This window comes from Micromys minutus (assembly GCF_963924665.1).
Source record: "Micromys minutus genome assembly, chromosome: 5".
NCBI lineage: Eukaryota > Metazoa > Chordata > Mammalia > Rodentia > Muridae > Micromys > Micromys minutus.
In genome coordinates, this window is record NC_137974.1 from 85,041,940 (window position 1) to 85,186,118 (window position 144,179).

Below are 144,179 nucleotides of genomic sequence, written 5' to 3' on the forward strand. Positions count from 1 at the left end.
AGAAGGGAAGGATCTGCAAAGGGAACCGAGGTCCCTTTAGGGGTGATGAAAGCATCTGTCTTGCTATTGAGGTGATTGCAGCTGCCAACCCTTGTTGGGTCACATAGTTTAAGAATGCAGTTAGTCACGCTTCAATTATATATCAATAACATAACTGGAACATGTAGATGTGGTTATATAGAGTTTTTAAGCTTCACCAGTGGAGAAAGCAAAGCTGTGTATGTATGTCTTACATGAACTGGGGTAATGGACCTCCTCCAAGGTCCCACAGGAGGGAAGAGAGACAACGGTATGACTGTATGGGCACCTGTCACTCTTGCTCGGTGGCAGGGGCTCCTCTGCTCTTTCAGATAGAGACAAACAGTCTCAGCAGTCGCCCTGTAACACAGTTCTCAACTGCCAGAGTTGGTGTGCCCCCCGCATTGGGGCGTATTCACCCCTTCCTTCATCACCAGGCAACACTCCGAGGATGAGAGACAGTGAGTAGTAAATCATGATTTGGGTAATTCAGTGTGCATATCTACAGACAGCAACTCTCACAACTATGGCACAAAAAAAAAATGTTTGCCTCCCTCAACACACACTGGGTCAGGGTCAAGAAATAGAACAGGGGCTAAATATCCAAAAGGCAATTCCTGAGCCATTTAGAAGTCATGTGCCATTCTGGACGTAATGACACTGTAACCCTCAACAGTGAAAATTCCTGTGTCAATATCCTGAATTAGAGGTTTAGCAGAGTCTGAAAGTCGACAAACATGTTTCAGTCTCAGCCCAGAACCCTGTTTAAAGTCTTGCTCCATTTGTGCCCAGAACCAGAGCCAGCCGCCATTAGGACTCATGGCCTGCCCGCAGAGAGCAGAGTACCCAGGAGCCCCAGGAGCCCCAGGAGTTCTCCCCCTCCTGAGCCCACAGGTGGGTCTCCACGTTCTTTTCACTGACTATCCAGAGAGAGACCATGAGAACTCTCAGGGTACAGGTATCATGGTGCTCCTGGGATCAGACCTTTCTGGACTCCATCTGCACCTGGAGCTAGAGCCGGCCCACCGCCATTGGAATTCACAGCCTGCCCCTCAGAGAGATGAGCACCCAGGGGCAATCTCCCTCCCGAGCCCACGGGTGCACAGGCCCATAGGAGAGCCAAGCTCCAGTCAGAGACAAGATCAACCAGCATCACAGATAACCAGAGGACAAGAGGCAACTGTAAGAACCTAAGCAACAGAAACCAAGAAAACCTGGCAACATCAGAACCCAGTTCTCCTACCACAGCAAGTAGTAGATACTCCAACACACCATAAAAACAAGATTTGGACTTAAACTCATAGTTCATGTTGACGATGAAGGTCCTCAAGAAATGCATGAAAAACTCCCTTAAAGAAATACAGGATGATGCAGTAAAGCCCCTAAAGAGGAAACACAAAACTTCCTTAAAGAGCTAAAGGAAAACACAACCAAACAAGTGAAGGAATTGAACAAAACCACCCAGGATCTAAAAATAGAAATAGAAACAATAAAGAAATCACAAAGGGAGACAACCCTGGAGATAGAAAACCTAGGGAAGAGATCAGGAGTCATAGACACAAACATCACCAGCAGCACAAGAGACAGAAGAGTGAGTCTCGGGGGGGAAAAGACACCATAAAAAACATTGAAACAACAGTCAGAGAAAACGCAAAATTCAAAAAGCTCCTAACCCAAAACATCCAGGAAATCCAGGACACAATGAGAGGACCAAACCTAAGGATAGTAGGTGAAGAAGAGAGTGAAGACTCCCAACCAAAAGGCCCAGCAAATGTCTTCAACAAAATTATAGATGAAAACTTCCCTAACCTAAAGAAAGAGATGACTGTGAACGTAGAAAAGGCCTACAAAACTCCAAATAGATTGGACCAGAAAAGAAATTCCTCCTGACACATTATAATCAAAACACAAAATGTTAAAGACAAAGAAAGAATACTAAAAGCAGTAAGGGAAAAGGTCAAGCAACAAACATATGAAGCCAGACCGATCAGAATCACCCCAGACTTCTCAACAGAGACTATGAAAGCTAGAAGATCTGGACAGATGTCATACAAAGCCTAAGAGAACACAAATGCCAGCCAGGTTACTAGTATCCAGCAAAATTCTCAATTATCGTAGATGGAAACACCAAGATATTCCAAGACGAAACCAAATTTACACAATATCTGTCTACAAATCCAGCCCTACAAAGAATAAAAGATGAAAAACTCCAACACAAGGAGGGAAACTACACCCTAGGAAAAGAAAGAAAGTAATCTTATTGCATAGTAAAAAGCAATATACAGCAAACTGTAGCCAACATCAAACAAAATAAAGAGAAACTTGAAGCTATTCCACTGAAATCAGGGACTAGACAAGGATGCCCACTCTCCCCCTATCTATCTAACATAGTACTGGAAGTCCTAGACAGCAAAATAAAGTCAAAGGAATAAAAATTAGAAAGGAAGAAGTCAAAATATCAGTATTTGCAGATGATATGATAGTATACTTAAGTGACCCCAAAAACTCTATCAGAGAACTCCTACAGCTGATAAACAACTTCAGCAAAGTGTATGTATATAAAATTAACTCAAACAAATTAGTAGCCTTCCTCTACTCAAAGGATAACAGACTGAGAAATAAATTAGGGAATCAGCACCTTTCACAAATAATATAAAATACCTTAGTATGACCCTAACCAGGCAAGTGAAAAATCTGTATAACAAAAACTTCAAGTCTCTGAAAAAATAAAATGAAGATCTCAGAAGAATAAAAGATCCCCCATGCTCATGGGTTAGAATGATCAATTTTGTAAAAATGGGCATCTTGCCAAAAGCAATCTACGGATTCAATGCAATCCCCATCAAAATTCAAACTTAATTCTTCATAGAGTTAGAAAGAGCAATTTTCTGTGTACAGTGAATTGTCTTTTAGACAACTAGATTTGTCCTTTTATTTCTCCACCTCTGGAAGAAACCTGTACTTTGTATTGCAAGGCAGTCTCTGTGTCTGTCTTCTTACAGCATCTTCCCAAGCACAGCCTGAGTTTAGAGCACTACTTTATTATTATGATTATCACGGTTTTTAATAAATTGAATAGGTAGTATCACATGCAATTAAACTGATGTGGTGATCTTTTTTAATAAAGTTAAGGCATAATTTTTCAGTCTTAGGTTAAATAATGTGCCTTGAATATGTTAAAATTCATGAAAATTGGGATTTTGGTGTACCACCATTTGATAGGAACAGTGGTAATAAACTGATTGTTGAGTTTAAGATGTTTTTACATAATGGCCAGAAGATTAGCATAAGGAGAGTATAGGGAACATGTGTTAGGAACATTAGTGTTACTATCAGAACTATTTATATTGGTTAGTTGTTGCAGTATGGGTCTATGTAAACTTGAAACCTCGATCTAGTCTTTGTATCATTTAAAGCAAACATGAAGACATTTTGTCTGCAGTACATAACTGTATACAGTTCAAATACTGTGAAATGAGGTGTGGTTGTTATAGACCAAAAAGTCAGCTGAACTGTGGGTAACAGAGTGGAAAACACTGGTTGAGAGAAAAATGCACATTAAGTGGTTATTATTATGAGTTTATCCTTTTCACATGATAACTTGATAAAGATCCTTATAAAATAAATATGGAACTAATAGCAAAAAAAGGAAAGACCAATTTTCAAATTCATTTGGGATAAAAAAAAAAAAAAAAAACCAGGATAGCAAAATTATTCTCAAAAATAATAGAACTTCCAGGGGAATCACCATCCCTAACCCTAAGCTGTATTGCAGATCAATCCTGATTAAAAACTGCATAGTATTGGAACAGAGACAGCCAGGTAGATCAATGGAATAGAACTGATGACCCAGAAATGAACCCACAAAACTATGGTCACTTGAATTTGACAAAAATAGATAAAAGGATACACGTGGAGATTAAGATGGTACTTGTCTGGACCAGATCGAGGTCTCGTCTTTAAGATTCGACTCAAAGCGGAGACAGTCACTAGGGCAGTGGGACCCAATCTCGTACTGGCAGACCAAAAGCCTCCCTCTCCGCAACTCCCCCCTCCAGTCATATCTAAAAGACCAGTAAGCCCGACAACCCCAAATCCCAAGACTAGAGAGTCCTCCGTGTCTGTAGTCACCCAACCTTCCAAAGTCACCAGTTGCCTCCAAGTAGTGGGCTCTAGAGATAGACTTCTCAACCTGATACAGGGGGCTTACCTAGCCCTAAACTCTTCCGACCCAGACAGGACCCAAGACTCCACTACCGCCCAAGATGCCTGTAACTCCATTCCCAGCCATAAGTTAACCTTGGCCGAAGTGTCAGGAAGAAGTTTCTGTCTGGGAGCGGTCCCATTGACTCATCAAGACCTCTGTAATCAGACCCAGCCACTTGCTGCAGGAAATTACTACTTAGCGGCAGGACCAGGAACCTATTGGGCTTGCAACACTGGTCTAACCCCCTGTATATCGGCTACAGTGTTTAACCAAACCTCTGAATTCTGTGTGCTAATTGAATTATGGCCTAAGGTTACATACCATAAACCTGAATTTATATACCAACATTTCAAGGGACTAGTTCGAAACCGCCGAGAACCGGCATCCTTAACCTTGGCCCTACTCCTGGGAGGGGTTACAGTAGGAGGCATAGCGGCCAGTACAGGGACCAGTACTACTGCCCTGATACAAGCTTCACAGTTCAGAGAACTGCAACAGGCAATGCATGCAGACTTACAGGCGTTAGAAGAGTCGGTCAGCGCCTTAGAAAAATCCCTGACACCCCTCTCTGAGGTAGTGCTCCAAAACAGACGAGGACTAGATGTTCTATTTTTACAAGAAAGAGGACTCTGCAGCACTAAGAGAGGAGTGCTGCTTCTATGCAGACCACACTGGATTGGTGAGAGACAATATGGCCAAACTCAGAGACAGGCTCAAACAAAGACAGAAGTTATTTGAGTCTGAACAAAGTTGGTTTAAAGGGTGGTTTAATAAGTCCCCATGGTTTACCACTCTAGTCTCCTCCATAATGGGATCATTGATTATTATTCTCCTAATATTGCTCTTTGGACCCTATATTCTAAACCGCTTAGTCCAATTCATGAAAGACAGGCTATCCATGATCCAAGCTTTAGTTCTTACTCAACAGTACCATCAACTAAGACAATATGAACCTGAGCTACAAAAATGAGAGAGACCAGACCTCCCGAATGAAAGATTCCATTCGAGTATATAAAAAAATGGGAGAATGAAAAACCCCCTCGTGCTTTAGCTGCAGTAACGCTATTTTGTGCTAGGCCCAGAACAGGCAGGAATGGAAAAATACTGAAACAAGAGTGAGCCAGAGGACAGCCCAGTCCCTGTCAAAACAAGATATCTGTAGTTGAAATGAAAGACCCCCGCTTAGCAACAGTAAATGCCATGTCTGTAAGGCTGTGCACACACGGGGCAGGCTAGGTTAGGGTCCCAGGTGGCCAAGCAAGATACCGGTGGGCGGCCAGCTAGCAATAGACAAAGAAAGGGAGACACTCAGACAAGCCCAGCTTTCAGATAAGCTGCAGCCCCCGACTGGTACCAAGAGTTGTGTCCTTGGAGCCATATTTCTGCCACAGTCCCTGCCAAACAAGATGTCTGCAGTTGACCACCTGGACCGGGGTAAAGACACAATATTTTGCCATACGTGCTGAGACAAGGACAAAAAACAGCACCCTGTCCCAGAGGAGGGACCAAGGCCACCCTTTCCGAAGAACTTGAGGCTTGTCCCCAGTTCACCCTAGTTTCATTTAAACTAACCAATTAAAACCCTGTTGCTATGCTTCTGCTTCTGTACCTTGCTTCTGCCCCCCAAGCCCTATAAAAAGGGGACTGCCCCTTTGTCCGGCGCGCAAGTCCTCCGAGAGACTGTGTGCCCACAGGTACCTGTGTAAATAAACCTCTTGCTACTTGCATCCGAAGTGAGTGGTCTCGCTGCTCCTTGGGAGGGGTCTCTTCAGACGGAAGATACCCTCCGGGGGTCTTTCAAAAGGAACTAAAAACATTCAATGGAAAAAGAACAGCATCTTCAACAATTGGTGCTGGTTCAACTGGCAGTCAGCTTGCAGAAGAATGTAAATTGATCTATTCTTATCTTTCTGTACAAAGCTCAAGTGCAAGTGGATCAAAGACCTCCACACAAAACCAATTACACTGAAACTTTTTGAAGAGAAAGTGGTGAAAAGCTTAGAACGCATAGGCACAAAGAAAATATTTTCTGATCAGAACACCAATGGGTTATACTCTAAGATCAAGAATTGACTAATGGGACCTCATAGAGTTGCAAATCTTCTGTTAGGCAAAGGACACTGTCAATAGGACAAAACAAAAACCAACAGAATGGGAAAGATCTTTACCAATCCTACATTTGATAAAGGACTAATATCTAATATATACAAAGAACTCAAGAAGCTACACTTCAGAGAAACAACCCCTAGTAAAAAGGAGGTACAGAGAGCTAAACAAAGAAATCTAAACAAAGATGAATACCAAATGGCTGAGAAGCACCTAAAGAAATGTTCAACATCCCTAACCATCAGGGAAATGCAAATCAAAACAACCTGAGAATCCACTTCACACCAGTCAGAATGGCTAAGATCAAAACCCAGGAAACAGCAGATGCTGGCGAGGATGTGGGGGAAGAGGAACACTCCTCCACTGCTGGTGGGGTTGCAAGCTGGTACTCTGGAAATCAGTCTGGCAGGTCCTCGGAAAATTGGACATAGTACTTACCTGAGGATCCAGATATACCACTCCTGGGCATACACCCAAAAGACACTCCAACATATAACAAGGATACATGCTCTACCACATTCATAGCAACTTCATTTATAATAGCCAGAAGCTGGAAAGAACCAAGATGTCCTTCAACAGAGAAATAGATACAGAAATTGTGGTATGTTTACACAACGGAGTACTACTCAGCTATTTAAAACAATGACTTTATGAAATTCTTAGGCAAATGGATGGAACTAGAAGCTATCATCCTGAGTGAGGTAACACAGTCCCAAAAGAACACACATGATATGTACTCATTGATAAGTGGATACTAGTCTAAAAAGCTCGGAATACCCAAGAAACAATTCACAGATCTTATGAAGCTCAAAAAGAAAGGATAGCCAGAATGTGGATGCCTCAGTCCTTCCTAGAAGGAAGAATAAAGCACTCATGGGAGAAAATACTGGGACAAATAGACGAGCAGGGATTGAAGAAAAGATCATTCACCTCACCTGGGGATACACCACATATACAGCCACCAAACCCACACATTATTTCTGGTCCCAAAAAGTGCTTACTGGAAGGAGCCAGATATGGATGCCTCCTCAGAGGCTCTGCCAGAGTAATACTGCTGCAGATAAGGATGCTTGCAGCTAACCATCTGACTGAACACGGGGACCCCAATGAAGGAGCTAGAGAAAGGACTGAAGGAGCTGAAAGGGTCTGTAACCCCATGGGAAGAACAAAATGATCAACTAACCAAATCCTCCAGAGCTCCCAGAGACTAAAACGCCAACCAATGAGTTCTCATGGAGAGACCCATGGCCCCAGGTGCACATGCAGCAGAGGACAGCATTGTCTGGCATCAATGGGAGGAGAGGCGTTTGGTCCAGTGAAGCCTCTTTTTTCCAGTGTAGGGGAACGCCAAGGCGCTGAGGTGGAAGAGGGTGTTTGGGAGAGGGAGCACCATCATGGAAACAAGAGGAGGAGGAGGAGGGTTGGGAGTGGGGGAAGAAAGGATAACATTTGAAATAAAAATGCAGAGAATATCCAATTTTTAAAAGGGGGGAAGTAATGAAGTGTCTCTAAAGTACTTCATAAGTTATCTAATGGTTTTTAAAATCTTTATTATTCTTGTTTAAAACAACACCAATCTTGCCTTTTGGAGTTCTTAGTGCGTGCTAAGGACTAAATTCTTGAAAGGCCTTCAAGTGGTTTTCAAAATGTAATTATGTGATTTTTGTTTGTGTGTTGTTCCTCAGTAGACAGTCAGCCTCCTGAGGACAGGAGCCAATCAGACACTGGCATAATTGAGTCTGGGTGTGTGGTTAACACAATAATACAGGCTGGATGGCTAATGTTTTCTGTAGAAGGTAGAAACACATGGTGAATGGTGGGATCTTTAGATGCTAGGAAAACTGCTGAGTGACAGTCAAACTTAGACCCCGTGTGTCCCTGCCTATAAACAGAGCTCTATATTATCAGCCCTGTGAGAACCAGGGGCTAAACTGGAAATCATAGTATTGAATAAATGATGTCTTAGTCAGGGTTTCTATTCCTGCACAAAACATTATGACCAAGAAGCAAGTTGGGAGGGAAAGGGTTTATTCAGCTTACACTTCCACATTGCTGTTCATCACCAAAAGAAGTCAGGACTGGAACTCAAGCAGGTCAGGAAGCAGGAGCTGATGCAGAGGCCATGGAGGGATGTTGCTTACTGGCTTGCTTCCCCTGACTTGCTCAGCCTGCTTTCTTATAGAACCCAGGTCTACCAGCCCAGGGATGGCTCCACCCACAATGGGCTGGGCCCTCCCCCCTTGATCACTAGTTGAGAAAATGCCTTACAGCTGGATCTCATGGAGGCATTTCCTCAACTGAGGCTCCTTCTCTGTGATAACTCCAGCTTGTGTCAAGTTGACACAAGACCAGCTGGTGCAAATGATTAGCTTTGGATTTCAGGGGCAGCCATGGTCTCTTACGTGTTCCTGGATGACTGAGGACACAGGAGATGTGAGTGGCATTGTCGCTGCCCCTCCTCCCTGAGTCGGGAGATTATACTGACACATTAGCAAACACATGGACCTTTCCTATGGCTTATCCAGTCACCTTCCTCATCTCTGTCACTCATCGTCAGCCAAGATGCAAAAACATCTGAAAACCAGAAATAAACAATGCATGTTAACTGTATGCTTATCTGATGAAATCTTGAGCCATTCTATTAAATCTGAACCAGAACATGATCCCCACATTTGTCAGTCATTTGGTAGCTGTCTAGGAGGTACACTGACTATTATGACATCTTGGAGCTTGTGATTTTTAGGGTTTTTTTAAAAAAAAAAAACCTTTATTTTTTACTTAATACAAGTTCTCAGTGTGCAAACGTGGTGGGGCTAGTGAGCCAGCTAGAGAAACTCTAACGTTCTTCCCGGAAGTGAAAAGATGGACATGACCCACAGGTGTGGGCAGTACATGCCGAGTTTCATGCTCTCTGACTTACTGGAAGAACCACTTGGGTTTTCCACGGTGGTCCTCCTACACCTCTTGGAAGGAGGCATCCAGGGAAAACAAGACAAGGTTTCCTGCTGGGGAGGACTCTTGAGTCTCATCTGAAAGTTATGCCCATCTGTCTTCAGAACTCTGCCTCAGATGTTAAAAATTAAAGTGGAGGAAACTGTAAACTAGCCCCAGAGAGGCCTTCTTTCATCCAAGACCCTTGCACAAAAGAAAGCTATTTCTTCTAGAGCTCACAGGCTGGTTCCAGGCCTTCTGACTCTGGATTCTCCACCACACTCAGACACCAAAGGGCCTGGTCCACTAGTTAGATCCTGGGCACGGATACTAATAACCAAGTCTGGTAGATCCTGTGTTCAGACCACTTTGGTCATCGAATTCCAGACTTGAACATTAAGAGGCAATATCTGCCCTTAGATTCTATGCATAGATGCCCAGGACTGGCATCTACCTGTGGGGTCCCGAACACAGACATTAAATAGGCCAGGCCTGCTTGTGGCATCCTGGCATTTCTTCATGAGAACCTTCACAGAACCCTTCTGTCAGCCTTCTACAATAAGAACTTTGTGTGCTTCAATATATTTTAGACGAAAACAAATTTTCTATCCCCACCTTTGGCTTCAGCTCGGTTAGACATTTCAGATGGCAGAATTTCAAATTTCAGCATGGAGACTGTCTTAACCAACAGGAAGAGGTTTTGGGATCCCATCACTGGGCAGGCAGTGGTTGGAGGAGTCACTTAGCCAGCGGGTCTGTGGCCGGGCTCTTCCTCAGGGCAGTGAGCTACTGTAACAATTTCCGAATCTTTTTCTAGCATCAAATGTAAAGAAACAAAGTTGCAGTCAAATCAGTCTCATTCATACAATGAACCAATACATTCTTAGACTGCGTTTGCTCTCCAGCTCTTCAGAGCGGGGTCTGCACAGCGATTTAAAAGAGAGGCTCTCTTTAACCTTTTAATCTTGAAAACAGGGGAGCTCTGTTTCCAAGGGACAAAAAAGAAATAAGACACACAACAAAATCTATGACGAGCAGGGGAAGGAGAGTGCAAAAGGCTTTCAAGAACAAAAAATGCTCCAGCTCCAGCTCCAGCTCCAGCTCCAGCCCCAGCCCCAGCTCCAGCTCTAATTCCAGCTCTAATTCCAGCTCTAATTCCAGCTCCAGCTCCAGCTCCAGCTCCAGCTCCAGCCCCAGCCCCAGCTCCAGCTCCAATTCCAGCTCTAATTCCAGCTCCAGCTCCAGCCCCAGCCCCAGCTCCAGCTCCAATTCCAGCTCTAATTCCAGCTCCAGCTCCAGCTCCAGCTCCAATTCCAGCTCCAGCCCCAGCTCCAGCTCCAATTCCAGCTCTAATTCCAGCTCCAGCTCCAGCTCCAGCTCCAGCTCCAATTCCAGCTCCAGCTCCAGCTCCAGCTCCAGCTCCAGCTCCAGCTCCAGGCTAGGAGTAAGGAAAGCTTCCTGAGGAGGCAGCACTTGACTGTGGTTTGGAAAGATGGTGGGCGTGGCAGGTTTAAAGGAAGCGTAACCTCACTGATATTCTCCCATTGACCCGTCACTAGAGAACACCATCCGTCCTGTGGCTCTCAGACCAATAGAACACTGATGTGTGCCAGTGTACAGGTGAAGACTTACAATCATGGCAGCTTGCTTTTCTCGTCCTCCAGGATACCTGTGCTCGCAGTGCTCCTTCTGGGAACCTGAAGCTGCCAGGCTTGTGTTCCCGCAGGAGGGATGCACCTCAGAGTGGATCAGCTCCATCATGCTGCCTGGCCGATGAGCACGGCTGTCCACCTCAGTCCCTCCGCCACCCAAACAATGTGAGAGATCTCCAGCAGCTCCTCACAGAAACCAGAGAACCACCTGGCTGTGTGCAGCTCGGACTCCTGACCCACAGGACCAAGAGGCAATAAAGAATCTGGTGGCTCAAACCCACATGTTTGGGGGCACTGTTGAAGCAATGCCTAGGAAGTGGGGCTCTGACTAGTAGCAATGAGGAAGGAATGTCATACCAGAGAGTGGCATTGGTACAGGCAGACACAGCCTCACAGCTGTGGAGTTCTGAGGACACAGAGAGTAGACAGGAATAGAACCGGGCTCACATGCAGTTGTATATTCTTTGGCAGTGGGGCAGCACTAAGGTCCTACATTTTAATGAATGATGGTCCTACATTTTATTCGTAAGGACATTCTGGAGAAGATCAGAATAATGCACTGTTGTCTTACTCTCTTAGGTCTCGTATAATGGCATATTTTAAACGGAGAATCATGTAAGCGACAGAAGGTGACAGCCCACAGTTCCTGGTGCTGGCACAACCCAGGGCAAGGCAACAGGAGAACGGTCATTTGCTGAGGGCTCAGCCTTCAGTTTATAGGTAGCACCTTCTCAAGCTGTCTTCCCACGTGGAAAGATGTGAGGACATAACCACACCGTCTTCTACAGACCCACCTCTATTACCTGGGGAGAGGACTTCAGTATTTGACTGTTAGGGGTATACATACGTGCAGAAATAGGTCCTGTATACATATCGCAACTGGAGCTCATAGTGTACATGGTTTCCTCACAAAAGAATAATCTACTGTATTTCTTTTTAGACATATTTTTAAAGATGCATTTTGTTTTGTTTTTATTTTATGTATATTTATTTTCACGTGCACACATGCATGTACACTGCACACACTACATACCTGATGCCCGAGAAAGGCAAAAGAGGGTGCTAGATCTCCTGAAACTGAGGTTACAGGTGGTTACAAGTTACTCTGTGGGTTCTGGTACTGAACTAGGCTTCCCTGCAAAAGACCAAGTGCCCCAGAGCCATCTCTTTAGCTCCCTGATTGAGCATTTTAGGACAAACCTCTTACATTGTATCAGCTCACCCATAAACCTTTCAGGCTGCTGTTGTAAGGATGAAGGGCTTTGAAAGAACACACCAATTCCATTTCCCACAACCTACAAAAATGGCAGCCGTGGGATGGAGCCTATTCCACCGTAACAGCTCTCTCGCCATCTCTCCTGAGGTGGTGTTGGATCAGAGTTGTGTTACATTGTCTCTCTGTTCTACCTGATGCTTCCTGCAGAGCTTCCTCGTAGGGCGCTGGGCTGATGACGCCCCAGAGGGTAAGAGCATGTCACTTGTTCCTCTGTCACCAAATTATCTGTGAACCAGAAGTTAAGGCAGACATCATTGCAGCATTCTGAAAGACAATTTGTTGGGCAGCATTTAAAAGACCCGGATGACACTGGCACTAGGGGTGAATTGATATCATTCCAGAATCATTCCTGAGAGTCTGGCCTGGGCAGGAAGGGTGTAAAGACCACAGGTGACACGGCTCTGAGCACAGAGGCCAGAGGGAGTCTAGGTGACAAGAATAATTACCAACATTTTTGCGTGCTCACAGTACACGAGGCTCTCTCCACATTGACTTCTTACCTCAGTACGGCAGATGCCGCAGCCTCCGCCTTAGAGACCCACACCGAGAAAGACGAGTGAGTTATCTAATATTTGTGCAGAACGCAGAAAACCACGGGAACTTAAACCGTGTTCCTCCCCGCTGTGCGAAATCTACAAGGCGAAAAAGATTCTCCTGATGGAGGCCAAGAAAGGGCAAGAGGACAGGGATGCTTCTGTAGTGGAGTTTCCCCCGGTGCCCTCTGAGTCACACCTCAGCATCCCTGAGAGTCTGTTAAATAAAGTCCAGATGGCTGTCTTACCCGTCGCCTGATAGCTCAGGGGTGGGCGGCTGTGTGCACTAGGGAACTCCTCACTCCTATGACTCCCAAATCAGTATTTACATAACTCCCAGGCTCACCTTTCTCTTCTTTTTCCTTTGTTGGCTAAACTGGTTTTCTCCTGCTGGCTGGAGAAAGCCTTCTATATGAGAAGGTGGCTCTCTGAGCGGCTAGGCTAAGCACCTCTCCTTGATTTAAAACTCAGAGTCTCTGTGAAGAAACTGAGCCCTGTACGGACTGGGAAAAGCCTCTAAAGCCAAGTTCCTAGTCATCAATTGAAAACAGTTTGTCTCTGCTCCATCGACTTGCTGCTGGGGATGGAACCCAGGTCCCTGCATGGGTGGTCAAGACGATACCACAAAGTACACACCCCGGGCTGGTCTTTGCTTTTGCTGAGCACACTGTTTTATGACCTCTTTGGTTGGTCAGGACTGCTACTGAGAAGATGAATGTCTTCTGTCTCCTTTTCTACTTGCTCAAACGTCCCAGAATGGGAGTGTGCACAACGGACACGACGTGTTCACTTAAAAACTTTGCAGAAACACTGGTCTTTCCAAGGCTTTTGCACTGCAGCGATTTGAGTTGGCATGTTTTTCCTGGACTGCAGCTCTGAACCCAGATCTTTCAAAATATCATAAAAAGAGAGCCGGCAGGAGCCAACCTTAACTATAGTTCGGGGAATTAAGAACATTCCAAAGGCTACTTTAAAAGGCAAGGCTTGAGTCTGAAGCCAAGGATGAAGCCTAGCCTGGGATGCTAGGGGAGGGTTGTGCTGGAGAGGAATGGCTCCGGGAGAGTGAGCCAGCATCCTCTTCCAGCCTGGTTGGGCTGTGCCTTGGCAACTGTCTGTCTTGCCCTCTCCCCTCTGGCCACGCGGCTCCTCTCGGCGATTTGCAGCAGCCCTGCAGGGCAGTGTGCCTCGGTGGCTTTGAAACTGAGGCTTGGCCCTTGGCCTGGCGTGCTGGCTAGTTGCCCACCCGGTGGGTCCCGCCTCAAACAAGGACACCCGAGCTCTCGTGCCTGCCTCTCTGAGCCTGGGTCCCTGCTCCAGTCGGTCTCCAGCCACTTTGCAGCACACAGGCACCATGAGCATCTCATCTGCGCGGCCTGCGGTTCTGGCCCTGGTTGGGCTGGCCTTGCTCCTTCTGCTGTGTCTGGGTCCAGGTGAGTGGCGGGTGCCTGGCGGAGGGTACTGGGTTTGCTGGGGAAGGAGATTGGAAATGGGGTGCTTCATGCCTGCAAACAATCCTGCCTGCTGAACCAAGAAGACAGAGAGGAGCCGGGTCTAGGATTTTGCACCAGCGGAAGTCCCAGTGAGTGGCTGCACTTGGGCAGACAGTGAGGGAATCAAATTCAAAGAGAACACTGTAGACTGAAGGGCAACCTTGGGCAATTGGAGGAGCGACCAGAAGGACCCAGGAGAAGTGCTAACTCAGCGTTGGATGGTGTGGCTCCAAGGGATTCGGAGTATTCAGAGGCAGGACAAGCCGCTCTCTTTCCACAGCTCCCTTCCAGGCAGTTGACTGCAACAGAGCTGAGGGTGTTCAGGCTGCAAAGCTGAGCTGGTCTGATGTTTCAGAGAGGACAGGCGTCAGCCCTTAAACGTTGAATAATGTTTAACTTTTTTTTTCACTATATTCAGCTGCATTATTAGCTATTATATTTCTACTAGCTGTTATGTTTAAACATCAAGTATATCTACATATTAGCTAATATATTTCTGCTATATTTAGCTGAATTGGCTGAAAGTCCCCGGTTCTTTCTCCGTTAAAAGCACGCTCACAGCATACTCTAAAGCAAGTTCCAGACCCAGAGCTCCACAGAGTCTACCTTCCGAACCTGGAAAGTTACTCTTTTGTGTGACCCTTTGGTGAGCTCCTGCGCTTAGGAGTGCCTTTGAGGTGTGTAACTATGGGAGGCAGCAGGGTGACCCTAGATTTACCGCCTGTCACCCGAGACTAGCATTTGTCCTAGTGCTAAATGGTTGGCCATTGCCAAATGTAAACAGAAGACACATTCGATTTCTCTGTGCTTCATTTTTGCTTTCTCAGAGCAGGCATGGTAAACCAAACCCGGGAGTGAGGGGAAGGGAGGCGGGGTCACGACAGGAGAGACCATGAGAATAAAGGGGAGCTTGTTCTTGTTGGAAGGGTGACTGTTGCAAATGATAGCAGTACCCTCTTGGGAGTTAGCCTTGCGAACACGGCTGTAGACCATTCGTTTTCAACACTTACATTTTACACAGTTACTAATGCCAAGACGTGAGTGAGTGGAATCGGTTATGGTATTAGCATCGCTGAGCTGAACAGCGCAAGATGAATATACGTTGGGTCTCAAAGAGGACGGTTTCCTCTCCCCCCTTTTATTTTATATGTATTGGTGTTTGGCCTACACTTGTCTGTGTACTTCATGCATGCAATACCTGAAAAGGCCAGAAGAGAGCACCATACCTCAGATACTGGAGTGACAGAGGTTGAGAGCTCACCTGTAGATATAGGAATCTAACCAGGGTCCTCTGGAAGATGCTCTTAGCAGAGGCTCCGCCTCTCCATCCCCGAAACGTGACTCTTTTTTTTTTTTTTTTTTTTTTTTTTTTGGCATCCAAGCCCATTTCATGAGGAGAATGCTCACCACCCCATCTTGATTTGCCTGTCAGGGGTTTTCACCTTCATCTTGAGAGACTGTGCTCAGTCCCCCGTGGGTTCTAATTCTAAGTAACTGGATTTGCTATATACATGACTGCTTTTTGTCACAGCCTGGAAATGACAGCTGGGGATGGTGCAGTGAGGGCGCCTCCGCTTTTCTTTTGTCCTCGAGCAGATTTAGTGTGGTATCCGATTCTATGTATTAATACATAGCTGGATGTACAGGGTTGGCATAGCAGCAACGTTCATAATTCATGGCGTGGGACCTCCCCAAGCCTTTCAGGTGCACAGTGAAGATTTGCTGCGGCGCTGACGACTCACACTTGCAAGAAATCTCAGGTATCAGACCGCCGCGTTTCATCCATTAGCCGTTAAGCACATCTACAGAAGGCAAACAGACAGAAGGCAGTGCTTAACTCTGTGTGCGCTGTCCCGTGTCTTGTTAAAGATTGACAGATGTTAAGATACTCATGAGCATTCATATTAGAACCCTATGCTTTGGCAAATATTTTCGTGGATGTCTTCACTGAGTTTTAAGATCCAGAGGGAAGTGTAGCATTTAGCAGAAGCCCCACCTCACTGGTTAAATAATCATCTCTCCAGTAGCCTGGCCAGTTCCCCACTGGGTTGATTTATGTTCACATGCATTAATTCTTAATAAGGAATCTCCTGGTGGCACTTGCTCCATCTTTATGTGGTGGCCCAGGCGCTGGAAATATTACTATCTTAGTTACTTTTCTGTTGCTATGATAAAACACTATGGCCCCTGGCAAGTTATAAAATAAAACATTTAGAGTTTACAGTTCCAGAGAGTGGGGGCCCATGATGGCAGACAGAAGGTACGGCTGCAGGAACAGCTAAGATCATCTCAAACCATGAGTGGGAGAAAGAGACCTGCGTTTCCTTCCTCCCGGTTTCCTGTGACCTTCAGCTGCAGAGATGTGGCCTGGTCAGGACAACGACAAAGCAGAGATGGGACAGTCACTTCTTGACAGCTGACCACACTGTCATTTTAAAACAGCCACATCACCACAGGCTGCCTGCACTCGGACCACAGAAACCACCGTACTCTGATGCCTGCTGTGCCGACCCCTTAGCTCCTGTGGCCTAGTCCATAGTGGTTCCCCGTGCATCTGTCACACACTCCTTAGCATGGCTTCCACAGAGCCTTCTCAGGATATTTCCTATGCCAGCCAAAAGTTAGGACGGCCACACATCATCCTCCAAGCCGGACCCTTCTGAGCATGAAAGGAGGTGCTGTAAATCCAGGTTGTCCTAGGAGAGCCAAGGAAGTGTTGCCGCTACGCCCAGATCCCCAGGGGGCACGTGAGTAAGTTCTAGGATTTCCCTACTCCATGGAGAGTGTAGGGCAGGCTCTCTAGACTGCACTGCTAGACTGGCCGTCAGCAAGCAATACATTCATGTAGTGGTGAGGCTCTGTTTGGATTGTGCAAAAGAAGGGTGATGTGGATCTAGAAACATGGTGAGCATTAGGTGCACAACACACACAAAAATACACACACACATATACACACACACTCACACACACACACCATAGAACAAGAGGTGCTGACTCTCAGCTTTGAATATTGACCATTTTTTCCTCTTCCAGAACACAGTAAATCATTTATGTAAGAGTTCTTACTAAAAAGGTGTTTTTCCACCTTACTGAAGTATTTTTTCCCTCATAGCATCTTTGATTTATTCAAATAGGCTGTATCTATTTGCTGTCTGAAATTTAACAAATTTTAATAATTTATGCTGCAGGCTCTTTTTCTTCCGTGTATTGCTGAAAACAGAGTACAGGTTTGGTGTTTTTTTTTAGTGCTGAGGATTGATCCCAAGGATCATCATGCTAGGCTAGTGTTCATTGAGCTATACCCAGAACACCAAATGAATATTCTTTGTTTTGATTTTCTTCTTTTAGTTTTAAAATTATTATAATAAACATATATATATATATATATATATATATATATGTTTCATCTATCCACTGCTTACACATTTTGGCCCTCTCCCTCTCCTTTCTTACCGCCATCTTTCCTGGTGGGCCTTTCATCACTGCTTTCTGTAGTCAATCCCTTCCCAGTTCCTTATCCCAAGATACGTCTTTATTGCTATGGTGGCTTGAAAAAGAAAAAGGCCCCCATAGGCTCATATAGTTGAATGTTTGGTCCCCAGTTGGTGGAACTGTTTAGAAAGGATTCTGGGTGTGGCCTTGTTTGAGGAGGTGTGTCACTGAGGGTAGGCTTGAAGGTTTCCAAAGCCCATGCTATTATTACCAGCTAGCTCTCTTTATCTCTACCTCCTGCTCATATATTAGGGGTAGGCACTCAACTACTGTTTCAGCGCCATTCATGCCTGCCTGCTGCCATGCTCTCCCCCATGATTGGTATGGACTCATCCCCTGGAACCGAAAGCCCCCACTAAATGATTTCTTTTTTAAATTGCCATGGAGCGAAGCTCTTCATCACAGCAATAGAAAAGCTATTAAAACAAACTACCCTCCCACCCTTTAAACTTTCCCCTTTCCCTCTCATGGTCCCCTTTCTAGTTTTATAAACTACATCCAATCTGTATACACACATATAAAAGCACACATATACAAATTAAAATCTTTCAGCATGAGAGAAAGTGTGGTATTTGTCCTTTCTGTGTCCTGGTTAGCATTAACTGTCAGCATGACACAGATTAGAATCACTACACACACACACACACACACACACACACAGAGAGAGAGAGAGAGAGAGAGAGAGAGAGAGAGAGAGAGAGAGAGAGAGAGGCTGGCTTCATTTCCTAGCTATTGTGACTCATGTAGCAATAAACGTGGGTGTTCAAGTATCTTGGTGCACTTAAAAGAGTGTTCAACATCCTTAGGCACCAGGGAACTACCAGTTAAAACTGAGGTAATTCCATCTTGCTCCGGTCAAAATGGCTGTCACGAACAGAATGGCATGCATAGGACAGGATGTGGGGAAACAGGAGCTTTTATTCACTGCTGCTGGGAGTAAACTGGCCATGGCCGCTGTGGAAATCAGTGTGGAAGTTTCTCAGAAAACTGGAGTTGGAATTAGTATGTGACCCAGTTATACCACTTCTGGACGTATACTCAAAGCAAGCTCTTCACCACATTGGGACCCCTTTTGCAGATGTAAGCACAGGTTTGTCCTTTTCTCGGAGACCTGGGTGGACTGAGAGGCTAAGACTCCTGATGAGAAGACAGCCCGGCCACCTCGCGGTGGCCTTCTCTGTCCTAGGTCCTCATAGCAGTTCCAGACCCCTTCAGATGCTGTTTTTCTTTTTGTTGTTGTTGTTGTTTTAATTTTTACTTAGGATGCTGGGTGTCTTCCCCAGGGGCTTTGAGTCTAACCTTCATGAGACCAACCAGCCTGTGTACAACTCTTAGGTACCAGTTCACTGAATGGGGGGTGTATTCTTTCACCTAGACATGCTATTTTCTATCAAACTGTCAGGCTGATTAGTTTAGCTCTTAAAAAACTGAGCATATTTAACAGGCAGTACCCCACCCCATTACCACCCCCAGTAAAGCTTGGATGGAGGACAGTGAGAGGAAGTTGTAAACCTGTACTGCCTTTTTTAAAGAGCCAAGTTCCCAGGCTTGCCACAGAAACCTCAGCTCTGCCTGGCTCCTTCTCACGGGCTGTCCAGCCTGTGTGTATCCGCATCACGGCCGTCGAGCTCACCCTCGGTTCAGCGAGAACCATCTTAATGTCCTTTAAAAATGAGCTTACCCCTGAAATTCCCAAGGGATTGCTCCTGGGGGTGATGAGTTTGGAAAAGGGTTCTATAGGATCCATTATATCATGGAGATGTTTGCAGAGGATAACCACCTCCCACACAGGAAGACATCAGGACGAAAGCAACACTGTTTTAGCAAGAAAGGCTCAATCAGTTGTGCTCTGTGGTCCCTGTCATCTGTTAAGTTGGGGCAGGTCTTGTTTACAGCTCTGATCATTGCGTTCCACAAAGCGCAAACGAGTCCAGGAATTATGGACTCCAAAACTGCTTTCTGTTTTTGTTTTTTATGTAGGTGGCACAAGTGGAAACAAACTCAAGAAGATGCTCCAGAAGCGAGAAGGTAAGTCTGCGTCCAGTGGGTAAGGATGAGCTCGCCCGTAACTGCTGCAAGTAGGGGAACAGCAATGAGGAATGTGTCCGTAGAGAGCTTGGACTAGGGCCGTGAGAAAGGGTTGGCCTTCAAAGGCTCGCAGATCTGGACGGCTCGTTCTGTGGGTACGTGGTGTGGTGCTCTGCTAGATAAGTATTATTACTCATAAGCATTTGCCCCATCCCCCAAAAGCTGTCAGCGTGAACTCAGAAACAGTGGAATCGTGTTAACTGAATGTCGACTATTTTAGACTTGTGAAACACGTCTGAGCTGAGGACCCTAACCCGACCTGGTGGGGTAGGAACAGAATGATATGGTTGGTGCTCTGCCTATCCAGTCAGCATTAGGAAAAGGTGTTCCCATGGGGAAACCTTCCTATCACTAACTTCTACAAAAAACAAAACAAAAAAAGTTTCTGACTTATGTGATAGACAGCAACAAGGAGACATAGGAGTAGAATATTTCGGAAGTCAAATGCGGGCTCTTGGTCACGCGTAGGTCACGCGGAGCCATTGTGCTGTCCAGTGAACACCCTTCCTCTCATCCCCCTCCCTCTATACCATTAGGTGTTGAAGAGATTAGAAAATGTGAGCCGTGTTTCTGCTGTGATACGTTTACCCTCCTCCCTCCTAGCTTGCAGTGGAGCCTAAAGAGGGGTGCAGGGGGGAGGCTGGATAACAAGCAGGTGCAGGGGAGAGCGCTGTATGATATATCACAGCAGGGTGGCTCAGCTCAGCGCAACCCACTGCACATCGTAAAGACGAACAACTAGAAAGGAGCTTAAAGCCTCACGACATGAAAAGGTGATAAGCATTTAAAGGGGGGGTGTCAATGAACCCACTTTGATCCTGGCATGTGTGTATAGCAGAAATATCTACAATTTCTGTGTCAACTCAGAACACAGAGAAGCTAGGCCACGCTGAAGTTCTAATAGTAGCCTGGGGCTGAAGAAGTACTCAGTAGCAGTTAAGAGCACCGGCTGCTGTTTCAGAAGTTCGGGATTTTATTCCCAGCATTCACAAGGTGTTTCACAATTGTCTAGCACTCTGGTTAGGGGGTGATGCCCTCTTCTGGCCTTTGCTAGTACTGCGTGTACATGGTGCACAGACATACATGTAGACAAAACACCCATAAAATACAAACCTTTTTAAAACACAGGAGGACATTTTTTCCCCAGTAGTAAAGAGAATATTGCTCTCAAAAGATAATTTATTCTTTGTCTTTGGGGAACTAATCTCTTCAGGACCTGTCCCATCAAAGTCGAATGTAGCTGTCGCTGAGCACTCGGCCAAGGAATTCCTAGGTGGTCTGAAACGCGCCAAACGACAGCTGTGGGACCGCACCCGGCCTGAGGTACAGCAGTGGTACCAGCAGTTCCTGTACATGGGCTTTGATGAGGCGGTGAGTGCTCATCTGATGGGGATCCCTGGACACTCTAGGGCAGGCTGTGTGGGGCAGAGGTCTGGACTGAGGAAAAGGGCTGGAGATGTTAGGCTTTGCTTCTTCCATTGTTTTCTCTGTTGCTCTGTCAAACTCTCGAGTTCTTGTGTAGCTTAAGGTCACAGTCTACTGGCTCTAGTGAGAACATCTTGGTAAATCATGTCATGATAGCAGGCGTATGTGTTAAGAAAGCGGTGGCTATAAAGCAAGAAGCAAGTCTAAATTTGCTGTATTCATATCTTTTCATATAAATGCGATATTACCTGTTTGTTGAGACAGGGTCTCCTGTAGCCTAGCCTGGCCTCAAACAGTCTATAGCCAAGGAAGGCCTTGAACTCCCTAGTGCTGACATTATGGGTGTGTATCAGCATACCTAGTGACTTTTACAACTGCCGGTCCTGAGAACTCACCCACTCTGAAACACAGTATTGTCCCTTTAGTCGGTAAAGCCTTCATGACCTGATTACTTTGCACCAGAGCCTCACCTCTTAAAGGTCCCGGCTCTCCAGCAATGTCACACCGGGCACCAAGCTTCTAGCTTCCAGGAGCACACAAACCATAGCCAAGCCACAGGGTACCTTATTACAAACGTATGGGCCCACTCTCCACCGCACTCTGGTCAGCCGGGCGGAGAGGAGGGATCCAGGGAATCTGTGAACCGAGAGGCTACATCTAGACTCCCAGAGAACCCTATTTTCCGAGAAATGCCTTCAGCCCTGCTGCCCAGTTTTAACTGGGCATCCTCAAAATAACTCAGCATTGTCACCTATACCATAAAAAGAGACTCGCAGGTGTTTGGGGGAGATTTCACCAATGCACTTACAAGCAAAGCTGCTTTGCGGCTCACGTGGGTGGGAAGCACCTGCGCGCAGTGCGGCTCACGTGGGTGGGAAGCACCTGCGCGCAGTCAGGAAGTTAACTGTTTCATGAGACTATTTCAAGTCACATATCGCCGTCTGGGCTACAGGTACAGGTAAGAAGGCAGCAGACATGCTCTCTAGAGTCCACGCACTGGAAACCATCCACAGAGTCCAGCATAGACCACAGGGCATCTGCAGCCAGGAGGCTGGACATGTTTTCCTAACTGGACATGAGACACAGAGAGTGGCCGACATGCTAGGCAGGGCCGAGCAGCCTCCCCTCGTGAGAACAAAGCGTGTGGCAGCGCCATCCCTTCCTCCCCATTCCCAGCTTCTACCCATACCTGTTGCCTTGATCCTCAAGTATGTCTTCTGCTGTGCAAGTAGCTACATACTTAAGCTAACCTGTGTCAGGAGTGAAGTACTTAAAAATGGCTTCATTAAGCATTTTTCACAACTCAAATGACTCTGCTGTGTGTCCGTTGTTCCTTTCTTAGATCCATGTTTGTTCTCCTTGGTGGAGCTACTGGGAAACAGGTGGGCTCAGATGAAGGGTCCTTATGATCGTCAAGTTACACATCCCCAAAAGTCCTTCAGAAAGGGTACCCATGTTCTAGACTCATCAGCATCTTGTGTTTGGAATATTTAAGCACACATATTTATTTATTTGGTAGATGAGAATGTTATAATGGCCAACATTAAATAGTTATTAAACTTTTAATATGGGTTAATGGCTAAAACATAATGTCTGGTAACAAAACCAAAAAGGGGGGGGGGGTAGGATTGAGGAAGACTATGATGATTAGGTTTGCATTAAAAGACCGAAAGGAGCTCTGCTCAGATGCTGTGAGAGGTGTTCTTTGCACTGGAATGGTACCATTGCTCTCTATATTTGCCCTGACTTGGACTGTCTTATTTATATATTCATAAAACATCAGACACATGGTCAAGGCACAGCTGCCTCCTGCAGCATTCCTGGAGAGGCTCATCCCACACGGTGCTCATCTGGGAAAGGATTCAAGGCCACAATCCAGAGTGGTTCCTACTGAACGCACATTGCCCTTCACATTATCCTAACACAAAGACAAAAAAAAAAAAAAAAAAAAAAAAAAAACATGCAAATCGGAATTGGACTGCGTTTAGCATTTCCCTAGCCATTCCGCTAAAATGAAAACTTACTTCTGAGACCCTCCCCCCCCCCACCAGAAGATTCAAAGAAAGAGGCTAGTGTGGTGCTAGCAAATCTGCATTTTCCAGTCTCCGTAGTATTCAAGTGTGGGGTCGCACAGCCATGGCCTGCAGCGCAAACTGCTCAGCCCTCTGCCCTTCCCTTTAGTTGTCTCCGCAGTTCTTTATCCTCACAGATAGTCATCACAGCCCGTCCTGGGTTCCCACCAAAACTTCAGAAGCATTCCTTTCCCTTTTGAAAAGGTGATTCATAGCAAAGAGCAGTTGGAGGAGGTCACAACAAACCACCAACAAACCGCTGGTCCTTTTCTTTGCCTTTTCATCTTTATTAACAATAGCTCTCTCCTTTCCTAATTACCTCCAATAGACTTCAGGTTTCAGGAAAGCCAGGATACTCCGGCTTGCTTTGGGTGTTTTCCGGTGTTTTCACGGGGCCTGACAACCACAGCCCACTTCACACCCTGCACAGTGACTCCGCGCCTGTGCACACTCATACCAAGAACATGGATGAGGTGTCCCAGGTGCACTGCCCCAGAGCTGCAGGTGCCGGTGGCTGCCTCCCCGGTGGCGGGCCAGCAGGGTAAGGAGGCACGACCACAGTGATGTAGAGGATAGTAAGAGCCGGCCGGGCTGTCACTGCGCTGGACAGAGATGCACATATTTATCTCATAAGGAGAAAGAATGCTCAGGAGTGGAATATACCTTTGCGTGGTGGAGATGATCAATGGGCAGACGGTCCACACTGGCCTCCTGGGAACAAAGTGTTATGACAAGCAGCTGCCGTGATGCCGGTTGTCACTGGAAAAAAAAAAAAAAAGCCAGTGTTTCTGAGGAGTGTGTGTCTTCAAACCCATTCCTTACCAGTCTCTTTTCCTGCAGAAATTTGAAGATGATGTCAGCTATTGGCTAAACAGAAATCAAAATGGCCACGACTACTATGGTGACTACTACCAGCGTCATTATGACGAAGACGCGGCCATTGGTCCCCACAGCCGGGAAAGCTTCAGACATGGAGCCAGCGTCAACTACGATGACTACTGAGCTCCCTGAGGTGACACAGAGCCTGTGCCTTGCTTCAGCTGGCCTCCCTACTGTACCACGGGAACGTCAGGCGAAAGCAGACAGCGTGCCTTTGGCATTCCATGCATGCGTGTAACAGTATATGCCGCCCTTAAAAGTACAAATAAAAGCATTTTTAGGAGAAGTGTTGGAATTCACTTGGGAGAAGCGTGAGCCACGGCGGTTCTAATCGCTTCAGTTTTTGAAGCTGGCACACCATCCGAGGGCCTCTCCATTTCCTTCCGGGACTCCTTTCAAAATCTCATCAGGACAGGCGTGAAGGTCAGAGCGGTATGTTCGTTAACATGTCATTTGCTTGTACGAAATGCAAAATATTGATTCAACAGGAAAATCCAGTTGGTAATGAGGTTTAGTTTTAAACATGATCTGGAAAGTTCTAAGCAGCGGTGAGGGGCTTTCTCTGCCCCAGGAGCAGGGCCATGCAGGAAAGAGCACACACTGACCTGACTGAGGTCTAGTGGGTCTCAGAATCACACTTACATAAACATTCCAATGTGCTTCAATTGACCCACAAACATTTCTTTAAAATGGCTTCCGTTTCCCACTGGGTTTAAATAGCCCAAGTGAGGTTTAAGAAAAGCGCATTGGGATGGGAAGAGGAGAACGAGAGAGGAAGGGGAAGTGTGGGATGGGAAGAGGAGAATAAGGAAGGGGAAGTGTGGAATGGGAAGAGGAGAATGAGGAAGGGGAAGTGTGGGATGCGAAAAGAAGAATGAGGAAGGGGAAGTGTGGGATGGGAAGAGGAGAATGAGGAAGGGGAAGTGTGGAATGGGAAGAGGAGAATGAGGAAGGAGAAGTGTGGGATTCGAAGAGGAGAATGAGGAAGGGGAAGTGTGGGATGGGAAAAGGAGAATGAGGAAGGGGAAGTGTGGAATGGGAAGAGGAGAATGAGGAAGGGGAAGTGTGGGATCGGAAGAGGAGAATGAGGAAGGGGAAGTGTGGGATGGGAAGAGGGGAATGAGGAAGGAGAGGTGTGAAGATGGAAGCTGGTGACCCAACAGCCTACAAATTGGAAAGGCATGGACAACCTGGAAAGAGGCCTTGCAGAATGGGCGTTACAGTTTGATGGGTCACAGCACTCTGACAGCACAATGAAAGCGTGTCCCTCTTTTCCTAAAACATTACATGCTGTTTTCTTACATCGTCTCTGGAACACTGTGACTGACAAGATCTAGGTAGTAAATTACTTCTACCTAGTGCGATAAACATATACCATCTAAGACTTCCCATTGAAAGCCAGGTGTGGTGGCTCCTGTCTGTAACCCCAGCCCTCTGGAAGCCGAGTAATGAAGATTGCTTGGATCCAAACAGTGTTGCCTGAAACAAGCGAAAAGCAAGCATGCAGCCATTTCGAGGTATCAGTTTCAGTGGGATCAGGTACTGTCACTATTACCTCTACATTTCCATCACTCCAACCCAAACTGTCCCAATTAGAATGACAACTCTTCCTGCCACCTCCACGGGTCCTGGGAAACCTCATTCTTCTCATAACTTAATGTATTTTAGTTATCACAATGATGGGGTTCTTTGGGATCTTTTCCCAGACAGGATCACTTTATTTTTGTTCACCCTCTCGTCTACCTCAGACCCCTTGATCCCCCAAATTGCCTCCCTGTTTCCATGTCTCACATATGTTTACACTGCTAACCCAGATCCTACGTGAAAGAAAAAAATATATACATGTATGTCTTTCTTTCACCCTCCATCTCCCTCTCCCCATTTTCTTGCAAAATACATAATTCTGTTTGTGTGTGTGTGTGTGTGTGTGTGTGTGTGTGTGTGTAGTATGTGTGTATGCAAATATATCAATGTCAGGTGTCTTATTGGTTCAGTGATAATACACTATTGTACTGGCTGGTTTTGTGTGTCAACTTGACACAAGCTGGAGTCATCACAGAGAAAGGAGCCTCAGTTGAGGAAATGCCTCCATGAGATGCAGCTGTAAGACATTTTCTCAACTAGTGATCAATGGAGGAGTAATCAGCCTGTTGTGGGTGGAGCCATCCCTGGGCTGGTGGTCCTGGGTTCTATAAGAAAGCAAGCTGAGCAAGCCAGGGGAAGCACACCAGGAAACAGCATTCCTCCACAGCCTCTGCATCAGCTCCTGCCTTCAGTTTCCAGCCCTGCTTGAGTTCCTGCCCCGACTTCCTCAGGTGATGAACTATGATGTGAAAGCATGAGTTGAGTAAATCTTTCCTCCCAACTTGTGTTTTGGTCAGTGTTCTCATCACAGCTAATGAAGACAACCACGATCAAGGCAACTTATAGGAAGGGGGTTGATGTGGACCTTTCAGTGTCGGAGGCTTTAGAGGCCTTTCAGTATTAGATGGTTAGGGAACATAGCAACAGGCAGGCATGATGCTGAAACAGGAGCAGACTTACTTACATCTTGAGACAGAAACACAAGGCAGACAGAGCTAACTAGAAAAGATGAGCCCACATCAATGTCAACCCCTAGTGACATGTTTTCTCTCACAGGACCGCACCTCCCAATCCTTCCCAAATAGTTCCACCGAGTTTGGGCTAAGTATTCAAGCATGTGCGCTTATGGGAATTATTCCCATTAGAACTACCACATAGGGTCTCTCACTGAACCGAGAGCTCACAAATTAATGAACTTTGAGCCCCAGAGTTCTGCCGGTCCTTGCCTTCATCCCTTACCCTTGTCCCTTCAGACAAGCACTGCCACAGGAACTTGGGCCCCTTTGTTTGTGAAACAAACATATCACTTCACCCTACTAGGCCATCTCCTCAGACCTCTGTATAATGTTCCCCGTTATACCACATACAATTCTGCATTAGCACCCAACTAAATAATAGTCTGTCTTTCAGAGTAGTTTGATGAAGAGTGAGCCCAGATTTGGATTCTCCACTGCCCTCCCTGTGTCTTCTGTATACCGAAAGTCTGTGGCCTATGGCCTGCCTGTTGTCTCTCTGGTGTCTAATTTTTCCATATTGTCTCTTCCTAACAAAGGGCTCTAATCTATACTTATTGAGTAGTATATATAATATAGGAAAGGGGTGTGACATTCTTTTCTATGGAAATAGTTAGCTGAGCTTTATAAGGGAAGAAATTACTTGACTGACCCAGAATAGCATTCAAAACCACACATAGATGTTGTCCAACATACACCCAAATATTGCTTTCACCGTTTATGGTGGATGTTTGTTTTGTGTTAAGGATTCTTTCAACCTGTTGATTGTTTTCAGCAAATGATTAGCACAACACACACATACGCTGTTCTGGGCCAGGGTTATGGAAAAGCACATGGCTTAACATAAGGCTATGCATTCAACTTAAGTTGTAAAGGTGGTTACACATGAAATCCAGGTAAGACTGGCTACAATGTTTTCTCAAAGGCGACTTAAGCTTAAAGCAGGCTGAGTATAAAGTAGAACAGACCTAGGATAGTTTTAAGTGGTCTCAAAGCAGTGGGCAAGGTCTGCCAAAGTCCAGGTTCTGAAGGTAAGTGGTATTTTTTAAAAAGGCTCCATCGTGTATTTATATAGAATCTTATTTATTAATTCATCCATTGACAGACCTTTCTCGTTGTGTATACGCAGCAGCAGACACACAAGTGCGAGTACCTGTGATCTGTTGATGCAGATCCAGGAATGGCACATCTGGAGCATATGGAAGTTCTTGCTGTGGTTTAGGAATCTCCACTGCAGCAGTTTATGTATCCACACAACACTTATATAAAAGAGTTCAGCGTGCCAGGGCCCCTCCCTCTCCCTCCAGCATCTGTGGGTGTGCGCAGCTCTACTTTCTGTATGCAGGAATCCCCTCTGGCTACTTCACCTACATGAGAGTTTTACTGTATGAGGGGTTAAATGTAAAATGTCCTCCCACAGACTCACACAATGAATACTTGGCTCCGAGCTGGTGCCATTTGGGAGTTTGTGGTAGTTTTAGGAGGCGGGGTGTATCTGGAGAAACAGGAGGTTTTATCTGCCTCCCAGTTCATTCTCCTATGAGCCTGCCTGCCATGGTGGGGCAGCTCTACTCTACCAAGACCAGCCAACCACAGTGAACTTAACCCCTCAAAATCCTGAGTCCAAATAAACTCTTCCTCCTTTAAATTGCATTTGTCGGGTATTTTGTCCCAGCAACAAAAGGTTTGCTAATGCACAGAGTACTTATCTTTCTGGCTTATAGACTGTTACAGTCTATAACATACAGCAGTGTTTCCTTCTATGACACGGCAGTATGGCTTCCCACCGTAGCTCACACTTATGTTCTAGCTGCCATCCTAATTCCTGAGACAAAAAAAGAAAACCCAGGGAACTTACCACTAATGTTAGTTTATCAGGGTGGCTATGAATGTAGTGTGTGTCTTAAATAACAACAATTTCCTTGCAATTCTAAAGAATGGAAGCTCAGGACTGGGAATAGGTAGGAACCAGGCATGGGAATAAATGCCTATATCCCCAGTGTTCAAGAGGAATTAAATCATGGGTACAAGTGAAATTCTGTCTCAGGAATAATAATAATAAAAAAACTGTCAGCAGGATGTTTTCACACACACACTGCCATTTAGGCTTGCACACGGCTAGGCTTGCACACGGCTGTGCTTACACACGGCTGTGCTTACATATGACTGTCTTGTGTTCTCACCTTTGTAAATGCACATGTGTGCTATGTAACTTTCCTTTCGTAAGGGTACCAGTCAGACTAGATTAAGCTCCACTCTGAAGACCTTATCACAAATCAACTTTATAGAACATACTTCTCAATTCTGCGGTATTCTGTGGGAGAATTTAGATCACATGAATTTGGGAGAGTGCAATTCAGCCCCTGACACAGTCCTGAGGTCCCTGAGCAGGCTATCACTAATATTCCCGTTCAACCTTATGCATGTTTCATATTCAGTGTCCAAAGGTTGCACTGTGCTTAGCTGGAGTATGAGAAGCATATATCCACCTTGCTCTTAAAAATGTTTCTTCCTTGCATTGTAAACGTAGTGATTGGTGTTAAGTCAAATACTTGGACTCTTAATCCTGGGCCTTTATGTTACATTAGTTTAACCTCAAACCAATGTACATAAATCAAACCTTCAGAATCCAACAAATATCCAAATAGATTTTTATAAACATTGAAGTCTGTAGGAGTCTTTTGTTACTATAGCAAAACTTTTATTGATGTTTTATGCTGTAAAATATTACAGACCTGCGTAGTGATGGCTTCTCAGTGCAGTGGTTCAAGTCTGCACGTGGAGGAGTCATGCTTAGGGGCAGCGCTCTGGTAACTGACCTGACCCCTCCCCATGACACCTCCTTGGAGCACCAATTAAGATTAAGTTTCCATCCTCTCAGTACCTCAAGAAATGGAGCTGAATGAACCGTCACATGAACCGTCACGCTGTAGTCTAGCCACCCACTCCACAGCTCAAACTTCCTGATGAAAATGATGAAAATGGCCCCATCCCTATCATGGTAAGTAAGATGCAAACAAGACACAAACATGAGCTAACCTTGGTGATGAAAACAGAAAAGCCTCTAGATACTGTGATAGCAAATTCTCAGGATTGCAGAATTCTCTAACACCCCATTCAAAGGTGCCAATCAACCACCAAGAAAGGTTAGGTCACCAAACAAGTTATTTTGACAGATCCATGGCAAAGTTAACTTGCAATTCTTGATTCTGAAGAATAATTAAACAACCCCCAAATTCCCTACTAGTCTTACTAGACAGCAATACAGGACTCACCCCAGGTTCTACCAAGGTCACATGACTGAGGTACCACCAGGGTCACAATTAAAGTTAATGCCACAAGGGTCCACCTGACTAGAAGGCAGGGCTCAGTATTCAGTTCACTCAGACTACGGCTTGTACCTTGTTAGAGCCCAAACTGGAGCAATCTCTCCCCTATAAGCAACAGCAGTGACATCCCAAAGGAAATCACTTCCAAAATGCAGCTTCTGGTTGCTATTAAAAAAGAAAGTTATAGATTCGGTAGTTAATAAACAGTAGGAATTTACTGCCTATAGTTCTGAGAGCTACAAAGTCTAAGATCAAAGTGCTGACAAATTTTGGAGTCTGTTAAGGGCCACCTTCTGTTTCAGAGATGGTGGCTTCTCAGAGCAGCAGTCCAAGCCACAAGCAAGAGCCACTGAGACTCCAATAGAAAGGTCCCGCTCTGTCTTCATCAATTTACAGAAGCCTCATCTCTTAACACTACTGCACCAAAGAGTAGGTATCTACATGTAGATCCCGCTGGACCACAGCAGCCATTACCTACCCACCATCAACTCTATTTCCCTCCCTGCCTAAGATGCTATCATGCTTGATTCAAAACTCAAGTGTTTTCTTCAATGCATTACTACCTTTCTTAGAGGGTATGATACACATCTATTTCTCTTCTACTGTGAGAATATTCTATGGTAACAGAAGAGTGAATCTTATGAAAGGATTCCAGATACTAGTGTGTAATAAGCTAAGGGAATTCTGGGTCTTCAGGCTTTTGGATACTCCTAATTATCTATCAAGCTCCGAGCTATTTCTGTCCACATTCTTCTTCTTTGGTCCAAATTTAGCATTACTAATTTCCAAGCAAGCTTCTGCTTGCTCACCCCATCTCTGTAAATGATGTATCACTTAGTTCAGACCAAACTAATAGGGCCTAAGAGAAAGAGGCTGGGGGTGTAGTTAGAGACTGTAGTAACTGCTTAGCAAGTGTGTATGTTTGTGTAGGTTGTTCCTGATTCTTTCTTATGTCATGTTCAATCTTTGGCCCAGCTTCGGAATCTTCTGGTAAATTTAGCATGACAAAGTCAGAGCATCTTTGGCTGAATTCTAGAGCCTTTCATTATAAATAAGTAAACAAAAAAATACCCCCTTTTTATTTTTTTAAAGCCCAACATGGTTTTGGAGAAGAACCCAAGCTCAGCTATCACATGCTCCTGTTGTGGTCACTTCTATCACCTGGTCCACACCATTATCTCTAGGGCATCTGTTGGGTTTCTGCTGCTAACAAGGAGGATCAATCTACTTAGAGATAGGCTGGTTTTGTGCATTGTGTTTTCCTTCCATTTATTTTAAGGTACAGAATAAAACCCTAGCACAAACCTTGAGAGAATTCTTAGTAAAAATGAAAACTCCCAAGGTTTTCATTTCACTCAGCAAAACTGGCTTGAATTCCACACCAGGAAAATGGAAGTTTTTGTTCCACTTGGTTTGTGCTGCCACGTGGCACAACACTGATCTGAACCTGGGCTGAGCTCTGAAAACTTCACACCACAGTTAACTTGGGCCCCGAACCTCAAATCCACAGTGCTGAAGGGACACTGGGATTTAAGACTTCAGCTTTGGGATTTAGGATGCTTGAACTGCACAGTTCAGGAAAATATTCCCAAGTTAAACAAAATAAATCCTGAAATTTGAAACAGTTGGTTTTAAGCATTTCAGATAAAGACATATACACTTGTGGGTATCACATGTGCAGATTCGGCCCACGTAGCACACAGATGGTTCTAATGGCCACATATCATGGCATAAACCTGGATGTTCTCAGAATTTCCTCAAAGTTCCCAAGTATTATTCTCAGCAACCCAACGTCTGACATAAAGCAGAGAAAACCATCTTTGTAGCTCAAAGCCATGATTGGCGAGTTTCAATATTTTATTAAAATAGCATATTTAACCATGGTTAACCAAGAATACGTTAACATTGCCCCCCACCCCATCCCAATACGCAGCACAACACAGTAGTGATTTCAAATCTCTGATCAAGAACCAACAAGGGTTGTTTCAAAGTCAAGTTTGCAACTGAAAACTAGACCTTCAGAAAATTCTGAATTAAAGAAGAAATACGAAGCTCTCTAACAGTTCTCTCATCTGTCCCCAGTTAAACACTGGTGTACCATCCACCTGACAATACCTCTAGGATTTTATTCTTTATGCATAGTGTAATGTCTCACCTATAAGTACCCACTTTTATAAATAAAATTGGCATTTTCTACCCCATTTAATGTTTCTTTACAGCTTCACAAAGAAACCAGTAAATAAAACTGTCAGTGACAGTTACAGCATACACTCTAACAGCAAGATAAAAAACCTGAAAATAGCAGAGATGCATCTAGGCTGTTGTACATAAAAAAGACAGATTTAAAAAGTGCAAGGCAAAGTCTGCAGATTCCAAGGGAGCTTTTAGGCACATCAATGTCTTTAAAGCAAGCTTCAGAATAAAATTCCAGTTTGTTCTTCATGACACCTGTTTAAGTCTTTAAAAAAAAATCCCACAAAAGTCCACCTCATAAGGGTAAAACAGAGTCTCGTATCCTAAGGCTAACTCAGCTGTGGCGCGTCCGGCCCTTCTTCACTCTGGCAGGCTTGGGTTTAGGGATGTACTGGTTATTAGCCTGGTATTCTAGTTCCTTCCGGAAGTAATGGATGGCTTTGTTCAACCCTTCCTCCAGTGGGACCTGTTGGAGAGAGAGAAAAAGGCACAAGGTACCATTAACAGACAGACTTCCTTAAAGCCAACCCCAGATGCACTAGAGATGAGAGATTGCAGTCAGTTTCCTGCTTCATGAGGACACTGAAAGCCTCACTCTGGACAGAAGTGCATTAAGGCCATTGCAGAGCTGCCTAAAGTCCTTTAGAGCTGCTTTCATAACGCATACTGCAATTGTGCTAGTGACGCCTCGGCAGTGACCTCAAGCCCTCCTCTTCAGACATGCCTACTGCAGGTAGCTGCACAGACCGTCTCTGAGACATATGCAGGTCTGCTTTTGGGAGGAAACCTTTCAAGGAAGACACTCTGAGGAGGCTGTCCTCAATTGCCTTTCTGGGTCTCCCCAGCGACACACCTGACCTTGTACCAACGGCATAGGTAGGGAAGGACCCAGGGAACATGACATTTAAAGCAGTCTTAACCAGGAGCTGGAAACAAGGAACAGAAGGCAATTAGCTGCTCAATCAAAGGCGGAAAGGAAAGGCTGTGGTGGGGAGGCACTGCCAAGAATAAGAGTCAGTTTGCTGCTGTGTGTCTGTCTTCATTGTGATGATGGTTCTGTATGTCTCAAAATACATCAGAACACATCATGGTAGAAGCTTTAAATACGGGCATTTTGCTGTTCAGTACATGTGACCCTAAGAGCAGAGGGAACATAATTAGACAAATTAATCCAACTGAGAAGCTTCTCTCTGGGAATAAATAACAAGCAGGCATGGCCTTCAGAGTGAGAGAAAACACTTGTCAAATATGTGTCTGCTAAGGGGTTAAAATAAGAGCAGATAAGAAAAAACCCAATAGGTTTAAATAGGCTTTTTCCCCCAAGAGAACACACAGAAATGGTCAACAGGTATATGAGAATTCTTAGGACCACCAAATATCAGGGATACACAATAAAAACACCTCTTCAGCCAGTTAAGATGTCTCCTCAGTGAGTCGCCCATGCTCACGTGCATGCTCACCAATTATGTTTAAGATGAGCATGTCTTTGGATGAGACTCAATCTATTTCCTATCAGTTAAGACTCTTACTACAAAAAACTCAGTGGCAAATGTCTCCTGTTCTGTATCTCCATGTCTTTCAGAGGACGTGTGATAAGACACAAGTTCTAAACACACATCCTGGCTATATATCCACCTCCAAAACCAAGAGTACTTATTTCGTAAATATGCATTGAATATTTTCCAAAAGCATTTTATTTAAAGCACACGCTTTGCTAACAAAAGGACAAATGATAAATTCCTTTAAAGAAAGAAAAGAGAAAAAAAAAAGGCTAGAGAACAGCGAGGGCTCAGCTGTTGAGCCATTTGTTGCTCTTGCAGAATCTGAATTCCTCACACCTACACAAAGGCTCACAGCCATCTGTAACTCCTGTTGTGAAGAACACAACACTGCCCTCCTCTGGCTCTTGTGGGCACTGTGTGTATGTGGCTTGCACGCATACATGCAGATAACACACAAACACAAAATAAATGAATAAAAGCAGAAAACTCAGAGAACCGGGACCTCTGCTTCTGTGCTTTGCTTTGTGCAGATGGGACTACTAGACTTTAAGTCTGAGCAAACTCAGTTTTATTTCATTTACCAACTTTCTGTCCTCTGCCGATCTCTCAAACTCAAGGTATCACACACCCGCACAAGAGTTGAACTAAACATCTAACATCCCAACAGATTCTGACATTCTTGAGTCTGTCTTCTCACACTGTGTTACACATTTGTAACAGGTAAGCGGAGCTCTGGGCAGCATGCAATGGCAGCCCATCTACCCATGTTTATCCTTCCTTTACTGCGTCTCCCCTTCGGTAACAGCTGCTGGAGTAGCTGCCATTTGAGGCTACATGCTTGCCCAGAAAAAAAAAATCTCTCTCCAGAGGGACAGCCAGACACAGTAGATGAAAAGATGTATCTTGCTCCTGCAACCTGGTTGGCCAGGGAAATTTTCAAAAGAGATAAACCTATAAAGGACAGACACATATGGCGCCGGAGATAGGTGTTCAAGGACAGGGAGGAGGTCCCCATAACAGACGGAGAAGGAGACTGGGAGTTCACAGTATGAATGCAGCCTAGTAGATTTCAGTGTCTAGTACAGTGACCTAATGCTGTGACCCTTTAATATAGTTCCTCATGTTGTGGTGACCCCCAATTATAAAATTATTTCATTGTTACTTCATAACATGCTACTCCCAGGATGGTGTGATGTCTTTCAGTCTTCACACTTTGCAGCTGGAGTTCCATCATGGAGACTTTATGACTAGACTGCCTCCACCTAATTATGAACTCTCACCTAATTATCCCCAGACTCCAGGACCCTGCAATTATGCTGCTGTTTCCCTCAGATGAACTGAATGTGAAATGTCACCCAGACCACGATGCTATTTCCAAGGAAGTGGGACCTTTGGTTATATCTGCCGATGGTTCCTTGCTTCCTATCCCTGGAGTGTGAGAATCAACTGCCACACATCTGCAGCTCTGGTGGGGTGGACTGAAACCCTGTGACAGTGAACCCAAGCCACTCTTTTCTCCCTTTACAGCAATGAGAAAAATGACACACACACCTCAACACTGCCTTTGGAGACTGACGCATGTCACAGTTAACGGTAACTTAACCCTGATGGACACGGACTACCTGTTAAAGAGTCTTTATCAGGCTGATCTGTAGACATGTCTGTGAGATACGGCCTTGGTTGTCTAACTGATGTAGGTCAGTCCAGACTACTGAGGAGAGCACTGAGGAGAGACCTGGAAGTGTAAGCCAAATAATCCCCCTTTTCCTCCCCAAGGTGCTTTTGGTAAGAGTGTTTTATCACTGCAACAGAATAAAACCAAAAAAACCAATGTGTTTATGCACTCCTGAGAAAAGCGAGGTCATACAGGATGCTCAGCCACGCTCACTAACAGGACCACATACCACTGAATATGGAGAAAACCTTGTACTTGCCTGGATGTTCAGGCTCTCTCTACTTCACAGGAAAGCTCCTAACAAGGGCCGAGGCTCAGGAGGAGGACAGGGAGAATACCTCTCTCCAGAGGCAGTAGACCTCCTTCAAACTTACCACAGGTTCCCACCCCAGCATCAGTTTTGCTTTTTTGATGTCTGGTTTTCTTTTCTGTGGGTCATCCTGGGCTTCAGAGAGAAACTGAATTTCACTTCCACTACCTGAGTTATTGGAGGGAGAAAAAAAAAAGTAAGGCCAAATGTATTTATGCTTTACCATCTGTGGCAGGAAAAATAATCATACCTGTAAGCAAGGACCCTATAGCTCTAATGAAGCCACATAGGACAGTCCCCACAAACCCAGGAATGCGCCTGCGTGGCCATTACTAAGCAATCACATGCCTATGCCAGGCTTGCTTCTGGTCCCACAAGAGCCTCCCAGGAGAGCAAAGAGCTTGTGTGGAGGACAAGCCTCCACCTTAGGAAACAGATGCAGATGTGCCTATGAAGAACACAGAAATATAAATGTGGGTTGGAACCATCTTGGAGGTAGATGTCCCCAATGGGCCACACCTAGTCGTCCAAGATCTAGGAATCCCCTTCCATGGAGACACTACTCTGTTCTTAACCAACAGCATGTAGACAGCAACTTGGAGCCCATGAAAACCAAGCCATCAATGCTCTAGCCAGAGCAAGCACAGAACAACTTATGTCACATGAGTTGTCAGCTCTGCTGCTGCTGCATAAAGTATGTGGAGGACAGAAAAGCCTGGCTTAGCACCCTGGGGTGGGGGACTAGACCCTAGTGACCACAAAAGAGAGCTACTGCAGTGACCACCAGGCAGGCCTGGGTAAGTCATACAGAACAGTCTCACACACACAGTCACAAAGCAACAAGGTGGAAATCCTAAGTCCTCCTTAGTTTGCAAGTCAGGGTTTTCTAAACTCTGAAGTGTGGACATTCTGATCCAAAAGGCTAGAGTTCACACCCACAGTGCCATGACACCAAAGCGTCTGGCCCATGGTTTCCATCTGGACAGTAGAGGTTTCAAAGGCGTGGTGACTGGAGGTGCACAGTGGGCGGAGCAACAGTGGGTGGAGTAACTGGGAAGACAGTCTGAATGGGACTGCTGGAACCACGGGGCGCTGTGCTTACTCGGCGGAAGACTTCAGTCTCCACTGTAACATGAAACAGCTCCAGCTGTACACAGATGCTCTCCACAGCCCTGAGCCGAGGAGGAGGAGCCCGTTCAGACAGGGCACCAACTCAGAGCATCCTGAAGCACACGTATCATGTAATGGTCTAAGCCAGACTGGCATGTCCTGAAGTCAAATTTCTGGGTTGGAAACCAGGTTTCCCAGAGCTCCGACAAGCCCGAGAGTGAGGCCAGACCCGGAATCCTGCTCCAGGGCCCCACGCACAGCCTAGTCACTCCTGACAGCTGGTCTCAATGGAGCAGTGCTCCTTACGCTGTGTCACACCTGGAGGTCACACTCTGCCCCACACACCTGCACACACATCGAGACCTGCAAGTAGACCTGGGAGTCAAGCCCTCTCGTCTCCAACTCAGACAAACTGGAAACGTTCCCCATTAAAATCTCTGCTCTGATACAATTAATCAACGGCTACTTCCTAACACAGGGTAAATGCAGATGACGCCTTTCAGAGTGCTGTAGCTTACTTACCAACAAGGTTTTTAATTAACTGGGCAAATTCCAGAATTGTGTGTTCTTCTGGGTTTCCCTAAAAAAGAAGTGGATTCTCTTACAAATGCCATGACAACAGCAGTATGTCCCTACTTGGACCACACATGACTTCAGAGATGCCTCAACCATCAACTCCCAGACAGCCCTGTCTCCGAGTAACTTCACTCTAGCTTCTTGTCCCACTGGCACATTCCGGAATGATTGTCATCTGGCCAGGGACAAATGTACAGTACCTTAAACCTTCATCTACCTGCTCTGAAGAAGAGCCTTCAGTGAGACAGTATCATTTTAAAAGGGGGCGTATACATTGGGTGAGCGTCCAGACAAGTAACTTTCACGATAGTGTTACTCTGCAGGTTTGGTTTCACAATCCTGGCTCTCCTAGGACAACGTGCTTCCTCTGAGAACTGTCAGCACCTTCCACAGTGCAGGACTGATGGTCCTGTAGAGAAAGCTGCAGCAACAATGGATGCTGTCACAGACCAGTGTTCTGGGTGAACCACGGGGACAGTCCCCATGAGCTTGATGGAGTCAGCTTGATGGAGGGAGTGGGGGGTTGTTAAGATCTGTTCTCTAACAGTGGCTGCCTTCATTTTTGCAGTGCTGAAGATAGCATGCAGGCCTTGCCAATGCTAGGCAGGTGCTCCACCAGTTCCCTAACCACTACTCTTACTCTAAGTATACGACCTAGCACACACATAGAAAAGCCTGGGAGCTGGAATTTTAAATTCCACCAGCTCCCAACTCCTGAGGCTCTCCTGGACACAGAGGTCAAAGACTCGGGAAGGCCCAGGCTTAACTGTAGACACAAAGAAAGGCAAAGCGGCAGAACAGAGTGGTAGGGGGACATGGAGAAGGGGCTTTGGGAGGGTAGGGGGACATGGAGAAGGGGCTTTGGGAGGGTCCTGGCAGACAATTTTGTGATTTGAGGGAAGACAGATTTCTAAACAGATATAGTTACTGACTGTTCTTATACAAAAGCTTCCTAAAAAGATTAAGGGAGCACAATGTACAGAGAACAAGCAGGGACTTATCGTAAGCCTCACCCAGCATACGTGTGTGATCCTCACAGAAAGCCTTTCAGGCAGCAAAGTTACTACGTTGCTCATGAATGCCTCACACTTCCCTTCTCTCGGTCTCTAACTCTGCTTGGTTCACTAGAGCACTTAGCAGATTCCCCACACAAGCCAGTCATGTGCAAGGACAGCCCGTCACAGAAGACCCTCTGGTAACTGCAGAGACAAATGGTACTCACCAAGTTGACAGGACTGCTGACGTTGCTGTTCATCAGTGCTACTAGGCCATTGACCAGATCACTGAGGGAAAAGAGAAGAGTCGGGTCAGGCACAGCCCACCAGAGTGCAGGCTGTGAGGGCACGTACCAACCCTTCCCAGACAAAAACAAAACCCAAATGAAAAACTGAATGTGGAAATAAAGCCCTGAAAATCAAGATGGCGCTTGTAACGCTAGCAGGATCATGGATGGAATGAACCCTGCAGCACTGGGGTTCGCTTTTGGTGGGTGTGGTGAGGTGGACACAGTGGGAGGATGGTGCCGGGTTAAATCTACCCTTTCTGCGCATGTCTGAAGACAATCAAGGACCAACAGAAGTTACAGTAGATATATATACACCCCATGACAGCATTTGCAGGGTCTCTGACGAAACCTCATGTTTAACGTGAGCCCACATCAGTCGACAGAAACGAACGTTGTGATTGTCTTATAAAATGAGCTCCACAGACATGAATGGACTTCAGTATGCAAACTCCATACTGGCAAACCAGAGCGACAGCCGGACAAACCGAGCACCGAAATCAACAACAGCTGCTGCCCCCTCCCCCAGCCTTCAGCAGCCCACCCTTAACACATCCTAAGAAGCTGTCAGGGACGTCTGGATGTTTCAGATGAATTGTGATCAGCCATGAGGGTGAAGAGAAGTTAGCAAACTTCCGCTTACCAAGGTTTGGTTCTGAGTTTCAGAAGCGTTAAAGTGTAGCTCTGTTAAAGAAAAGTTACTTCGTAAAAATGACACCTCAGGGAATCTAAGCGCTTGTGCTACGCCCGTGTCCAGCAGCTATGGTTCTGAATGAAGTCCACTGGAAAACCTCTCCCTCTTCCTCCAGCTTTACCGCAAGGCACGAGCCACTATGGCTCGTGATTGGCTTCCAAAAGAAAACCCGAGATTGTTTCCTTTTTTTTTTAATTGGAAAAAAAAAACATTTTTCTTTCCTTTTTGGTGTGTCGTTTAGTAAGGTTATTTTTGCTTTTCGGTTTTCGGCAATGGAAATTTTATATGAATACGTTCAGTGTTCTGTTCTCACAGATCAAGTGCAAATGCAAACCACCATTGACCATCAATGATTTTTTTTTTTAAAGAGAAACTGGCAAAAAGTCACTTCATCACCATGGCAGTAGCCACTAACTCCACAACTCGTTCTTCTGTGTGTTTGTAAGGAGACATTAAAAGCTGCCGTTCAGTAGCATCCGAAATGGCTCATAACGTTAAAGGGGTAGGGTCACGTGGTGCTAGAAGATGGCTGATTCTTAAGCAGTCATCCTCTTTGGGAGAGGAGGGAGGGCCAGGCACCTTGTATGTAATAGGTTGGCAACTTTTAAAGTCAACATTGTGTAAGTTTGTGTAGGTCACACTCATTCAGCCTGAAGCTCTTTATAAGTGTCATTTTGACAAAGTGACTTTTAAGAATATATAACATGCCTTTGTTATGTGAATGAGGACACAACCCAGCTATGAAAGTATCAGACATGTCATGCCAGATGTCAATGCAGATGACCATGTCGGCCTTGGGTCCCTGTAGTGCTGCTGAGGCAACTGTGGCTCTGGGGACAGTGAACTAAGGGCAGTAACTACAGATTGGAACACTGTACACTTACACTGTGAGGTTAAAATTTTTTTTAATTAAGAAAATAATCAGTTTCTTAAAAGGGTAGGAGATGTATTAAAAAGAGCCAAACTTTGGTCAGTTCTCTACTAAACAGCGCCTATCAGGGAGGGAACTGACCCACAGTGTGCCCACATCCTGGTGATCTCAGATACCAAGACAATGGCAGCACTGCAGAAAAAGGCTCTGCCGAAAGGGTTCACACCTATGAACAGGGGAACGACTTAAACCCTCTTTCCGAGGTATCAGGTGGGTATAGGAGGTGACCATGCAGGTCACAGCAACTAGGCGTGTGAGCTGTGGCCATGAAAGGCCGAGGGCCATGGATTTTGTTCTCGCTGAGACAGTGCAGAGCACAGGCATTGCTGAATTCTTGACGTTTTCAATCATCTACCCTTTTCCCTCCCTACCAAATGTATCTGAAGCTACTTAATTGTGTATGAGATGCCACTGAAACCAGGCAGAAGACAGGTTTGTAACCAGTGGCCCTGTAGTACATCAAGTTCTATGATGGTGGAAGAGGAGGGAGTCTGAGGCCCTGGTTCTGTCGTTCAAGGCTGAATCTGTACACCTGAAGACATTATGATCTCCTGGAAGTACATGACTGAGGGTGAACGGGGATGGGATGAAAACACATTGTTATTTTTATTATTATGAAGAGATGGTTCAATACACAGCTACAGAAATGAGCCCCAGTACATTTCTCCAAGCACCCAGTCCGAGCTTTACACTCTAGAACAGAAACTGTCCTGAGGGAGGAATGGACCACTTTCCCCTGTGAAACTGTCTCTTGGAATCAATTAACCTACTGGGAGCATTGGCCAGCCATTTCTCTTTTCAGGAAACCAACACTGACTGTGGACACACATATTATCAGCTTCTTCCGTATCTCATTTAAGAGTTTATATATTTACAGAGAAAAGTCTACACTGGTTATTTTAACTTTCAGGAAAATAAGAAGAAAGCAGGATTTCCATTGTTCTACGTGACTTCTGTTAAGCTCCTTATCCAGTGAGTCACAGTTGCTCCGGCTGAGGCTGGAAGCTACTCAGCCCTGCACCCTATAGCTGACATCTAATTCCACAGTACCCTTGGAAGGCTCCATGACACGTGGCATTTCCTGGCCAATGTCCATTTGAGGCATTTGTACTTAAGAGCAAAAAGTACATGTGTTAAAATATAGAGCTGGGCTTCACAATGACCAAGGGGGTTGAAATTTTCCATGAAATTTGTAATAGCTATTTATTAATTAGTCTTAATTCTAAATACAGGTAGAGGGTATTTCAGTGCAGTAATTGCTTATAATTACCAGCTGTGTTGACCAACAAAAGTCTAGGTAGAATTCCAAAGACAACAACAGAAGTCACCAAGTGAAAGTATTAAGGAACATGAACTTGCCTCAGCTTCAACACCGGATCACCATTAAGACACCTTTACCCTATATTCTTAAAGACTTTCTCCGTGATAAAGAGCCATGCCTGCTAAAACTGGTCAGACATCTGAATCTGCAGGTTTGATGGGTGACAATGGCCTGTAGCATTAACAGTCAAGCTCCCCGAAGTGCTGGGTAACTTTTATCTATGCAACACTAGGTGGCGGTAAGACATTAGCCAGGAACCACAGAAAAAATGGATGAAAATCAGCTTTAACTTCTAAACAGAGTAGCAAGAGGTTCCCAATCAAATATTAAAGTTAGCTCAATGCACAGGTGGGCTGTGTAAATAACCAGCATGTCCGATACTCAGCGAACTGCTTCTGCTGCTTCTACTCAGAGCCAAGGGTAGTGACAAGAGCCTTACCTAACATACTGGAATGCCCGTGTCTGAGACCCAGATCCATATACCTAGAAGGAAACCGAGAGTTAGACCTGAGAAAAACCACCCTGACACTATCAGTGGGGGGTCCCTGGAATTCTGTGGGTCTGACTTCAGAACCAGTCCTGACATGAGCTTACAACATCTTAAGGTTTATACGCCATCTTGCCTGGTATATCTAACTTTCACCCCTCATCAAAGAAGCTTCTCCTTGCACCAGATGGAAACTACCACAGAAAACCACAACTGGCCAGAATACAGAGAACTGACCATGGCGCTCATCCTCAACACACAGCTACAGCACAACATCCCACACTACATCCCCTCAAGAGCCAGAGGAAATGGCAGTGGGATGAGTCTGTGTCTCCAAGAAATGATAAGATACACCCATAGTGCTGCAACAACGTGGCTGCAGAACAAGACCTAAGATACACCCATAGTGCTGCAACAACGTGGCTGCAGAACAAGACCTAAGATACACCCATAGTGCTGCAACAACGTGGCTGCAGAACAAGACCTAAGATACACCCATAGTGCTGCAACAATGTGGCTGCAGAACAAGACCTAAGATACACCCATAGTGCTGCAACAACGTGGCTGCAGAACAAGACCCAAAGGCAACATGCTAACAAGGCTTCAAACCTAGAAAAAGAACTACAGTAACTAACAACTGCCGAGAGGGACAATTAGTCTTCCCCAGGGATGGGCCACTTAATTGGTTATACAATACCCAGTGGTCAGTCAGCCTTGAAATCATATACCCATAAACAGCACTGAATGGACTCAGCAACTGTGTTTATATATTTAAATGTTTCTGTATAACAATAATGATGATGATGATGATGATGATGATGATGATGATGATGAAAAGAGGCCATAAATTTAAAAGGGAGTAAAAGGAAATGGGAAATATTAGAGGAAGAGGATACAGGAAAGGTTGAGGGAAGGGGATGAAAGGAAATAATATAATTGTATTTTAATTAAATTATTAAGAAAAACAAAAACATCTTGAGCTACATCATATATTCTGATACTTAATATGAGCGAGAACACATATATCAGTTTTTTTTTTTCAAAAGACTGTGTCCAAGAACTGACTTCTTACTGTTTGTCAGTTGTGAGGATGACATATGAGGTATGACCTGTGCCAACAATACGTACATCTGTGAGGCTGCCAGTGGACGTGCTTTCCTCCTCAATATGGGGCCCTTGAAGATGCCATGAAGGCAAAAAATGGAAAAGCTGTTTCTTCAAAGGCTGTTACTAGTCTTCTCTGCAAACACGGTAGCTCTGACCCTGTGCATGGTGGTTGAAAAGCCATCAGGAATATCCCTTCCCAACAGAGATCATCTAAACCCCAAATATAGTGATCCCTCAGTTCCCATGGGGATTGGCTCCAAAACACTCCGCAGATACCAAAATCCAAGATGGCAATGTCCCTTTTGTGAAATGGTTTGGGATTTGCATGTAAGTTATTAACATTCTCCATACAGGAAAACAGCATCTGCCCATAATCACAGGCACCATATTTTCCAACACTTTCACTCTGAGCTGGCTGAATCTGCATCTGGGAAACCTGTGGGTAGACGCCAGATGCAGCAGGAGAGGATATGAAAGACAGGTTCACCAACACTTACAGCTAAAACTCCTGGCTTCTGTGGCTAACCCGGGTCACTTCCACTTTGTTGCCCATGTACTGGGGCCAGAGACACAGCTATGAATCGAAGGAACAAAGGTCTTGGCTTCCAGAGTTCATGCTGTGCTGGGGACCTGGGAACTTAGTCTTTCCACCAGTACCGAGTGCAATGAAGACAAATAGTGGGATCCGGCAGTTACTGCTGTCCGCAGATGATGGAGAGAATGCCCAGGAAGTGTCCAGACAGGCAAGACAGGAGCTGAAGGAGTCGGTCTGAGGACGGGGGGTGGGGAGGGTGGGAACCCTGGGAAAGTCTGTGGCACATGCTGAGCCTGATATGAGGGATCTGGGTTTCTCCTCTTCAGAAGGTCGGCTCTAGGACAGGCTGAAAGACAGGACTGAAGAACAAGAATGGGAGCACTTCAAAGACAGGACACTATAGTGGCAGGTGGGTCCAGAGCCAGGCCACCAGGAAGAACTGGTTGTCTCTAAATGATATGGAAAGAGGCCAGATATGACCACAGAGTCCCCATCACGGAGCAGCAAGGTGCCACTTAGAAGAGGAAAGCAGGCTTGGCCATTAGCAATCCATGGGGAAGGTTCAAGCATGCACAGGTCGAGTCCCAGAGTACAGGGTGAATGAAACGGGACCCAAGGCTCACTGTAAGGCTATTCCTGCGATGTGTTCTACCCACGTACTTCTCCTCCTTTCATGAAGGTAGCAGAGATGCATGGAAATGATGTGTTAACTCAGGAAACATCAAGTCCCTAAGGCAAGTCACCCTCTGTTTACTGGTGTGAAGACAGGTCACAGGCAGCCCCTGGGCAGTACTCACTGTGAGTGGCTCCCCTTGTAGTGCTTGTAAGATGAAGTTGCTGACCACCCGCCCATCATTCATGTGCATCCGTGGCCCAAAGGTGTTGAAAATTCTTGCCACCCGAACTTCCACACCTTCCTGGAACAGAGAGAAAGAATATGAGGCCTCCCTCTCTGCAGGGTGCTGCCCTCTTCAACAGTTCTAGTGCCCTGTGTGTATGGGGCCCAGGGTGCGATCCACTTTCAGAAGACAGGACTCTGTTCTGATCTGTGATGTGCTCATCATAAAGCAGCAGCTGGGTGATACAGAACTACATCCAAGCCAAAGCTGTCTCAGATTTCACTGTGCAAAGGCCAGTGGTGCGGCTCTGTGCTGGGGGAGCTATGAGACAGTTACGTGAGGGTAAACCGTTTACATAAATTGTCTCACGACAGGTGCCTATTTTCCCATGTGTGGGCCTGCCTTAAAATTTATTAGGGAACCTTCTATCTGTGAAGCTGCTGACAGAAAACAGTGATCTGCTTATTATACACTTCAAGCCACAGCCATGACGCATGCCAACTGTCTGGTTAAAATGGAAATGACATTAAATTACACAGCACAGACAAGTCTGTAATGCCAGGAATCCACCATAGATCTCAGAACCCCTCCCCTGGGGATGGCAGAGGGTAATATATTAAAGAGGGAAAGAGGGGGAAGGGCAAATTCGGCTTTCAATAAAAGATGACTCAAAAGTTTCCACTTGCATTTAATTGATGAGAAAAGTAAAGAATCAGAAGAGGATGGTTACGATTTAATCCTAAGAGACTGGAAAACCTCAGCAACTCTACAATATCAAACAGGCAGCTCTGCAGAGGAAAGCTCAGTCAAAGGCTTCTACCCTCTTGTTCTCCCCCTTTTCAGGAACAACATTCCAAAGTGTGGCCTTATCATAAACTGACCTCTGCAAACATTTACTGACGAACATGTGAACGGGCAGGCTTACTGGTTTCTCCATAAAGCAAGCTAAGTGGAATGAACTAAAAGTTAAGAGGCTGCATGAACTCCTGAAGTAGCTGTAACCACTGCTGCTACCTCTGCCCAGAGTCTCATAGCTTCCCAATAGACATGCCAAGTCCAGACATCATGCCAAGCTTAGCTACATGAAAGACAACCCTGAATCTCCTTTCAGCTGAGGTCTGTTGTTCTTGGACACTGGCATCCTCTGGAATCAGCACGCACAGCTTTCTTCAGTGTCAGCAAACCTTTGCCCCGACACAAAGGCAACACTGGCCCATCATGTACCGTTCATTCGACACTCATCCTCTACGCTCACAGTGGGATAGTGAAGGTCTAGCCAAGAGGCATCAGCAAGCTATTTATGGTGGCACTGGGCTGGTTCCCATACTCAGTTTGGAAGAAGGGACAGGCTGAAAACTGGGCAAGTGCCACCAGGGCAGAATTTCATTGAAAGCAGAGCCGATCTCTGAAGGATCTAAACACATCCATATGTTCTAGATCATGTGACATCAATCTGCATAGCCAAGCCCTGCCACCAACTACATTGCTGAGCTTCTATCAGGTTGTGATGCTGGAACTCAACATACAAAAGGCCAACATTCACAGAACTAAGTCGTGATTTATTCTTAGCCACAGCTTCATGTCACTGTGTGCTCAAGACTTCATGTCACAGGAGCAGCAAGAATGAGAACATCTCAGCCACAATGAGATAGGTCAGCATAACCAGTGGAAAGTTAAGAGGAGAGAGACCAGTGTGAACACCCACGCGGAGAGCACAAGCTCACGGGCATAGTGGGCACGCTCCAGGTTCATCCCAGCATCTCCAGTTATACTTAAGTGTCTAAGACCGATGCTTCTGGTGTCCGAAGTGGGAAAACAATGTCTGTTCTGCTATGTCATAAGGATTACAAATCAGTGATACCACTTTGAAAATTGACCATGTCACAGTTCTGAGCCCAAAACAAAGAGGTGTCTTTTGGTATCCAGTACCCCTTGGATAGAAAAATCTTGACAATGCTCACAGTCATATATGTCAGCTCTGGATGGTCTCAGTACCCAGGGTGATGTAAGTGTCTTGCACAGAGCTGCACACTGCACCACTCACGGAAGGGTATCTAAAACCTGAGCACATGCAACGCTTCCACTGTGCTTTTATTTCATAACTGATACTGAGCCCTCGGTGAAGGACAGATGTCTGTACCTGACTTTTGTCTGTCTGCTGATCATGCTAACTTACCTTGAATTGGTTACCCCCAACCCAGCTACAAAGCCTGAGATCTACAATGGTGACCTACCGACGTAAGTTGGTACAACAGAGACACAAATCCCGAGGGATAACCAACACTGGATTTAAAACTCCATTCAGAGATGAAACCCATGCCTAACAATGCTCAGGTGGCCAAGAACCTGAAACTGGATAGGACAGGAGTCTAGAGGGAAACCAAACATTACTGTTCTGCTAAAGGAACATAGCAATGAAATGACTAATGACATACAATCCTTCCTCGGCCCTCACAGTAGATGGTGTTAACAGAGAGACCCACAACTGGACAGTGTGCAGAGACTGAGAGACCTTGGAACATGCAGTCCTCAGGGAACAGGGAGCTATGTGGAAGAGTAAGTAGAAATATTGTAACAACTAGAGTGTCCTTCAGACCCAAAGGACGAGCTTGCACATAAACTCACAGAGATGAAGGCGTTCACGGGGCCTGCACAGGTTTAAGCCAGACATGAGCTCCCACCCCTAACCAAGAAGCCATCATCAATAGACATCTTCTTCTAACGGCAATTACTTTTCTTCAATGGAGCCTCACTGGATCTATAAACCACACTTGATGGTAGGCCCCGAGCCCAGCAGTAGACCTCCAACACAAAATGACTCAGTGGTATCTTTGTAGACTTTTGTTTCATATTGCTTTGCCTAGGCATTTGGGTGGCTGGGTGGGGTTACTGGTCTTTTGCTTGTGCACTACGGTTTCCAATTTTGTGTTCTTGGTTTGTGTGTGTACATGTATGCGTATGTGTGGATATGTGTGTATGTGAGAGTGTGTATGTATTTGTGTATGGTTTTGTGCTTTCACTTTGTTTATTTTACTTTATTTTATTTTCTAAAGAGAAAAGGCATGGGATTGAGTAAGTAGGGAGGACCTGGGAAGAGTTGGAAGAAGAGAAACTATGATCGGAATATGTTGTTTAAAATTTATTTTCAATCTAAAAACAGTGATCTTGTACAATGTTTCTCAGTATCTGTTCCCCACCAGAACGACAAGAGTGGAATCCCATAGCTCTCTGGGGAAGATGAATCACGAGTTTGAGGAAGAGCAACTGGGTGGCCCACAAGAGTCAGGTAGCATCAGACACCCCACTGCTTCACTTATAATGGTGAAGTCCTGGGGTCCAGAGAAGAATGGGCTCTCCATCAAGACTGCTCTTCAATGTAAGCTATACTTGAAGAGTCATCTATTAAGTCAGAGATGCTACGGTTTGATCACTGTTCAATGTAGGAAAGTCCTCGAAGGACAAAGGACACAGATTGTCACCCTCCACTACACACACACACACACACACACACACACACACACGTGTGTGTGTGTGTGTGTGTGTGTGTGTGTGTGTGTGTGTGTGTGTATATATATATATATATATATATATATATATATATATATATGATGCTCCCAGAATTGGTAGCCCTGCTCTGCCACACTTCCAAGTCTTCTTGTTCCCTGAAAATGTGTGAATCAACAGGGACAGGAGGCTGAACCATCTCATTCTCTGCTGCTTCTCACACACCTGAGGTCTTGCACTGTGAAGTGCAGTTTACTAGGCTGAGTGCTGCTCACATTCTCTCTGGAGGGTAAAAGGCCACATAAGGCTGGGTGATGGCAGATGCGTCTGTAGTTCCCTGACAATCCTCTTCAACATGTCTACTTTAGTGAAGTGGATACACAGCCATGGTTTCAGTCACCTACAGTCAACAAAATGTGTGAGTGTAGTATTGGGAGATATGATGAGGCAGCATATGCCTATGAGTTTTACCACAGCACATTCCTACAACTGGTCTGTTTTGTAACTGCCAATAATCTCTTACTATGCCTAAGTTATTAATTAAATTTTAACATAGTTATACATGTTCAGAAAAAGCATGACATACACAGATTCCTGCACTTTCAGTCACACATCCCCTGGGGTGTTGAAGTATATCTCTCTCAAAAACTAACAGGGACTGCTACATGAATAGGTGGACCTCTTACGGTTGCTATGCGTCAGGGTCTGCCGACAGCACTGCAAAGCTAGCAGGGAGCGAACAGCACACTGCAGATGTCTATGTGGAGTAGCAGGATGTGGGCAGCAGACACCCTGAGAACAAGGCAGGGCCGGCAAACACAGCAGGCCCTCTGGAGTCTTATACATAGCAACTATTCTTCTTTCTTGTTAACTGTGCTAATGCCAAAACTAAATACGCCCTTGAGGCTACTGCCATGTGACTTCTGACTTCTGATTTCTCTTTCTGCTCTGCTGGTCTGTGGTTTATGAATGGCAGCCTGTTATGCAGACTCAGTTCAGAAAGTGGGTGGGCCACGACTTCAAAGACACACTCACAGGGGGCTAGGAGTGCAAATGTACCCTAAGCCCTGACCACAGTTCCAAGGCAAGCCCCACATTATAAGTCCCCATGCCCACAGGCACACAGAAGCAACAACGCTGTTTCTCTCTGACAAATTTTAACTATTTATGAAGGATGCTCTATTCTGCCCTTTGGTCTCCATAAAAGATATGCAATGAAATAAAACTTTATATTGAATATATTAGGGTATTTCACTAATTTTGAGAATCTTGAAAGAAAACTGTTAAAAAACAACATTTTATTTAATTAAAAAAAGGGCAATTCAGACTTCTATTTAATTTTCGTTCCTTACATTAGATTTACTTACACACCATATAGAGCCCTAAAAAAAAAGATTATCAATAACAAAAAGATGTATTCTTGAATGTAAAAAGCTATAGTTATTAAAATAATGAAATCAGTAATATGCCAATATAAAGCTGACTCAGGACTTTCTAAAAGCAAAAATCCCCCTAACAACTATAATGCTTTTCTCTAAAGCTACTAGAAAAAGGCTTACATTTAGAACCCAAAATTGATGCTACCATGTAGCGACGTGGTATTTAGGTCTGGCTAAGGAACAGCAGATGCCTAGAGTAACACCACATGGGCTGCTGTTCTGGGCACTGTAAATAACTGACTGGGTCACTGTCCCAGACTGATGCTCTTCGATTCAGAGTTGTGCCGCCTCACTGGACACTTCCTTATTGTGGTGATTTGATTATGGCTTGGCCCAGGGAGTGGCACAATAGGAGGTGTGGCCTTGTTGGAGGAAGTGTGTCACTGTGAGGATAGGCAATGAGACCGTCCTCCTAACCACATGGGAGCCAGTCTTCTAGTGGCTTCAGACGTAGAACTCTCAGCTCTCCTGCACCAGGCCTGCCTAGACTCTGGATGATCCTGGACTGACCCTCTGAACCTGTCAGCCAGCCCCAATTAAATGCTGTCCTTATAAGAGTTGCCTTGGTCCTGGTGTCTGCTCACTGCGGTAAAACCCTAAGACACTTATCCACAGCAGCCTGTCAAGACAGCAGGACTGAGCATGCTGTATAGGTCACTAAAGCTTCACTTAGGAGCCAGGGACCTGGGAACAAATCTGGTGCCCACTCTCATCTCAACAGCAGGCAACCAATACTTACCTCAAGAATGCTAGGTGGACTGAGGGAAGAGTAAACAGACCCAGCCGCAATGAAGCTGAAGCATGCTGCTGTCACTCTAGCACGCAAGGTAACCCCCATGTACTATGCCATGTCTAACCAGTAGCGATCCTGACAAGCAGGAGACCATGGTGCCCGGCAGGGCAGGGGGCTTGGTAATCAGGTTTTCTGAGTTACACTCTCTAAAGGGGTTACCTTGCATGCTTAGAGTCCGGGGCTAGAGTGACAGCAACATACCGCTGTGTGGGAGCTTACTATTTACAACACGGAGCACAGGGACAGAAAGCTGGAAGCTCACACCATTACTTATGAGATCTGTAAGAACTCAGGTCTACCTCTAGCAGAGAAAGGGCAGAGAGGCCTAGAGCCGATACCCACATTAAATTATTTTGCATTAAAAAACTAAGGAAGCTAAGTGCTCCAGGCTCATCATAAAAGGGAACTTTAGCCTCTGGCTGTACTGACATCTACATAAAAGAATGATGGATGATCTGCAACAAGTAGTCAGGGTCCAGGAGCCTCCCACACTGCCCTCCTCTGTTGCCCACAGGCTAGATGTGGGCTGATTCACCACTCCCAGGGTAGAGAGCACATCTATAGTTGGCTGTCCTAAACTACATTTCATGCCCACGGTTAGTTTCCTACCTGTCCTGCTTCAATTAAAGAGAATTAAGAAAGAAGGGGGGGAGGGGGCAAAGAATGAACAAAGAAAACAAGTTCCTGAGGACCAGAGAATGCGGGTCCCAAGCACCAACAAATTTAGTGGAAAAGTGGAACAGTACAGGGCTTTCACCTGGCCAAACAACCTGCCTTCCTTCCACTGCACTCCCCAAGGCAACAGCTCATAGCTACAAGCCCGTGCCAGCGATCAGAGGCAAGAACTGAGTGCTCATCCATCTCCAACTCCTGTTACGGTAGAGCCAGCGTGGGAACCTTGGCCTCTTGGCCTGTGTGTGAGGTGACGCACAAACTTGATGGAACACCCATGACGGAAGCACTCAGTGTGGCAATGACGAGAAAGCACAAGGGAAAGATGGGGAAATGTATAGATATGCTGTGGACCTCAAAGAGGAAGAGCACAGCAGGCCACCTGTAATCCTAGCTCACAGCAGGATGAAACAGGATTCCTGAGCAAGCTGGCTACCAAAGACCTGGCTGTCTGTGAGTTCCCAATACCTCCCAGAACATGTAATGCACCCACACACAGGAACAGAAATAATAAATAAATAAATGTTAAAAATAAACCACACCAACTTAAAGGCCTTGGAAAAAGGCAGATGTTAGCTGGTGGTGGAGAACAGGCCAGTAGGGAAGCTGTTGCTGGCCTCTCACAGTACCGGATACAAGTTTGTATCATTTTGAAAACAAGAAGATATGTAGAAATGGCTGGTAATACTACTCATCTGTAACAGTAAACACCAGGCCCTCCCAATACCCACTGGCAGGTGTCAAGCCCTGGGGTTTATTCCTATACAGTGAATGTACACATCTGTGTACAGTGCTCTGTAGTATGGACCAATACCTGCTTCATGTAGGCATAGCACATGGTCTCTGCAACACGTTTGCCCTCGTCATAGCAGGCTCGGGGTCCTATGGGATTCACGTGGCCCCAGTAGTCCTCACTTTGAGGGTGGACCTCAGGATCTAAGAGTAAGCAGGAGACAATGAGACTTAGTTTGTATCCCTCACCCGGCCCTCGATTCGTTACCAGAAACAGTGTTTATTTATGATGGGCATGGGTGAACATTTGAAAACAAATGCCAGTGAGGGAAGCTCAGAACTCTGTGTCTCTTCTTCCTAAGTGCCAGGGCACCTGGTGCTCTCCCTACATATACGTATGTGTCCAACCATGCTATACAATGTATAAATCTCTCCCAGGAAATGTGGACAAAAACATACAGCAACTCTGTGTTATAAATCCACAGCCAATTTATTTGGCACATGGTTGGACAGCAGACATATGGAAATAAGGGACAAAACCATATGTGGGTGGACCCTTGGAACGTGCACCGGAGCCAGACAAGCCTTCAAGAAGCAGCCACAACTCTGCAGTTGTGTACAGAGCGGGGTGAGGCCTGTGAGTGAAAATCCCCATAAGCTATAATGAGAGAAGGAGAGAAGAGTCTAGGGCAAGGACTCCCTAGAAAAAGATCATTAATCATCTTTTCAGACATGACCAAGGTCAGGCTTTCTCCTAGCTTCCAACAGGTCAGGTCCCAAGGAGATGCTCATAGATTTCTGGCACACAAGAATGCCAAGATAAGCCATTCAGTCATGGCAGCACGCTGGGCTGAAATACCCAGGGAGACAAGCTCTCAAAAATCTCCTTCACAAAATTACCTCAGAAAACCATGGAGGTGGAGTTAGTGGGAGGGGCTAGAGAAGTAAAGGCCGGGCAGGATTTAGAAGGTGACTGCATAAAGTATTCACTTTGCATTCACAAAGACCTAAATTCTATCCCCAGAACCAACTGGAGGCAAAGACTGGTAGATTCCCGGGATCTGCTGGCCCTATACTACTTAATACGCTCTACACCCAGGTGAACCAGACTCCAAAGTTATTCTCTGCCCACTACAAATACATGTGCACCTGTGTGCACATGGAACACCTACATGTGTTCATGCTTTTATCAGTGAGCACGTGTATGTGCTCACATACATAATGGTCTAGTAAAAATTATTTCCAAAGTCAGGAGTAGCACTGAGCATCCACAGTTTCAGAACCTGGAAGACTGAGGCAGGCGACCACAAGTGGAAGCCAACCTAGGCTACAAAGCAAGCTGGAGCCTGTGCTGCATTCAGTTTCAAAAGACAAAACAAAACAGGGAAACGTTTCCAATCCTCATCCTCCTCATGAGCATTCTGTGATGCTGATAGGGAGGCAGATGCTTCTCCGACTGGTGCACCACAGCCAAACCACAACAATCATACCACCCTCAGCTCTTAGGACTCCCAAAGACAACAGCTCCAACCACACAGATGCTGGCAAGGAAGGAAAGCTGTCACTGGGAACAGGGTGGGGGGATGGGTGCTAGGGCACCTGCTTTGTCCTTTTAAGTGCCAAGAACCTCAAAGAACTTTCATGGCAGTTACAACTACTTTCTGTAGAATTTGGGTTGCTATGTTGCTTTCCTACTTGGCAAACTTACTTCAAAACAAAACAACAATGACAACAAAGGTCTCTTCCAATTTTACACCTTAACATCCTCATTTCCCTTGTCCAGAAGAATAACGTAAAAAGAGAAAAAAGCACATCGTGCCAGGGTCTGGTTCCTCACTGTACCGGCGAGGAGGCTCACCCGTACCCTGCAGCTAGCTGATTTTGGACTGTGTATGAACCAGATATGAATTAAAAATCCATTCCAAGTTCCTGGGCACTGAACAGCTCAGGAGGGCCCATGATGGTGGTGGGTTGGTAAAATGTGACCTGGAGGTGACCGGCACTATCTTTACTGGTATCTACAGCCGTCCTTCTGTACATCAAGTGGGGACATGAGCACAGGTCGCTGGCTAGCTCTCGGCCACCGTACTCACCGCTCTTGCTGAAGAACCGCACCAACAAAAGGGGCAAAAGCAACTTCATTTTGTAACCTCCGAGCTGCTTTCAGAGCAACAGGAAAATGTTCCCCTCTATGGAATCATACCTCATCACTGCTGAACAGCTGATCTGACCCAGGCCTCAGAGCATCAGTCCAAGAGCCTGTGTCGGGCTGGACCCTCTAAGTGCGATCCTGAGACCTGGTTCCCTCTTGCCCATGACAGGATCCAGCCCCACGGGCCGTGAGCCCTTTTCAGGGGCTCCACCACTCACCTCCATACACCTCGGACGTGGAGGCTAGGAGCAGACGGGCACCCACACGCTTTGCCAGTCCTATAGAAAGTGTAAATCATAAGAAAAAGTGTCAGTGTACACAGGCAGGCACATTTGTGTGTGTGGCCAATTTAAGCAATGTTTTAGTCCTGAAGGTACCTTAGTATCTACCAAATTATCTACTCCTAGTGCATCTGCCATGGAACATGTGAAAAACAAAGAATCAAACAAACAAACAAAACCACCAACAAGCAGACTGCAAATGGACCCCTCAAACGAGCAACATTCAGGAGAAACATGGCAGCTGCAAACAGGGCCAGATCCAGGCTCTATCGAGCACACCGTGGTTCCGGGGAGCTTTGAACAGACTCCATGCTCCAAAATGCTACCTCATATGATTTTTTAAATTGTAAAACAATTCTGATTCACGCACTATGTTCCCCTCCCCCAAACCCCCAGTCCCTCCCTACCCTTCCCATCCATCCAACGATTTCTATGTCTTTAAAAATATAAAGCAGGCAAACAAAGCAGAATCTAAAATAAGAAAAAAATGCAGATATTCAACCAAAACCAAATAAACATAAAATTGAAAAATAATATACAAGCAAAAAAGACATGTAAAACATAAAATTTTTAAATATTTTAAAAAGTCTTCAAAAATAACACTGAATTGATTTTGTGTTGACCTTTTCTGCGAGGCTTTGGGTCTACCCTTAAATATGGTTAATATATCCAGTGAGAATCCACCGGAGAAAAGTAATCTCCCCTCTGCAAGCAGATGTCGGTGCTGGGCCCCGGCTGGCTGGAGCCCGCAGGCCCTGCGTGCGCTGCCGCTTCTCTGTGAGCTCATACGTCAGCCTGCTACATCTGAGTACTGCTTCCTCCGAATCATCTGTGGCTTCCCCACGCTGGCAGGCTACCTAGTAAGATGACCTCTCCCAGCAGCTTCGTTTCTTGCCTTCCCAAATGGCACACCTACCATACCGCACACCCTGCCTGGGCAACTGCCTGTAACCTGCTGTTTTCCAGGTTCCACATTCCGGTCCCTTCTGAAATGTAGCCACTATAATCCCCAAACCACTTTTCTACACTCAGCACCCTCGTATAGAACAACCAGACCGTTAAGTGTGGAGTCAAGTAAACATGAAAGTCCTCCAAACTTTCCCCAGACTTCACCTTCACTTAACTGATACTGTACCCCACTGTACCCCACTACTGCACCCCAGCACGAGCAGAGGATGGCCGTGACATGGACAGAGCAGGCAGGCATCCACAGCCTGAGGCCCGTGCAGGGGGAGATGAGATGTGAGTGTCTAAGCAACTAGGGAGGGAAGCAGAAAGTCCAAGATGAATGCCAAGAATAAAACAGGGGGAAGTGAGACAAATGGGCTGGGGTGGCCCCATTATAGACGGCTTGAGCAGCATGTGATAGATACTGAATTGAAGTACCTTTCAATAACAAACTGAAAGGAAGGAATCAGAGAGAGAGCAGGGGCTGCTCTGCAGGTGAGGACAGGGACTGCCCACTCCCATTGGTTAACAAGAAAATGTCCTGAGGTTGCGTCAGATGCAATTCACAGGCTACCTCCTGGACACCTCTGTTCCTAGACTTTATGGTGCAGCGCTGTGGAGTCTTACGAAGTAGAGTAACTACAATGAAAGATCCTGAGGGCTTTTTATTTTGCTCTGTTTGTTTTAAACCCTTTGGGTTTTGAGACAATTGGATATGCAAATTCAAATGTATAAAGGAGAGATGCTGCTCTCTCCTGTGCACACAGAACCCCAATGGTACAACTAGATGAGGTGTCATAATGGCACCTTGATGCTGACCCAATCATTACTCCAGTCAGATTGTCTTACTTATTGATGGGTAGGAGCCAGTCCACTGTGGGCAGTGCCACCGCTGGGCTGGTGATCCTGGGTTCTATAAGAAAGCAGGTTAAATAAGCCATGAAGAGCAAGCCAGTAAGCAGCACCCCTCCATGGTCCATCAGCTCCTGTCCCTAGATTCCTGTTCTGTTTGAATTACTGCATAAACCAAATAAAAACTTTCCTTCCCAACTTGCTTTTGGTCATGGTGTTTCATCACAGAAATAGAAAAATCTAAGGCAAAGGCCACGGCTGGAAATATCAATATTCCCCAGTTCTCAGAACGCAGGGTCTCCTTGATCTCTGCAATCACAGAGTCTACCACAGACCTTTCTACTTGTGTAATTATACCACACTGCTTCTGTTCCCCTGAAAATCTTAGCTAAGAAATTCTCCAAAACATTCAGTCCACAAGACTTGAAACCAACCTCCAGCCCTTTCAGACCCTTGGTTCATGCTTTGCCTAAATTAAGATTAGGGCTGTTTTCAGATCTAAATCCATAGAACCTGCTTTAAACATTTCTATTAAGTCCTATTTTTCCCCACCTGACATTAAAATGTGGCTTCTTCCTTCCACTTTGCAAATCGCCAAAACACAAGTCTAAACTAAACGTAAGGACGTGAGTCATCATCCCCAGACACAAAATCTACTTCTAACGCATGCAGTATGTGACTCTGCATGTGGCCACCTCTCTTCACACTTTCCTTTCACCTCCTAATTCTAATGTCAGTCCTCAGGTTAGTCTGAGCAGCAACTCAGTCTCCAAAACTCCCATGCAGGCCCCTTGTCCTTCCAGGTGCAAGGCTACCTACCCACCCCGGACCAGGGCCACTAGCATTCCTCTGACATTGGTGACCAGCTTCAGAGACAAAGAAAAGGAAAACAAGCTGGCCCTTGAATTAAGTACCTGTCCCACTCCCTGGGAACGGACAAGAGCCATGGAAGACTGGTTACTACAATTCAGGAAAGAAAGGCGCCTTCCCCGTGTCAAAAGGCCATACTATGAAACTACTGAACAGTACCGTACCCATAGAGAGGTGGAGAAGGGTGCAAACACCACAGTCAAACCAGCGGATAATCCAACCATAGAACTGAGAAGTTTCAATTACCAGTGTAGATACTCAGTATCAATCCAAAAATCTTACATTAAAAAAGTCATGAAAATAGTTGGTACCTGTGCACTGTTATAAAGAACATAACTAACCTGCACCATCCTGCTTTATCCTGCCCATGGCATGAATTACCCAGCTGTCCCTCTGTCAGACATTCTTGTGGTATATACTACCCACCCTTCAGTCACTGTCCATGTCAAGGACTGACTGTGATGGCATCAAAAGAATCATGTTTAAGAATTTAGCAATATCCCAAAGGCCTAAGAACCGTGACTCTCTGTGACTCAATGTCAACAGGAAGCCAGGAGGTGCTTCCTTCCTTCAGATCAGAAGTACATGTTCTCAACTCAAGAAAGAAAAATAATGATGCTGAGGGTGAAAAGATCTATACTACAAATGAATGAATAAATATACTGGAGTAAATATAAGGGAAAAAGGAAGGCACACTAGCTCTACTGGTGTAGCAGCTAAGTACACAGGGTTCTGGTGCTGACTTAAGATAGAAAAGACATGACGTCACAGTTCAATCTGACTTCAGCAAATCGCAGGAGTCTTGGAATACGCATTACACTGTACACTTCTGACATCTCCTAAAGTATTTCCACAGATGAGGAAAGGACAGCATACTGACCCAGCATGTTCAGTGTTCCAATTGTGTTCGTCTTCAGTGTCTTGATGGGGTTGTACATGTAGTTAGGAGGGGAGGCTGGAGATGCCAGATGGTATATCTGGTCAACTAAAGGAGACAAAAGAGAAGAATATCATTTCCAAGAAAAAAGCCTTTGTTTCTAAATCATAAACTCTCGGGCACTACTGTGTAAAGCAACAGTGCCAGTTTGCCTTACGCTGAAATTCTACTTGCTCATATATTGTTCCATTTGGAAACCACATTCTTAACTTCAAACAAAGAAAACACTAACAATAAATCACAAATATATTTTAGAATAATTTCATAGTAAATGTATAATTACAGCATAATTAAAGATGAAAGCAAATCTGAGATGAATGTGAAGATTGCTATTGTGAATACTGAATATTGTCAATGTGGGGCAGAAGCATCTTGGATGCTTTACAGAGCTGATGGAGATTCTGACTTCAGACTGCCAGCGCTGAGAACACCGCTGAGAACACCACGTCACACAAACATGACATACAAACATTACAGTGTGCTGAGGTCTCTTGCGGATCGCCCTGGAGCTGTTTGTATTTTGATGCTAATTCTGTTTCCCCAAGACGGGCTGCCTAGTCACACACTCCTGACTTCATCGGAACCTTCTCCCCATTTTAACTTGTAAAATAAAGGCTAGAGCCAGTGATTGGGCAGAGGAAAGGAAGGTGGAGCTGAAAAAGATGGAGGGGAAGGCGAGAGGAGAGGGGGATCAATGGAGGAAGAGGAGGCGGAAGGAAGATGGAGCTGAAGCACATGGCCTGCAGAAACCGCAGGTTATAAGGGATTTCATAGCTGGAGAATAAAGTCGAGGTGCACAGCTTGTATTCATACTAATTGCGTTGAGTTTTCTTTGCACGGACGTATTTGGGTAGAAGATGTCACTGCAACAAGCCAGTGCCTACGGTAGGGCAACAGAATTAGCATTTCAGAAAACGCTGGAAACTCTGGCTTGATGCTAAGTCAAAATGTATTTAAATACATAATACACGTTATATGTTTACAGGCGTAAGTTTATAAAACTGTATATATAAATATATATAACTATACACACACAGCTACCTATACAGCATTTTTAAAATCAAACATCCTATTGTAACCCTTAGTATTTGATGACTCTTCACTGGAGACAGAAAAATATTATGCCGTAAAAGTAGAAAGTTGAACCATAAAAGAAACACAGTTCATAACTGTGATGGTTTGCATATGCTTGGCCCAGGGAGTGGCACTAGTAGAAGGTGTGGCCTTGTTGGAGGAAGTGTGTCACTCTGGGGATGGGCTTGGAGATACTCCTCCTAGCTGCCTGAGGATGCTCAGTCTGTTCCTGGCTTCCTTTGAATGAAGGTGTAGAACTCTCAGCTCCTCCTGCACCATGCCTGCCTGGATGCTGCCATGCTTCTGCCTTAATAATACTGGACTGAACCTCTGAACCTGTGAGCCAGCCTCAATTAAATGTTTTTATTTATAAGACTTGCCTTGGTCACGGTGTCTGTTCACAGCAATAAAACCCTAACTAAGACAGTAGCGTACAATAGTCTCCTATCTGAGCATTAGCAGGCATGGCTGGCACTGTGGTGTGCATGCTGTGTGTTCAGATGAAGCCTACAGCGAGGCTGCACGACCACACATGGGCAAGCACTGTGAGAAACACCTCAGAGTCAGTATTACTTCGATGTTTCACTTGCTTGTCTGTGGGGGCTGTGTTGTCTGTTTTTGACAGTCTGGTGTAGCTGGACCTTGGATTTCTGGTCCTCCCACCTGTTAACTCCCACAGGCATGGATTAACAATGTGTACCTCAGCTGCGGAAAAAAGTAGTTAGCCTGGGCTGTGTGGAGCCATGTCCTAAGAGGGAGAGTGTACCTTGTGAGCACAAAGCATTTCTCTGACATCTAACTGAAATCAGAAAGCTGCCCTCCACCCTGTCTCTCCAGCCCAGCTCTCTTCAAGGCTCACCCTGACGCTAGCTTCTATGGGAAACTTCCTGCTGTCCTTAGTTATTATCCATCGTGTGGCTGACCACTCATGCTGCTAACCAGTGACTTCAACTGTCATCTGATCTGGGAAGCCATCAACAAACTCCACACAGTAGTGACCTCAGACTACAAATGCAGATTCCCAAGCTCCACTGCAGGGCTCAACACAATCCCTTGGCGGTCCCGGAGACAAACAGTTTTCAGCAGTGCTCAGCCCAGGCCTCCGGGAACAGCTAACTTAAGAGAGTAGAGACATGAGACAGAAACTGGGTCTTTTCCTCAAACCCCGAAAGTCAATCTATCTGCTTTGTTTTTCTGCCATCTGATTAGCTCTTCTGATTTTTCTGGAAAGATGAGGAATGTTCTGCACAGTTACATCAGGGCCTCTGATCAAGCAGGACTTAGATGTGGTGGTCCACGAAAGGAGAACCTGAAAACTGCATGAAGATCCAGGTCCTACACAGCCCACTTCCCTGTGCAAATGTTTTCGGCCTCTCACTGTCTGCAGCACCCCTGCTCCTATCCTAAAAAGGGCATTACACAGACTCTGCTGACTGACTTAATCTGCTAAGGAATTATGAAGAGAAGGAAACCTCAGGGTAAGAGCAAACAAGTACAAATGTGAAAAACCACAAGCAGCATTAATAGCTGGCTCTGGAATGTAAATGAAGCTCAAAGTTATTAATGCTCAAAGTCCAGAGACAAAGCCTGAGAACGTGTTAGCTGTGAGTTCAAAGCACGGCAAATATGAGCACGACGCTCTGCTCGGAAGTGCAGTGTCCTGCCAACTCACCCGCTGAACCCATGGCTCTGTGTGGTCTCTGGACGTGGGCTGCCAGTGCCCTGACCTTCTGCATTTACAAGGCTATGAGCTGTGATCTTAGGCAGGAAAAGGAACCTTGAGAAAAAGAATCGAGCGGCCTCTGATCATCAGGCTGCCGCCCAAAGCGCTAGGCTGGGAGAGTAGAGCAGGGCACTGAGGTTGCCAGGGTGGGGGTAACAAGTGGTAACAAAAGGAGCTTCCTGCATGTCCTGCAGATGCAGAAGAAATACTGTGCATCTCCAGAGCCATTTTCAGAAGTCACCAGAGAAATCAGGCATTGTCTTTCCCCAGGAACAGATCCTTATGCAGCCAGCTGCAGAATAACAGGCACCCTGGACTGTGCTCAAGCTCCCGCTGTCCCGGGTGGCGTTAACATTCCTCTGAGAAAGCACCCCATGCTGTAAGGGCAGACTGGCACACACCAGTTAAGAATTACATCATGGCACTGAAGACTATGAGTCTCTCTGTGAGTATGTGCATAAGGAAAGCTCTCTTTTAAGCACTCCATGTCAAAGACCTGGCAGAAACACAATCAGCCTCATTTCCATAGGTTCTATATCTACAAATCAGACCAACCATAGGTTAAAACTATCCCCACGACTGCCTCTGCACTGAATACATGGAGCCTTTCCCTGCTGTGATTCCACTATAGCAACTGATTCACAGTGATCACAGTGTATATGCTACTACATGCCAAGAGGGTGTACGCAGCTTCTGTGCTGGACTTGAGAATCTGTGGCTGCTGTATGCACGGGGATCTGCAACTGTCTTCCATGGATGCTGTCTTAGCTGGGGGGTTTTACGGCTGTAAGAAACACTATGACCAAAAGCGGCTTGAGGGGACAGAATTTATTGCATCTTCCACTTCCACACCACAGTCCATCACTGAAGGAAGGCAGGGCAGAAATACAAGACAGGAACCGGGACAGAGTAGCTGACACAAAGCCCACGGAGGGACAGTGCTTTAAGTAAGTGATTGTTCCTCCATGACTTACTCAGCCTGCTTTCTTATAGCACCTAGGCCCACCAGCCCAGGGATGGTACCGCCCACAATAAGCTGGGCCTTACAACACTAATCACCAATCAAAATGTCCCACAGGCTTCCCAAAGGCCAATTTTGGGGAAGGGTATTTTCTCAAGTGAGGTTCCCTTTTCTCAAATCACTCTAGGTCAGCCAAGCTAGCAAAAAACAAAGAAGGAAAGAAAGAAAGAAAGAAAAGAAAACCTAGTACAGGCACTGGGGCTGAGGAGGGATGTTCTGAATGTGCTCAGAACACGGAGTTCCAAAGGTAGCCCCATTTACAGTGAGAAACAGGATTCCAGGAGATGTATGACTTCTCATATTCCTCTCAGCTCAATGAGAGGGATTGTGCCTTGATTCCTATCAAATAGAGATTTACATGAAGGCTGCACATGCCAGAGGCCTGGCTGAGCCTGGGGCTGAGGCTGGGCTTTTTAGGGCTCTCCTCATTTCCACCTCTTCCACAATGCTCTGCATGAAGCCCCATTACAATTAGACAGGGCATCTGAGATCCACCACCTCCTTCAGCATATTTTCACACCTGAGTGTGAAATCAAAGTTGAGACATTAATTCATAACTATAACTAACTGAAATATTCTCATGAGCAAAACATGCCCCTAATGCTTACGTCACCAAGGAACCAGGCCCCTCTGTAAACACTTTCCCAAGCCCGCTTTCCGCCCTGAGTGCCCATGAGACGTGGTAGCCCAGGTCTCTTGCTTCCCCTCTCCTAGTGTCTTTCCCACGGTCTCTCCCAGCACTTAGGTGTTTGGAAAGGGTTGCTGAGGCTCGGTGTAACTGATAACTGCCTCTATCGCATGAGCACAGGGAATGCAGTAAGAGCTGCCAATCACTCTTGTCCCTTCTCTCCTGTGCTCTTTCACAGATGCTGCTGCTCTTTGAGCACTGCAGAGGCACTGCAGTCTAAATCTGTGTTTCTGTGGCTTACTGGAAAACCAAAATGGAAGAGCTTCTAGCAAAGTACAGGAGCATAAACGGAATCCTAGAACTATTCCAGAGATGCCAAGGATTGAAGCAGGTTTCTGACGGCTTCAACTGCCAACAACCTAATGCCCAACAAAGAGAATAAGGCTGTGCTGTGTTCATATGAGACTTTGTAATAACACTGCAGTGGGAGAAGTATGTTTTATAGAGATGTAGTAAGGCTACACAACAGAGCACTAAGCAGCTACTTTAAACATTAAGCAGCTTTCTGTGTATGAAAGCCCTTGGAAGAAAATGAAATACAGACCCTATGTCATAGGCTGCTTTCTGAAGAAAGAACGGGCATGAACTATTCATTTCTATTAGCTGGTTACGAAGAGACACAGAAGTTACCAGTGTCCAGTCAGGACTGGAAATGTAAGAGACTGTTTCAGCATTCAGTTTTAATTTTGCACAAGTGAGAACCATGTAATTTCACTGTCCATCACACCTGCTTTTAGAAGAATGGTTAGATGCTAACATTAATAGATTCATTTCTGACATGAGAGCTCAGGATAGTTTTCCCAAAGCACATGCTGGCCTCCTGACTCCCTTAGTACAAGTTAGCATCCTAGCACTCTCTCTCTCTCTCTCTCACACACACACACACACACTCACACTCACACACACACTCACACTCACACACACACAAAAGATCAGATAGATGGATGCTGTATACCCTCAACACACTGCTTCACGGGCTGCAATGTGAAGGCGTTCAATGGTGGTGTAGTGTGGTGGTGTGGGTGGGTCTAGCTGCAGAAAGCCTTGGACTCCCAACAACCTAAGCAGGACTCCTGGCTGTGGCAGGCTCCAGAGTCTGGGTTTCTGTGCTGTTAGGGATGAGGATGTGACACTAGTTGGCTCCTGTGCTGCTGTTAGAGTAACTAGGGCACACAGGATGCTAGGTCCCTAAGTGGCAGCTCTCACTAGCACACCAGAGGGTTTCAGAGGAAGCTGCCAATGCTATCTAACTCCTGAACTCGTTTCCTTTGCTGTCCCATAAGAAAGGGGTAAAACAGCAGATGTTTACTTTCCGAGTTTGAGAAAGCAAATGTCCGAGCACACGGTTCTGGCTGCATGTGCACAGGCTCCAATGGCAAGCCTCTCCTCTGCTCCGGCACACCAATGGCACTGTGCCTGGATGCTCATGGGCCCTTCTCCCAGAGTCAAGAAGGATGTCTGTGTCCTTCCTGATTTCTATGTAAGGACAGCCCTACTGAAACTAAGAGGCGGACTGTGATCTTCAATCACCTGTACAAACACCCTCTTCCCATGAAGGGGTCACTTACAGCTTCTACACGTTATGACAGTTCTGCTGATCCACCGTTCACCTACTATTGTTGTAAAGCCCCTGAGGGCTTTATACATTTAAAACTGAGATTTCATTATTCAAAAGCTATAATAATAGCTCTATAACTGTCTCAAAACACCAAAGATAACTAACTTATAAAAGAAAAGGGTGATCTTAGCTGTCAATTCAGGAAACTATCACCTCAAATCAGGTGTCTTCATGAATTGAGACCCCTGGGAAGTGGCCACATCAAAATAAGTGTACAGTGGGAAAAAGTATTTTTATCATAAATCCTGGGACAGAGAAAGAATAAGCTAGATTCCACAGTTCCCTTTAAAAATATACTCCTGACAACCCGAGGCAGTGGCTCTCAACCTTCCTAATGCTGTGACCCTTTCATACGGCTCCTCGTGTTGTGCTGACCCCCAACCATAAAATTATTTTCATTGCTACTTCAAAAATGTAATTTTGCTACTGTTATGAATTGTAATATAAATATCTGATGGTCTTAGGCAGCGCCTGTGAAAGGGCCACTGACCCCTGACCCACTGACTGAGAACCACTGGCCTAAGGGCTTCTGTGTGCTTCTAATCAATCCACAGGCCCACGGTACTTGCCAAGAAAATCATCCTGGAAAACAAAGCGTTATAGATGGATCTTTGGTCCATTTTACAATATCCAACTTCATACAGAATATTAAAAGTAATGGCATGCAAGCATTAGGCAACCTTATCAGAGCAAGGATGTTGTCTTAGCTCACCCAGCCTACTGTAATGAAATGCCATATACTGCTGACTTTAAACAGAAGTCTATTTACACTGGAGGCTGGGAAGTCGGAGACAGTGGTGCTTCAAGACATGGAGTCCAAGAAGAACTCACTTCTTAGTTTAAATGGTCTCTTCTCACTGTCTTTATGTTCTAAGAGCAAAGAAGTGTTTTGGAATATAAAGGCACTAGTCATGAACCGACCACAACCCAAAGGCCCTGCCTTTCAGAACCATTGCTCTGAGAATTAGAACCTTAGCATGCAACATTTAGGACATAATGCTGTGCACCTCATAGGTGTTACTTCTACAGACCAATCTCAAGACTTGGGAAGCCAAATGACAGCACACGGGCATTCACCTGACAACAACCATTCTTCTTACATAAACCTTATTTATGATGAAAACACTCAAAAAGTAAAATGTGACAAAAATCACCTTCAATGTAGAGCGGCTCTACCACATCATGGTTAATCAGCTCGAAGTTCTCATGGCCAATCCAGTGCTCCACATTTCTCTTCCTGCCTGTGAAGAAGTTGTCCACCACGGTCACCTCGTGGCCATCCATCATGAGTTTGTCAGTTAGATGGGAGCCCACAAAGCCCGCACCTCCAGTGATCTGTATTGGGACATCCCCAGAAAAAACAGTGATGACAGATGACATGGAGACACAGCCCTGATGCAGACACAACTAAAAATCTGGCAGCGGGTAAGGTGCGAACAGGAAAGGTTATGGCAGCATCCTGACATGTGCACTCCAGAGAAGCCTTACTACCTGAAGACTGCGCCATACTGTCAGACACAACAATATTCGGGGAATAGCACAAAGACCTACAGCTACTCGGTTCCAAGCATCTATCAGCAGAGGGGTGCAATACAAAACTTGCTTCACCACAGAAGAGATACTGACCATCCCCCAACATCTGCCCTTCCCTATCCTTAGGGTCCATAGCTATTGATTCAACATTCCTAGACTGAAAATACAGTGTGGTTTCTGATGGCTGCATCTAAGCTGTTTTTCTTGGCCTCTTTCCCTGAATGATTGGAGCATAGTTTGTACTGTATGAGGTACAGCTGTCTGCTGATCATTTCAAGTGCAGAAAGATACAGGCATCCCTAGATCCTGTTACCCATGAGGCCTTAGAAACCACCCTTACAGGTGTGGAGGGACACTGGGACACAGCTATAAAACCATGACTGCTGGTGTTCAGAATCACTCGCTTGAAGTGATCAGCAAAGTACAGAGGGCTTGGATACCTACCGAGAAAGTGTATGATACTTTACTTAAACATCTTCCCAATTATTTCTACGAACAAGTGAGAACCACAAATGTCCTTACAGAAGAGAGCCGTAAGTGGGAACAGAAACATGAAGGCTGAACCTCTCCTGAGCCAGTGAGGCACTAAAGGGGCCAGCATAGAGGGCCAGCAGCGACATGCTTCCTAAATCCTAATCACCACAGACGTGTCACGCTGATTATGCTTAAAAATATTCTGAAAATAAAAAAAAAATTCATACAACTTGACTGTTTCCAAGGGGTGAGGGGAAGCACAGGATGGCTTCCTCCTGTCAGAGAACGGGAAAGGAGAATGTGAAGCACCCGCTCGGGAGGCAGACAGTGATGGCAACCTCTGAGCTCAGTGAGCTGAGTTAAGTGAGGTGACCTGAGATGAGGTGAAGTGAGATGCGTGGGGGGGGGGGGGGCTGGGGGAGGGGAGCTGAGATGGGGGGACAGGAAAACTGAGTGAGGTGAGGAGGGTGAGGTGGGGGTTATATGACATACGAATCTGTCCATCTCTTTACCTACTTTTTCAGTCTAAAAGAGTTGTCAGTAAGAAAACCCAATTCTCTCTACAATAGAAGTACACAAATGACTAGAAATATGGTTTTAGAAGATGTCAGTGGGGGCTGGAGGGATGGTTCAGCAGTTAAGAGCACTGACTGCTCTTCCAGAGGTCCCAAGTTCAATTCCCAGCAACCACATGGTGGCTCACAGCCATCTGTAATAGGATAAAGATAGCAACAGTGTACTCACATACATAAAACAAATAAATTAAAAAAAAAAAAAAAAGATGTCAGTACCCATGAAGCTCTTGTTCATCTCATAGAATACAGGACGCTGCCCACAGGTAAGAGGGCCAAGTAACCTACGGCAGATAACCACAGTCAGAAAACACCAGCTAGCCATTTTTCTATGCTCTGAAAATGCAATGGCTGAGTGCAAGTCCCTGGGGGAGCTTTCTCAGATTAAGGACATTTTTTCAGCCCTTTGCTTTAGAGATTAAGCAGACACCAGAGAGGCTCGGATTTCAAGATAAACGTAGATAATTACTCACTAGCCTGAAGGAAGCTTCCTCACCCCACCCTGCAGTCACAAGCCCAGCCGGCACTGTACAGTCTGCTTCTCCCTAAGCCCTCCTTCTGTTCCGGTTTGGGAGCTGTTTGCAGAGGATCAATGTCGCTCAGGAGATCCCAGCTCTATCCCAGGCGATGTCATAAAAGAGAAAGCTTTCTGCCGCATCACATCACTCTGGTCCCCACACCGCCCTGCTGTGATGTCCTCCATCACGTGATCCTCAAGAGCACCAAGTGACAGTCAGTCTCCCAGACTAGAAGCACAACATGCCTATTATTATTAGTGAGCGTCAAGTATTCTGTTATGACAATATACGTATATTCTACCTATATGGAATACAGTATCTATAACAGAAGGATTTTCTGGAAAAGTATCTGACTTAAGTGTAACACTTCTTTCTGGGGGTCCTTGAGGTTAAATCTGGGACCTCACTCACGCTACACAAATTCACTGCCCTAGAGCCTCCTTGATCTTTTGTTTGCTATTTTTTCTTTCACTTTTTGAGACAGGTTCTCTATAAATTGCCTAAATTCATTTTTTAGTCCTGAGAGGCCTTGAATCTCCTGCCTCAGCTTTCAGAGTAACTAGTACTACAGACCAGGGATGCCACTAGCCCCGGCCAATTTTAATCTGTTTGCCCTGTTACATTTCCCAAAGAGGTCCATGATTACAAACTTCAAAACTCTCACTGTTTTAACTGACAGACACTGAAAACATCACTGTGCAAATGCTCCTGATGGGAGCTCCTCTGTTCTGATATCTGTAGCCAAAGACCTGGAAACACCCCCGGGAGCAGAAATGCAGCTGACTAAAGTATAAAGTCCACGTCTGAGATTCACACAGCGTGAGCAGGGAACTTCTGAGGCATCTGTGCGCATGAAGTACCATGCTCTAGATTCCTTGTTTCCTTCTTCAGCAAGACCACTCTAGTGAAAATACTTAGAGGTTTCTGTAACACACCCACGTGGTTATGCTTTTCTAATTATAAATTCTATTTCACCAGACAACTATTTCTAATGGAAACACCAGCAGCAGAAATTCAGCTTTTAGAAGGCTTTCCCAGGAAGACTAACTGTGAAGCCCAGCATGGCCTGGCTCTAGACTTCCCGGCTCATTTCAATGTGCATGTCCTTCTTTTGCTTCTGGGTACTACCGGCAGCTCAAATGGCCTTTTTTCAGGTGAGCATTTAACTTCTGCAGCCCAACAAATCAACAGAAATAAATTTCCAGACAAACCTCTTCTGAGTCTAAGGCTTTAAACATTATACAAAAGCCCTTAGGTTTTAGCAACAATATGCTAGACTCAAGCACCAAATGATGCTGAAATGTGTGTAACCTAGGAGATGACAGACAAACCAACTATCCTAAGCACATTTATTGCAGTAAGATACAAAGATAAAAATCTACAGGACCACAGAGTGCTTATCTACCAGTGAGGCTATCCTTAGAGTCCACCAAAGTCCCTTATCAGAAATGTACTCCATTCACAAGGCAACAGAGATAGGCCATTAGGGATCTGCCCTCCTGGGTACATTAGTGCCACCACTGTAGCACTTACAAAAGCAAAGACTCTGTCTTCCCCTGCCCGCTACATCTGCCACAATGTAACATGGTAACTGAGCCAGACCCAGGACCTCAGTCTCCATAACTATGAGCTAATAAGACATTTCTGATCATCAGAAACCACTTAGTCTGTGCCTTGGAAATTACATGTGTAATGGACCCTTCAGCAATGCAGACATACAACTGCAGACCTTCAGACCTGTGAACAGTCTGACACATGGCAACAGACACACTAGAAGAACAGACTTTGCTACTGGTATTCTGAAGAAAATCCAGAAACAAAAATACACCCATGATCCCATTTACAATAACACAGCCTATGTTAAGATGGCAAAATGGTTCAAGGTAATCTATAGATTTAACAGTCTCTACCAGAATCACAGATGGCTTCTTTGGAAGATTTGACAAGCTGATCCTAAAATGGAATTGAAAAGGGATCCAGAACGGCCAAAACTATCTTAGAAACACACACACACACACACACACACACACACACACACACACAAACACTCAAATTCAAAACCTACTACAAAGTCGCAATAATCAATACTGTTCTATAAGTCAGTGGACACAGCAGTCCAGATATAAATACTTATATTCACATGATTTTCCACTTTCCACAAAGTACTAGGACAGGTTGTGAAGCAAAAGGAAAAGCCCCTCACCTAACACTTCATTCAGAAATGATCTCAAAATGTAATTGTCAGGCCGAATAGAAAGTCAGACAAATGGCCAACTACACTTTCCCCTAGCAGATCAAGTGTCTGCTGCCCTCCAGGCTCCCTCAGTACCTATGGCTCCTCTCAGCTCATCCCACCCCTACCATAAATTTCTCCAGCTCACAGTCTTCCCTTCCCCAAGCTTCTCCTTCCTATATAATCCTGCCATTTTGTCCATGTGCCCGCTTAGTCTTTTCTGCACCCCATCCCTGTCTCCTCTTCCTTTTCAGTCCTTCTTCTCTGTCCTCCTCTGGCCATGTTCTACTTTCCTTTCCTGCTCTGGACTATACTCTCCCCCATCTATGATAAAACCTACCCCCCAGCCACAAGCTGAACAGTTATGTTCTCACGTCATACACAGACCTAAACTTAAGATCCAAATCTAGAAATCAGGAAAAAGGCACAAGTCTTTGTTAGGTTGGGCAATGACTTCTGAACTCTGCCAATGAAGCACAAGCAAAGAAAGCAAAAAAAATAAATAAATAAAATAAAATTAAGCCCATCTGAACACAAACAAGTGTATAAGCATCTGACAAATCAAATTACTACTCTACATTATAGTAGTTGCCTAGCAACTATGGGGTTATACAGAAGTAGAATGCTTTTTTTCTTTTTTTTTAAACGATTAAGTTTTATTGGTGTGCTGAAATCTACCTGCTAGCTAACGGCCCTACTCTTTATCCTGGGAAGGGAAACACTTGCCAGAAACTGGCTGGAGGACAGATGCCTATCTCTCCTTTGCCAGCTATCTGGACAAACGTCATCACATCACAAGAAAGACCTATTTCTATTGCTACCTGCCAAGTCTGTGGCCTTTACTACTGCCTGAGAATTTTGTGTGTGCATTTATTGATACCTTTAAAACATCTACCAGAAAAAATGTCTGTTCCTGTCACTTCTGCTCCTGTGAACATGCTTAACTGTGAAGAAAGTTCATTTGGTTGGGCAGGAGACTCAGAGATCACCCTCAGGTGGCCACATTGTTACCTGGATGTAAAAAATTGTGAAGGGTACTGAACTTTCCCAAAGTCACAGCCCATAAAGAGTTCTCTTGTCTATCCAAATGCATGATTGATTCTTCTCTGGTTAGAATGTATATAATACACCAACATAAAACTTTTGTGCTTCAAACAGCACCATCAAGAAAGTTAAAAAAAAAAAAAAAAACACTCACAAAATGAGAAAGCAACATGCAAAAAAAAAAGGAGAAAAAAAGGAGTGGTAAGGATCCTGCAAATACACAATTATAATCCAGTGGTAAGAAGGAAAACAGTCAACTTTTTTAAAAGTATCCAAAAACATTGTCCAATAAGCCCAAGACTTGTTCTAATGCATGGTGAGTGAACATTTGAAACATTACACTAAGTAAAAGGATCCATCACAACTGGACAAATGTGGCATACCCTACCCACATGAGGAAGCCAACTCACAGATGGTGAATTGCATGGTATTTGACTAGTGCCCTAATAAAGAAGTGACTTTAAAAAAAAACACAACAGTAAAATCTCTATATAACTTCCCACAAAATAATAAGATTCCTCTTTTTTCCTGGAAAGTTTGAGTTAATATTTAACAGGGAGACTCTTAGTCAGGAAAGCTCCTAGGATATCAACCAATTTGGCCCAAGAATCAGAAAGGGTTAAAAGCTACAGGTGTAACGTTTCAAGGATCTCCTTATAAACTGTATCCTTGAACTATTTGGTTAGTTTTATAAATTCTATCTAAGGGGATTCTTTTTGAGCTTTATAAATACAAGATCATGTTACCTCTGACTATATATCGTTTAATCTTGGCCTTTTCATTGTGATTCCTTTCATCCCTGGGTACACAAGAAAGAAGCCAAAAACCTACAGGACATCATGTATGTTCACAGCAACATGGTTCACAACAGCTTCAGAATCGGAACAAGCTCTCATGCCCATCAACTGAGAAATGGACAGACAAGATGTGCCACATCCATATATAAGAATATTGTTCAGGCATGAAAAGAAGGCAGCGGAGCAATATTGAAAACATTATCCCCAGTGAAGGAGGCTGGACACAAGAAGGAACAGTGTGTCACCACTTCATTGACATAAAGGACTCCAGCGGGCAGGCCCTGGGAATAGAGAGCAGCATGCGCGCTGGAGACCAGAGGGGAAGGGGAAGTAGCTATCAATGACACATGGCTTCTTGTCACTCTGTGATGCCATTAAAACAATGCAAACAAAATATAAAACAGAACTGGATACTTGAGGAGGTAGAAGTTGATAGCATTGAAATATCAACATAAAGCAACTTTCTTAATATTAGAATTGTAAATCTAGTGTGCAAACTTACCAAGATCCTTTTCCGGTCCTTTTCTGATAAAAATTTTACTGGCGGGTATTTCTGGGTGAAACTGTAATATGAAGAGAGAAGAAGGAAAAGTCACTCCAATGTGGCTCCCAGATCACTCTCCAGGCTCTGTGTTTCCTTCTAAAGTAGGAGACAGTTTCGTTGTTTCTTCACTGTCTTTTGAGTGAATTCAATTCTGCAATTCTTTCCTTGCCAGAGTCCCTGACACAGTGACTGGGCATCTTCACTTTCTGTCTGCCATTTGTTCTTCCAACGCCCTCCTGCCCTGCAAAGGCACCATGGGTCCCCAGAGCACACCAACACCACAAAAGGAGAACAACATAATTAGCATAGAGCAGCCAAAGGAGATGAATGTAGACTTAAAGACCTCTCTTACTAATGTGGTTGGGAGCTGAGTATTGTAAATAAGTCTCTGTGCAGTTCTGAAGTTACTGTTCTCACAGGAGAGCAGTGAGGCTATCTGCAACGTCCTTGTCCCCAGCAAGCAGAGCTGGTACACAGAGCACATGTTAATGGTCACTGAACTGAACATGTCATCCAGTACGCCAGGGCATGTTCCCTGAAAGCAGGAAGGCAGAGAGGCTAAAATAAAGCAGGGGTCTTTCTTTTACAGTACAGAATTTCCCTAGGAAGAGCTTCCATGTTCTCTGAATGGCAAGCTCCCTTGCACGCAGGCAGACGGAAGGACCAATGAAGACGAGATAACAACCCTGGGCACTCAGTTCTGTGTAGCCCAGAACTTCCTGCTTCACCCAGGGCCATCTCAGTCACAAGACTGTCCTTGGCATGTACTGCTCAGTCCATGTGGAATGTTCTCAGGGCTGTGAGAAACAAAGTCAGAGGCTACGTTGGAAAAGCTAGACAGATGCCCTAATGGCCAAATGATGCTCTGCTATACCATCTCCTTCACTTAGGCATGCGGGGGCTGGAAATAAACGTCAAGTGGTCTACACACACCCCATGCATTCCTCTCCAGCTTCTGAATCAGGTCACAGGTCACCTTCCTTTCCCACCGTTCAGGCTAAGAGGTGATGACGCTCTTAGAAGCTACAAGCAGCAGCAACAGACAGCAGAGACATAACCTCCACTAGGCCAGGAAAAAATGCAGTCAGAACTGGGCATGGTGGTTCCTTCCCTCCCTGTGGTTTCTTCTTCAGACCCACTCTACTTGCTGCCATTTTTCTAACAGTGTTGGGGATCGAACCGAGGGCTGCTAGCATCTTAGCCAAACCCTCTATACGCTGAACTACAGACCCAACCCAGGAGTTTCACTGTCTCGGGGGAGTGAGTCGGCAGAGACACGCTGGAAAGATAAAGTGGAAGGAGAGAGACCAAAAAGTGGTTCAGAGGACCAGAGGCACAAGACTGTAAGGTAAATCCCAAGAGCGACTCAGCCACAGCCCAAACCAAACCTAAGTTTAGCTTTGGAAGCAGCAATATCCCTCAGCATTCTAAGGAGTTACCTCTGAGTCCCCAGAAGATCCTAAGAAGACAGGAATGTCCAAGTCCCTTACACAAGGGAGCAGCACTTACCCTCGTGCGTCTCCTGTGAGCTTTTGAGAGACTATCTAGATAGGCAGACTTCCTGCTCCTTCCTCATACTCCTGGCCTGAGACAAAGGCCTGAAGATCTTGTATCACTTTTCTCTCGCTAGTAGGATCCCTCTGCAATAGACTTGTGTGATAAGTTCAAGTTTATAGTGGGGACCAGGGAATGTTGACCCCAGAGCTGCTATTCAATCAATCCCTGTCATTATCAAGCTGACCGACTCTAAGTTAGCGAAGGGAATTTCCTCAAAGACTCTTAAAACCCCAACTGTGGAGGGCAGGCTGTACCTGAGCCCCCGACATGGACTGGTAAAGCACAGGAAAGGCCAGGGGTTCAAAGCCTTCCCTCGGAGGGTCTTCTCTGTGCGGGTGCTGTGAGCATGTCTCCTCACTCCTAACAGAAGGCGCCTGGTCTACCGCAATGGCTACGGTCTGCCCTACCCATGCCTGCTGCGCTTCTTTCCCTGTCTTAAAATCCTTTAATGGGCAGAGAGAACAAGCCTAATCCAGACCCCTAGACAGCAACACAGGGGCACGTCATGTCCCTGCACCAGATTGCTTGGAGAATGACAACAAAGCCGTCCGGCTACAGATGCAACTCTTCCCCGAGTATCTTCAAACTATAGTTGGCAGAAAGCGATATGGAACCTGAGGATGTGGACGGCCAACTACAGCCTCCTGAAAGATGTTATTTGTCTCCAAAAAAGGGGGAGGGGGAGTAGTTTTCTCAGGAATGGAATGAGAAAGAAGGCCGATCTGAGGGTGTGCATCCAGCACACGGCACCTCCCCAGACAGCAACTATGAGCCAGCGGTCACTCGATCGAGGTCCAGGGCACAGCAGTAAGAGTGAGCACTCTCACTACAAGTCTGTCACCGGGCTAAGAAGGAAGCTCTGCCTGCAGTGCAGAAGGCCCTGGGTTTCAACCCTATATCACAATAAGATAACCATCATTGATTACTATATTCAAAGAACATTTAAAGAAATAGAGAGAAATTAAACAGCATGTAGGAGGCCCTGAGTTCCACTGAGTGCGGATTGGAAGTGTTTTAGTGTATGGAGTATGGAGTAAATGAAGACCTTCTCCCCTGTTATTACTTCCTGTTTGCATAGCACGCTCACTGACCAAAGCAGGTCACTAGAGATGACTTAAGTGCTTGGATTCTATGCAACACTATGTTGCCTTATATATGGAACACCTGAGGATATCATTAAGACACCAAGATGGCTGCAAAATCAGTATTAATAAACAGAAACCAATGTGCAGGCTCAGGACATGAGCTACACTGTGTCTGAAGAGAGGAGACTCTTCCCTCAGACCTCACTCACCAGGAAGCAGAGCTATTTCAGCAAGAAATCAATATGGAAACCATTCCTACAGTCTCTAGGGCAGTGGTTCTCAACCTTCCTAATACTGTGACCCTTTAACACAGTTCATGTTTTGGTGACCCCAAATCATAAAATTATTTTTGTTGCTACTTCCTAACTGTAATTTCACTCATACTATAAATGTCTGACTGTTCTGCTGGTCTTAGATGACCCTGTGAAAGGGCAGTGACGCTCACCCCAAAGGGTCATGACACACAGGTTGAGAACCATTGCTGTACAGTCACAGCTCATGCCACCCTTGTCCTCTGCAGATCTGTACCTCGGCAACACTGTTACCAGCCGGATGAGGCTGCTGCAAATGCAGGGCTGCAACACTTTTCCGTAACCTCTTGGTTAGTGTTTGCAGTCACAGACACACAAAGAGGCCAAAGTTGCAATGGTTGCGGAGGGATCATGCTACCACCCACAGCTTACGGTCTACTCCATTCTGCAAAGTAAAACTCCCCCCGTTTGCCGACCACTTATGGTCTTCCTGCTCCATTCGTGAAGGGAGGCCAAGACAACAACTCCTCCTGATGCAGATGGAATTCCAGAACACATCACAAACACCACTCACCATAGTCAAGTCAGGCTTATTCCAGAGATTCAGGGAAGGGCCAATACACATATCACAGTAATAAATACACAATAAAAAATGCAAACTGCATAAATGGATTAGAGGGCAGAGATCATATGATCATAAATGCAAAACAAAAAAGCCTTTTGACACTTATCATGTCAAAAGTGCTGAAGACACTCAGAACAGAAGGGACACATTTCAACGTGATAAAGACTGAACAAGAAACAAAGCTAATGGTGAGCGAGGAAGCAAAGCCTTTCACTCAACCTGAACAGGAATGTGCACTTTCTCTAGTCTCCATTCAACACATCATTGGAAATCTAGAGTAATAAGGCAAGGGAAGCAGGAAAAAGGGAAACAAATAGGAAAGAAAGAGGCCAACGTATCATTATTGACAGATGATATCACTGTAAGATATAAGACCCTAGAGACTCCACTAGAAAACTCTTAGACCTGAGAAACACTTTCAAGCAAAGGCAGGACACAAAATCAACAATTAGGAACGCCATTGACAAACACACTGAGAAAGAAATGAGGGACGCCAACCAAAATATCTTAGAATAAAGCTAACCAGGGATGTGAGAAAACCTTGACAACACAAACTTTAAGGTGCTGAAGAAGCTTTAAGGTACTAACAGGTGGACTTCTCATGCATATGCATTGATGGGCTTAATGCAGTGAACACAGCTGCTCTACCAAAACCAATGCATAGATCCCATGCATTTCAGATCAAAATTCTAACGTTCTTTGTAGATTTAGGTGGTGGGGGTCTTAAAATTCCTATGGAAGCAAAGACCCAGACAAAGAAATGCTGGGCAAAGAGTACTATGGGGTGTCCCATTCCTGACTTTAAGTCCACTACAGAGCCACAGTGATACAAACTGCACGGTACTGGCACAAAACAACCACATAGACCAATGGAGTAGAGCCAAGGCCACAAAAATACAGCCACTGGCTTTGTAACAAAGGTGCCAAAAAAAAAAAAACACACCAGAACAAAGAAAGCATCTTCAACAAATAAGACTTTCTACAAGCAGAAGAATGAGTAACTCACCCTACACAAAAATAAGCCCAAGGCCATCCTAGTAGGCCCTTGGAAGACAGTAGAGCTGACAGACAGCAGAGGCCTGGCTCCAGAGGCTTCAGAGAAGAACAATATACCTTGTGATATTGTGGCAAAGAATGTGACAGCTTTCTGTCCTTGTCCTAAAATTCTGACAATGGTAAACTTAAAAGTGAAGGGCTTATTTCATTGGCAAAGGAAATTTCAAGACAGCCCTATTGCAGCATGATTATTAGCAGTCAGTCTTCTGTGGGTCTACAATAAAAAAAAGAACAAACAGGGCAGAAAAGACACACTGTTTACTTTTCAGAAAAAAGGGACACTAAAAGCTTAAAATGGTACAGCTGAAACTGCTCTGCGTGGGGTAGGGAGGGCTGCAAACATTCAAAGGTCTAGCACCTCAGTGGAGAAGGCTGATGTAAACTGGGACAATGAATGGGAAGGGTGTACTCAGGGTGAGATCCTGCCCAGTTAAGCTTCCAACTTCAAAAGAAAAAAAGAAGCATAAGGTGTTTTCTGCTTCCAAAAGGCAACTGCAATCAAAAGAGCTGATGTTAATGTGGTTCCAGGGGGCCAGGGTCCACCCCAAGGGGCAGCTGAACTTGACAATGCTTTCCATATTGTGCTGCCTTTAAAGACATCAAGAATGTCAGAGTGTGGGGACTGGAGAGGGGGAAACTGAGAAAGGGGACAACATTTCAAATGTAAATGCATAAACTATCCAGTAGAAATAAAAGAATATGGAGTGAAGGGGTTATAGGATCATCCACTGAAGCTTCAGAGAGCCTCCAAAGCCAGCCAACAAGTGTCAGGAAAGTCCCTATGCAAAGGTGCTGTAAAAGTAAAGTTTGTGGAGCTGTAAAAGTAAACTTTGGGTTGTGTTGGAAACCACAAGACACTGGAGATAACAGAGCCATGAGGTAGCAGCCAAGAGACATGGTATACAGAAGGTCGAACCAGCCCAAGAAACGTATCAAAGTCGGAGGGGTAGAGCCATCTAAATGCTTTAAAATTAAAGTCCCAAAATTCAGACATGGACTACAGGGTGTGGAGTTTGCCCTGCTGGTTTTAAGTCTTGCTTACTCCAGCACTTCCTCACTATGTCCTCATTCTTCCATTTTAGAATTGTAATGTCTCTTCTGCTCCTCTATATGTTAGGGGCATATAACTGTACTGGCTAGTTTTGTGTCAGCTTGACACAAGCTGGAGTCATCACAGAGAAAGGAGCCTCCCTTGAGGAAATGCCTCCAGGAGATCCAGCTGTAAAGCATTTTCTCAATTAGTGATCAAGTGGGGAGGGCCCAGCCCATTGTGGGTGGTGCCATTCCTGGCCCAGCCCATTGTGGGTGGTGCCATCCCTGGGCTGCTAGACCTGGGTTTTATAAAAAAGCAGGCTGAGCAAGCCAGGGGAAGCAAGCCAGTAAGAAACAACCCTCCATGGCCTCTGCATCAGCTCCTGCTTCCTGACCTGCTTGAATTCCAGTCCTGACTTCCTCTGGTGATGAACAGCAATGTGGAAGTGTAAGCTGAATAAACCCTTCCCTCCCCAACTTGTTTCTTGGTCATGATATTTGTGCAGGAACAGAAACCCAGACTAAGACAAATTGGTACCAGCATAGTGGGGTGTTCCTGTGACAACCTGACCATGTTTTGGGGAGGACTGTGGAAGGACTTTGGAACTTTGAGATAGAAGAGCCATTGGTATATTAAGAGCTCTGTAGAATGTTTAGTAGGAGCTTGGAAGATAATGTTGAGAACAGTGCAGAAGATGGAGGCCTGGCTTGTGAAATTTCAGAGGGAAGATTAAAGACTCTCTGATCAGTGCTGTTGCTGTTTGGGTTGAGAAGATTCTGTGGTTTTGGTGAGCTGGGGCTGAAGAATCAGCTGTGATTAACAAGATACCAGAACTACTAAAGCAAAACCTTTGCATTACTGGGACTATTGATGCTGGTGAGCTGGAGCTAAGAAATTAGTGGTGATTAAGAAGACACCAGCATCATTTAGGTGAAATCTGGGAAGTGTTTTCTGAAAACACAAAGAGACTGTGTTCCAGAGATAGCCAAGGTTGTACCTCCTGTTGTGGCTGGACTTGGTAACGTGTAAGAGTCACCCAGGTGGTACTGGTTTTGAAGGCATGAAGGGGTCATGGAGAGCAGCTGAGGCTCTGCACTGTGAGAGGTCATGGAAGGGCAATGGTGAAGGTGCAGCCTCAGTTGCAGTTAGTGTCCCGGGACTGACAGCAGTGTTTTGGAGATGTCAGTACCATGAGATGACCACTAAGAACAGCAGCGGCAGTGGAGAACAGGCAGCTGGAGCCTAGAAGAGAAGGTGTGTGCTACAAAGGGCAGAGCTGGAGTTCGTAAATGGATTCCCAGACACTGGATTAATTAATTAATTAATTAATTGGAGATTAATTTTGCTTTTGATTGTGACTGTGCTCTGATAGCTTTCCCTCTTGAAGGAAGAAGAGGAGCCCACAGTTTAGAGACTTTGAATTGTAAAAGACCTTGACTTTTAAAAGAGACTGAATATTTTAAAGGTATCAAAATTTTAAAATGTAAGAATTGGTAAAGGCTGTGGGACTCTTAAAGTTATCTAGATCTTGGGGATGAACAAGAAGGTAAGGGTTGAAGCTTAATATTGATTTGTTTGTGTGTCAAGTTGACAAGGGGTCAATTGTACTGGCTGGTTTTGTGTCAATTTGACACAAGATGGAGTTATCACAGAGAAAGGAGCCTCCCTTGAGGAAATGCCTCCATGAGATTCAGCTGTAAGGCATCTTCTCAACTAGTGATCAAGGGGGGAGGGCCCAGCCCATTGTGGGTGGAGCCATCCCTGGGCTGGTAGACCTGGGTTCTATAAGAAAGCAAGCTGAGCAAGTCAGGGGAAGCAAGCCAGTAAGTAACATCCCTCCATGGCCTCTGCATCAGTTCCTGCTTCCTGACCTGCTTGAGTTCCAGTCCTGACTTCCTCTGGTGATGAACAGCAATGTGGAAATGTAAGCTGAATAAACCCTTTCCTCCCCAACTTGCTTCTTGGTCGTGATGTTTGTGCAGGAACAGAAACCCTGACTAAGACAATAATTTATTTTTTTATTTTATAGGAGGTTGCAATGAAGATCCTACATGGACTCTCAGAAGAGATCGTGGTCCTTTAACAGTGTTGTAACTGGAAGACAACAGGGACCTTTAAAGCCCAACAAGATGCTTTGTGAATTACGGAGGCCAAGGAGTGGACTATGATGCTTTGAATGAGGAATGTCCTGCATGTTAATTCTTGGTCCCCAGTTGTTGATGCTGTTTGTGGAGGTTTAGGTGGCATGGCCTTGCTGGAGGAGGTACCCCCCCCCCCCACACACACACACCTCTGCTTCCCTCCCTCCCTGCTTCTCTGCTTTCTGAGGTTTAAGATGTAAGTTCTCAGCGTCTGTTCTTGCTGCCATCATGGATTCATCCCTCTGGAACCACAAGCCCAAATAACCTTTTTCTAAATTCCTTAGATTACGGCTTAGCTTAGCCTTGGCCAGAGTCGCCACTGTTGGAGGTTAGCAGTGGTTAATGTACCGACTCATAAGCTGTCCAGGTGCTTAGAACGACTGACTGTTAGTGCTCAGCCTTACGTGTCAAAGCCGTGTCCCCGTGCCAAAGCTCATCAGAATGGTGGAAGTGGTAGAAAGACTCTAAGAGCCAGGGGGGAGGAGGAGGAATGCTGTTTTTCGGATACAACATGACCACTGCACCATGAACTCACAGCAGTCATGGTTAGTTGCACAGATCAGGCCAACAAGATCAGTCAACATTCCAGCAAGACTCACTAACTGGACTCAGTGCATTACCAAAAATTAACAAAAAAATCAAGAAAGGGTGGGGTGGGGGAAAGACGGTGTGTGTACAGGGGGTGGCTATTCATGAGAAAGAAGTATTTTACAAAAATCCAAAGAACTGGGCAGGAGAATCAACCGTGTCACCAGTGTTGCAGGAGCCACACATCTATAGAATTTTCATGTAGGCTTGGGGGCTCCTAACTCCAGCCTCATTCTTGCAGGGTCAGCACTTTCCACTGAAGCACCTCCCAGGCCTAACTTCAGAAGGACTTTTTTTTTTTTTAACTTAGGATCTCATTAGACTTCAGCAAAATCAGAGTAAAAATTAACTTCAAACAAGCAGCAAACAATCTCCCTTTTGTTTTCCTAAAGGAAATCTATTGCTTTCACAGGAAATAGTTCTTAATGATGAAGGATTTCAAAATGTTTTAAAAACACCACAACCAGCACCTGCTATGTAGCTCATGTTTGTAATTCAGACATTCAGAAGACTAAGGAAGGAGGCTGAGAACTCCAAGCCAGTAAGGACAGTGAGCTCCAGGAGAATCTGAGCAACAAAAACAGACCCTGTCTCTACACAACCACCACTACATTCAAATTTTACGAACTTAGCTTCTTGCAGAAGGAAAAGATCTCTCTTGAGAATGTTTTGTGTTCGCTAAGCTCATATGTAACTTTCCTATATAATGAGCTCAACTGAGAACATTCCAAACATCAATATTTCCTGTCATACACCTAAGACATTTTTTTAAAGGCAAAACAAAATAATGGGTGCATACCTTTTCTCCAAATCTCTGATTTTCTCTCTCAGTGGTTCAACAATCTGGAACAAGAACAGAATCAATTTTAAAGCAACAGGTCTTCACTGCATTTGTCCTAGCTGAACGCAAGGGTTGTGTGGCATAAGCAAGACAGACTTGGACAGGGCAAGTGGTCTACAGACTAACACAGTCTCGTAGAACAGAATGCTGTTTGAGTTTCAGGAGCAGAGAATAATCACAGAGGGAAGGAGACTGACAGATACACAAATGAAGCAGAAGAAAACAAAGTAGACCAACCTCTTCAATCTTGCTTTCGATCTTCAGTTCACCATTTTCCTGGATAGACCTGTTGAGTAGAAAGCTTCAGAGCTGAGATCAGTTGAAAGACATCGTGACTTCAAGATGTTAGACCAAAACAAATCCTACTTACAGACCCTCTGCCCAACTTGCTCAAGTACTGGTCACCAATAAGGCAGTGTGAAGGAATCTCCTCAGGCCTGTGAACAAGTGATTTGACCCAACAGATTGTTTCTATTAACTAAATCTCACCCATGTAACACCCAGCAAGAAATATTATGACGCAGGATGTAGTGTCTACAGGAGTCTGTGCTAGCCTACTGGGCTTTCTTGGGGATTTAACATAAAATGGAGTTATTCCAAGTAAAAACAGAGTACCTCTGGATGAGACCAGAGCACCCCACTTCTCGACACACAGCCACCTTTGTTAGGGGACACACACTGGCAGTGGGAATCAGATCGAATCAGATTGACACAGTCCCATTGCCTCACAAAACTAATTCTACAAGAAGAGGCTGCTAGTGGCTGGGGAAGCCAGCTTGTTTCTTGGGAGAAGCTTGAAGATCTCAAAGCCAACCTCCCCATCACAAACAGCTACTGTTCCATGTCCTGATAGGAGGAGATAACAAAGTGGAGCAAATGTTTCTTTGAACAGAGAACTGTTCTGTAGTAGCAAATCTGCTTGCACAATGAATACTTATCACTCTTCGGCTGATTTTTTTAAATGCCATTTTTTAATTTGGTACACAAGAATTCTTACTTGGATCTTGGATCTTTACAAGTATCCCCCCTGCTTACTTAACAAAAAATTAAAGCCAGTTCAGTAATGAATGGCTCTAATCCTGGCACTTAGGAAACTAAGCCCAGAGGACCATGGACTTGAGGCAATGTGGGCTACACTGTAAGTTCAAAAGTAGCCTGTACTTAATACTATGTCCCCAAAAACAAATAAAACAAAACAGAAACAAACAAACAAAAACATGTACATTCAACCCAAAGGATACCACAAGCTTAAACCCCAGAAAGGAAAGAGATGAAGACAACCACATCTAATGTAGACCAAACATCCCAAATCTGACAATCCAAACATCCCAAAATGCTCTGAACTCTGAAACACAATAAGCACCCATAAGAAAACTCCACAGCTCACATCAAGTGACAAGCCCAGGTCAAAACACAGGCTCACCAAAAGTATCTATAAAGTCAGCTTCAGGTTATTTATGTGTAAGAAACACACATGAACCCTGTGTTTAAACATGTGTCCTAGCCCACAAAATTTCATTTTACATGCAAAAGTATTCCAAAATATGAAAAAGAAAATAAACAAAACTCCTTTAAAATCTAAACACTTCTAGTCCCAAGCATTTTGGAGATGGGGAAGACTCAACCTATAACTGGCTCCCTGAGGCAACCATGATTTCTCTAAGATATTATCCTTCTAGAAGAACTATGCAAAAGGCCCTGTGTCCCCCTCGAGTCATCCAGAATGCAGTTGACATGTGAGTAGGAACAGCAAGCTGGGAGGAGGCTGGAGACGGGCAACACTGAGTGACCATCATTTCCACCCCAACTTGGCCGAGATGAACTCTAGAGTCAGTTGTATGCCTTGAGAACACCCACAGAAGACCTGAAACACCCAGATGTGTAAACAGCAATACAGCTTCATCAGAAAAAAAAAAAATTACTCAGTTAACCCATGATCCAACTAGTTACAAATGAGTCTGTGAAGCACAACCGTAATGCCCAAACAATTAGAAACAATTACCTCATGTTAACAAAGTTGCCCCAAACAGCTGCAAGAGAAAGGAGAAAAAAAAAATACATATCAGTATTTAAATCTACAATATTCAGGGATTCCAACTGATCAACTTTTAATTTTTAAATGCTATTCAAATTCACTTAAAAATTATTGTTCACAAAGACAATAAAACATAACACTGTTTTCAGAAAAATCAAGACTATAAAAAGTAGAAATGAGATTTCCGTGTGTTCCTGTAGCTCTGGCATCTGCAATTCAGGGAAGTGCTTTGAAAAACATTTTGTGCTTAACATTCTGTTTTAAGAAAGGTTCGTTCTCTAAAAAAAAGGGAGAAAGGAAGGGAGGAGAGAATGAGGGAGGGAGGGAGGGAGGGAGGGAGAGGAGAAAGGAAATGTAAGAGAATCGCACACCTTAAAGACCCAGAGTTCAATCTGAGCTCTCCCCATGCATGATGTTGATGCAACCAGAACCCAAAGAAGCCCACTGGGCTACATTTCATCCAGCCTTTACTCACTTACTCAGCTCTTATCCTCTCTGCTCACAGACACCTGACAGGCAGGCTATCAACCAGGTTCCTGAGATATTTGCCTCTAGAAGCTACATAGAATGAGTTCTGACTCAACAATGATATCTTACCATACATGATCTAAACACATAAAAATCTTAAGAATCCCTAATTCAAAACCTGGTATCTGAAATATGCCCAAATGCAAACATTGACCCTTGGCATGATGTTACTACAATCAGGAAATTTCATACCATGAAAGTCAGTTTCATGCTGAAAATTGTTTAGAATATTGTATGAAATGATCTTCAGACCGCACATGTAAGAAACAAATGACCCTGGGGTTTAGTGTCAGTTCCCTTCCTATGACAACTCAAGGACACACAAATACTCCTCTTTTTAAAAAAAAAAAAAAAAAATCTAAAAATCTGAAACACATCTGGCCCCGGTTAGATAAGGGATACTGAAACAGTACTAGACCATGCAAACTTTAAATTACCAAGCAGGGGACTATTTCATAGACACCTTTGCTGTGAATGTGAAGTCCTAACATTATTTCCTGTCCAGGTACAGGGAATTCAGACAGTGAGTACAAACCTCCTTGCTGACAGGGCTGGGCACTGTATGAAATTGGGAAGACCTTAAGGTTAGTTTCCAATAGACCCAGGCATCTTCTTGTTGCCAATGGATACTGACTAGTATCAGTATCTAAAGCAACCCTCCCAAGAAAACCTCATCATCAAGGAGAATGTAGCTTACTCCCCCCCCCAAAAAAAAACAACCAAACACCAAAACTTTCCCAGCAGAAGAGGGGGAACTAGTAGGGAAAACTGAACTAGCACATTATAGTGGGAAGAAAGTAAGAAATCTGAAAAATTGAATTAAGATATACTAAATGACGCATTTCTAAAACGTCTGCTATGTTTTTCTCACCCGGCCTCATTACGCAGACCTGACTGGCCTGGGACTTGCTACTGGCTAGTCCTGAACTCACAGACCCACTTGGTTCTGGATTAAAGGTGTGCACTACCATCCTATACTTGGTTTGTTTCTGAAACTGGTCTTGTTATGTAGCCTAGAAGCTGTGGTACTCTGCTCACCTTAAACCAAGTGTTGGAATCACTGGTGTGAGCTGCTTGCACACCTTTATTTTCAGTTAAAGACTATCTGCAGGGAAGAGTGGCAATATGCTCATTTCCAAAACTGGCCTTGAAGCTAATCCCTAACCTGGATGTCATATGACAAGTGAGTGTCATTAACCTAAAGGAAGACCCTGGTGAGCAGTAAGCCTACTCCCCTATGGAGGACACTCAGCAGTTCAGGAAGATGAGCAGCTACTGTAACCACTCAGTTTAATTTAGAACACTTTAATTTAAAAATATTCAGAATAGAATAAACTAAACTCATTTCAAGTGTAGGCAGAGGAAGCTCCAGAACAATCCTGCTCATTCTGCTCTGCACAGGTCAGGGCCTATCTCTAGTTCTCAGAGTTCACCTGACCCAGTGCTTCTGAAAAAGCTCTATGCTGTTGTGTTTTTATACAGAGACAGCCACAGTCACTGTTCCATTGCTGTGAAAAGACACCAAGACTAACAATACAACCTTTATAAAAGAGAGCATTTAGCTGGGGGCTGGATCTCAGTGCTTTAGCTAATCATCATCATAGTGGGGAGCTCAGGGCTGGAACAGTAGCTGAGTTACGTTTTGAACTTCTATCAGAGAAAAGGAGAAAGAATGGGCTTGGCGGCACTTTAGAAACATCAAAGCTTCTAACAAGGCCACACCTTCCTAATCCTTCTAATCCATTCAAAGAGTTCTGCTTCCTGGTGACTAAACAATCAAATATAAGAGCCTATGGGGTGGGTCCATTCTTATTCAAACCACCACAGCTACTTACAGAAGAGCCCATCTACTGGAGGGAGGGGAGGGCTTACAGTGTCAGAGGGTCTACAGACCATCAGGACAGGGAGTGTGGCAGCAGGCATGGTGCAGAAGCAGGGGCTAGGAGCTTGTATGTGATCCATAAACAGAGTGAGAAAAATACTAACTGGGAGTGATGTGAGCTCTTAAAACCTCAAAGTCCCCCAAACAAAATGAATAATCTCATTTACCAAACGAAGTAAAACATAAAATCAAGGAGAAGATTTACATCTGAAAACTATGAAACAAAGATGCAAATAAATGAGGAGAATCCAGACATCTGTTTAACGAATAGGATGGATCAATGTTTGGAAAGGCTGCCGATTGTGATGTTTTCGTTTTATGTTGTGAAATCACTGGATTCTTATGTTCATTTTAATGTTGTTTTTTTGGTGGAGTTTGGGGACTTGTTATATGTAAGAGTATACTGTCTGCAAACCGTCATTTTAAACGTCTTTTCCATTTTGAGTGCCTTTTAATTCTTTTTGTCCCCCAGTTGCTCTGGTCATGGCTAGCACTGTGTTACGTAAAAGTTACAAGAGTAAGCATCTTGCCGATTTCTTCTTATTGGTGAGATGAGGTTAGTTCCAACCTTTTAAAATACGACCTTTATTGCAAAGAGGGCTATTCTTTCTACATTTATTTCTTAAAGAGTTAATGGTGAAATTAAAGGTTGTTACATGTTTTCAGCTCGAAAAACAAACAAAAGAACTCACAGCCCACCCTCCTGACAAACCTGCAACAACAAGGCCACATCTCCTAATCCTCACAAACAGTTCACCCAACTGGGGACTATGAGTCTACCAGGCCATTCTCATTCCAGCCTCCACAGGGACTCCAAGACTGCATCTCTAATTCTTGTCCCAACTGTCTGTAGCTTTGTGTCCCATCTCTGAACTGAATGGGCTTTGTGCTGCTTTGACTACAAGAAGAATAGAAGTGAGTTCTGAAACTGGTGCTGCCTGACCTGCTAGGACAGTCAGTCTGAGGGCTGAGTCACCATGGCTGGACACTGACAGCCAGTGCTGAGTGTGTCATTTCAGAGCTAGCCAAGAAGCCATGTGCTGGTGAGTCTTCTCAGTGGGTGTCTAATTTAATGTGACCAAAGCTCCAGACATGAACTCCCAACCCACAAAGGCATGATACAATATAATGGTGGTTAAAGTGGCGAAACCGCCTGAATTACAGTAGAGCTGGACACATCGCCCCCTTTAACCCACGTGTTCAGCCATCATTTCCAGCACTGAAATGGAAGCTAGTATGAGCTGCATTACAGCCAGCCCAGCTCCCTTATCAAGAGCAGCTGATTCACACAGGCAGACTGTCTTCACACAGGAGGCAACAAGACATAGATCTGAGAAAATCTTGACCACCCAGTGAATGAGGTTGCTGACAACCAAACTGTGTTATTCCCTACCACCATGACACATCAGCTGCTCCTAGGGAAGATAAGCCTTGCATAGCTTCAAAACCTCAACAAGACAAAGACTGTGTGGTGGTAAACATGTGACTAAAAACCCTGAGTGAGCTCTGGTGGCCCCCAGCAGAAGAGAGCACCCAACAAGAGCAACAGTGAGCTTCTGGTCTAACTAGCCAAAAGGTTCAAGATGCCGGTTTTTGTCCTTCAAATTGAAAAGGGGGGGAGATATGCAGACACACAATAACTTCCCTTTTCTACTTCCTACTACCGACAAAGTTGAGGTGCAAAAGGCCAGGCAACAGGAACCTCCCTGAGTAGAGCTGCCCATACTCTAACTGCAGCCGCCTCTATCCTCACTGAGCAGTCTCTGTGTACGTGCAAAGAGGTTACCTCGTGACAATGGTAACAGGTATGTTCTGAGTGTCTCCTACACAGCAAAAGGCTTACCAGACTTCCCTGTGTCCCTAGCCCGGCCCTGTAGGTCCCAACCTCTGGCTAGCCCCTGTTGATAGGTACCGAATCCCAGTCAAAAACCATTACCAGTGGCTCATACCCCCTAGGCTTACATCATGAACTCCTACGGCTATGGTTTGCATTTCCCTTTAAAACTCATGCTGTAATTTAACTGTCACGGTAATAGCAGCCTCCCTAACCGAGAGCACTTCTGACTTCTTTCATCATACTTGCACATCCCATCCCCAAACAACCTGTATCTCAACACAGATGGGTCTTTCTAATGGAGAGCAGGAAGATGCTGAGGCAAGCTTGCTCTGCACCACTCCTGAGTACTAGACTGTGCGCGACCCAAGGCCGCTGGTTATGTAAAACCACTACCCTACACTCAGCACAGCCAAGTCCTACAGGATACCTGCAGTCCAATGTTCCCTCCAAACTCAGATTGCTTTTCTGTTGCCGAGACAAAGCGCCTTGCCAACTTTTAGAACTAAAGGTTTATTTGGCATTACAGGTCCACAGTATGAGTTCATTAGGTGGAGAAGAGACAAGCATGCTATCAGGAACTGAGTACTGAGAGCAAACATCCCTTACTATATCCACCAAGCAGAGCAAACTACAGCTACCACAAGACTTTCCAATGACACACTTCCCCTGACAAGTTCACACCACCTAAATTTCCCAAACAGCATCTCCTAATAAAGAGAAGTGTTCAGATACTCTCAACTTTGTGGGAGGTTTCTTACCACACAGGTGAACCCCAGAACTCCCATGTCCCCTACTCCTGAATATCTGTAATGAGGCTTTACCACCACTGCTCTGGTCTTATCTCCAGGGTATCACACACCCAGTACTCTTCACAAAAGCCCACTAATCCTTTCTACCCCTGCCTCTGGAGTTCCCAGATCCTAACTGACCTACAGATGTCCTTTCTGGGTCCTTGTTCTGTTCCAATGCACAACCCTAACCTGCACAGGGAAGACAGATCTTTGTCCAAACAACCTGCTCATAAGGTAAATTACATTAGCAAAGAATGAACCTGGTGTGACCACTGCTTTTAAATATCAACGTCCAAAAGTCCTACCCCGAGCACAGTGTTAACTGGGGAACTAATTGCCTTTGACGGGTGTGGGAAGACCCACCCCAAATGTGGGTGACACCTTTAAGTAAGCAACCTAGGCAAAGAGGTTATGGGAAAAAGAGGGTTAGGTTACCCAATTAATCGACTTTAATGCTGCTGATCCCTTCTCAGATATTCGAAAGAGCGTGTCCTGCCTGTGGCCGGTGTGGGCTGAGGACCAGACGCTCTCCAGGAATCCTCCAGGTTCGTTGGCAGCCGACTGCTGAGGCAGCAGCTCAGGAACTAAGCAAACACCGGGTTCTTGGTCTTCTCTGCTGTTGCAGCTCTTGCTACTATTCCAGAGCATTGAGTGAGCTGATTTAATGCATTCTTTTTATAATTATAGTGGGGGGGCTGTACCTAAAGAACCTAGTTAGTACAGACAGTAACAAGAACTTTAAGACAGCAGACCGTGGAACCCCCAAAAAAGGCTTTAAGCTGCAGTTCCACTGCTAATCCTGGACGCTGTAAGAACCAGTGTGCAGGAGCGAGTAGTGAAGCTCCACTCATGCGGAAGGCTTCTTTCCATCTAAATGAGAGAACAGCAGGCTGTACATTACCTGAGCTCTGTGCAGCATCAGACAACGAGATGTGCTCTGCACAGAGAAAGATGGCAGAAAAAAAAAATTTCCTGGGATGGCAAATCCCAGGAAAGCTGATGGTCTAAAGATTAAAGTGCTTAAAGGCTGTACCAGGTGACTCATGCAGATGCCTACAGGGAGGGCAACTGGGTTGGCTAGAAAAGGAACAGACTGTCCAGGTGTTCTGGGTTACTTGAACATTGTGAACTAAAACTAAATATCAGATGTAAAATTTCCGTAAACCCAGAACCTTTCTATCCAAGCTGCAAACTGCCCTTAATCCTAGGAGCCTAGCCCCCCAGACTATCCAATTTAACTTTGAGCTCAACAGTAACAGGCCTACAAAGAAAAAGGCTGCTGGAAATGAGCCTTAATAACTAGTTGATAACTTAATAATTAGTTATGTGACTAATTCTTAGATCTGGATCTGAGCTTCTGTCTGTAAATCTCTGCCACAAAGACACATCATTCCTGCCATCTTGCAGCAGGACACATATGGGTCTTAAGTACATTTCCATCCTGTGTCAAACTCCTCTTAACACATACATACACATCCCAAGTCTTTACACCTGAAAGTTTAGAGAACATCATCAAATTTGGTGAAGACAGTAGGAAGAAACAGAAAGAAATACATCTAATACAACTTTTCTTCTCCAAAAAACAAAACTACTTTGAAGAGCCAAGTCTTGTGGTTCATACCTAAAATTATAGCGCTTAAGAGATTAAGACAAGAGAACCATGAATCTGTGGCCAGTCATGCTATATAGCAAATTTCTGGGCTACATGGTGAGACTCAGTCTAAAACAAACAACAAATAGTTGATTTTACAGATATCAAGAGACAAGTATCAAGTGATAAGGAATATAAACTCTCCTTCACCCCATCCAAGGTGCCTCAAATGCCAACACAAATCTGGGAGGTTCAGGAAATGCAACCACACTGCTTCTCTGGCTTTTGCTGGTTAAACAGTTGTAGGATGACCCTAGGACACGAGGCAATCTTTTCTCCCAAAGAATGGAAATATACATCCCGTGATGCTTCTAAAGGAATATTATCTCCTTAGATTTTCTATGAAACTGGAATTGTTAAAAAGAGAACAAAAAGGAAAAAAAAAGTCTCCCCCAGTCCCCCAGCATTGGCCAAGGTCTGTGGGAAAAGTTATTAAGGCATTGTTCGCCCCATTTCTCTGGTGTCCTCGAAGCTCATCTGAACTGGGCTTCATCATACAAACTAAAGAGTCAGAAGTGGAAGGTTGTACCGGGGGGCCCAGCACAGAGCAAGCCACTCCAGCCTGTCAGGTCGCTGATGCAGAAAATGGCAACAGACACCACGTGCTACAGTTTCTCACCTGCATCACCATCCCACTACAGACAGGGCTTCAAAGATCCAGTTGTAAGACACAGAGACAAAGAAAGGATGGGTTGGAGGAGGGAGTCGAGGAAAAATAAATTCAGCTGACGCTTACTGATCTAAAGGGACCCTGTCACCCAAACAGACCCAGAACACTCAGATCAACATGAACATGTTATTTAAGAACAGCAGAGGAGAATATAACTACACCAAGAATGAATACAGAAGAGAACTCTTTTTAACGTAGTAGGCCTCGAGACTACTGCTCCTGCTTGCTGTTGCATCAAAATCGCTACAGGACCTTTAGAGGGAAAGCAAAAAGATTCACTGGGAGAATAAAGTTCAGGAGAAGAAAAAGCAGACATCTACAGGAAAGAAATTACAGAACTTATTTTGAGGGCCAAAACAGAACTGTCGCGATGCAGAATGGACCTGGGCCTTTCAGGATGGGAAGACATTTCTCTACATGTAAAGGACGAGCATTATGACCTTCATCTCTTTGTACTTTCCGCTCCACCCTTCACACGCTGGGTGCTCACTTTTCTATTTGTAGATTTATAGAAATTTTACTACACAGTCTTACATTTCTGAATGGTTAAATCAGTCTTTTCCTTTTGAGTTCACAGGGACAAAGAGGGCCAGAATGTGGGGAAGGGGATCTAGGATGACCACCTCTAAACCAAGCACCACGTATCTCTAAACAATTGGCCCCGTTCCTCGTTCCACTAGTAGGACCCTCTTTGGGCTGTACCGTAACCGAGGAGGCACTCTGGGCTCATTTTCACAGGGCGGTCATCAATATGGACAGACCCTGTGTGACACAGTTGTTCCTGGAGATCAAGTTAACGATGTGCCCTTACAACCACTACTAAGCCATGGGGGTAGAGCTGGCAGAGTCGAGTGGAGATAGGAGAAGAGTGAGACCAAGAGTGAAGGAGAGGGAGGAGAGGGACTGAGTGTGGGAGCAGTAGGCTGCAGGCGGAGGGATCTGAAGAGGGAAGGAACTGCAGTCATGGGGCAGAGCAGAGGTGGTAGGGACGAAGGGAGGTCTCTGGAGGAGCCAGCCAAGGAAGAACACAGCAGGATCCATGTGTACGCAGGGCAAGTGTATATAATAGATTTAATTTATCTCTTTAAAAAGCAGATTGACGTTCCCCGTGCTCATAATAACCCTGCAGACCCAGTGCACAGCGGCCAAACAGATGGCTACTGTTCGTTCAAGGAATGTGCCTCCCGTTATCCAAACTCAGGGACCTGAAGCTATGGAGAATCTGATCTAGACAAACTGACAACAGCCCACCTAGGACCAACACGGTGTGTAGCCCCTTCCTCCCCTTTAGGCACATCAATAGTCCAGGGCAGGAAGAGAGGAGGCCGCTGGATCACCCAGCAGTAAAGAAAGAGCAGGTGGAAAAAAATACCTTCAAATTCAACCTAACCAAATTTAGTTCACCCTTGGTATCCATGGTGCCAGGGTTCCAGGACTCCTCTCAAGCATGGGAAATTCACAAATGCTCAAGTCCCCCTCCCCTTGTATTTGTAAATAACCTAACATACACTTTAAATCCTTTCTAGACAACATAACACAATGTAAACAGTAAATATTATATTTATGCTTTTTGTTTAGGGACTAATCAGAAGAAAAATATATGTATGCTCAAATAAGCGCCATTTTTTTAATATCTTCAATCATGGTTGGTTTGATCCGTAGTAGGTATCCCCAGCTCCCTCCTATACTGCCTGCATCCCCTCAGAGCTGCCTCAAAGTTGCATTCCTTCCAGGGCTTAAAGCACTAAAAGCACACACTCCTACCTCAGGACCATTGTGATGGCTGCCATACCAAAGAATGAACTATGGGCTGGGTCTCTGTCTCTGTGATGGAAATGCACAGTACAGCTGTTGTGGAAAAACTGACGGCTCCTTAAAACTTCAAAACACAATATGAGCTACCTATTCTGAGTATAGACCCAAAAGCCCCGAACTCAGGAGGTGAAAGTGCTTACCACAAACGTTCCCTGGAACCCACTTTAGAAAGACTGGTGGGTGGCACATGGCTGTAATCCCAGGACTCTGCAGGAAGACTTGACAGAGCTCAAGGGCCAGCCACCCTGAAGTGCACAACACAGTGACAGAAACAGGAGGACTTTAAAACAAGCTAGAAAGAAGACTGACTCCCCAAAAGTTATCCTCTGACCTTCACTCATACCAGTTTGTGTACAAAAATCACCAAAATATGGTATTAAAAACAATAATTACGGGGAGGAGTAGGAGCTAAGCATGATCAAATACACTGCATGCATTATGAAATTCTCAAAGAATAAAAATAATTGAGAGCAAGTATGCCCGTTCAGCATCATATTCAACAGTATAAAGGTGAAAGCAACCTGAGTACTTATGATCTGACTAATGAGTAAACAGAATGTGATAAATAAACACAGTAGGATACCACTTAGACTTAAGAAGGCAATTCTTGTGTTACAATGTGGATGAACCTAAGTAAGTAAGCCAGACACACACACACACACACACACAGACACAGACACAGACAGACACACAAACACATACACACACACACAGACACACACAGACACAGACACACACAGACACACACAGTGTGAAAAAAAGTCCTTTCTATGAGCACATTCATATGATAGAAAGTACAACTTCCTGAAGCTGGAGAGACGGCTAGTGCACAGCTTCATTTAGGGAACGTAAGAATGCCCTGGGGTCTGGATAGAGAATCACATGAAAATACATAACACTGCTGAACGATATATTTAGAAATAGTTAAAACACAGGCTGGACCAGACCCCGATGCATAAAAACACAGCTAAAGTGGTAAATTTTATGTTGGACAGTACTCTTGATCATCATTTTAAAACAAAACCTACCTAAAAGCTAAAAAAATGTCATAGGAATTTTTTTTGGTAACTGCCAGTGTAAGTCCCCGTCTGTAAGACAGAGCACACCCTCAGTCCAGCTTCTCACTTTGGCTGCAGTTATAGAGGTAAAAACACAGGGATAGGGGGAGCTGAAGAGAGTACAGAATGCCTAGGAGGAGGGGGTGGTACTGCACCACATTAAGAACCCGAAACAGCCACTGTGTCTTGTCTTTAAGTAATTAAGGTGCACTGGGTAAAGAGAACAGGGAATTAGAAGTAAATCACACAATCACAAAGGAAACTAAGAGAAGGAAAAAGATCCCAACTTGGCAGAGTCTGCTTCTGACCCTTTACAGTTCACGGGCATCCCACAAGACCTGCCTATCACTAGCTCCAAGGGCATCTCAGGTACAGGTTTAAAGCCGAGCCACCCCACACCTATTCTCTGCTGCTGGGGACACGGCCCAGCTGCCTGGTCCCTTCTTTAAGACAAAGACATAAATGAGCCCAGCACCTACAGTGTTTCTGTCAATGAGAACTGTCATGTTCTGTTTTCGTTTCTGGAAATGCCATAAAAATACTCAAAGATACTAAAAATACCACTGCAAGTTCTCAGCACCCTGACAACACTGTTTTTCTTTTCTAGCACATTCAGATTCGCTTTGGGGAAAAAACTGTTTGAAGGGGCCAGGTGTTTTCAGTTGTTCTTCTACTTGTTTATTTTGCTTAAAGAAACTCAAAACAGCTAAACCAGGAAGGTGAAAGAAATGGTCAATAAGTCTCAAAGTCAATCTGAGCAGAGCTTCTATTGCCCTTCTGGCCTGCAAGTCCCTTCCTGGGAAACACACCCCAGCATGTTACTCGTCAATAAATGCCTTCGGTTCTTTATATACACTGGCCTTTCTGCACAATAGGTCTTAAGTATTTATTATCCCTGGAAATCATAGAGCACAGACATTGTATTTTGTAAGGGAAATATTGAAGCTTGTCCCAAGTTGGGCTTTCCTGATGGACAAAGGAAATCACTTTCCAAAAAGAGACAGCCCAGAAAGACTGCTCCTTCCTCCCCTTGAAGCTCAAGTCTGCTCTCAGGCGTTCTTAAAACCATCACATTTGCAGAATATAAAGAGAGTTTTAAAAGGCAACGGTGGAGTAAGTTGTGTGTTCAGTGCACACAGAGAATCTGGTGACTTGTCTCGGTGACTAGAGGCTTATTCATGAGAGCCCTATGACTTCACAACAAACATTCCTGAATTTGTGAGTCAGCTCAGGCAGCTGTAACCAAGTTCCACAGACTTTATGACTTACAAACAACGTAAATGAGTTTCATACAGGTCAGAGGCTAAGAACCATGAGGATAAACAGGCTGTTGGCTTATGGGAGCTCACAGACCAGGGAAAGCATGTTCTTAACATGTAATTACACGGTAGACTTGCAAACCAGCTCTCTGGGAAATTAATATCCATGAGACATCAAATGCTATGACCCAATCACTTCCCAGTCTCTACTTTCCCATTGGAATTCCAGACCATGGTCAGTCCACAGCTATGACCTGTAGTGCCACGGCTAAAACCCTCCAGTGGGTCTACCACTACCAGGCAGCCCCCACAAGAGGAAATGTTCAAGACAGAGAGGCCAATACGAGGTTCTTCACCAAGCCCACTGATCTACCGTGTGCTGCCTTTGCGGACCCCAGAACTCAGACTCCTCTTGCCCTGCCCCCTGTAGATCTTGCTCAGGTTCCCCTTTACCTTCAACTCCAATATCCAAATGCTGTCCATCAGCTTGAATGCTGCCCTTGTACTGAGAATGCTCTGTTCCTCTGAGGCACTTGGCACCCTATCTTGACCAAGGTCTATCTAAAGAATGACATGAGGAACAGGAAACTTGATAATGAGGAGCTGCAGATCTTAAGCCCTGCTTCTGCTATCGAATGTGTGGACTTTTCCCACTCCAGGAAACACTCACCAGCTCTCTAAAGGCCAACCTGGATTCCCAACAAAAGAATTTGTTTACTCTGCTACCAGGACCTCACAGGCAAAAAGGGCTTTAGGCTATGGAGCTGTTCTCATTTGAAAAACCTTCTGTGATCTGAGGCTTCCTGGACATCTGGCCAACTGTAAACCAGGAGTTCCTGTGAACCCCTCCCCCAGTGTAAGAGTAGCTACAGAACTCCAAGAGCACTCTGTTTACGATTAATATTAGCCTGTTTGTTTATGAGGTGTATAACCAGAAAGTCAAATGAAGCAGCAGCATAAGCCAAGGTCAGAAGAACTGGGTAGCGCCCATACCCTCTCCGAAGCCTTCCGAGCAGCTTCACCAACCCAACCAGGAAACTCAAATCTCACTGTACCAAGCTCAATGTCCAGCACCCACAGGTCCAGTGAGAGGGACTGAAACTTCTAGTTCAGTGACAGTCTTTCTTATGACCAGCCTGTTTGGGGTAACTTGGGCCCCAGACTAAACCAACTCACTGGCATACACTTGAGTATGTTAAAAGGGAGCAGAAAATATTCCCATCACTCAGAATTTTCCAAGGGTTTAGGACAACTGTGGCAAGAACCCAGAACAAAACCAAATGTATCCTTGTATTCTATCTCACCAGGCTTGAGACACTGTCATTTACAACACAAAGGGAGGCTAACACCCCAACAGAGACTCCCAACAAATGAGAAGGTGTATTAAAAGTCAGCAGAAAAGGTATATCCACAACTTTCAAACATCTGAAACAAGAAAAGTGCCAATTAAAACTATGAGGAATGGTGCTTGGCAGTGTCTCAGCTACTGTTCTATTGCTGTGAAAAGTCAACATGGCCAAGGTAACTCATAAAGGGAATCAGCTAATTGTAAGATTATAGTTTCAAAGGATGAATCCATGATTATCATGGTAGAAAGCACGGCAGCAGCCAGGCAAACACGTCACCCAAGCTGTAGCTGCTGAGCACTTACATCTGATCCACAAGAAAGAGAGAGCAAGATGGCTTGGGCTCTTGAAACAAAGCCCACCACCAGTCTAACACCTGCTCCAATAAAGCCACACCTCCTAGTCCTTCCCCCAAAACAGTTCCACATTCAAACCACCAAAGGTAGCTAGGAAGGCAGCACTGGCTTCTGGGGAAGCCAATAGAAGGAAGTTTAAGCCTCATCTCTGGCTCTAGGTAGAGACTCGCCCTTCCAAACTTCTCCAAATTATACACTACAAAGATACTGTTGCTGGCTTTCTCAAGAGTTAATTCAAATGGGTCTATCAATCACCCTCCCAGAAGACCACCCCTTTGCCCTTCATGGAAGTTGACAACAATAACCAACCCTTAAAGAGATGTATGTTCACATATATCCCAGAATCCTTCCCTCCATTCAGGTACTTATACACCCTTACTTCTAGGTCCTCTAAGCCAGCCAGCTTGTTGGAGTTCTAACTCAAGTGGAACCTGTTTCCCCTCTCTGATGATCAGATACTGGTCAAAACCTGAAGCTTGCCAACCAGGACACTCCGGGTCTTATTTTCTCTAGAATCTGCCTCTCACTCTCCCTCAAGTTGCTTCATTACTAACGCTGTCTGCTTTCAACAGTCTAACTCGTAAGCTGTAATTTCTTTCTCCCCCTCTCTATTTCCAGATACTGGCCCAAATCCTAAGCAGCTGAAGGCTCTGTTTACTCTTTCCCTAAGGAAACCCCACCACCACAGTGCAGTGATGTACAGCCGTCCACCACTGAGCCCACCTACTCTCACGACCTTCTCTTTTCCTCCCTTTATCCCCCTCTTCTCAGTAGCTGTGGGGAGTTATAGCCTTTTTGCTTTCCTCTCTCTAATAAAATGGTCCTTAAACTTCTTTTTGAGTCTATTTTTAAGTACGTTTATCAATGACTCTAAAATCCCACAAAAGAAAAACGTGATTTCCATTTTCACACTTGCATTTTTTAAAAAAAGCTTGCAAATACATCCTTGGGGTCAGGTCACGTGTCACAAAGCTGGTGGAAGCCTGCAGAGAGGTACCAGCTGCAGCAGTATCCGGAACCCTACCCTCTCCTGCTAGGATACTGGTCCATTAAAATACAGCACTGTTCGGAGGATTACTACACGTCAGTACAAAGGGGTGGCCTCCATAAGGCCTCACACTCGTTTTCCCCCTCACCCATCTTAACAAGATGGCAGAATACATTTCTCTTGCTCTAAAGCCAACTAATGTTGGCAACAGCAGTCATCTATTAGAAACTAAAATGCAGAGTGAGAGAAAAGGGAAGGACACAGAGTTTGTTCTGGAAAGATAACAGTGAATGCAGAAGGATTAACTAAATTAGAAAATCACCACCTGCAACCCTCCCATAGAAATACTAGACCAGGCAGGAGAACCGAGAATCACCCTACAGTTATGTCTGAGTCACGCACTTGTGAGTGAAGCAATGTGACAGCTAAGCCTTCCAATCCATACGGTTTGGATCACCAACAGAAGAACTAACTCAACATTACTTGTCCCCTGATGGATATCAGTAAGCAAGCATTAATTAGGAAAACTGCTTTTGGTGCTAGACAACCACTTGGCCACTGAGCTATACCCTCAGTCCATAACAGAATGTACAGCCAGATTTAATACAACTGATGTGGGCTTTAAATTTCAGAAATGGCAAATGTCATGAGAAATGTGTGTGTGTGTGCGTGTGTGTGTGTGTGTGTGTGTGTGTGTGTGTGTAAGATCATTCCAGAAATTTGAGACATAGCGACCAAATGTAATACAACACATACATCCTGACTGGAATCTATATTTAACAAATAAAAACAGACTCAGGAGATGGCTCAACGGAGAAAGTGCTTGCCACACAAGCATGAAGGGCCTGAATTCAGATTCCCAGAAGCTAAGTAAAAGAGCTTACTTGGCAGTGCAAGTCTATATAATCCCAACACTAGAGAGGAAGAAACTGGAGGATCCAAGGAGCTCCAGGTTCAGTGAGAGGCTGTCTCAAAGACAAGATAGAGTGGAAATGAATTGCTCCATCACCTTAACCATGGCTTTTCACATCAGAACATCTGCCCAAAGGTGAGGGTCAGCATGTGTGCCCGTCTCTGGCAGGCTGTGGACATGGCCACTAGTCAGGGCCACCAAGCAGAGAGAAAGTGCTACCAGAGAAGAGGAGGGTAGTTGGAAACAGTGCCTACCAGGGGCATAAGGCAGAGCCTGACCTTTTCCAGAAACATTAGAACTGGCTTCACACTTCTTAAACAATACTAGAAGTTGGGTAAGGAATGGGAAATGTTTTCAAATCATGAAGAGGAAAAAAAATGCTTTCCTGGAATTCTGCCTTCACTCAGTCTCTGCATATAAGGCAAGAGAGGCACTGCAGATAAAGTGTCAGAGCGCCTGACTAGAGGCAGGGCCAGGCAGATGAACATCGGGCAGCCTATCCCCAGCTACACCTCTGGGAGGTGACAATACAAGGAGACCCTAATATTTATGGTCTAGACAAAAACAACTGGGGAAAAGAAAGGAAGGTAAAATGGGGCATAATTCTGAGAGAGAAAGTACATCTAAAGGAGGGTAGGAGAGACAGTCAAGAACAAAGCACAGGACGTTCAGTCACACACGGAAACACCCAATGATCTCAAACAGACTGTTCGGACAGGGGGATCGGGTTAGCAAGTGTATGGTAGAGGGGAGAGAAAGGAGGCACCGTATCACTTTCCTAAGAATAACGTCATGAATCTCAGCCCCATCTGAAACAATCAAGAAGCATAAAATTCAGAAGTATAATAAGACCAAAACCATCAAAATTCTGAGCCAGAAGTGGGTGTCTACTGCTCAGTGCAGAGAGGATGGTAGGAGTAAAGCCGTTGACTAACACACCTTACAGAGGTTATCTGACTGTAAGCCTTGTAAAAACTCATCAGATCTTTTTCAGTTCTGTCCAGGCTGAAAGCCCAAAGCACTATGGGTAAGCATTTGGAGCCTGTGCCAGCTACATGGAAGGTTACAGTGAATTTCGATCCACTCCCTTGGGGAGTTGCTGGGCTCTTTCAATGTGCACTCACTGCCTTAAGTACCACAAGACCTGATGCAAAGGCGAGGAAGAAGAACTCAAGTGCAATGCTAACCCATACATTATGTCATCTTGTAAGTCGGGTGACATACAGGAACTACTGTGGCACAGAAGTTGTAAGAGAGCAAGGACAGCAGGTCTGCTTGCTACAGCAAGAGCAATAGCTGGGAAAAAAAGAGGGCTCGAACAACTTTGAGCTCTGCTGGAAGAAAAAAAATTTTCGGAAAGCAGACTAAAGGTGAAGGTTTTATAACTGGAAGTGTCTGTATATTGTATAAAATGACAGCAAAGTTCTATGAGAGCAGGAAGGTAGGATTATTAATAAGGAGAAACGGGCATAACCAGAACTAGATGATAAAAGCTCACTGCCAAAGACAACACTCTTTGGCTGCAGGACATAAGAGAAATCAAGCTGGAAAGGATATGAAATCATCCTCCCCGTTAGCTATGTTTCACAGAGGCTCCTGAGGGAGATATGTCCTGGATGGTATCCTTGCAGGCAACCCTCATGCTATAATACCAACCTTCCATGCAACATGTGCCAGTGTTGCAAGGTCACAAAACTTATGGAGGGTAACACAACTGCCCTCGATTGGTTTCAAGCCTGCCCCACATGAATGGATTCAGACCTCGTGCTATAAACCTGGTTAGAAGGCCATGGCTCAGAAGCAGGCTCCAGGGCCAAACCTAGTACTGTGAGGTTCTGCTCTGCAAAGAAGACATGTTGTCAAACTGCTTCTAAAGATCTATGCTCAGACCCACAGGTTAGTGTGTTGCCCGCAACCTTGGCCAGAGCAGCTTCTCTCTGCAGTTAAGAGATCTGCTCACAGTGCAGACAATCAGTCCCTCAAGTGCTTCAGCTTTAAACTAGGTTCTACACCCCTCCCCAACACCAGCCAATATCTTAGAGAGCAGGGGGGAAAGAACAAACCAGAGGGCTGAAGGATAGGGAGGAGTGTTGTGAAATACTACCTTTAGGATACAACTGTAACTGCAGTTACCTATGCAACATGTAACTGTAACATGAACTGTGACCATGAACTCACTGCAGCTACAGTTACCTATGCAACATGTAACATTAACATGAACTGTAACATGAACTCACTGCAGCTGCAGTTATCTATGCAAGATCAAGTCAACAAGAAGGGTCAACAATGAACAGGCACAGTAACAATTTGGTGAGTTACTAACAAAAAAAGAAGAAGGGGTTACCAGTGTATCTGAAACACTGTTTACATGTGAAATTGCCAGATAATAAAAAGTATTTTATTTAAAAAGAATTCACAGGTGCCACCAGACTACATTTTCAGCATCCTGTTATGACCAATCAGAAGCTCTGTAACAGTTTCCTGGCAAAGCAACTCAGGCTTAACTGTGACTACTCTTTACTAATATTATCTCCAGCCACAGTATACTCTGCACCCATTCTGAGCCGAACCATTACCTCCCTGCTCTAGTCCTTGCCAGCCTTGGGAGCCTCATTGTGCTGGGATTTCACACTCCTAGAACACTTCTCTGCGTGGCACTACCAGACTACTACTATTTGATGTTCACTGCCGATGACCTCTGCAAGTGCCAAAGTATTCTCCCCTGTTAACCCCAACACATCCTTCCTTCTCAGCTCACATCCTGGCTTCTCAGGAATCCAGCATGCTTGATGGCTAAACCATCTCCTTCCTATCACATCACCTTCAAAACTTAACCTTTTTGATATGAGTACTGGATTCACAACCTTCTCTTTCCAAGCAAATGATTCTCAGAGCACTGTCTTCCTCAGAAGGATGTCTGGGTTGGCGAGAATCTGAAGCCAACCCAAGACTACATGGTGAAAACAAACAAAAGACAAACAACAAGAAACTACTTGCTAAACCAGGCTATTAAAAGATGGAAATTAATCAGGCCACATCCCAGACCTGCTGAACACAGAACGAAGTGTTTTAAAACTCCACTGGGTGGTTCGGATGCACTCAAGGGTGCAATCCCTGTGCTGAACTACTGGGTCTAAGTTCTGTACCATCATGGCACCCCTTCCCCATGTTTCTGCACTCCCTGCTGTGCCTTGCTGTCCCTCTCAACAACTGACAGACATTAGAGACTGAGTGAAACAGGCTGGTCAAATGAAGGACTGGCTTAAAATTCGCCATTATTATTACTAACAAAACAGTAATAAGAACTCAGCTGTAAGGGGTCTTTTTCTTGAATATCATCTTTTTCAGTACAGATCACACTTGAGGCTAATTCTTCCTCCATGCAGAAACCAATGGGATCTACCAAGCAACCTGATCTAAAACTTCTCCTAGCAACCAGAAGCCTTTCTAGAGCGTCCTGGCTCCTCCTCCTCCTGGAACAGCTGAGCTGTAACAGGCAGTCTGCATCCTACTAACCCCTTCATCCCATCAGTTGAACTCATTTTCCGAAGCACCTACTCACCTGGGAATCAGACCCTGGACACTCAGTCCCTTACGCCTTTTCATTTGAGTGTGTTTGCCTGAGTGGCCGGGATTCAGAAGAAGCTCACTCTGAGATCTATTTTTAGCCCAATTTTGGTACTTGGTAAAGTAATAATAGCAGCTGTTAGATCCCAGTTGCACCGCTCAAAAACAAGCAAACAAACAAAAACAAAAAACTGGACGTTGCCTCCTCTGAGAAGCTGGGGGCCCCTCCAGATAGCCAGGCTGATGATCCAATGACACCCTCCCCGCCCGCCCCCTAGGCTGTGCCCCCTTCCGCGACACGCTGGAGGAGTACCTGGCGGCGCGCGGGGGCGGGGTGGGAGGAAGTATGCGCCTGGACATTGGAGCAAAGCCACACTGGGCATCCACGGAGAATGGCAACACTCGGCTGCTGAGTAATTTTCCTGCGGTAGCAAACAGCCGAAGCAGGGGCCCTGCCAATGGCTATAGTATTTTTACCCTACTTAACGAGCACCGTCCCCAAGGATGTCCCCGCGCCGCACTCTCCAGGTTCGTCCTAACCCTAACCCTGGATGCTGTGGACAGCATAGCGGGTACCAGCTGGCGGGCGCAACGAGGCTGGCCGAGTCCGCGGTGTCTACAGCTCGGGGAACGTGACCACCGCGTCCGGGGCAAAGGCCCCAACACCGGCCACCGACCTGACGCCGGGCCTACACGGAAGCGGGCTGCAACCAAAGCGGCCAGCGGCTCCGCTGCACAAGTTCAGCCTCGTGGAAGCGGTGAAGCGTTTCCCGGCCCTGAACGGCCCGCCGCTCGGCGGCGGCGCCCGCTCCCCGCCGCGCGGGAATGAATGGGCTCCCGCCCACCGTGCGCGCACTCACAGGCGGCGTAGGCGAACAGCGCGATGCCCAGCAGAAGCTTCATCCTCCTGCGGTTGACTGAAGAGACAAGGCGCAGCAGCCCCTTGCTCACCATGCCCGGGAACCGCACGGGTCCGGGGCCTGCCGCGCCGGCCAGCCGCAGCACAATGCGCGGCGGCCCGAGCCCCGCCCCCGCGCGCCAGCCCCGCCCCCGCGCGCCGGGCTTCCTGCCGGCTAAGCCACTGCGCTCGCGCGGCTGGGTCCCGGCCTCCGGCTCCGCCCACAGCTGAGCCCCGCCCTTATCCTCCTTTTCCCGCAAGCGCAGTACGATGCCTGGGTTTCCAAGGATGGTGTCAGTCAACTAGGGAAGGGTGGGCACAGTGGGAGGTGCGGAGTGCGCATGCCTAGCTCAATGTGCTTGCCAACAATCGACTGTACAGCAGCGTTAGACGCTTGCTGTGGATCGCGGAGGTTTGCCCACAACTTGCAGGGCGCTTGCGCGTTCCTCGTCCTACGCGGTGGGCGGGGCTGGAGAACTGGTGTGCTGTGATTGGTGTGTCTTGACAGTGACTAGTTGGGTTTCAGTGAGCGCGGGGCTTAGGAAGTTGCCTGACATTCTTAGCTGTTCTTTTGTAAGGTAGGAAAGTGGTAGATCCCAAACACGCCCGTGAATCGACAACAGTTCTCTTAGGATCGAACGTATTTTCTTTCTTTAAAAGATAGAGCGCATATTATCATGAAGAGGTTGCTGATTATTGGAATTTAGGACTAACCACACTGTAGTGGGAACAGCAGAAATGAGCAGGCATCGTGTACAAAGTTTATGGGAATTCAAAACAACAGACATTTTACCTGATCATAGTTATCAAAGGGGCGATAGAATGCTTAAATAGACTTCTGTCATAATCTGGGGGTGTCTTCACGTTACCCATAGCTCAGTGAGATCCGAGGTACTTTTCCTCTCAGATGTTTGAATATTAATGAGACTCGGTGTTGACAAAGAGATTCACATGCTTGACAACCCTGGTAGAGGACAGAAACATGAGGTCTGCTTGAAGATCTACGAAGAAAGGGCTGCCACCTTCAGATTGTGTGAGTGTACTGTGATATTGGGGTGTCTGCATGGTTGAGGAGGACAGAACACAAACAGGAGACTGCCTCTGGGTTTTCATGTCTCCATCTATAAGTCATTTCCAGTTCAGGAGTTTTCTGGAACTACAAACTACCAATTGAAAGGATAATTTATAGCAAAAGCTCTACATCCTATCAAATAGGCAAACTCTTTCTTGTCAAAAGTAACTACAGTAATAGTGTAGAGCCCTAAAAGTGATGCATAAAACTTTGCTTTGAGCAATCGTGATGGGAAATGGTTAATCGGTTGATTTTGGACTGAATCATCCAGTGCTGCACTGTACCTGTCAGACTGTATCTCCTAAGGGGAGACATACAAAGAGTCTTCAGAAACATGTTCTGCTAGGCCTTAGGGTGCTAGATAGAATCAGTAAAGTCCCCTTTCCTTGAGATACCTTACATCCATCTGTCAGGAAATTGTCATAATAAATACTGTATTGTCTGTGACATTGTGCAGATATGTGGTGTAGATCTTAAGTGCATCCAGGAAAGGAAATGGAGTTGATTAATGCCATGTAAAGGTAAAAGGAAAAAAATGTCGTGCCCTGTGCACTAGGGGCTGTGGTGTGCACTAGGGGCTGTGGAGCTGGGTGGTTAGCTCTGCTCCGGTGGTGTTTTCTGGAGTACAAGGAGGTAATGAAGCATCATCAAAGAAGCAAGCTGCTAAAACATGAGAAACCTCCATAAAATAGTCTCTCCTCTTGTTCTCCCCCATTCACTCCAATGACAAAGACACACAGTCCAGAGCAGAGATGGGGGCGGGGGGCGGGTGGAACTGAACGGAGTCAGATGTAGGGAGGGTGTCACCATGCAACTATACAAGCTCATAGCAGACAGTAAGGAACAGCAAGCCATATGCAAAGGAGGGCATATCGGAAGAACAGCAGATTGTTCCGATTAAGGTGATAGTTTTGAAGGACAACATTCACGTCGACACATAATAAACTCAAGTAGTTTGCTGTCATACTTCCTGTGCTTGTAGGTGACCAGCGTAAGGCGAAAGCAGAGTTAATGATGTGGTGGCAGAGTGGTGGATGCGGGGGCGGGGGGCACAGAGGGGGGAGTGGGGGTGCTTAACGTCAATGGGTCATAGAGATAAAAGCACAGGCTCCACACAGGATATCAGTCTGTTCACCTTAAAGCGCCGTGGACCCAGTTTCACGTGCAGGATTCAGCGGAGGCAGAGGAGTTGAGGGAAACGGCAGCAGTAGAAAGCACAGGTCTTACTCCATTTACCTGCTTAAAGAGGCGATTTCTGAATCAAAGTTGGCCTCCTCAGGGAAAATCGGAATGGAAATGGGGGGGGGGCTACAGACGGCATCTGTTCAATAGCCTGTATAAACGATACTAAGATAGAATAGCACCCCATGATCCTCAGGCACATTTGAAAAATATGCAATGTAAGTACATAACGGAGGAGTTGGAGAGAGAACTCAGTCGGTAAAGGTGTCTGCTGTACACGCCTGACGCCCTTACCTCACTCCAAGAACCCGTGTGGGGACAAAAAGACCAGACATCATGGCGGCCAGGGAGCAGTAACTGCAGAGTCCTCCAAATGATCAAAGTGCTGAAAGTGCTGAAAGAGGCCACTGAGAGTTCAGCTATAAGCGAGGCATCCCTGTCACCCCTTCCAAAAACAGGGGGGGGGGGCTTCTTGTAGAAGGGGGAAGGGGAAGAGAACATCTAACCTTCTAATTCATTTGTTGAACCCTGCCAGCAATTCATGCCAAAGTCTATATGACTTACAGACATAAAAGAAATAGAAAAGTCGCATTTTAAAGGCATAGAAGCCAGTCCCAACTTCTCCAGTCAAAGAGATGCCAATCCAGATACGGGACAAGTTGTTTGGAACACCTGAAGAACAGAGAAGACCAAAAGGGAACTCCTCCATCAAGTTATAAGAGAACACTACATGTGCAGAATAGAGAAACTCTACTGAAAGCAGAAACATCAAGTCCCATATAAAGGAGAGTGTATCAGAACAGCAGATTAGTCAAGCATACTTTAAAAGCCAGAGGGACTTGGAATAATGTATTTCATGTTCTGAAAGATAACATCTCCAAACCAGAATACTGTATCCAGTAAAGCTGTCACAGTTGAAGGGAAAATAAAAACTGTCCATGCTAAAGCATTGCAAGACCTTGTCTTAAAGAAAGCAAAGAAACAAACATAAAAGTATGCTAGAGTAAAGGCTAAGCAAGAACGGAAAGACAAATAAAACCGATACAAAGTAACAAGAATCAGAACACTCCTTTGAGTTAAAACTCTGAATGTTAATAATCTCAATTCCTCAATGACACAGGCTAGTATATTGAATTAAGAAGCAAGAATTATCTATGTGTTGCCTCTGAGAAATGTACCCCACCATGAAAGACAAGAAGAAAGAAGAATTCCAGTCAAATGGGAAAGAAGCTGTTGTTCCTGTTCTATTACATGGCAAAGTAGACTCAAACCAACACTAATGGTGAAAGGTAATGGAAGCTACTTCATCCTAGTTAAGAAAACAGCACAGCAGGAGCACAGTAAACACGGGTGCAACCAATTTTGTAAAGCACATACTCTTCTGGATGTAAAGTCGCAAATAAACCCCACACAGTAGTGGAGTGGCTTCTGTGTACCACATTCCCCAATTAGCAGACCTTCCCCCTCAAAAAATGTTTCACTAACAGACATAATAGATCAAAGGGATTTAACAGACATCTATAGAATATTATTTCCAAATGCTGTAGACTTTATCAGCAGTCCATAGAACATTCCCTAAAATGGAGCGTCTATTAGATAACAGAATAAGATATAACAAACATGGGGACATTAAAACAATCCCTTGTATTTTATCATTTCACAGTGGAACATGGCTACCACTGAACAGCAAGAGAAACTTTAGAACATACATATTTTAACTCATAAAAATTAAACAGCACACTAGTGAAAAATGAATGGATCTTTGAAGAAACGAAGTAGAAAATTTAAATGCTCCTGGAATAAAATGAAAATGAAAAAAATAACAACCCTAAATCTATCTATATGCTACAATTTATAAAAAATAGTCCTTGGGGTTTGTATCTCTAAGCATCTACATTAGAAAAAAATAGATTTCTATTTTTTTTAAAAAATAGATTTTTAAAAATAAATTTCTTAAAGAAATAAGTTAATGATGCTGAAAAAAGAACACACCAAACTCCAAATAAGTATATGGAAGAAATTGCCAAGATCAGGGCAGAAATGATTAGATGCAAACAAGAATACCAACAGGAAAACAATACAAATATTCTGCGTAAAAGAAAGTGATTACTTTAAAAAGATGAAGAAAATAGACAAGCCCTTAGCCAAACAAACCAAAAGAAAGAAAGAGAGTGAGAAAGAAAGACAAAGGAGAGGCAGGAATTTGAGGGAGAAAATAGAAGGAGGTTGATTGGAGAAGGGGAGTAAAATGATATAAACATATATTCACATATAAAATTCTCAAAACAATTAAATACAAAACAATCAAGGTGAAAAGACCCAAAGTAAATAAACTGGGGGCAGGGAGTAAGGAGAGCTATTACAACATGCATTAATGAGATTCAGAAAAATCCTTGGGTCTTACCTTAAAGATCTTATATTCCAATAAATTTGAAAACTCTAAAATAAAATACATAAATCTTTTTAGATGTATATGACCTAAAAATTAAATCATGAAGATATAAAAAATATATTGAACAGCTTTGTAAAAGGCAAAATAATTGAAGCAGTAATCAAATATCTCCTAATTTAAAAACTTACCAGACCTTAAATGAAAAACTAACACAAATTCTTCTCAAACTTTTCCATTAAATAGCAAAGAAAGGGTACATTGCCAAACTCTTTATGAAACTAGTATTACCCTAATACTAAACCAGATAAAAAGCAAAAAAAAAAAAAAAATATTGACCAATCTCCAAGATAAAAATATATAAGCAAATTTAAAAAATACTTGCCAACTCAATTCAATAATATATCAAAAAATCATTCACCATAATCAAGCTGGTTTGTTCCAGAGATGTAGTGCTGGTTTAATATGCTAATCAATAGTTTTTATAGATTTCACAAATGACTCTCGTTTTTGATAGAGTAGATATCTATCCATTCTTGTTTTTGATAGACATGGAGGGCTTTTGACAGAACCAACATCGATCATGTCAAATATCCCAAAGAAACTCAGAATATAAAAAACATATCTCACCATAATATATATGGCAAGCTTATAGCCAACATTATATCAAATGGAGAAAACACTTTCCTGACTTTTATTCAAAATGGTACTGAAAAATCTTAGCTAGAACAATATAAAGCAAATAGTAGGAATATAATACAGAAAGGAAGAAGTCAAAGTATCTCTATTTGCCGATAACATAGTTCTCTTCATCAAAGACTCCACCAGAAAACTTAAAGAATAGATACTTTCAACAAAATGGCAGAATTTTTGAAATGACATATAAAAGTCAGTAGCCTTCTTATAAACCAATGAAAAATATACTGAGAAAGAAATCAGGAAAATAATCCCATTCATAATACTTTCAAAATCCAAGCCAAAAAAAAAAAAAAAAAAAAAAAAAAAAAAAATCCCTTGAATTATACCTGACCAAGAAAGACCTCAATAATGAAAACTTTGGGTACTAAAGAAAGAAATTAAAGAAGACACTAGGGAAGCTGGAAAGAGCTCACATGCTCATGGGATAGCCATACTTCCAAAATCAACCTACTGATTCAATGCAACCCCAGAGAAATTAAGGAGGTTGGTGAATATTGTCAAAATACATAACATACATGCATGAAAACACTATAATGAGTTCCATTATTCTGTGTAATAAATGTTTACTAGAACATTTTTTAAAACTTTACTATAGATACAAGCTGTTTTTAGAAACACACACACACACACACACACACACACACACACACACACACGCATATGACAAAACTCTAAAGCCCCAGTCAAGTATATGATGTTCTTCTAGTAAGCCCAGCTCTGCAGAGGTGGAGACAGGTGGAACCCTGGGATTCATCGTCAAGGCAGCCCAGCCTAACTTACTGATCTCAAGTGAGAGACTCGGCTTCAAAACTGAGATGCATGCAGACACACACATGCACACACTGTATACAAAAGGAACATAATTCAGACTAAAAGCTGTCACACATACCAGAACATAGATGGCCCAAGGATTTTACACAAAAAGAAGCAACCCAGTTGCCAAAAGACAAATATTATATGATTTCATTTGTACAAGGAGCCTAGACATCAATTTGGTAGCAATGGAAATTATCATGGTGGTTGCCAAGGGCTATGAGAGGAGAAGTGAAGAGATAGTGTTTATTGGGTGTAGAATTTCAGTTTGAAATGGTAAAAGAATTCTGGTGATGGATGGGCATCATAATCCCATGATACTGTAAATGTACTTAATGCCACTCAACTATCAACTTAAAAAGATAAAAACGATAGCTTTCATATTTTGTATATTTTACAAGAATAATAAAACCGTCCTCCCTCACCATAAAGTGAGAGGGAAGGCTGGGCCCTGTATAGCTGCAACTCAGTAGCAGCAATGTTAATCTACTTTGGTCAGTTTCTTCACTGTTTCACTGAATTTATAGATGGGTATCTTAAAAATAAAGTAACATTAGAATGTCTACCAAGGTCTTTTCCAAGGTATCTGTTAAAACCTTAAAGGACATGCCTTTGAGTGAAATAATGTAATGGAGGCAGCTGTTGGCTCTGAAGGTCAGAATCATAATGAAGCCTGAGTACTCTGCACAGCACTAACTCCCAGGCAGTACTTAGTTTACAGCACTAACTCCCAGGCAGTATTTAGTCTGCAGCACTAGCTCCCAGGCAAAACTTAATCTACAGCACTAACTCCCAGGTAGTACTTAACCTACAGCACTAACTCCATAGCAGTACTTAGTTTACAGCACTAACTCCCAGGCAGTATTTAATTCATTTACTTTCCTTTATAAAACTTCACAGAATGACATTTTACATCTGTTTGGGTTGATTGATCACATGTACTTTCACAAGAAGTCCAGCATTAGATGCTCCCTTTGTCCTCAAATGTCTGGTTTTTTTTAAGGTATGTCACTGAGGCTGGGGTGTGTAAAACCCTGACTGCACTGGTGGTGGCCTGCGACATACAAGGAATTTTTACCTTCACTAAATGTGTCATCTTTGGCTGTGGAGAGATGTTTGTATTCAGGCTGGCATAAGAAAATATACTCAGTGCTTCTTTAGATATTTAGACTGAAGTGTCGTGTAGCAAGCATCAGACTTACTCCTAGAATGGCGAGCCACCTCAAGACAGGATGAGCAGTAACCAACCCAACACTTAGCATTCAGTGTTGAGTGACTCAGATTCCAGCTCTGAATCCCAGACCAATGGAGTGCTAGACAGCATCCTAGACCCTCCATCTGCAAACTGACTAAATAGCCATCCCTTTCAGGATTATTGCAAAATTAGGGGTGAAATATGTAAAACTCTGCAGGCCCTGACACCAAATAAACAAACATTCGTTACTATTTCTGTCACTGGTGTGTTATTAGAGAGCCGATGCAGGATAATTGACAACAGTAAGTGTACACTGGTGAACTTTATTGACAACAATAAGTGTACACTGGTGAACTTTATTGGCAACAGTAAGTGTACACCGGTGAACTTTATTGGCAACAGTAAGTATATACTGGTGAACTTTATTGGCAACAGTAAGTGTACACTGGTGAACTTTATTGGCAACAGTAAGTGTACATCGGTAAACTTTATTGGCAACAGTAAGTGTACACTGGTGAACTTTATTGGCAACAGTAAGTATATACTGGTGAACTTTATTTTCCCACATCATTAGGAATAGTGAGAGACTGAGACTAAGACAACTCTAGCAATTAGCATTTTGGGTTGATTTCAGTGACAACCTTTTGACTTCATCTCTGAACTTTGCTAGTATTCAACCCACATTTTTATCTGTTTTTAAAAACCCCCCCAAAAAAAAAAATCGTATAAAACGCAATAATGAGGCAAGCTGATGACTGCTTTTTCTTTTTTTAATTATTTATTTTTGGTATGTGTGTGAGAGTGGTGGGGAGGCCTTAGAGACCAGAAGTGTCAGGTCCCCTGGAGCTGGAGTTAGAAGCAGTTGAGAACCTTCCAGTGTGGAACCAAGCCTGGGTCCTCTTCGATGGCAGTCTGTGCTCTTAACCACTGAGCCATCTCTTCAGCCCCATAACTGCTTCTTAGTGAAGAAATTAATACCTGTTTTAAAATTGTGTCACATTACCTGGTAAGTAATCAAAAACAACATATGCTGTATATATATATATATATATATATATATATATATATATATATATATATATATATATATATATATATATATATATGGGCTGGAGAGATGGCTCAGCAGTTAAGAGCACTGACTGCTCTTCCAGAGGTCCTGAAGTCAATTCCCAGCAACCACATGGTGGCTTACAATTATCTATAGTGGGATCTGATGCCCTCTTCTGGTGTGTCTGAAGATAGCAACAGTGTACTCACATAAGATCTTTTGAAAAGTACAGGTTGTGGTTCAGCAGTTAAGAGCTAGGAGACACACACAGCACACCAGGTGTCCCCCTCATTGTCCTCAGCCTTCAGGCAGATTTTCATCAGATGCAGTAAAGAAGCCAGCCCTCAGGTGGGATGTTCTCAAAGACTGGACACAATATTACCCACCCATGCGGAGCAACATGTTTTCCCAAACTATTGTATATTCTTCAAGCCCATGACTTTCCTAAATGATTTTTACTGTTTGCTCTAATTTGTTTTCTATGCTGTGATAAACATCACAATCAATACCAGCTTGAGGGTTTTATTTATTCTGACTTATAGTCTATCATGAAGGGAGATCAGGGCAATAACCCTGGCAAGCAGGAACCTGGAATCAGGAATTATAGCAGAGACCACGGAGGAGTGCTGCTCACTTGCTTGCTCCCCATGGCTAGCTCAGCTTGTTTTTACATAAGACCAAGAACTACCTACCCAGGGGTCACATTTCCCACAATTCATTGGGCTTTCTCACATCAATACGTAATCAAGAAGATGCCCAACAGATTTGCCCACAGGTCAAATGGAGGAGGCCTTTTCTCAGTTAAGAAGTCCTCTTTGAAGACGAGCCTCACTTGTGTAAGGCTGACAATAAAAGAACTAAACTAAACAGTTCAATAACAGGAAGAGAAAAAACTCAGCTGTTTTCTGATGTTTCCTGCATTCCACTTCTTAGAAAAAGTGGGGCCCAAAAGCTTCTGAATCATTTGGGGCTGGACTTAAGGACAGAAATGCATGCACACACTTTTCTCCCTTTTAATTTATCTTAGACATTTTATCCCATGCAGAGGGGAAATCTATTTGGCCCTGTCATATTGTCAGCTCAGTGGCTTACCAATGGCAAAGTTTTAGTGCAGGTTTTTTCCTTTTAAAGTTCAAAGGTACAGTGTCTCTGACAGGAAGAACTGCACTAAGTCCATTATTAGACCCCAAATAGCTTTGACTATTATTTTTTAGACAGGTTTGATCATGTTCCTTTTTTAAGAACAATTTATTTTAAGATTTATTTATTTATTTTATGCATTTAAGTACACTGTAACTGTCTTCAGACACACCAGAAGGCATCGAATCACATTACAGATTGTGAGCCACCATGTGTTTGCTGGGAATTGAACTCAGGATCTATAGAAGAGATGCTCCTAACCCCTGAGTCATTTCTCCAGCCCTTGATATTGTTTCTGAGTGAATCCATTCTAAAATTATAGGGCAAAACAACACCTGCCTTGAAAACTTAAACAGTTGTGAAGCCATTCAGTAACAACTAATATTTCCTTCATGGGTTGTCAAGCAGCTTGTGTGTGCCTCATGATGCCATGTTTAAAAGAACAAAAGATGTTTTTACTTCCAGGAAAATTGTAGTGGACACTTTTTTTCAACTGAAGTTCTAGTGATAACTGTACTCATCAGACTTCAAGGCAAGGGAAAAAGACTCATACCTTTCAAATTCTTTTTAATACTATATATAACTAAGGAGCTTTAATTCAGAAATGGTCAACATTTTCCAAGAAAAGACTCCAAAGGGCTTCAGTGAGTGTCCCCTAAAAGAAAAATGGGTCGTCCCATTAAAGCCTCATGGATTTATGTCAGTATTTTACAGTACCTGTCTTCATAAAAATATATTCTAGTGATAAAGTATATGTCATAAGTATTTGCAACTGAGTCATGTTTTGACTGAAAGGTAAGCAAATAATTAAGAATTAAGAATCCTGTTGTAACGAGGTAGTATTGGTTCATGTGCTTAATCCCAGTACTCTGAAACCAGAGGCAGGTGGATCTCTCTGAGTTTGAGGCCACCACGATCTACAAGGCGAGTTCCAGGAAGTGAAAGCCTGTCTTGGAACAAAAAATCCTGGTGTGATGAAGTGTTTAATCATGGACAGTCAGGTGCCTCAGCTAAAACCACCAAGTCTAATGACCTGGGTTCAGTTCCTGAGACACATATGGTGGAAAGAGAGAACCAACTTCCACAGTTGTCTTCTGGTCTCTACATGCACCTCTGAGGCACATGCGTGCACACGCGCGTGAACGCGCGCGCACGCACACACACACACACACACACACACACACACACAGAGAGAGAGAGAGAGAGAGAGAGAGAGAGAGAGAGGCTTACACATGTATGTACATACAAATAAATGCAATTAAAAGTGGAGCATAGACCCATAGAAATATGAAATGGATAATGAAACACATAAAATAAGGAGAAGATTCAACATAAAAGAGAACAGCAAGGAATGAGCAAAAACATTGTTTGAAGAAACTGTCTTAATATTTCAGACTGCAAACAAAATGGGTCATATATAAACAAAACTAAAAGTCCGAAGTGAGCTGCTTTTATCAGAGAAATAACAAAACATCACTTTCAAAGAGAAACTTCCAGGAGCTTCCAATTAGGGAAAAAATACATGGAGGCTTTATAAATGGCTGCAAGTAAGTAAATCTATTACAAACTACAGAACGCAGAGTCCAGTGGAGCACTGGAGAGAAGAGTGACAGCTAACCTGAATGTGCTCCGTGGTCGGCAGTCCTTCCCTTGCCTTTTTACCTTCTGTCCCTTCTACTCGCTACTTTTCCTTTAGTAATGTTTTCATTTTACCCTATTCAGGAGGGATTTGCCATTTTATTATCTTTTTAAAATATACCCACATTTGGGGGCTGGAGAAATGACTAAAGAGTTAAGAACAGTTGCTGATCTTTCAGAGGACCTGTGTTCTGTTCTCATCACCCAAGCCAGGGAGCTCAATAGTTTGTCCCTGTGATGATCAACAATGACCGCATCCTGTGTCCCCAATGGGAAGACAAACAATGCTGTGTTTCCCCTCCTAAAGTTTACTCATTAGGAAGAAGCATCTAATGTCAAGTCAATACAAAGTCAAGTCTCTACAAAGATTCACAATGTAGAATGTGATCACAACTAAGTTATGTTGTACAGTTAACTCTGGAAACACCTTCAATATTGTCAGTTTAGGATGCTAATAGAGGCCACTTGAGAGATCATTTAAGAAAAATAAAAAATGGAAATCCACATGAGAAATGGTGAATAATCAGTATAAGAGCTTCACACTGGAACTGTTGAAAGTCACTGTATACAAACTTTAAACATCAATTAAGAAAGGGGTGATTGGGCTGGAGGGATGGATCAGTGGTTAAGAGCACTGACTGCTCTTCCAGAAATCCTGAGTTCAATTCCCAACAACCACAGGGTGGCTCACAACCATCTATAGGGGGATCTGATGCCCTCTTCAGGCAGGTAGATGTATATACAGCATAGCATTCATACATTAAATAAATAAAATTAAAAAAACGAGGTAATTGCTCAAATTCTGTAGCTTATGATAGGATCAATGAAAAAATCATCTTCCTTAGTCAGTCATAAGGTAGAAACTTATGATTTGAGCTCATTTTCCAGTCAATGGAAACTTGTGGTTTGAACTTGTTTTCTAATCAGCATGGCCACCATCTTCAATAGTCAGGAGCTAAAGTCATGCACTTTAGAATGCTTGTAAGAGGCTCAACATTGACAGCTGGAATTATAAAAACACCTATACCAATAGTCACATGAAAACCTAATATAAAACTAGAAACAAAAGTAGAAAAATTAATATTATGAATACAGTATTACATGTGCTTCATGATACAGTGTAGCTAAATCAGTAGATATATTTATTAATATTGCTGAGTTAAACGTTACAAAATAAAATAACTTTGAAATATTTATTTTCTTGTGTGGGCGGATGTACCTACTCCACACACGCACACATGGAGAGAAAGAGGAGAACATTCAGAAGTCAGCTCTCTCCTCCCACCATATCTATTCTGAGGCTAAAACTCAAATCATCAACCCACTGGGGCATTTTGCTGGCCCTAAATAAAAAATTTTAATCTATATTTAGTCCCTCAAAGTCTCTATACTCAAATTGACTAGAAAAACAAAACAAAACAAAAGATACCAACTTTAGTTCGTTTTCTGTAATTAAAACCACACCCATAGCCTGGGTAATTTTTAAAGAAGATAGATTTGTTGGGCCCATGACTGTTTGAGAACACAGCACAAGGTCTGAGAAGGGCCTCTTGCTACACCATGAGGGTATCACCTAGTGAGACAGAGCAAATGTGACAATGAGGTTTCTCTATGTGCACCCTCGTGCCATCATGGGGATTCTATTCACAGTCATCTAAACTCTACTTACTGAGCAGGTCATGAAGACACTGAGTAAAAAACTCTGATTCTTAGCACAGGGCAGTAGGTGCTTTACTGCTTTCAATGGAAAAAGAAAAAAAAGAAAAAAGAAAAACACCTTGCTTCATCAGACCACAAATAGGCTGACCTACACCAGCAGGAGAAGTGGATCCCACCCTCTTTCTTTCTTTTTTATTGTTGAAATCTAACTTTATTTTTTTTAATTAGCTACCTTCTATATTTACATTTAAAATGTTGTCCCCTCCCCCACCCCACTTCCATGCCCTCTCCCCCTCCACTTGTCTTCATGAAGGTGCACTTGCTCCTAATCACCCTCTCCACCTCAGTGCCTCAGCATTCCCCTACAGTAGGAAAAACATGCCCTCACTGGATCAAAGGCCTCTTCTCCCATTGATGCCAGACACTGCCATCCTCTGCTACACGTGCAGCTGGAGCCACAGGTCTCTCAATGTGTGTTCAATGACTGGTGTTTTAGTCCCTAGGAATTGTGGAGGGTTTGGTTAGTTGATAATGTTGTTCTTCCCATGAGGTTTCAAACGTTTTCAGCTCCTTCAGTCCTTTCATTGGGGTCCCAGTGTTCAGTCCAGTGCTTAGGGGCAAGCATGCTCAGCTGTATCTATCTGTAAGACTCTGGCAGAGCCCCTGAAGAGGCGTCTCAATCTGGTTCCTGCCAGTAAGTACTTCTTGGCATCAGCAATAGTGCTTGGCTTTGGTGGCTGTGTCTTCCCTTGAAAAGTACTATTGTACCTGTGAGAAATGGGTACTTGCTGTGCACAGACAGGAGAGATTGGTCAAGTTTGTGTTAGGTGCTGTTTAATGCACTTCCTGTAGGTGGCCTCCCAACAGATATCTTCAGAAAGAAGCTAAAAAAGCAGAGAGCAACGAAGGCAATTATCTCTGGGGTTTGCCTCTCTTTTCTCTGGACAACTCTTGTCATAGAACAGGCTAGTGAAGAGACAAGATGGGAGGGCTCTTGGTGATCTCTGTTTGACTCTGTGCCATCTCCTGCACACTGACCCTGTCTAACTACACATGGGCCAGACTCATCTGTGTTAATGAATCTTCCCTAGATTCTGATTGTCACCTTGACAGTTTCCATAAGGTGTAGTTAACAGTCAGCATACAGTTAGTTCTCTGTATACGTGGGACTTTGGTTCCTTCATCCATATTACATCTAGGCATGGCCAGGTCTCCTATGTAAACTATGTAGTCATAGCGTGGAACCCGGACACACCCTCCTTACACCGTAAGTCAACTTAGATGCTTTACAATATTCAGAATGATGTTGGTGCTAAGAAAACACATTGATTTATTAGGAATTCCTGTCTCCCCACCCTTAGAAGGGAGGTGAAATTTATTGGAGGTGCCAAAAGGTCCCATGGCTCTTTGAAGATGATTGTGTGCTACCTAGATGCTATACTTGGCACCTAAACTACAGATCAGAATGTCCCCTTTTGTGTGGGAGGACAGTCATGTAAAACACATGAACCTGAGCATGTAGGCGCATGCCGTCCTCCAGCTAGAGTGCTGATCGCATTGGGAGCAGGCTACTGAAAATGTGCTTCAAAGACTCGGAAACAATTCTTCTTTTAAAATTAAGGACCATGAAAACTTTTCTAAATTTAATTTTTACTTTAAATCTTTTATTTTATTAAAATGTATTTATATATAATATATAACTATTACATTAAATTACTTATAAAAACCATTACAAAATTGTTCTAATAAAATGAGCGTCACACATGAACTTTTGTTTAAAGGAAAATTAGTGTGCACAGTGTAGCACCTTTCTCAGAATTAGTCTTTCATCATTGTTTCATTATATGACATCGTTTCATCAAGGGGCATCCTCAGCGCTGTCTTCCACTGTGTCCTGGACACAGGTGACAGTAGAAAATAGATTTCTCTAACAATGCTTCTATTAGACAAGTTCAACAGGAAAACATATGAACTTCAACAATGAGGAAACGAAACAGTGGGAATGAGTCACTCAGTTCTGTGGGAGAAAAATAGAAATAGAGATCCTGGTGGAAACAAGAGACTGTGATCCTCACACCTTCGACCCACCAGCAGCATCTTCTACCTCATCCACAATCTGTGAACTCCCTATACCTATCTGTAGAGTGACGTCATGACATGTCACCAATATACAGGCTGCTGGTCTATGTCTTACGTATGAAAACCTCCTTCATTCATTAGGAAGAATTTTCTTTATAATAGCATCCTCAGGAGGAACAGAAGTGATCAGGCCCCACACCCCACCTGTCATCAATAATATGCCTGTTCTCCACTGGAAGCCACCATGGCCCTTCCTCCTTCCTGCCTGTGCCTGTGTGGTATCAGGAGGATCCAACGCACAAGTCTTTTCTCAGAAGATGCAATTAAAGGATGTGTCTGAAAGAATAAGAGAGAAGGATAGATTAGGCAAGCATCTACCACAAGTCCAGCATGGCAGTATGGGGGGGCTTTAATTTCTCTAGAATCTTGATTAAATGTCAAGTCTGCATTCTCAAGGATAAGGACAAAGGGAGACATGTGGACATTTGACCAGACTATTTACTCAAGAAAGTATTTCTAGTCTTGAAGTCATACCTGCCCAGAGACATTCACACGCATTCTCCATACCACGCCTCCCTCTACCCTCCCATCTGGACAGTGGCCAAGAATCACACACACATTTCTTCCTACCTGTGACAGTCTGAATGAAAATGGCCCCATAGGTCTATAAGGAGTGGCACTATTAGGAGGTGTGGCCTTTTTGGAGGAAGATTGTCACTGTGGGGTGGGCTTTGAGATTTCAGATGCTCAAGTCAGGTCGAGTTGCTCACTTTCTCTTCTTAATGCCTGCTAATCCAGATGTAGAAGTCTCAGCTACCTCTACAGTACCATGTCTGTCATTTATCCAGAGTGCTTCCCACCAAGATGATAGTGGACTAAACCTGTGAACTGTAAGCCAGCCCTAACTAAATACTTTCTTTTACAACAGTTGTTATGGCCATGGTATCTCCTCATGACAGTAGAAACCCAAATTAACACACTACCCATTTGATTTGGGGGACCTCAGTAGGTTTTCCTGGGATCCAAACTGAGGGCTTAGGAAAGTCCTGAGGGCAGGCAGGTCTCTTACCTTTATTTTATTTTTTGAGACAGAGTATTGCTATGTGGCTCAGGCTGGCCTTAAGCTCGAAATTCTCCTGCCTCAGCCTCTTGATTGCTGTTACTTTAGGTTTGCAGCATCGCCCTGGATCGACTCACAGACTTCACTCTGGAAACTTCAGGGTTTATGAACAACCAGGAAATGGGTTGGGGAACGTTAAACAGACCAGTCCGTGTTTGTTTGTGTTTCCAATATTTAATTGGCTCAGTGCCTCAGCTCGAAGATGCTTAGTGGTAGGAAACTGTGAGGTGAGAAATCCCCAGTGCGGGCACTTTGACAGCCGTAAGAACTGACACCGTGCTAGAGGGAGGAGTTACCTGACTGCCAGTCCCACCACCAGCCAGCCCTCACATTGGAGCTGTTTTGTGCAGGAGCCAACAACCCCAGAATTGCTGGTCACTTCCAAGATGTCCTTGTGCTCATAACCTCATGAAGTAATAATATTGATGAGGACCTTGGGCCATCAAGAGGAGTAATTATACTGTTTACTCCGATTCCTAAGACACTTACATAACACACTTAATTAACCTTAAAACTTACTAACACTTATTGAATTCTATGTGCCAGGACCTGTGTTCCATGCTTTATAGGGATTATCTCACTGTAGAAGTATTCCCATATAAAACAGCTTTAACTAAAAATATTTTGGTATTTAAGCTTTATTTGGCTGAAAATTGTGCATATATGGGAAACACGTTTACTAAGGAGGCTTTGATTAAATGTTGGCTTCCATGTTCTCCTTTTGGACTGTGTGCATGCATAGACATATTAAGTCTGGTCAGTGTGTTCAGTGTGTATTTTTGTACTGTGCTCTGTCCTTCAGTAGTACTAATAATCCCTTATCCATGGGAAATGCAAGACAAGTCTCCGGCGGATTAGCACCAAGCCTTATGCATGCAGTTTTTCTGTATGAGTGTTTGTGATAAACCTTAGCCTTTAAATTAAACACAAGAATGGGTTAACAGCAATGTTTAATTGTATGCTACAGTAAAAGTAACACGAACCAGCTGTTCTACCCTTGAATCTTGACGTGCACTGTTCTTCCTGGGACGATGTGAGATGGCAGTGCTACTCCACAGCAAGATAAAGGTAGCCAGAAAACACAAGTGGTAGCCGAGAGCGCCTATGGAAGGGTCGTCTGAACACAGCTGCAGGGACAGTAGATTTGAGACGGAGACAGTGATGGGTGGGTGACAAACACAGACTGGATACAGAAAAAGGGATGGTTTCCATCCTAGGTGAGACCAGGAAAGACTGCACAAAGCTGTGCTGAGGGCTTTTCTGATCCTAAGCCAACCATGGCACAGATCTCGTACAGCTCTTCAGGGAACACCTACATTCCCCAGTGGCCTTCCACGTCCACCGTGGTCCCACTTCTCGCTCTGAGCTTCCGCAGCCCTCACTTCCTGGCCATTGGGTGCCAGCTGGCTCTGCTGCTCATCTCTCGCACCGATAGCCCCTTCTTCTCTGGACCACAGACTGGTGGACTCAGGCTCTTCTGACTCCTCTGATGCTGGTGTGTCACTCCTCCTTTGTCTTCTGAGAGCTTCTCTTTTCTCGTACAAACAACAGGGATTATACTACTCACATCCTATTGGCCAGTATGTGCATTGCTCTAAATAACATGCAAAGAGATTGCTACATTAATGTTAGTTATCTGTAGTGCCATTTGTAGATAATCCAATGTACTAAAGTATGGTATTCATATAACATTTATTTTTAAAGCTTTTAACAAAAATTATTCATTTTTATTGTGTGTATGGTGTATGATGAATGCGTGGGCACATACGTATTATAACACACATGTGAAGATCCGGACACTTTGTGGAATTGGTTCTTTTTACCTTTGCATGAGCTCTGGGACTTGTACTCAGGTCTTTAGGTTTACGTGGTATATGCTATATTTTTCTCTCTGAGCCATGTTGCCAGCCTTCACATAGCTCTCTAGAAGTGTAATTTTTAGGAATAAACATAGAACAATCTGCCCAGCCTAACCCTTGACCAGGGACCCGTCTGCTGCTTCTAGATAGTCAGCATTAGCCCCTAAGCCAGCCTCCTCCAAGACCTAGACACTCATATTTCTTTCTCAATTTTGAGACTGAGCCACTAAAATATTAGATAGTCTGTGCTGTAGTGTGAATGCTTATGTCCTCCTGAAATATGTGTATGGTGCCTGGGACCACAGGGTGATGTGATTATGAGCCTTTGGCAGATTATCAAGTCACAAGTATGTATCCCTCATGGAGAACTGATGAGTGTGGTTCTGTCCTTAGAAAAGAGACCCTGACGCTGGCATTCCTCCTGCCATGGGAACACAGCAAGAAGACAGCAGTCAGGGAATGGGCATCTGTGGACCTCAGCAGACACCTACCCTGGCATCCTTAGTATCCCAGTGTTTCTGTGCCGGAAATCTATGTGACTTTTTTTATGATGACAGACAATCTCTGCTGGGTTCCTGAAGTGGAAATATGCATGTACCATGCACCATTTGCAAGCAGCCTGTAATGATGTGGAGCGCAAAGACCAATGCCCACATGGCCCTGTAGAAGTGGGACAGTACCCTTTGTCCCCAGTTTCTTGTTTCTAGCTCTACTCCTTCTAGTACCTGTCCTGCTAAACTGGAAGACGGTATTTCTCTGTAACTATATATCTGTTACTATTGTCTTCCTTCAGCCAATTTTTCATTAAATTAAAAAATCCTTTTATCTTCAATTTTCTAATCAAACCATGTATCCTGAACTCAAAAAGAAAAATAGATTTAAGATAGTAGCATGAGACAAATAACTGTTTATTACAAAGAACACCTCCCCCAGCAAGGAACTAATAGAGCAGTCAAATTATGTGTTCCTAATAATTATGTTTGAGTCTGAAGCATTAAAGAAAAGCATTTTGCTTTCCAAAACGTATTCTGTATTTTACAAGCATTAGTTGCTGGTACTTATAAAATACAGCAGAGCCAGCCTGTTAAAAGAAGTGTGTGAGGTCAAACACAAGTCAAATAGCTTTCTTACATTCAACACCCCCAATCTTTATTGACCAAGCCTGTTCAGTCAGTCAACAGGAGCAAGGATTAAAAAAAGACAATTAGACAAAACTGTGGCATGACCCCGAGCCAGTTCTGAGGCTGAGAGGTGGGTTTAATTCTTCCAGTCTGCTTTTATATCATTTTAATTACATGCAAATTATAATAAGGTCAGCTCTAGGTTAAGGGAACAAGCAAGACAGTGAACACAAGTAGTTAGGGAAGGCCATAAACAAAGTCCGTGATCAATGTTTCTAGGGGCTTGTGGATGGCTGAGCCTACTTCTCGGTCCTGGCCCAACGCCAAATTCCTGCCAGACGACCCTGAAAGCTCTCCACACTTTATTTACTTCTCATGGTCTTAACCTTTCTGTAAACTTCATTACTGTTTACAATTAATCTCAACCATTAATTTATAAGGGCTACCCCCACTTGAAAGCAGCCCCCTTCCCTCCCATGTTTTTTCTTTCCTCTCTTGTCTCCTTTGCTTTTCTGCTTTTTCTTTTTCATTTTTGAGACAAGGTCTCAGTATGTAGCTCAAACCCTCCACTCTTCTGCCTTAGCTTCCCAAACTCTAGATATGTAGGCGTGCCACACCACATGCATGTGTGATGAGCTTTTCATTCAAACAGATTCTCTTTTCTGCAGTGGCAATGGCTTTTCCTACAAACTTTCTTTCCCTCTCCAATTATTTTTAAATTTTGACTTAATATATTTTTGTTCTTATTTTTATTAGATACTCTGTATTTACATTTGAGATGTTATCACTTTCCCCTGCCCCACTCCCATCCGACTGCCCCCTCCATTTGCCTTCACAAAGGTGCACTCCCTCCTAATCACCCTCTCCACCTATATTGGAAAACCCGCCCTCCCTGGACCAAAAGCCTCTTCTCACATTGATGCCAGACACTGCTATCTTCAGCTACATATACAACTAGATCAATAGGTCTCTCAATGTGTGCTCAAAGGTTGGTGCTTTAGTCCATGGGAGTTGTGGAGGGTTTGGTTGGTGGATAATGTTTTCCTTTCCATGAGGTTGCAACACCTTTCATCTCCTTCAGTCCTTTTTTTAGCACTTCCTTTGGGGTTCCCGTGTTCAGTCCGATGCTTAGCTGAAAGTATGCTGAGCTGTATCAATATAACTCTGACATAGTCCCTGAGGAGGCATCTATATTGGATTCTTCCAGTAAGTATTTCTTAGCATCAGCAATAGTGCTTGGGTTTGGTGGCTGCATGTGTGGTGGATCCCTGGTGAGGCAGCCTCAGAATGATCTTTTCTTCAATTCCTGTTTCTCTATTAGACCTTGCATTCCCTCCCATGAGTGTTTTGTTCTCCCTTCTAAGAAAAACTGAGGCATCCCTATTTTGGCCTTCCTTCTTTTTGAGTTTCATAAGTTCTGTGAATTGTTTCTTGGGTATTCAGAGCTTTCTGGGGATAGTATCACTTATCAGTGAGTGAATACAATGTGTGTTCTTTTGTGACTGGGTTACCTCACTCAGGTTGATAGCCTCTAGATTCATTCATTTGCCTAAGAATTTCATGAAGTCGTTGTTTCTAATAGCTGAATAGTACTCCATTATGTAAATGTACCACATTTTCTGTATCCATTTCTCTGTTAAAGGACATCTGGGTTCTTTCCAGCTTCTGGCTATTATAAATAAGGCTGCAATAAACATGGTAGAGCATGTGTCCTTGTTATATGTTGGAGCATCTTTGGGGTATATGCTCAAGAATGGAAAAGCTGGGTCCTCAGGAAGTGCTCTGCACAAATTTCTAAGGAACTGCCAGACTGATTTCCAGAGTGGTTGTACCAACTTGCAACCCCACCAGCAGTGGGGTAGTGTTTCTCTTTCTCCACATCCTCACCAGCATCTGCTGTCATCTGAGTTTTTGATTTTAGCCATTCTAACTGGTGTGAGGTGGAATCTCAGGGTTGTTTTGATTTGCATTTCCCTAATGACTAGGGATGTTGAACATTTCTTTAGGTGTTTCTCAGCCATTCAGTATTCCTCAGTTGAGAATTCTTTGTTTAGCTCTATACCCCATTTTTAAATAGGATTATTTGATTCTCTAGAGTCTAGCTTCTTGAGTTCTTTGTATATATTGGATATTAGCCCTATATCAGATGTAGAATTGGTAAAGATCCTTTTCCAGTCTGTTGGCTACCATTTTGGTTTTTTGACAGTGTCTTTATCCTTACAGAAGTTCTGCAATTTCATAAGGTTCCATTTGTCGATTCTTGATCTTACGGCATAAGCCACTGGTTCAGGAAATTTCCTCCTGTACCTATGTGTTCTAAGCTCTTCCCCACTTTTTCTTCTAATAGTTTCAGTGTACCTGGTTTTATGTGGAGGTCTTTGATCTACTTGCACTTGAGCTTTGAACAAAGAGCTAAGAAAGGATCAATTTTCATCCTTCTGCATGCTGACTGCCAGTTGAACCAACACCATTTGTTGAAGAGGCTGTCCTTTTTTCATTGAAAGTTTTTAGCTCCTTTGTCAAAGAACAAGTGACCATAGGTATGTGGGTTCATTTTTGGGTCTTCAATTCTGTTCCATTGATTTACCTGCCTGTCTCTGTACAAATACCATGCAGTTTTTATTACAATTATTTTTGTAATATAGCTTGAGATCAGGGATGGTGATTCCCCTGGAAGTTTTTTTACTGTTAGGAATAGATTTTGCTATTCTAGTTTTTTGTTATTCCAGATGAATTTGCAAATTGGTTTTTCCAACTCTATGAAGAATTGAGTTGGAATTTTGATGGGGATTGCATTGAATCTGTAGATTGCTTTTGGCAAGATGTCCATTTTTACAATGTTGATCCTTCCAATCCCTGAGCATGGGAGATCTTTCCATCTTCTGAGATCTTCTTCAATTTCCTTCTTCAGAGTCTTGAAGTTCTTGTCATACAGATACTTTACCTGTTTGGTTAAGGTCGTCCCAAGGTATTTATAGTCTTTGTGACTATTGTGAAAGGGTGTCGATTCTCTAATTTTTTTTCAACCTATTTATCTTTTGAGTAGAGGAAGGCGGTTGATTTGTTTGAATAATTTTATACTACAGCTACTTTGCTGAAGTTGTTTATTAGCTGTAAAAGTTCTCTGGTGGAATTTTTGGGGTCACTCAAGTATACTATCATATCATCTGCAAATAGTGATATTTTGACTTCTTCCTTTCCAATGTGTATCACTTTGACTTCTTTTTGTTGTCTAATTTCTCTGGCCAAAACTTCCAGTACTATACTGAATAGGTAGGGAGAGAGTGGACAGCCTTGTCTAGTCCTGATTTTAATGGGATTGCTTCAAGTTTCTCTCCATTTAGTTTGATGTTAGCTACTGGTTTGCTGTATATTGCTTTTGCTATGTTAATGTAAGGGCCTTGGATTCCTGATCTTTCTAAGACTTTTATCATGAAGGGGTGTTGAATTTTGTTAAATGCTTTCTCAGTATCTAATGAGAAAATCATGTGGTTTTTTTCTTTGAGTATGTTTATATGGTGGACTATGTTGATGAATTTTTAAATATTGAACCATCCCTGAATCCCTAGGATAAAACCTATTTGATCATGGTGGATGATTGTTTTGATGTGTTCTTGAATTCAGTTTGCAAGAATTCTTTTGAGTATTTTTGCATTGATGTTCGTGAGGGAAACTGGTCTGAAGTTCTCTTTCTTTGTTGTGTCTTTGTGTGGTTTAGGTATGAGAATAATTGTGGCTTCAAAGATCGAGTTGGGCAGTGTTCCTTCTGTCTCTATTTTGTGGAATTTAGGAGAGTATTGGTATTAAGTCTTATATGAACATCTGATAGAATTCTGCACTAAACCCATCTGGTCCTGGGTTTTTTTTAGTTGGGAGGCTTTTGATGACTGCTTCTATTTCTTTAGTTGTTATGGGACTGTTAGATGGTTTATCTGATCCTGATTTAACTTTGGTATCTGGTATCTGTCTAGAAATTTGTCCATTTCCTCCAGATTATTCAGTTTTGTTGAGTATAGGCTTTTGTAGTAGGATCTGATAATTTCTTGAATTCCCTCAGTTTCTGTTATGTCTCCTCTTTCATTTCTGATTTTGTTGATTTGGATACTCTCTCTTTGCCCTCTAATTAGTCTGGCTAAGGGTTTATCAATCTTGTTGATTTTCTCAAAGAACCAGTTCTTAGTTTTGTTGATTTTTTTGTATAGTTCTTTTTGTCTCTATTTGGTTGATTTCTGCTCTGAGTTTGATTATTTCCTGCTGTCTACTCCTCTTGGGTGTATCTGCTTCTTTTTTTTGTTCTAGAGCTTTTAGCTATGCTGTCAAGCTGCTAGTGAGTGCTCTCTCCAGTTTCTTTTTGGAGGCACTCAAAGCAATGAGTTTTCCTCTTAGTACTGCTTTCATTGCATCCCATAGGTTTGGGTATGTTGTGCTTTTATTTTTGTTAAATTCTAAAAAATTCTTAATTTCCTGATCATGTTATCATTGAGTAGAGTATTGTTCAGCTTCCCTGTGTATGTGGGATTTTTGTTGTTTTTGTTATTACTAAAGACAAGCCTTAGTCCATGGTGATTTGATAAGATGCATGGGAGTATTTCGATTTTCTTGTATCTGTTGAGGCCTGTTTTGTGACCGACTATATGGTCAGTTTTGGAGAAGATACCATGAGGTGCTGAGAAAAAAATTATATTTTTTTGTTTTAGGATGAATGTTCTGTAGATGTCTATTAATTCCAATTGGTTCACAACTTCTTATCTTTTTGCTGTGTCTCTGTTCAGTTTCTGCTTCCATGATCTGTCCATTGATGAGAGTGGGGTGTTGAAGTCTCCCACTATTATTGTGTGTGGTGCAATATATGCTTTGAACTTTAGTAGGATTTCTTTTATGAATGTGGGTGCCCTTGTATTTGGAGCATGGATGTTCAAGATTGGGAGTTCATCTTGATAGACTTTTCCTGTGATGAGTAAAAAGTGTCCTTCCTTATCTTTTTTGATAACTTTTGTTTGAAAATCTATTTTATTTGATATTAGAATAGCTGCTCCAGCTTTTTTCCTGGGACCATTTGCTTGGAAGTTTTTTCCCACCCTTTTACTCTGAGATAGTGTCTGTCTTTGTCTCTAAGATAAGTTTCCTGTATGCAGCAAAATGCTGGATCCTGTTTACGTATCCATTCTGATAGTCTATATCTTTTTATTGGGGAATTGAGTCCATTGATGTTAAGAGATATTAAGGAATAGTGATTGTTGTTTCCTGTTATTTTTGTTGTTAGAGGTAGACTTATGTTTGTGTGCTTTTCTTCATTTGGTTTTCTTGCGTGATTATTATTATTATTATTATTATTATTATTATTATTATTATTATTATTATTATTATTATTATTTGCTTCTCCTTGGGTATAGTCCCTTTCTTGTGTTGGATTTTTCCATCTATTATCCTTTGTAGAGCTGGATTTGTGGACAGATATGAGTAAATTTGCTTTTATCCTGGAATATCTTGGTTTCTCCATCTATGGTAATTGAGAATTTTGCTAGATATAGTAACCTGAGCTGGCATTTGTGTTCTCTTAGGGTATGTATGATGTCAGTCCAGGATCTTCTGCCTTTCATAGTCTCTGTCTGGCATAATTCTGATTGGTCTGCCTTTATATGTTACTTTTCCTTTTTCTCTTATAGCTTTTAAAATTCTTTCTTTGTTTCGAATATTTGGTGTTTTGACTATTATGTGTTGGGAGGAGTTTCTTTTCTGGTCTAGTCTATTTGGAGTTTTGTATGCTTCTTGTATGTTCATGGTCATCTTATTTTTAAGGGTAGGGAAGTTTACTTCTATGATTTTGTTGAAGATATTTACTGGGCCTTTTAGTTAGGAGTCTCCGCTCCTTTCTATCCCTATTATCCTTAGGTTTGGTCTTCTCATTGTGTCCTGGATCTGTGGAAGTTTTGGTTTAGGAGCTTTTTGATTTTTGCATCTTCTCTGACTGTTGTGTCAATGTGTTCTTCTGCCCTGAGATCCTCTCTTCCATCTCTTATAATTATAATAACTGGATTGTGTGTTTTTACATGGGTTTATTGGGGTTGGAAATACCAGCAACACTGTCCATCTCAAATTCCAGATGTTCTTCTACCTTCCTCAAAGGATCGTTACTTCTTCCTAAAGGGCAGTGCCCCCAACGTGCATTCCCCCTTGTAGCTTTGTAAGTCACAGATGTTCACAACATTTCTGCTAGATCTGGAAAGTCACCAGGTGTTATGGCTGGGAGACCTCAGCCCCAACTCAGGTCACAGAGCCTTGTGGGTATGAGAAGTTGAACTTACCAAAATAAATAAATAAACCTTAATAAATCAGCCTGACCTTATGTTTTCCCTAAACAGAAGAGCTCACATATGTAGTATTGAACTAGTCTATTAGTGTAGAATCTTACAATCATGGAAATATCCAGTGTTTCCCAAATAAAACATGTCCACCTATTCAAATAGAAATCATCTTGTCAGTTTAATATGATAAGAATTCAATACCATATGTAGATTATATATACCCACATATATAAAATATACCATATATAATATGGTAAGTGTTTAATACCCCCCCCACACATATGTATATACATATATATATATATATAATTTAAATTCATTAAAACTCATTTATAATATATAAATGACTTCACACTGCTTACTAGAGGAACGACAGATAGAGGTGAAGAGATCATGATGACAACAGATAAAGCTTGTGTAATGCCCAAAGTTAACCTGTATCCCTCGCCTGCCCAGGGGCCAGGTAACTTCCTGGAATGCTAGAAGTTGTTGTTCTCAGAAAATAATCACATCCTATGGGAAAAGGAGTGTTCTATATGTTTGTCCTTATAAACCCCTGTAACACATGGCTCTGGCCATTTTCAGCTGGGTCCTGAGCAAAGTCTATCTCTTGGTCAATATTTAATATTTAAAGCTTGCTTTAAATTTGTCTCAGAATGGTGGGGTTGGTTTTTCTTGGCAGTCTCAGGGTTGATTGACTATTCTACAGTTGATGTACAATAGTTCTCCTATCATTACAATTGTTCATTTGATTACCAAGGACACCTAAAGTCATAGGTAAGTTCTATTTCCCGGTGAAGTTCTATTTCCCGGTGAAATGACACCGTAGGAGAACAACCTCCAATTAAATAACTGTAAATGACAATGCATGTCAAAACCCCGAGGAGTCCTGAGAAAGGACAAGCCCAGCAGGAGCTCCCTGATCTCTCTGATTTTATTAGGAACCGGGAGTCTGTCTTCTCACTGTGCATGGCTTGGGTGGGTTTTGTCCAGGGCTATGTACCAAGAAAACAGCATCCAAGTTTGACAAGGGTGGCTGTAGACAGGGTCATGGCGTCTGCAGCTTTAGTAATTGGTTTTAGAAGAGTCTCACCAACTTCTTGGAATTCATTTCTGTTTCAAAAATAAAAGATAAAAATAGATTGTAACTGACGGGGCCGTGGTCATATTTTCAGTAATTGTGCTAGAAGCATTTTCTAGTCCATGGATTTTTAATGTGGAAGACTGCATGAACTCTGTGGCTAGGTAGGGCTGAGATGACTTAACGCAGGATGCTATACACTCACATTTGAATCAACTCAAGGTCTGTCCCATAAAAATGTCCGATATGTGCCAGGGTTGCTTGTGTTCGAGTTGGAACCTCCCAGGTTTCTGCTTGTGTTAAACTTGAATGATAAGAAACCTTGTGACATTTGGAAAGGCAGGCTTGTCAGACGCCATTGTCTTAGATGTTGTGGCTCAGATGTGCCTTTCCACACTGCTGGCTGCGTGTACACGGAAGCTATACAGCTTTCCTAGGAGCTCTCATTTTGTGGAAATCTCAACTCCCAACAGCAGAAATCTCGTACTCCCTACTGTTAGCTCATTTGGCCTTTCAGGCAGCTGTCCCGGCAACTGTGTTCCCTGCTCTTGTAGGTCACAGGGCTTCAGATTTTATCTCAGACACTTGAAACTCAGAATGTGCAGAATGACTACTATATCCCTCATCAAATCCAGACAAGTCATACCCATTTGCTTCTATACCCAAATTAACCCTATATCACACACGCACACTCACTCACTCTCACACACTCATACTCACACACACACACACACTCACACACACTCACTCAGACTCACACACACACACACACACACACACACACACACAAACACACACACATACACAAAATAAGCAATTGGCCAATTAACTTATAAAAAGTGTGTTTTCAGTTTATTTTATAGTAGAATATAGGTGATATAAAAATTTAAAAATAATACATACATACATACATACATGACAGAAAGAGCCATGCATACAAAGACATTAGGAACTGACTTGTGCTGAAAGCATGCACTGAGCTCCTTGGGTTAGATGAAGATGTTTTAAAATAACACAATTCAGGAAAATAAAGGAACAGAAGAATGATTTATTTTTTTTAAAAAAGAGCTCTTTGTCTCCTCTTCTCTCTCATCCTACATGCCCCCTCTTCCTCTTCCTTCCTCTCTCTCTCTCTCTCTCTCTCTCTCTCTCTCTCTCTCTCTCTCTCCCTCTCCACTTTCTCGCTCTCTCTCCTATCCCCCCTTTCCCAATAGCAACTTCCCTGGCCTTGGTCCTTGGGGGCCAGTGAACTTGCCTACCAGAGAACATTTTCCCAATAAACCTGCCTTTATTATTTAAAAAGGGAAATGTTTGAAGAAGCAATTGCTGATACGTTTTAAAAATTAAAATTGATACCAGCTACATAACCTAAAAATGTATAAAGTATTAAAAAGATACATAGATCTGGAAATTAAAAATGTAAAGCCCCATAATCAGAAATCCAATCAAGTACATCTGTAACCAAAACAAAGAGCCTGTGAAAAACCTATACACATGAATGTGCCATATTTAAATTTCTGCCAGAAAAATAATAGCAACATTAATGCAGAAAGTGAAAATAAGTGTTATAGCTATTGTCATTTCAAAACTTATAGTAGCTTGAAGAGGTCTCTAACATGCCTACAGGAAGAAAGAAACTATGAATCCATAACTGTTCATTCAAAGCAAAAGAAGGAAAATAAAGATCTGGCCAGGGAAATGAATGTTAAGAACACGGCATCTGTGACCTCAACTCAGTCAGTGGCTCTACTTCACGACAAATTACTGCTCAGGCAGGAAAGACTGTGACATCAGAGAGAAACCTGGATCTAGTCTGTGCAAAAAATTAACAAGAATCAAATAAATGAAAGTTTAAATAGTTTCTCGTTTTAACTTTCTCTAAAAGAAAATTGGCAGTGGTTTAAAAAAAATAGTATCAATAGTTTATATGTTTACAGAAGCAAAATGAGTGCTAATGATAGTAACAGCACCACACAGTTAGGAAGGGAAATCGAGAATTTATTTTGCTAAGGTCTTCACGGTATATTTCACAGTATACATATAATTTGAAGGTAGAGTGATTCATTAACAGTGTACACTATAAACACCAGGATAACTACAAGTATTAAAAATAACTGTGATGCTCTTTCATATTGAATACAACATGGCCTCCAGATCAAGGAAGACCTGGAATCACGTGGTCATGTACTGCTTGGACAAGCACTGGAGTCTCTTGGAAGTCAGAGCACATCTGGCGGCATCACCTCAGGATCAAGTTTAGCAAATGTCATGTCATTTACTTTGGGCAAGTTAGTAGAGGATAGAGGTGGATAAATCAAGTCTGGGTCTGTTCCCATTTAATGTGGCATAATCAGATGACTACACTGTTCTGAAAGAAAGTCTCTCAGACGCACTATCATCACGAAGGACAACTGTGTTGCAGAGCGCTAAAGAAAGATTAAGGTGGGTGTGAGGGTTTGAATACGGGCCCATGGGAAGTGACACTATTAAGAGGTGTGGTCTTGTAGAAATGGGTAGGGCCTTGTTGGAGGGAGTGTGTCCCTGTAGAGGTGGGCTTTGAGGTCTTAGGCTTAAGCCCCACCCAAAGTGGAAGAGAGCCCCTTCTGGCTGCCAGCAGAGGACAGTCCCTTCCTGGATGCTTTTGGATCAAGTTGGAGAACTCTCAGCTCTTTCTCCAGCACCATGTCTGAACCATGTTGGACTGAACATTACCTGAAACTGCAAAGCAGCCCCAATTAAATGTTTACCTTTATAAGAATTGCCTTGGTCGTGGTGTCTCGTCACAGCAATGAAACCTTAACCAAGACAGTGGATCTTGGTGGCTTGAAGTCTAATGTAGGAAAATTCATTAAACGTTAACATATCCTTTTCTGTAATAAACTACAATCTAGAATTGTAGGGCTCACCTGTGATCCAGATCTTGAGGCTGGAAGACACGCGTTTCTGACCTGGATCTTGGCAAAAAGATCTCTGAGTTCAAGGTCAGCCTGGGACAAAACACATCCCAGATCTAGCGTGGATCATACCTTCTGCTGGAGACATACATAGGGACATTGGAAGAAGGAAGCTTTGTTCTTCTTCACCTGCTTGTGCTTACTTACCAGAACATCTGATGGAAGCTCCTTCTACAAAAGACCAGCTGAAACTCAGTCCCACAAGGGACCGAGCAACTACTAGATCCTTGGACTTCCCATTCACAGCTGACCATTGTTGGGGAGTTGGACTACTGACCATAAGTCATCATAACAAATTCCCTTACTATATAGAGACTACCCATAAGTTCTGTGACTCTAGAGAACCCTGACTAATAAAGTATACATTGTCCGTATGAACCAAAAATTACTAAGAAACACAGTGATGTAAGATTAACTAATAAAATGGCTGTGTTTCTACAGATCTGTGTCATTTCCAACCTATCACACCATAGCTAATACAAATTAGAAAACTACCTAAACTGCAATGTCTTAGAGTTGAAATAAAGGATTGAGTTCTTTATTTCTCCCTAGGCAAGACATGCTACTGAAAACCACCTCCTCAAGATCCCCTTGAAGGCTTTGTGTCCCTCAGAGCTTCCTGACATTGTTCTTTTATCCTTGAGAAAGGTCTCCAGCAGTTCCATTCCTTCTTGCAGGGTCATGTTTGATATACTGTGAATAGTTACTCATTCTTACTCATGCAACTACAAAACTTTTGGAGCAGTGCAGTTCCTCACAGGTAACCTTTCTTGGGGAAAGACGCCTTTGTTGTTCTTGCAATAAAGGACAGACTCCCAAGCTGATGCCATTGGTACAGCAGTTTTTTCTCTAATGAAAGCCTCACCAGAATTATTCTGTGCTTGAGTTTCATTAAAACTTAACTGTTTCAGGTTTCTTCTAAAGGAGAGAGAGAGAGAGAGAGAGAGAGAGAGAGAGAGAGAGAGAGACTGTCTGTCTGTCTGTCTCTCTCTCTCTCTCTCTCTCTCTGTGTGTGTGTGTGTGTGTGTCTGTGTGTGTGTGTCTGTGTGTCTGTGTGTATGAAGCATTGGGTTCCAAACTTTTTCCTTTTGGACTGGCTACATAGTTTCCTTGATTTCCCTTTTCTAAAATTGCTCATGTAGTTTGACATTTCTATGTAGAGATGATGAAAGACAGTAGCCCAAAAGGTAGATCATTTCCAGACAATCTTTAATCACAATGACTCATCAAAGGAAGCAACAGCCATTTAAGAATCTGTATCACACGTGAGCGAAGAGAGGCATGTGAAAACCATGCACTGTGTGACACATTTCAGATTCTTATTCACTCAGAATGTTTGTCTCCAGGAGGAAGAGGGCAGGAAGAGCAAGACCGCAGACAAAGACAAACCAGACTTAAGCGATGAGAGGTGAATGATTCTATCCATAGACCTTGTAATCATCTTGATTACATCATATGTTGCCTTTAAAACACACAGCAAAGCCAGCAAAGCCCTCAAGAACATTCGCAAGGCACTTTTGGTTCCTTGGCTTGGAGGGTTTTCAACAGAGACTGTGACATCATTCACACCGGACTCTGCTCAGTCATGAAATAAATATGAACATGTTGAACAGAGCTTAGATTTTTTTTTCTCCAGCTGATAGCCATCGGTAGCCCACAGAGGACCATATGGAGAGATTGTCACATGGTTCATATTATGTTTCTAGCCTGGTATAGCTATCTCTGTTTTAAACTAAAACAGAACAGACAGACATATGGTTCTTTTTAAAGCATAGCATAAGATGAACACCAGATATAAAGGCCTAGTGAATTGTTTTTAATCTAAAGGAATTCACCTGTTCTTAAAGGTCTTTTCCTGGTAACATTTTGATGCAAGACCGCAATAGAATACAGAACCAACAGTATACAGTTATGTATAGCTTGGAATGGTCCTTGACATGACCCCATCTTCTTTACTAGTTATTAAGTATGATTAATCATTAAACGGCTTTTGGGTTGAAACTCGGGTTAAATGCAATGAAGATGAGCGAAGTACCCAATGATCAGAGATAAGAATAAATGAAAGAAAATATCACATGGAGGACTTTGCTGGCAGGTGACACGCTTACGTGGAAACGCATAGGTGAGCTGCTTTGTGTTTAATTTTCAGTTGTGTATGAGTCTCTCTGTGTGTGGACCACGTGCTCACAGTTGCTCTGGAGGCCAGCAGATGGCACTGGATACACTGGAGCTGGAAAGAAAGCCTCTGGACATGGGTGCTAAGAACTAAGCTGAGGTCCTCTGGGAGGATAATAAATAATTTTAACTACTAAACCATCTCGCTTAAGGATTTTCTTTTGGATAAAAAAAAAATTGATATGGCCAGGAAGAAACCGTGTATCCTAGTCAAGTTCAGGGTCCAATTTCTCTTGGATGAGGCATAATAGTTAGTTACTGAAAACGTGTCAGATCGTCTGATACATTCTTTTACCTATCAAGGAACCACACCAACTCTGACTTTAAGAATAGTGAAGAAACAGGAACAAGAGCCACAGGCTGGTTCTGAAACCTTACCACGCTCGGCCGCGGGCTCTTCAGTACTTGGCCAGCTGAATCCGCAGAGTTATTTACAGGGGCAGCCAAGAGACTCCTAAGGCTTTAGATAAACACAGGTAGCAAAAATACGCCATTGGTGCTGCAGATCCAAGCCACTGGGTCCTCAAGTTCAACCACGTGGAAACGGAAGAATTGAGAGCCGATGCCTAGCCCTCCCACAAAGCACTTTTCATCTTGTTGATTAAACACCATCATTCTTATTTTAACAGGAGGAGGAATCTAACATTTAGGAAACACACTCCCAAGTACAGAGCAGGGCCGTAGTGAGACTTTTTTTATAGATGTATGTTAGCCGATACGTGATTGGACAGTGGACGTAGGCGGAGAAAAGGTAGGAAAATGGAAAAGGAACAGGAATTGAAAAAGAGAAATCAAGATGGAGCTGGGGAAATCAGACTTAGATCCTGGTGGCTGTAATCAGACATAGGTAGATATAAATATTTAAAGAGATTCTATAGGTCTTCATCTCATATGAAGGGACAGTTTGTATCTGTGACTATTGATTGTAATCTTATGAATTGTGAATCTAGTCTATAAACACGTTCGAAAAGGGCAGTGGTGGAAAGAAGACACCGGAGCGGTAATTCCCGTGATGGAGGCAGTAGGGCAGGCGCAGGGAACCGCCTGGGAAGGGAATCTTGTAGAGGGGCGGCTAAAGGACCAAGTGACAGAGTTTGTTCGCACAGCTTCAGGCTTCATACTAAAAGCGGCCGATGCATAGTGAGACCTCGGGGGCCAATAAAGAGATAAGGCATTTTATTTTGAATATTTACTGTAACGCTGGTTCCTGTGCATACATCCTCCTGGCCATTCATAATTTAGTCAGGAAAATGTTGATGTTACTAAGAAGAGTATCTCCTGGTCTGATTGTTTATCCCCTTCCAGTGTCCCTGTCTTACAGTTTGGAATTGTCATCTCCATGAGGTCAATTCTGTAAGTCTCCGAGGAGGCTCAACGTGTTCAATTTAGTCTGGCAGTAGTGTCCCTCCGCTCTCCTCATAGATGGATAGATGCAGGTTACAGATCGAGAGTTCCAAGAAGTTTTTACAACACATCTCTTGTGGAGAGCCATTTTGGTACCCCTGAACAGTTGATGGCGGAGTAATATTAATATTATCCCAGGACATTTTGGGGCTAGCCAAGGCAGGAATCTGGCCTCTGTGCTACGCCCCGTAAGGGCTACTATTGAACACAACTGCATCTGTAGCCCTAGGTAGGTCTTAAGAATAAGGAAGTACATCTACACCTGTAGTTCGGGGCAGGGCCTTTTAGATTGCAGCATAGGGAAGTACATTCGTACTTGATGCTCTAGGCAGTATCCTTAGAAATGCAGGGTGGATTTTGGAATGTAGGCACAGCAGAATCCATTTTTGTCTCTGACCTTTTCACCTGACCTTCAAGATTGTTAACTCAGTTGATCTCTGCCTCTGAACAATTGTTGCCATTTTTGCATGTAGTTAAAATGGTTTAAAAAGAGAAGACAAATAAAGTTTCACTTCAGCTACAAGGTTTTAACCTCAATGCTGGCCGAAGTCATATTGCAGCTTTAACTAACTTGTCTTTTTCTTTCAGTCCTCGCTCCAGTTCCAGGTGGACCTCTTGGGAGTTCGAGCTGGTCTCCAACAATCTCTTCACCAACTCAGCAGAATGAAGACAAAAGTAGATTAGAGCAATTTATCCTGTGCCTGAGAGAGAAGTCAGAGCATACCAAAGGTCAGGACTGAGCTACTCTAGCTTAACATAAATGTGACTAAAGTCTCTCTCTCTCTCTCTCTCTCTCTCTCTCTCTCTCTCTCTCTCTCTCTCTCTCTCACACACACACACACACACACACACGCATGCATACAAACACATGCACACTTGTCTGCACACTGGAAACTGATTCCACAATCACAAAATGACCTTAAAATGTGGGAACAACCTAGTGTCTTAGCAGGAGGATGGATAATAAATTATAGTTTGATTTCATAACATAACATTACAAATTAGTAAAAATAACGAACCAGAATTAGACACATAAAATATGGACATATTTCAGTTACATGGAGGACAGGTTTCAAAGAGATGCTGAACATTGCACGTGGATACAAAGAAGTGCAAATAAGGGTGAAGACACACAGTGAGAAACATTGGTAAGGCCTGAAGAGGAGCTTCAGAAATAGAAGATTGCACTTAGAAAAAACGAAAGCCCTCCACCTTTCTCTCTGGCTTAAATATGCATTTTAAAAAATCAGAAGCATGCTATCTATCATCTGTCAACCTAATCTATCATCTATCTATCCCCCCCCATCCATCCATCCACCCACCCACCCACCCAACCAACCAACCACCCATCCATCCACCCACCCACCTATCCCCCATCCACCCACCCACCCACCTATCCCCCCATCCATCCATCCACCCACCCACCCACCTATCCCCCCACCCACCCACCCACCCACCCACCTATCCCCCCACCCACCCACCCACCCACCTATCCCCCCATCCATCCATCCACCCATCCATCCATCCATCAACCCACCCACCCATCCATCCACCCACCCACCTATCCCCCATCCATCCATCCACCCACCCACCTATCCCCCATCCATCCACCCACCCACCCACCTATCCCCCCATCCATCCATCCACCCACCCACCCACCCATCCATCCATCCATCAACCCACCCACCCATCCACCCACCCAACCAACCACCCACCCATCCATCCATCCATCCATCCATCCATCTTCTATCATCAATTCATCCAGCTGATTGATTTATTTACCTTCCTACCTTTTTATCAATTCATCCAGTTTTCTAAATGTCTCTAATTTCTTTCTTTAGCTAATTCATCTATCTGTCCATCTATTTCTCTCATCTACCTAACAATGTGTTCTCAATTAGGTCTGTACAACCATTGGCCCATAGGTCATGTGAATACCATGGTAGCCATACAAATAGGTGTGGCCCAACACAGATTCATAGATGTACTTAAATCGGTATGAGATTTTTGTGCTATTTTTTACAAACTCAGTTGTGCAGTTCTAGAGTGTTAAATATTGCAGGTGACAAAGAAATTGCAAATTCAACTGTGTGTGTGTGTGTGTACTCTCTCTGTCTCTGTCGGTCTCTCTCTGTCTCTCTGTCTTTGTCTCTATCTGTCTGTCTTCTCTCTCTGTGTAAGTATATGTATGTTATCTCTCTGTCTCTGTCTGTCTCTGTATCTGTCTCTCTCTGTGTCTGTGTGTGTGTGCACAGGCACGCTCATTCCCATGTGTATAAGGAAATACCCAGAGTTACTCTACTGACGTCAGGTTTGACTTGAATCCTTGAAACCCCTCTGATGGAACTACTTTAAAAATGTGTTTCTGGGGAACCTCTCAAAAACGAGGGGAGGGGAGTGTACCCTTCCACTCCCTGCCTTAAACTTTCAGAGACTCAGCACTAGTTAGAGCAAGTGCTAAGCCTCTGAGTTCTGTCTGGGCAGAGTGGCTGCCAGACAGACGCAAGCGGCCTCATTCAGTTGCTGAGGGGAGTCGCCAGCTGTTAGCTTTGTGCTATTCTTGCTACTTACTGATTTTTTTTTTCTGAACTCAGAGGTTGGCTCCTCTCTGACCCTCACTCAGAGTCTGCACCTGACACCCACTGAGGTCGATTTCTGTTTACTCTTTTCTCACCTTATGCCTAGAGTACATTAGAATCTGGGTCTAGAGGAGAAATAAAAGGAAAATAAATCCTGTGCAACTCCTGTGGTTTCCCCATCTAGGCTTCCTCAGACAGGAGCAGCAACTAAAGACTTTAATCTTAGTGTCTCTTTAAGACATGATTCAGGGCAATTATCCTGGGGAGTAGATTGATACTAAACTCCTATTTAAAGGCGAGAACAAAATGTTTAATTTCCTCCTATATTTGAACAAATGACACAATCAGGTTATTTGGTGACTCAGCTACTCAGATAACACAGCGGGTACATTGCTCACATCTAGGGATCAGGCCTTGGGAAAAGAAGTGTAGGTCAGGGTAGCACTGTTGCCAGATACAGAGCAAGAAATGTCAGACTATGGCTTTGTTTTGGGAAACATATTTTTCTCCCCAGAGTAGAAGAATAAATGCACTGGACTCCGTGTAGAGAGGTAATCCTTACTGGCAAGAAAAAAGTCTGTGTGTGCTCTGGATTTTCCTGAGGCCCTTAGCTTACCCTCCTCTTCCAAGTTTACTCCATCTCCTCATGAGGTGCTAGGGCCACTAAGCCAGCATCAGGGAGGACATTCTGGAGATGGGCACTTAGTAAATTAGTGGTGTGTACCAGAACACTCCCTGCCTTTGTTTTCTTCAGACTAGGGAAGGGGTCAAGCTGTTTTGTGTCTCTTCCCCAAAGCAAGAAAATGTATATGATTGCAGGTGGTTAAATGATCAGTCCAAATCCTGACAGAGGAACATGAAGCTTACATTTTAGCTTTAAATTATTAAAATAGTTTGATGCTGGCAACAGAATAAGTGCATTATTAGAGTAGTATAGAAATCCCTAAAAGCACCAAATGCTCAAGGGAATTTATATTGCAATAATATCGAAACCATTGGAGAGGTGTGGGCTATTTAAGAATGATTAAGACAAATGAAAAAAAAAACCCATAACACGAAATCAATCCCAAATGTATTATATCTTAAGAAGAAAAGTCACATGTATGGTGTGCCTGGGTGTATGTACATGCACCACATGTATGAACAGGAGCCCCTGTAGGTCAAGAGTGTGTAGTTCCTCTAAAACTGGAACTACAGAAGATTGTGAACAGGCATTTGGTGCGTGAAACATCAGTCTCCTGCATTCCGGCTCTATCTCTCCCAACATCCTCTCTCCGTTTTCTTTACCGTATGCACCATGTCGTAGTTACCTTTTTGTTGCTCTAATACTACATCTTGTCATGGCAACTTGTAAAAGAAAAAGTTTAATTGGGCTTATGGTTCTTGAGGGTTAGAGTCCATGCTGGCAGAGTGAAGGTGTGGTGACAGGAACCACGTGAGGGCTCACATGGACCAAAAGCAGAAGGCAGAAAGCACATTGAGAATGTCAGGAGTCTTCGGAAACCCCAAGTGACATACACAGACCTCCTCCAACAATGCCAGACCTCCTGTTCCTTCTCAAGATTTCAAACATAAGACCCTATGTGGGCCATTCTGGTTCAAATCACCACCTGTCATTCCAAGACACATCTACACCTTTGCTTGCTTTCCGTACCCTTCCCCAGAGGCCAGAATTCATGATGTAAAGTGCTTGTCTCATTTTCTCAAATCTCCCTTATCTAAGACAAGTGTCTGCGTCTAGCACATCTTAGAAATTCAAGTGGACGTGGAACTCTCTCTAAAAGGTTGTAGTCTTTGATAGGAAGCACAGCATTTCCTTACTTTCTTCCCTTGTCAGTTTTATTCTTAGCAGCAGGCGGTGAGGAATGGGATGGGCTTTATTTAATATCATGATCTTACACGTGTGCTGCAAGGGGAAACACTAAATATGTGGGGAGAGATCTTTTTTTTTTTTTTTTTTTTACCATAAGCAAACCAAAGGAAATTGTATTCAGTACAAGTCAAAGATGTGCCAAAAGAGCACATATTCTTCTTGGTGGTGGTGATTTTGTTTTGTTTTTCTTGAGAGAGGGTTTCTCTGTCTATTCCTAGCTGTCCTGGAATTCACTTTCCAGACCCAGACCAAGTTGACCTCAAACTCAGAAATATGTCTCCCAAGTGCTGGAATTAAAGATGTGCACCATTACGCTCAGGTAGGAACAGACTCTTAGCTCTAACTGGCAAACAGAATTGTGTACTTATAGCAGCTGCTGTGCAGTAAGATTCTCCCAAAAAGCAAATTGGGAAGGAGCTGTAAAATCAAACTCCACTGTTCTGGCCTCTGGCTCTTTCCCCTGCATAGTGGGCTGGTCATTTATTAAGTGGATCTATGTATGCCTTTCAGCATGTCTGAAGGACAAACGGAAAATTTACAGTAACGTCATTATTTGTCATTTTTGCAAAAGTAACAGTGGCTCTTCTCCATCATTTTACAATGTATAGTTTATGAAGTAAAGAGCTTACTTTTCCCCGTGGGTTTTCGAAGCCTGCACCCTGCCTTTGCGGGGAGTCGTGAATGTTCTGTTAACCATGGAGAAGAAAAAGCAAAGATGGCAGAAGCCAGAAGTTAAGGAAACTTAACTTCTTTTTTTTACAATGACCTATTGTTGCTACATTAACTTGGTTTATGAGAACAACATTCATTTCTTTGTATGACAGAGCCCACATGACCCATGATCATACAGATATCACCACCTCTGGATGTTGCTCCGTTGGGTACCACACTTCAATTGTACCAGGGGCACACCACATTTAATCAGCAGTGGTTGGCTAAGGTACTGATACCTAGTGCAAGTCACAGCATCAGTATTCCATAGTCACATGTCCTTGGGAAGAGCCTACATTACTGATTTGATTTTCTGAGTTAAAAACCACTTTTATTAGAAATAGCAAACCATGGCTACTTAAAATGGACTATCTGGCAGACATTTCCTCAAAAATAAACAGAGCATGTCACTTCATGGAAAACAAGTAGTTATGATTGTTGCCAACAATATCCAAAGTCGTAACTGATACCAGGAAAACTTGAAAACGTGAGTGGCTCTCCAGTATTTGTAGATTTTTTTCAGATGAGATCAGTGATGACTTGGGAGACCTGAGTAACTCGGTAAAGTGGGTTTTCCACATGACAAATGCCTAATGTCGCAAAATCATGTGGATGGAGAGTCTGATAATACATAAGAGAGATGGAGAAATTCTCATGTCGCAATATAAAAGTCATTGCTCACAGGGGTTCATTGTACTATTAATATCCACATGTACTGTAATAGGCTATGAAAATATTACTCCAGTGTCTAATGACATATCTTGTAAGCTTGCAGACTTGGACTGCATTAATCAACTTCAGTGAAAATATTGTAAATGTAGCCAACTCCCCAATGGTGGAGAGGTGATAGACCCTAGAAGAAAACTTAACTACTGCCACTTTTCTAAAATAATGTAATTTATAACCATATTTTAAATGCTTTTATATCTACAAGGAAGTATACCTCTGCCTTTGTCAGGGTTTCTATCTCTGCACAAACATCATGACCAAGAAGCAAGTTGTGGAGGAAAGGGTTTATTCAGCTTACACTTCCACATTGCTGTTCATCACCAAAGGAACTCAGGACTGGAACTCAGGCAGGTCAGGAAGCAGGAGCTGATGCAGAGGCCATGGAGGGATGTCACTTACTGGCTTGCTTCCCCTGGCTTGCTCAGCCTGCTTTCTTATAGAACCCAGGTCTACCAGCCCAGGGATGGCACTATCCACAATGGGCTGGGCCAGGGATGGCACCACCCACAATGGGCTGTGCCCTCCCCCCTTGATCACTAGTTGAGAAGATGCCTTACAGCTGAATCTCATGGAGGCATTTCCTCAACCGAGGCTCCTTTCTCTGTGATAACTCCAGCTTGTGTCAAGTTGACACAAAACTAGCCAGTACAACCTCTTACCCCTCACCTAAGAAATTTCTTTGACAACAGTTGGAGGCAAGTACAGAAATCCCAAACTGGTCAAAGTACAAAAATATGTTTCTGTGTGTATCAGTCCCAGATGATACATCTACAACTCCATCCCTGTGTCTATGGCTCAAGAAAGATCGTGGAGAGGGAAGAAAGTATTTTTGGCGCCAGAGGACCAGGGTTCCTACTCCTAGATGGTGCCCCATAGACATGGCAGGGAAATGTACCTGCAAATGCCTGAACTAGACTTTCCTAAGAACAGAGGTTAACATGCCAACGAGGACAGTGGAAATCACACAAGGTCTCATTCCTCAATAAAGAGCTACAGGTGGTCAGTGACCATTGGGAGCAGGAGAAACAGTTTCCTCCAGGGATGAGCTTCCCTACAGGCTATCCTACCTCAAGTGGCCAGCCCTGGACACATGTGGATAACACATGCAGTGCTTAATGAACTAAGTATGTTGTGTGTGTGTGAGAGAGAGACAGAGGGAGACAGAGATTAAAGAAGTCATGAATTTAGGATGAATTGGGCAAAGCAGGAGCGATGTAGAAACAGTGCTCATGTATGGAGTTGTAGAAAACAAAATTGAAAAATATATATCAAAGCAGATATGTAAATTAAGCCTTTGAATAGATTCACAGAGTGTAAAACCATTATATTCTTCTTGCTACATTATTTCTTTTTGAAAAAAGTCATTTTTGTAGATATAAATTTTACTTTTTTAATTAAAAAATTGCCCAAATAAACATTTTATTTAAATTTTTTTATTCTGATGAACTCGCATAAAACATTATACACAGCTAGACCAAGGAGGCCACTCACAGGAACTTGTACAGAAGCTCGCTGAGATGTCTAGAATTTGAGACTGTACGCTGATGTATCAAGGTAGTAGGGTTGTTGCCTTTAAACTTAATAGCCGATGCTTTTAAATGTCTACATTTTAATTCAAAATAAGGTAGATGCTGGTAGATATACTCCACTTACAAAGATCTTCGGAATTTTCAATAATTATTAAGGAGGAAGGGATTGACACTGAGACATCTATGAGCCACAGACTGCAGATAGCCTCACATATACTAAAGATTAAAGTGGGTTTACGCTCACCCTCTCCTGTTGAGGCTGCGTCTGACTCAGGGAAGCTGCTTTGGAAGCAGAGACCCTAGTGATCTGGAAGCCAAGAAGAAGGTGGAACGGATGGTCCAGGGCTGTTTGAGGAAAAACCTGGACTTCTGGTTGGGGCACTGAGTACCTGCCATATGCCCAGCTGGACAGCACAGAAGCCATGTCCTGTGGGTGCAGAAATGCTCTGTCACATAATCTCATCCTTGTGTTTCTCAAGTGTCAGCCTGTAAGCTAGTCTGAGCTTTGACAATGTAACCTGTTGCCATGGAAATTTGTGCTCAAGAAGCATTCAGTCCAGTTACAAAATTAAAGTGTACACGCAAGCATGCATGCACACACACACACACACACACACACACGCACGACACACACATAGAGTCTCATAGTGTTCCCAGTGAGTTGTTGATTTGGTATACCCAGCATACAGGACGGGGTTGAACATGCCTGAGGACATTGGTGGGTATCAATTTGCCTTCCATTCTAAGTTGAGTCAAGATGAATTTGCAATACTATTCATGTTGGCTGGTATTGTCTGAGAAACCAGGGAAGGTAGTTAAGAAGCAACACATGAAAGCAGAGAAGCTGAGAACTGAGACTTCTCACCTTTACGGTTACCAATAAGGTTAACTCATTCACCCCAGGAAATTGTATTTGGCCCACATGTCAGCTTTGATTAAATAATGGTCAGATTACATAACCCCGTAACCACCTTAAGATCTTGTTTTCTTGCTTCAAAAGGGAACACTCGGTAAAGATGTGCATGAAAACTGTTATAGAAACACTTTCTTATTTCTCCTTTTTACACCAGATACTCTGCTGAATCCCCGAGCTTACATTCCTCGATGGACGGCTTTGCTGTAGGAACTCAACTTTCAGCCAGAAATTCGTTGACTGCCTCATGCATTGACATCCTGCTAATGGCCCGTCATAACCCCAGTTACCTTTTTACAGACGTCTCCCTATTCTCTGAGCAGCTTCTCTGCTCTCTCAAGTCCCTTTCCTCCCACTTTTGGGATGTTGTAACGCAGTGGCTCTTCCTGGTTGTCAACTCGACTCTATCTGGAATGAACCACAATCCAGAATGGGAAGCCTCACCTGTGATCCTGTCTCAGG

At 43.9% G+C, this 144,179-nt stretch overlaps 2 protein-coding genes across 3 annotated transcripts; one reads left to right on the plus strand and one right to left on the minus strand.

The window, feature by feature from the left end:
• The first annotated feature begins 14,001 nt into the window (after window positions 1-14,001).
• ECRG4 (ECRG4 augurin precursor) lies at window positions 14,002-24,335 on the plus strand. The gene is made up of 4 exons (XM_080916635.1): window positions 14,002-14,153; window positions 19,686-19,733; window positions 21,007-21,164; window positions 24,131-24,335. Exons 1-4 carry the CDS (start codon window positions 14,075-14,077, stop codon window positions 24,290-24,292), a joined length of 447 nt encoding a protein of 148 aa, XP_080772761.1. The 5' UTR covers window positions 14,002-14,074; the 3' UTR covers window positions 24,293-24,335.
• Window positions 24,336-31,943: 7,608 nt separating this feature from the next.
• UXS1 (UDP-glucuronate decarboxylase 1) lies at window positions 31,944-102,540 on the minus strand. 2 transcript variants are annotated; one of them, XM_080917526.1, is made up of 15 exons: window positions 102,410-102,540; window positions 82,856-82,883; window positions 81,091-81,139; window positions 80,812-80,855; window positions 71,635-71,695; window positions 65,116-65,296; window positions 57,781-57,885; window positions 54,168-54,227; window positions 51,880-52,001; window positions 44,616-44,735; window positions 42,129-42,172; window positions 38,684-38,744; window positions 37,408-37,465; window positions 35,840-35,943; window positions 31,944-32,754 (listed from the first exon to the last, which is right to left on the minus strand). In XM_080917526.1, exons 1-15 carry the CDS (start codon window positions 102,501-102,503, stop codon window positions 32,623-32,625), a joined length of 1,263 nt encoding a protein of 420 aa, XP_080773652.1. In that variant the 5' UTR covers window positions 102,504-102,540; the 3' UTR covers window positions 31,944-32,622. The 2 variants fall into 2 exon arrangements, with proteins under 2 accessions (XP_080773652.1, XP_080773651.1); XM_080917525.1 differs by having other exon boundaries at window positions 81,091-81,154.
• Between the last annotated feature and the right edge of the window lie 41,639 nt (window positions 102,541-144,179).

Coding starts and splice junctions, on each gene's coding strand:
- ECRG4 (XM_080916635.1), top strand. CDS start 14,075: ATGAGCATCTCATCTGCGCGGCCTGCGGTTCTGGCCCTGGTTGGGCTG. Junction 14,154..19,685: donor TCTGCTGTGTCTGGGTCCAG/GTGAGTGGCGGG, acceptor TTTTTTATGTAG/GTGGCACAAGTGGAAACAAA. Junction 21,165..24,130: donor ACATGGGCTTTGATGAGGCG/GTGAGTGCTCAT, acceptor CTTTTCCTGCAG/AAATTTGAAGATGATGTCAG.
- UXS1 (XM_080917525.1), bottom strand. CDS start 102,503: ATGGTGAGCAAGGGGCTGCTGCGCCTTGTCTCTTCAGTCAACCGCAGG. Junction 71,696..80,811: donor ATCAGAGATTTGGAGAAAAG/GTATGCACCCAT, acceptor TTCATATTACAG/TTTCACCCAGAAATACCCGC. Junction 35,944..37,407: donor GTTAATTAAAAACCTTGTTG/GTAAGTAAGCTA, acceptor CCAATAACTCAG/GTAGTGGAAGTGAAATTCAG.